Source organism: Peromyscus eremicus, chromosome 11 (assembly GCF_949786415.1).
Source record: "Peromyscus eremicus chromosome 11, PerEre_H2_v1, whole genome shotgun sequence".
Lineage (NCBI taxonomy): Eukaryota > Metazoa > Chordata > Mammalia > Rodentia > Cricetidae > Peromyscus > Peromyscus eremicus.
In genome coordinates, this window is record NC_081427.1 from 52,130,657 (window position 1) to 52,242,811 (window position 112,155).

The following is a 112,155-nucleotide window of genomic DNA, read 5'->3' on the forward strand; positions in this document are numbered from 1 at the left end:
TTTGGGACAGGGTTTCACGAGGTTTGCTCAAGCTAGCCTTGAACTAACGGGTAGTTCAGGTCGGCTTCAAATTTTCAGTCCTTCTGCTTCTGCCTCCCAGGTGGTGGGATTACAGGCTCTCGTCCATGCCTGGCTCATACTTAGGTTATGAATCTAACCTGCTGGTGTCCTCACAGGGCAAACCTGTTTTGTTGAATGAAGAAACTGAAGCGGGAGGAATTCTAAAACCGTGCCATACAATTGTATGTTGGAATAAAAGAAATGATTCTTTTCCAGTGTGGTGCTACACTGTAGGCTTAAAGCCACTTCCGGAATACGTCTGTTGGTGCTGCTGTTACCTAGCTGGATCCAACCTAGAGAATCCACGTGGGCAGTGTCCTAACAAATAATGGGGTTAGGTTGAACTTCAGAGGTCACTTGTCCATGCTGACCCATGCTTCTCATACCTGCTTTTTGCTGATAAACTGTTCTGGGGGATAGTTTGTGAAAACATAACCCTTCTTATAAAAGTTCCCTGCATAAAGTGATGCCTTATGTGTGTGATTTTTTTTTTAAATTAAAAGTGTGTAGAATCAATGTTTTCCATTTGAAAAGCTGAAAAATTAGTACAAACATACATGAACACACCCCTCAGAAAGAAGAGGTGATAGTGTTTTGTTGTTTATTTGTTTGTTTCTGAGACAGGGTTTCTCTCTGTAACAGCCCTGGCTGTTCTGGAACTCACAGAGATCCACCTGCCTCTGCCTCCCAAGTGCTGGGATTAAAGGAGTGCGCCACCACTGGCTATTGATAATGTTTTGTTGTATGTGCTTTATATTTTTGAAATAAAGTCTAGTATTTACAGTAAATACTAGTCCAGTATTTGCAGTTAAAATTGTATATACAGGGGGCTGGAGAGATGGCTCAGTGGTTAAGACTACCATCTGCTTGTCCAGAGGACCCACATAACAGTTCACAACTGTCTGTAACTCCAGTTCCAGGGGACCCGACACCCATGGCAAAACACCGACGCACATAAAATAAAGTTAAATAAATTTTTTTTTAAATTGTATATACAGACATACATGATATCTCATTTAATACTCATAACAGTCATTGTCATGTAATTTCCTTATTATTTTATGGATAAGGAAATTAATACTTTGTTTGTTTGTTTGTTTTTGTAGACTGGGTTTCTCTGTAGCTTTGGAGCCTGTTCTGGACTAGCTCTGTAGACCAGGCTGGCCTCAAACTCACAGAGATCCGCCTGGTTCTGCCTCCCAAGTGCTGGGATTAAAGGCATGCGCCACCACCACCCAGCTGGAAATTAATAATTTGGTACATTAACTGTATGAGTCTCATACTAGTGAGTTTAGAACTGAAGTTAGAAGCTTGATCCTTTGGATTAGTAAATTCTATCTCTTCTTCCATCCTAGATTGACTGCTAATGACGTATTGTGTAATGTAGGGCTGCTTTCTCCGGGGTAAATGAAGAACCGTATTTTAGTTTTGAATACATTTGAAGTACTTTAACATGAAATGCATCATCTGGAACCTGCAGAATCTGTGAGGACCTGAATGGGTCAAGAATGGTCAGGACAGAAGCCTGCTTCCATCGTGGATTGTGGGACTCTGGCTTCACGGACGGATGCTTCAGTTTCAAGACAGAAGTTTCTTTTGTCTGAACTTCTTCAAAGTTTTATCTGGGGAAACCAGAATTAGAATTTGTGCTTGATCTCCTGGCTGGTTCTACTGCCCTATCATTGACTATCTGAAAGGATAAATTAACTAGGCAGAGTTTATTTATTTATTGAGAGATGAGGTCTCACTTTGTACCTCAGGCTGGCCTTGAACTTGTGATCCTCCTTTCTAAGCCTCCCAAGTGGCAGGATTATGCGTGTGTGCTCCCGTACTCGGCTGGCCTCAAGTGTTTTATGTTAGCATTTCTCATAGTGGGGAGAAATGAGCAAATGTAAGTACGATGGGGTAGTTTTTTGAAAATCCTGTGCTAGAGAATTGTAATAATGGTTCTTTGGAGCGAAGGAAAAGTAATTAATATGGAAAAGTAATTAATATATAACCTGGATGTTTTTATGTGCTGTGACAAGATATGGAAGGGTGTAACTCCTAGTTTCATCTGTGGCCACCAGACTTGTATATCTTGTCTCATTCTTTTTTTTTTTTTTTTTATTGTTTTTCGAGACACAGTTTCTCTGTGTAGTTTTGGTGCCTGTCCTGGATCTCGCTCTGTAGACAAGGCTAGCCTTGAACTCACAGAGTCCACCTGGTTCTGCCTCACAAGTGCCGGGATTAAAGGCGTGCGCCACCACTGCCCGGCTTGTCTCATTCTTGATGTGCACTGTCCAGCAAATTGCTTAACTCTCCTATACCTCAGGCTTTTGGTATCTCTAAAAGATATCTGAGAGCCAAGCATGGTTAGGTACTCCTATAATTCTGTCACTTGCTCAGGCAGGAGGATTACTCTGAGTTTGAGACCAGGCTGAATTACATGATGAAACTCTCAAATGGGGTGAGGTGAGGGCTACTGGAGCAATGGCTCAGTGGTTATGAGCTCTTCCTCATCTTCCAGACGACCCAAGTTTTATTCTCAGCACCCACAAAGGGTGGCTCACAACTGCCTGTAACTAACTCTTCTGGCCTCTGCTGGCACGTTCTTCCCTATGTGCATAAACCGACACACAGACACATATACACATAATTAACAAAAAAATTTTAAATGGTGTTCATGGGTTAGAGATACCACACAGAGCTAGAATGCTTGCCTAGCACATACACGGTTCACTGTCCCGTCTGCAGAAATGGAAAGATACTTGTAATCTTATGGAAGTAATGTGTGATTTAGAACTGACATTGTCAAAAGTGAAATAATAAATACATCCAGGTAACCCTGTCTTCCAAAGTTAGAAACAGCAAATTGTATTACTGGGGCTGGAGAGATGGCTCAGTGGTTGAGAGCACTGGCTGCTCTTCCAGAGGACCTGGGTTCAATTCCCAGCACCCACATGGCAGCTCACAACTGTCTGTAACTCCAGTTCCAGAGGATCTGATAGCCTCACACAGACATTCATGCAGGCAAGACACCAATGCACATAAAATAAAAAAATGAATTTTAAAAATTGTATATGCGTAGGGGCCAATGAGATGTTACAGAAGATAAAGACAGAGGATTATGAGCCTTTATTAGCAGAACCTTTATGTGCCTTGCAAACTGCAGTGCTGTGTGTGTGTGTGTGTGTGTGTGTGTGTGTGTGTGGTGCTGGGGATGAAACCCAGGTCATACATGTCTACACCCTAGCCATAAAAGTTTAAAGTGAATTTTTTTCCCTATAATCATTTAATTTCTACTTAAAAGTGTTGGGATGGGGGCTGGAGAGATGGCTCAGTGGTCAATTCTTCCAGAGGTTCACATGGTGGCTCACTGATCTATAATGGGATCTGATGTCCTCTTCTGGCATGCAGATGTACATGCAGCTAGAGCCCTCATACATAAATAAATCAATCTTTTTAATCTCAGCACCTAGGAAGGCAGAGGCTAGCTGATCTCTGTGAGTTCCAGGCCATCCTGGTCCTCAGAGCAAGTTCCAGGACAGCCAGGGCTATACAGAGAAACTCTGTCTGCAAACTACCCCCCAACTCCCCATCCCCAATCACCAAAAAAATGTTTTGGAAAGGTTCACTTCTCACAGTCTTTCAAGTTAAAACACTTTATTTCAGTTACATTTCACTAGCCGAGCTGCTCACAGATTTTCTAACTGCACTGTGTCCAGCTGTCCATGAGCAAACAACAGATTTTATATGTTTTGTTTTTTTTTTTTTTTTTTTTTTTTTTTGAGACAAGGACTTAGGATGTAGCCCAGGACAATCTTTTTTTTTTTTTTTTTTTTTTTTTTTTTTTTTTTTTTTTTTTGGTTTTTTTTTTTGAGATAGGGTTTCTCTGTGTAGCTTTGCGCCTCTCCTGGAACTTACTTGGTAGCCCAGGCTGGCCTCGAACTCACAGAGATCCGCCTGCCTCTGCCTCCTGAGTGCTGGGATTAAAGGCGTGCGGCACCACCGCCCGGCTTAGCCCAGGCCAATCTTGAACTTGTAATCCTCCTGCCTCAGCCTGCCTCGTTCTGGCAAAATAGGTGTGTTCCATAATATCCAGCTCTTGTTCAATTCTTTACCGTTCTTAGTTTTACAGACTGAAAAAGTATTTTACTAGGTAAGATAATTTTATTGTTATTTTGTATGTGATTGGAATATTAGTCATAATTATACTAACATTACTATGAATTTGTGCACATTTTGTCTTGCTTTAGTACCTTTTTTTTTTTTGTGACAGGGTTTCTCTGTGTAATAATAGCCTTGGCTTTCCTGAACTCACCTTGTAGACCAGGCTGGTCTCGAACTCACAGAGATCCACCTGCCTCTGCCTCCTGAGTGCTGGGATTAAAGGCGTGTGGCACCACCTGGCTGCTTTTAGTACCTTTGTTAATGTAGTTTTAGTGCAGTACCCCCACCCCACTTCCAGGAGTTCCCGCAGACTATGTTTGGCCACCTGTCTCAGTTTGCCGAAGAGACAAGCAATGATGAACGAATGGCAGAGGAACATTTTAATTTAATTTTTATTTTTGGTTTTTCGAGACAGGGTTTCTCTGAGTAGTTTTGGTGCCTGTCCTGGATCTCGTGCTGTAGACCAGGCTGGCCTCGAACTCACAGAGAGCTGCCTGGCTCTGCCTCCCGAGTGCTGGGATTAAAGGCGTGAGTAAGCCACCAACGCCCGGCTGAAAGATTTTTATTAAGGTGGCCATGATGAGAAAAACAGATAAAGGGGTTTGCTGATATGAAGTCTAGCTTCAAGGGACTGAGAGGAACTTAGAGATTTTATAGAAAAGAGAAACGGGAGAGGCTTGTGGTTTGCATGGGTGACAGAGCACATGATCTGGGTTAGGGCAAGGGTCTGATTGCTTATGCCAGTTCAGTTCTGGTTCTGCAAAGGCTTCTGGAGAACTTGTTATTGATGTCATCATCACTCTGGGGCAGTCTGTTTACCATGAGGCGATTACTCCAGTGCCAGCGTGCAGCCTCACATCATAGGTATTTGCTCTCATTTGGGAAGTGATCTGTCCTCCTAGCTTGCTCTTGCTTGGGAGGAGTTTTGGTTCCTTGTGAAGATGTTTACGGATCAGTCTTATTCCTGGAATCCAAGAGAACTGCAGAAGGGAGTGAGTTGGATGGAAAAATGTTAAAAAATGAAAGAGAAAGAAGCCAGAGAAGGTATATGGTCAGTGACTGGTGCCTTTAATCTTCTTAGTTTAGTCTTAAAACACTTTTCTAAAATTAATACAGAGACAAAGTTAATTTAACCAGAGCTAAAGTTATGACCGGGAAGTCTGAATGAGTCCTAGTTCTCTTCACAAATATGCTTTCAATGTATTTGAAATTTATTGGGGGAAATCCTCTTCTATTTTTGCTTTAAGGCGCGGGCTCGCGGTGTGTGTGTGTGTGTGTGTGTGTGTGTTAGGGGACGGGGCTGGAGAGATGGCTCAGTGGTCAAAAGCACCTGTTGCCGAGCACTTCCAGAGGGTCCGGATTTGATTCCCACCATCCACCTGGCAGACAACAAACACCTGTAACTTCAGTTCCATGGGATCTGATGCCAGATTCTGTATCCCGTTCTAACTAGGCACGAACATAGTGAGTGCACAGACATGCATGCAGGCAAAACCGCCCATACACATAAAATTTAAAAACAGACTCCCTAAACCGATGTGTAACATATCCGGAACTTGTAGTTTTAGCTGTGTGGCCTGCAGAAATGCAGCCCACAGTAGAAATCTTGGAGTCATTACTAATTCGTTTTTTACCCACAAGTTCAGCCCCACGCTCACTCTGCCAGTTCCTCAACCACACCGTATGCCTCTGCCTCCGAGGATGGACGCCGTTTCCCTTTTCCGTGGAGCTTTCCCCCATCTGCTAGCATGGTTAGACGTTCCTGTTCTGGGTGATTCCCCAGCTGTCTTCTCTCTGGAAGACTCCCCTAGCCTTGTTCTCCCAGAGCCGGCCACCTGAAGGCACAGTAAGCTCGCAGACACCATCCCTCCCCAGCTCCCTTCTCCATCAGCCTCTGCCCGCAGCCGCCGGAACCTTTTTTTCCCGCGGTCCCAGCGGAGGAATTTGGGCGGCGGTCTCTGGTGACGTCACTTCCGGTGAGGGTGGTCTCCTCAGGGCCTTTGAGTTCCCGGGTGGAGGCCTGCGCGGGCGGCACTGCGGCTTTGGAGGCTGCCGTGCGAGGCGGACAGGAGGGACCTGGAGAAGAGGACCGAGGTGTAATGCCGGGGCTGGCCTCGGGGGGGGGGACCTGGGAGGCGGAGGGCGGGGCGTGCGCAGGGCGACGGGCAGCTTCCGCCTGCCGAGTCGGGTGCAGGCTGAGGAGCGTCCTCGCTGCACGGCCTCCAGTTTGCCTCGGACCTCTGGCTGTGTGATCTGGAGCTTGTGTCCCGCACCAGAGCTGTCCATCTCTGGAAGACACGGACAGTAATCGCCCTTGTCAGTCATCCTCGTGCCGGGCAGGGTAAGGTGAGGCAGAGCCTCGCCAGTTGGCCATGCGCGCTGCGGCTCTCGTGTTAGCTGATGGCATTCCCAGCTCTTTGGACAGCAAACACACCGTGGACTTCAAGCTTCTCGGGCGGAGGTGGGGAGGTGGGGGTGAATGGGGGTGATGGCTGAGATTCCAGAAAATGGATTAGTGTATGTGCAGTTGGGGGAGTTTTTAACTCCTTCCCTGTCAGAGTGCCCGTTATAAGAGTTTTAATCAAGGTGCCCTTTTTTTTTTTTTTTTTTTTTTTGGTTTTTCGAGACAGGGTTTCTCTGTGTAGCTTTGCGCCTTTCCTGGGACTCACTTGGTAGTCCAGGCTGGCCTCGAACTCACAGAGATCCGCCTGGCTCTGCCTCCCGAGTGCTGGGATTAAAGGCGTGCGCCACCACCGCCCGGCTCAAGGTGCCCTTTTAAGAGCCACAGTTTGTACAATTTTTATTCAGTGGTTCTTATTTTTTCTGAACTTTAGAGAATAATAAAGAAGAGATCAATTATAATATAACAATATATAAATATATAAATAATATATATATCGGAATGTTCAGTTTAGTCATTTTATTTACTACTTGAGTACATCCATCGGATGGATGGCACCAGGATAGTTACAGTATTGAAATAGCTCACGTTGTAAAATACTGTCACTTTTAGTTTTTCAAGATACCAAGGCTTTACACTGGGATCGAGGGAGGCGACGTGGAAAGAAAAGATAGACAGGCATCTCCAGAAGCGGGATTGCTGTTTAATAGAGCAACAGAAGGGCCACAGTCTGTGGAAGTGGAGACTGCGCTGTGACAGCTGGGGCTTGAGGGTTTGGGCTTGAGAGGGGAAGGGCGTATGAGGGTGAGAGACTCAGTCGATCATTTTCTGGCCTTAGACCTGCCCCTGCGGTTTCAGGAACTGTCCGCGCTGACAGTTTTTCTTGGGCTTGGGGGTCTGGGCAAGCATTTACCAGATTGAGATATTTTTACCCTTTACAGGCAAATTATCAGGTTTTCTGAGACAAATGCATCTCTTACAGAGATAATAAACTTCTAAATTCACTGGGAAATAAACAGAATTTAACTAATAATATTCGATTGTGGCAGGTTTCATAAAAAAGCTCCTTGGAAGTCTCCAACTCTCTGACTTGTCAGTTGGTTTTAAATTCCAGAAGTCCACGTCTATTCTTCAGTGGGCAATTTTTTGGTGTGTATGTTTTGTTTTGTTTTCTGAGACAGAGTCAACTATGTATGTCACACCTTGTCTAAAACATAGAGCTGGCACACACCTCCAATCCCAGTACCTGGGAGGTAAGAGGCAGGCAGATTTCTGAGTTTGAGGACAGCCCGGTGTACATATTTAGTTCCAGCCTAGCAGGGCTACGTAGAGAGACCCTGTTTCAATAAAACAAAATAGAGACCCTCCTGCTTCTGCCTCCTGAATGTGGGCTATCTCACTCTGCTCAGTTCTGTAGATTTAAAAAACAAAGTTTCCAAGCCAAGTGCTCATACCTGTAGCCTCAGCACTTGAGAGGCTAAAGGAGTTCCAGCCCAGTATAGTGAGTGAGATCTTGTCTTAAGCGTTCACCATATTACCACGACACCCCCCCCTTCCCCATATGTATGTATATATTTCCTGTTTTGGGTGAATATGTGTTGTGTGTGTATGGTTTATCCGTGCATACCCTAGAAGTTGATGCCTAGTGTCTTTTTGTATTTTCTGACTTTTTTGAGATAGGGTCTGGTCTCTTCCTGAGCCTGGAGCATATTGATTGGAGGGACTGGCTGGCCACCAAGTTCTCCCGCCTCCTCTCAATCCTGCCTCTATCCTCTAGGGCTGGGATTACAGATGTGTCTGTATGTGAGTGCTGGGGATAAGAACTCAGGTCTTCATGTCTGAAGGAACCTCCTCCCCCTTGAGACAGGGTCTCATGTATCCCAGGCTGGCCTTGAACTCACAGAGACCCACCTGCTTCTGTCTTCCAAGATCTGGAATAAAAAGAGTTCACCATTGCCTGACCCTAACCTTGAACTTTGACCCTGCTGTCTCCACTGAGTGCTGGGGTTACAAGCCTGTGCCGCCCTTCTCAAACTGAGGGTTTGTGCGTACTTGGCGGCACTCCCAACTGAGCTACCTCCCTAGCCCAGTTTCCTCTTTCCTTTTCTTTCTTTTTTTTTTTTTAAATATTTTATTTATTTATTATGTATACAATGTTCTGCTTGCGTATATCCCTGCAGGCCAGAAGAGGGCACCAGCTCTCATTACAGATGGTTGTGAGCCACCATGTGGGTGCTGGGAATTGAACTCAGGACCTCTGGAAGAGCAGCCAGTGCTCTTAACCTCTGAGCCATTTCTCCAGCCCCCCTCTTTCCTTTTCTATAGAGACAGTGCTATAAAGGAGGATAAAGTATTGCTTATCGTCCTCACTACCTTTGTCCCTGCCAGTGTTAGAGGATATGCTTTTGTCCTTAGTGTTTGGCATTTGAGAGTCCTTATGGGCCTGTGGGGAGGGAGACCTCCCCCAATCTAATGTCAATTTTTCACCCTCCCTTTTTTTTGAGATAGTCTCATTTTGTAGCCGGCCTGGCCTGGAGCTCACTGTGTAGACTGCACTGGTCTCAGACTTGCTGCTAACCTCCAGCCGGGATTATGGTTGTGAGTTATCATCCTCAGCAATTTTGTCCTTGATTATTAAAGAAGTAGATATAATGTGAATATATATAATAATTAAAGGGCAGAAAACTCCAGCTAATCTTAATTCTGTCATGCAGATGAAATCATTCGTAATACTTATTACGTAGACCAGGCTGACCTCAAAAATCAGAGATCTCTGTGCCTCCGCCTGTGGAGTGCACTGCTGGGATTATAGGCATACACCACCACGCCCAACTGTAATACTGAATGATCAAAAATTTCCTTTTATTTTTTTCCTTTAATAGTTAAGGTCATATTCCATATGTAATCCCCCTGCCTCTCCCCGGGACAGGGTTTCTCTGTGTAATAGTCCTAGCTGTCCTGGAACTTGCTTTGTAGACCAGGCTGGCCTTGAACTCACAGAGATTCACCTGCTTCTGCTTCCGTGTGCTGGGATTAAAGGTGTGCACCACCCCCGGCTGCCTGATAAATTTCTTTTTAAAAAATATGATCATGAGAAAATTCAAGCTTACACAAAGGAGAGAGAGAACAATGAATTGCTTTGTATTGGTCACTCAGCTATAATAATTGTTGGTTGTGACTAATCTTATACTTATTTATCAGAATTCTTGTCCAGTGATGTCCATGAATCAATTTTTATTGTTTTACAAGCTTCAAAAATATGCTTATTTTTACTGGTTCCAGGTTTGAAATATTCATATTTTTTATAGGAAATAGGAAAAAATTTCATGAGAGTTTTGTGTTTTCACAGGAGAGTTAATGAATAAACTACAAGAATAAAATGTATTCTTTATTCTGATATTTTAAACTTTGTCCTTAACTATCAAGAATTAGATTCATTTTGTAATAACTGTCTTTAGAAAACTTGTGATTCAATTTTTTTTTACAGTGTTGGATAAATACATATCATTCTAAAAAACATGGATGAAGAGCCTGAAAGAACTAAGCGGTGGGAAGGAGGCTATGAGAGAACATGGTAAGTAGAGAGTCATTGTCCCATGTTGTAGACATTGTCTCTTTTTCTTAACTTCAGTTTTATTAAAGTGTTTTATATATGTTAAAATTCATGCACCTCAATGTATAATTGAAGGAATTTTTGAAGACAGTTTACTCTTTTTTTTTTTTTTTTTTGGTTTTTCGAGACAGGGTTTCTCTCTGTAGCTTTGCGCATCTCCTGGAACTCACTTGGTAGCCCAGGCTGGCCTCGAACTCACAGAGATCCGCCTGGCTCTGCCTCCCAAGTGCTGGGATTAAAGTCATGCGCCACCACCGCCCGGTGACGAAGACAGTTTACTCTTATGTATGGCTTTTGTCATAAACTACTTTTAGAACATTTTAATCTTAGCAATCAGTTCCTTCGTACACATTCCATTTCCACCACCTGTAGACAACTATGAATCTATGATTTGTAGAGTCACCTTTCTTGTACATTTTATGTAAATTTCAAAGCTCATCCATGTAATTTTTTTGTAATTGCTGGTATAGTATATAGTGTCCCATATACTGTTATACCACATTTTTGTTTATTTGTTCAGCATTTGATGGACATTTAGATCAGTTCGAATTTTTGGCTATTGTGGATTGTGCTGATGCAAACATAAGTATACAAATCTTTGTACATTTTAATTTTTATTGGGTTAGTATCTTTAGCTTATTTTTTCAAACAAATAAATAATGCTTACAGGGAAATTCTTAAAGAAGATGAAACTGGATCACTTAAAGCTACGATAGAAGATATTCTCTTCAAAGCAAAGAGAAAAAGGTATGAATTGCTTCTATGAAAGAGTTACAAAAGGAAAATATATTCTTGAGGCCCTTCTGTCTGCTCTAGCCATCCTTAGCACTTCTTTTTAACTGTGTGTTAGGGAAGCTCATCCGTAATCGTCCGACTCGGGGTGAAGAACTAGCATCTAGCCCTACCCCCCCTTGGAAAGTGGTGTTCAGAGACTGTCCGTGTGTATTCCAAAAGTTAATAGTTCACTAAAAAGTACAGATTAGTTATTTCATTCAGTTTTTGGAGGCATATGGTGTTCAAATAAAGTATTTTTTTATAATTTTAACAGAGTATTTGAGCACCATGGACAAGTTCGACTTGGAATGGTATGTTTTGATTTTTTTCTTTGATTTGTGCAGGGATCAGAGAAATATTCTGGCTTGACAGAATAGATGGTAAAACAACTACTTTTTAAAAGGATGTATTTAAAATATATGTATAGGATAGTTGAATATTAAATGATATCTTTGCTTCTTCTCAAAACGTACCTGGAGATTTACTTCCTCGTTTGTTTTTGGTAGATGCGCCACCTGTATGTGGTAGTAGATGGTTCGAGAACAATGGAGGATCAAGATCTAAAGCCCAATAGGTTGACTTGTACTTTAAAGGTATAGTAAAATCATTTAAATCTGCTAAATGTAGGGAAAGATTTTATATGTACATATATATGTTTAAGAATGTAGGAAATGCCCGGTGGTGGTGGTGGTGGTGGTGGTGGTGGCCGCCGCCGCCGCCAGCGCACGCCTTTAATCCCAGCACTCGGGAGGCAGAGGCAGGCAGATCTCTGTGAGTTCAAGGCCAGCCTGGTCTACAGAGTTCCAGGAAAGGCGCAAAGCTACACATAGAAACCCTGTATCGAAAAACCAAAAAAAAAAAAAAAAAAAAAAAAAAGAGAATGTAGGAAATTTTGTTTTGCTTTGTTTTTCCAACTAATAACAAATGTTAACTACGTAGAAATGTTGCCAGGTCATTTTTTTAAGTTTATTTTCATTTTATGTGCATTGGTGTTTTGCTTGCCTGTATGTCTGTGTGAGTGTGTTGGATTCCCTGAAACTGAAGTTACAGACAGTGGTGAGCTGCCATATGGGTGCTGGGAATTGAACCCAGGTTCTTTGGAAGAGTAGCTAGTGTTCTTGACCACTGAGCCATCTCTCCAGCCCCGAGTATGTGAGGGTAGATAGGGGTGCACAGTGAGAGTGAGTGAGTGAGGGTAGACAGGTGTGCACAGTGAGAGTGAGTGAGGGTAGACAGGTGCACAGTGAGAGTGAGTGAGTGAGGATAGACAGGTGTGCAGAGTGAGAGTGAGTGACGGTAGACAGGTGTACAGAGTGAGAGTGAGTGAGGGTAGACAGGTGTGCACAGTGAGAGTGAGTGAGGGTAGACAGGTGTGCAGAGTGAGAGTGAGTGAGGGTAGACAGGTGCACAGTGAGAGTGAGTGAGTGACGGTAGACAGGTGTGCAGAGTGAGAGTGAGTGAGGGTAGACAGGTGCAGAGTGAGACGCTGTCACTGATATCCTTGTCTCTTCTAAAAGTTGTGAGAAGTGCTGCTTAATAGAGTCTACAGAACACTGACATGTTTTTATTGTCACTGCTTTGCCTGTATATAATACTTCCTTTTAATTTTCTTTCAACAGTTGTTGGAATACTTTGTAGAAGAATATTTTGACCAAAATCCTATCAGTCAGGTATGTAGATAAATGGTAGAATTCAGAACTAGATTCCCATTTTGCTGCCAAATATAATTTATTTTTAAAAAATGAGGTATATAGATCTGTGAAGTATTAAGAAACCAGATTATATACCTATTTTTGGTATACTTAATAGTGAAAGCAAAATAACTAGAAGTTAAACATGTACTGTGTTTTAATAATACATAGTCAGTTTATAGCTCGATTTGTCAAAAACACCATTAGAAAACATTTCATGTATTTTCCTTATTTCTTTTACAGTTACTAATTGATAGTCCATGTATTTTTTTTATGAAGAGGAAATACTTCGTTATATTAAAATAATTATGTTTTTGTTTTCATTTTGAGATTGGAATAATTGTAACTAAGAGTAAAAGAGCTGAAAAACTGACTGAACTCTCAGGTATGTTAAAAGTATCTTTATAAGGCTCTTTGCTTACCTAACTCTGTAATCTTGCCCATGTGGCTCCCTGATAAGTAAAGTGAAACTTCTATTCATTGTACGTGAACAACTTACTGTCTCTCTACTGAATTCTTGGGACCTACTATTGAGTTCTGAAGTGTTGGATGTATTGCATTGGAAGTAAACATATTTATTAAATATACATTCTTATCCTGAAAATAATAAGATAGCCTAATTGTTAACTATTCATAAAATTCACATAATTTTCAAATTAAAAATGTCTAATTTAAAAAGCATAAAAATTGAATTGGGCTATTTATGAATAGATGTAGAAATGGCTCAGAGCACTTGTTCTTGCAGAGGACCTGAGTTAGTTCTTAGCACTCACACGGACACTCAGAACTGTCTGTTACTCCAGGGGACCTGACACCCTTTTCTGACCACATACATGCAGGCAAAACTGTCATACACATAAGTAAATAAATAAAACATTTTAAAAAATTAATGGCAGTTTCTTTTGCCTTTATTATATATGCTGTTACAAATTTATATCACTATATTTTGTAAAATATACTGTCCCTTAAATTAGGTTCTCGGTCTTTTCTATTAGTACACATAAGGGAGATGACATGACGTACTTTGTTCACTAATAGTTCTTACTCTAGCCATAAGGAATCAAATACACATTTGCCAAAAGTGTGCCAGGAAATCAGTTGACAATAATCCCCACTAAATCGTCTTAGGGAATGTTAGGGATGAGGCTTAATAAGTAAGGCCCTGGTTTAATCACCAGTACCATAAGAAACAAAACCAGGGGCAAGAGAGATGGCTTAGTAGTTAAGAACACTGGCTGCTCTTCCAGAGGATCCGAGTTCAGTTGCTAGCACCCACATCAGCCCATAATCATCTGTAACTCCAGTTCTATGTGATGTCATCTTCCTGTCTGTAGCGACACCAGGCACACACATGGTGCACACACATGGTGTACAGACACGTGTGCAGCCAGAACAGCCATACACATAAAAAACAAAAACAAAACAAAACAAACCCCCCACAAATCAACCCAGAAGTAATTTCACTGCAAAAAGGAAACTGGCATATGTTCAAAGGTGGGCTGATTTCTCATGTAGCTGTTTCTAGGGATCCTGGCTTTGTCCGACTTCATTCTCTTTAGGAAAATGATGTCTTTTAATAGCCCCAAGTTTGTATGGCCAGTGTAGTCCATAGCTTCAACATCACTTCAGTAGGATTCCTGTTGGCCTTACTCAAGGTTTGTGTATCCAGCGGCTGTTGGAGCAGCCAGGGAGATGAAATGTTTTTTTGGTTGGCTTTGATTACATGCTGTACCATAGCAGAGTGGAGGAAGGCCAGCACCACAGACTAAGTAGGGTCATCTTGTGATTGAGAAAGGAGTGCTCCTCTAAGGAAGAGGATAAGTCAGCTCTCTTCTCTTCTTCTCTGTCCTCAAATTCAAAGCAGTTTTCTATAGATGCCAGTGAATTCATATGTTGAAAAGATGAAATAGCCTTTAGAGACTGTCATAAGCCTCTTGGACAGCTTCTCTCCGTACAGTCAGCCCATTGCTGTAAGCCACACTGACACTGAGGTAATCTGCATTTCCCCCTGTGCCCACATCATAGTGGATTATAAATACTTTGTGTGGGATGGTAGTGGGGAAAGTGACCAGAGAACCAGGAGGTCTAGGTTTGGATGTCGGTGCTCTCACCATTAGGTAGGTCTGTGTCTTTCAACACGTCATTTCACTTATTGGATTGTTAGAAAATGAAAGTAGACAGTTTATACTAGAAAAGACCAAAACCATTACAAAATAAACCAGATGTTATGCAAACCTGTATTCCCAATACTCAGGAGACTGAAGCAGGAGAATTACAAGTTCAGGCCACCCTGGGTTAGTGAGTTTGAGGTTGTTCTGAGCTATGTAGTAAGATCAGTCTCTGGTCCTCAAAACCCAGCAAAACAAAACAGGAAAAGGTGGAAAAGCCTAGCAGTTACCTGTGAGTTGGTTATGACAGTGTCTTGGTGATAATCTGTCAACTGGTCTAGAAGCATTGGCAGGGCCTAGACAGTCTCTTCAGATAGTCTTTCAGTCCTCTCAGATGTTACAGAAAGTCATACAGTTGCTTATTTGTTGAGTCTTCCTTTTTTACGTCTTTGTGAATACTTGTTTTCTTCCCCCAAGAAAAATATGGAATTAGGACATTTTTCGTGAATATTTACCTCACTAATACAAATTTATATCTCATTGCTTTTTTCTTTGCTCATCTACATAAAAATTAATCTTTCATGTCAATAATCTTTCTAGAAAATTTTTACTGTTGTTTTGTTTTTTGACACTATGTAGCCCAGGTTGGCCTAGAACCTGCAATCTTCCTGCTTCAGAGATGCTAAAATATGAAAATACTGATCTTAACAAATGATAAGATGTAGAGATATTCAGAGTAAAAATTATTCACTCTAGGTTAATATTAATTGTAAAGTTATATTAATGGATACAGATGTACTTATATATAGCAAAATATATAATAATATATATACACATTATTTCAGTATGAAATGAGACTGTCTACAAACATTTCTGATAAAAATGCAAATTGATAAAAATAGAAATTGAAGGCATTCTGTCCTTTAAAATAATAAATTTGTACAGTTGTAAACAACATGCTTTTCAATATTTATATAGAGAGTTTTATTAAAAGTTATTTCATTTTTTTTCAGGAAACCCCAGGAAACACATAACATCTTTGAAGAAAGCTGTAGATATGACCTGTAATGGAGAACCATCTCTCTATAATTCCTTAAGCATGGCTATGCAAACCCTGAAGTTAGTATTTGAAAATATATTTATTTTATTTTTCATTATGTGTCTGTGCGGGTGTATATGTGTGTATGTTTACATGAGCAGAGTGGGCCAGAAGAGAGTGTTAGATCCCTTGGAACTGGAGTTATAGGCCTTTGTGAACTGCCCAACATGGGTGCTGAGATTTGAACTCTGGGCCTCTGCAGGAACATCTGTGCTTGTAGCCACTGAGCCATCTCTCCAGGCCCCATTTCTTTCTTTGTTTCTTCCTTCCTTCCTTTCTTCCTCCTCTCCTTCCTCTTTCCCTTCTCCTTTCTCTCTTCTTTTCTTCCCTTTCTTCCTTTCTCAAGATGGCATTCTCCATGTTGCCCAGGCTGCCCTCCAGCTTGCTGTGTAGCTGAGGATGACCTAAACTCCTAATTTTCTGTCTCCACCTCCCCAGTGCTGAGATTACACAGGAATATACAACCATAACCAGTTTATATTATTATTTATAATTGTTTCAGAATTTTTTTTTTTTTTTTTTTTTTGGTTTTTCGAGACAGGGTTTCTCTGTGTAGCTTTGCGCCTTTCCTGGAACTCACTTGGTAGCCCAGGCTGGCCTCGAACTCACAGAGATCCGCCTGCCTCTGCCTCCCGAGTGCTGGGATTAAAGGCGTGCGCCACCACCGCCCGGCCAGAATTTTTTCTATGAGTTGTATTGGGTCTTCATGAAGCCTGTTTTAACAAAAGTTAAGTGGGAAAAATCTAAAATGTTGTGCATGGTTTTTATTTTGATGTTGGTTATTTTTAATTTATATTTTATTAGTTAAAGTATATCTGTAATGGATTTAGAAAAATACCACAAAATTCACAGCAGGGCACAAGAATTATGAAAAAAAAAAATTGAGAATGAATTGAATGGCTAGGTGTGGCATTGCATGCTAGTAATCCCAGTACTCCAGAGGCTAAGGCAGGAAGCTTATGAGTTTGGGCTATATAGTAAGACCCTGCTGAGAGAAAGATTTACATTTAGAATTTTTTTTTTCTTTTTTCTTTTTGGTTTTTTGAAACAGGGTTTCTTTGTGTAGCCCTGAATGTCCTAGAACTAGCTCTGTAGACCAAGCTGGCCTTGGACTCACAGAGATCCACCTGCCTCTGCCTCCCAAGTGCTGGGATTAAAGGTGTGTGCCACCACTGCCTGTTGAAATTTAGAATTTAATACCAAATAGTAATCATGAATTGGCTGTAACTTTATTAACATTCATTACCTCACCTTGTAGCTTAAATGTATAAAGCATATGTACTCTCCCTTTTGGATAAATTTTTAGCTAGTATAATTTGTTTGATCTGTTGGAATGTATCTTCACCTCTCTTTATAGACACATGCCTGGACATACAAGTAGAGAAGTACTAATCATCTTTAGTAGCCTTACAACCTGTGATCCATCTAATATTTATGATCTCATCAAGGTAGGACCAAAACTGAAACTAGACTCTAAAGAAAATTCTGTAGTAAATTTATCACTAGTTTTCAGAACACTAGTTTTCACAGTTATTATTCATAAGTATTTTTCTTTTTCTCCTGAAATCTTTCATCTTTTTGGATCTCATGAAGACCCTGAAGGCAGCTAAAATTAGAGTGTCTGTTATTGGATTGTCTGCAGAGGTTCGAGTTTGCACTGTACTTGCTCGTGAAACTGGTGGTATATATCTACTATCTTCAATAATTATAATTACTGTGTAAGAAATAATTTATTAATTAAGTAGGATGTTTTACACCATTAAACTTAAACCATTTTATGTCTGTGGTCCAAAATATAGACCATTGATCTTTCTAAGCAACCACTTCAAATGCAAGGAATTTTTAGTAGGTCAATGTTTAGGGTTATAATTTTCAAAAAGTTAGTAACCTCACTATTTGTAATACTTTGTAAAGACTGTGTAGCTTGGCTTTAATTTTAGTTACTATTATGCCTAGAGAATTTGATTGAGAGTTTACTTAAATTATTTTTTCAATGAAAATTTACTTAAAGTGGTTATGAATTGTATATTTTCATAGGATGAAACTTCCATAGACTTACACAGATGCTCTTGTCTTTATAACTGCTGTGTTTTGCTTTTGCTTGTTAGGCACATACCATGTTATTTTAGATGAAGTGCATTACAAAGAGCTGCTGACCCATCATGTTAGCCCTCCCCCTGCCAGCTCCAGCTCCGAGTGCTCACTCATTCGAATGGGTATGTGTTTCTTTGGTGTTGGTTTGCATGTGTGCTTTTGTTCAAACTAGGCGTTCTGTTTTTATTTGTGCAAGTTATCGTTTTAACATTTAAGAGTTTTTTTCTTACTTAAGTCCTTTATAATAAAAAAATGCATGTTGAAGCATGTTTATACAGTGAAGAGAAATTTGCCGGGCGGTGGTGGCGCACGCCTTTAATCCCAGCACTTGGGAGGCAGAGCCAGGCGGATCTCTGTGAGTTCGAGGCCAGCCTGGGCTACCAAGTGAGTTCCAGGAAAGGCACAAAGCTACACAGAGAAACCCTGTCTCAAAAAACAAAAAAAACAAAAAAAACAAAAAAACAAAAAAAAAAAAACAGTGAAGAGAAATTTAAAGCTACCTATAGTCATGCCATATACAAACACTTCTGGCCTTCTTGTTAAGCTAGGAAGATACAGAGGTATTTTATTTTTTTGGTAATACATATTTTTTTATTAAGAGATTTTCTATTCATTTTATATATCAATCACAGATTCCCCTGTCCTCCCTCCTCCCATCCCCCTATTCCCACTTCCTCCAAGGCAAGGTCTCCCCAGCCCAGCCTGGTAGATTCAGTTGAGACAGGTCCAAGCCCCTCCTCCCTGCACCAAGGCTGAGCAAAGTGTCTCAGCATAGGCACTAGGTTCCAAAAAGCCAGCTCATGCACTAAGGACAGGTCCTGGTCTCACTGCCTGGGGGCCCCCTAAACAGTTCAAGCTAAACAACTGTCTCACTTATCCAGAGGGCCTAGTCTAGTACCAAAGGTATTTTATTTAATGAAAAATACTTGTGGTAAGAAATTTCTTAAATAAGCTACAAAATATTATGTAATCAAAGTATGTCATATAAACTTCAAAAACAGAAAGTTGCAGCGAGTATACCAAATTACTCATTTTTCCCCCCATAAGGAGTAGGAAATGATTAGTTATAAAAATGATCTAAAGCCAGGCGGTGGTGGCACACACCTTTAATCCCATCACTTGGGAGGCAGAGGCAGGCAGATCTCTGTGAGTTCGAGGCCAGCCTGGGCTACCAAGTGAGTTCCAGGAAAGGCGCAAAGCTACACAGAGATCCGCCTGGCTCTGCCTCCCGAGTGCTGGGATTAAAGGCGTGCGCCACCACCGCCCGGCCGATACTGGTAACTCTTTTTCCCATGCTTTTGTTGTTGTTTTTGTGAACTGTATTAGTATAACTTAACTGTTAAAAGTTTGTGCATTTCAAAAAATTAGTAATTTTTTTGAGAATTTCATCATGCATACAAAAATACAATATATTTTGATCATATTTATGTCCTGTTTCTTCCTCTAATTCCTTCTATATCTATTCCTTCAAATTTCAAAAATTTAAACAGAAATTTGTGCTTAGATAAAGAGAAACTATATCATGTAATATATATTTAGTTGTATTAGAAGCTGTATAAAATGTGTGAACTTTTTCTTTTTAGATGTAATATTACTAAATTAAAATATAGATGTAAATTTTGGAATGTGAGGTCATATGTGTAGCTAGATCATTCCCCCTTTTCCTTATGTCTGGGAATTAGAGTTTCATCATATTATGATAGGCACATATATACCTAAGGGGTAGGAAAGAGCTTTTATACAACTTTGTTGACTTTCTGATAGGACTGTTTTTAGATTCATAGTCCTAAAATTCAGTTCTTTGCTTACCAAAAAAAAGTAATGCTTTACTTTTTTTTTTAATTTATAAAGGTTTCCCTCAGCACACCATTGCTTCTTTGTCTGATCAGGATGCAAAACCATCCTTCAGCATGGCGTAAGTAAAGAATAATTGTCAGTGATTTTTTTTTTGTCAGTGATATTTTAACATTTAAAATTCATTCCTCTTAAGTTTTTACTTAAATAGGTCTTAAAATATAATGATTTTCATAGCCATAAAAAGAAATTACCCTCTTTGTATATGTCTATTCTGTGATAGTCAAGATATATTACTAAATAAAATGCTAAGGTAGAATGTATAATATATTTCCAGTCATCTAAATTAAAGATGGGGGAGGCGTGACGGCTCACACCTGTAATTCCAGAACTGAGGAGACTTGAGACAAGGTGATAGTTCTGAGTTTGGGTCACTCTGGGCTATAGAATGAGATCCTATTTCAAAAAGCCATTAAAAAAAAAAATGCAGATGTGAGTAGATGTGTTTACTTGTTTATTCTAATGATAAAAATAATAGTGGGAATAGAAAGTTAAAAAAAGTTAACCTTAGCCGGGCGGTGGTGGCGCACACCTTTAATCCCAGCACTCGGGAGGCAGAGCCAGGCGGATCTCTGTGAGTTCCAGGCCGGCCTGGGCTACCAAGTGAGTTCCAGGAAAGGCGCAAAGCTACACAGAGAAACCCTGTCTCGAAAAACAAAAAAAACAAACAAAAAAAAAGTTAACCTTGGTAGATGCTTGGGTAACTTGAGGAGGCTCTTCTCAGAATAAAAAGGGAAGGAGGGCTGGAGAGATGGCTCAGAGGTTGAGAGCACCGAATGCTCTTCCAGAGGTCCTGAGTTCAAGTCCCAGCAACCACATGGCAGCTCACAGCCATCTGTAATGAGATCTGGTGCCCTCTTCTGGCGTCCAGGCAGACAGAACACTGTATACACAATAAATAAATCTAAAAAAAAAAAGTTTACTAAAAAGGGAAGGAGAGCTGGGACAGAGCCAGGTGGAAAAGGCTGCACACAAGATGTTTGGTAGAGCATAGTAACGGGGCCAGATTAGGTCAGTGGCTGATCTAGACCAGACTAGTGATACTTCAGACAAATTTTGAATAGATCAGTAAGTATCTGAGTTTATTTATTTATTTATTTGTTTGTTTGTTTGTTTGTTTTGGTTTTTCAAGACAGGGTTTCTCTGTGTACCTTTGGCACCTTTCCTGGATCTCACTCTGTAGACCAGGCTGGCCTCGAACTCACAGAGATCCACCTGCCTCTGCCTCCGAGTGCTGAGATTAAAGGCGTGCGCCACCACCGCCCGGCTGAGTTACTTTATTCTAAAACAAAGCTCTAAATATTTATGGAGAAAAAAGTTAGCACCCAGAACAACACAACTTACAACATCTGACAGCATGCAGCAATGACTAGGCCGCCAGCGGTGCTGATGTACATCATTACATGCCGGCACTTGGGGGTGAGATGGGAGGGTCATGGCAAATATGAGGCTGGCTTGGGTTATGTAGAGACACTGAGGAGAGATGGAGGCCGAGAAGGGGAAAGGGAAGGGAAAAGGAGGGGGTGGGAAGGAGGGAAGAAATAGGTTTGGGGGGGAATTTCCCTAGAGAGAATAGGAGAGAACGAGAATAACAGAGAAAAATTGCAGAATGGAAGCAGCCAGAAAACACTAAAATTAGGAGATGAGGATTAAAATAGCCAATGTAAATATACTTTGTAAGTCTCTAAGTGAAGGGGAGCTTGAAAATGTGTAAAAAGACTCAAACTCCTAGAAATGGAGAGTGTAATACCAGTGATGAAAATGCACTGGAGGGCTGGAGAGATGGCTCAGTGGTTCCTGGTGCCTACACTGGGCAGCTCCAGGTCCAGGGACACCTCTGTCTCTGGGCACCTGTACTCATGTGCACATACCCACTCACAGATACACACACACACACACACACACACACACACACACACACACACACAATTAAAAATAAAGCTTAAAAAGAAAAAACACACTGGATGGGATTAACAGATTAGTCACTGCAAGAGAAAGAGAAAGTAATGAATTCAGAGATAGCAGGAGAAACTTCAAAATAAAAGGGAGACAGAAGGGACACCATTAGTAAGTGACGAGACATACATGTTTTCAAATAAAATTTTACTCATTTATCTATGTAATCTATCTATATATATATTTAGGCAGTGTCTCACTTTGTAGCCCTGACTGGCCTGGAACTCATTATTGGACCAGACTGACCTTGAACTCACAGAGATCTGCCTGCCTCTGTCTTCTGAGTGCTGAGATCGAGTTATATATTTTCTTTAGCTTTTTTCACCTTTTAAAAATAACTGTTTTCTCCCACAGGCATTTGGATAATAGCACTGAGCCAGGACTTACACTGGGAGGCTATTTCTGCCCACAGTGTCGAGCAAAGTACTCTGAGCTTCCTGTGGAGTGTAAAATATGTGGTAAGATCCCTGTTATTCTTTACGCAGGGAATTAGTATTACGTAACTTCCTATCTGTATAGCTGCTGAAATAAACATAATTATTGAGTCCTGCATATTATGTGTTTAATTTGTACAAAGGAAATAGAAGTAATCCACTTCTAAAGAATAAACATAGCATTATAGAAGTTTCATGATTCTCTTTCTGATAAATGTATTCTTTAAAAACACTATAATAGATTTAATAGTAGACATACTTGGGATTTAATAGAATCACCATATATAAGTAGAATGAGGGATTAATATAATTCTAAGATCTTCTTTCATTTTTGAGTAAGTCAGTAGTTTTCCAAGAGAGGTCATGCATTTAGTGACAGAATGAATTCTATCCTGGAATCTTTTTATTATGGCTACAGGTAAAAACACTCAAGATCCTAAACATACTTGTGTGCTGGATATGTAGCATAATGGCAGTTTTTTAGTGTGTGTGAGGCCCTAGATTTGATCCCCACCACTAGAAAAATAGAAATAAAACACTTGAAAGTATTTTTTCTAAGTGTATCATTTAACTTTTCAGGTGTTGTCTTATGAGGTTGTGCTTATTAATGTTTCTGTCTATGCATTAGGTCTTACTTTGGTGTCTGCACCTCATTTGGCACGATCTTACCATCATTTATTTCCTTTGGATGCTTTTCAAGAAATTTCTCTAGAAGAATATAAAGGAGAAAGGTATATAGTTTTGATTAATTTATATGTTACAGTGGTAAACTAATGTTTGAAACAATTATCACCTAAGGTCATATTAATTTGTGTATAAGTACTTCTATATAGAAAATGAAATGGAGAATACTCTATTTCTAGAAGTCTGTTTATTTCCCCAAACTCACATATTTGTAGTTAAGAGTGATGGTGGGGAATGGGGGCTGGGGGTGGGGCTAGAACGATGGCTCAGTGGTTAGGAGTATGTCCTGCTTTTGGAGGTGACCCAGATTGGGTTCCCAGCACCTCACAACGGACTGTACTTCCTGCTCTAGGAGATTCTGTGCTTTCTCTCCTACATGGGCATCTGTACTCATCTGCACAGACCATACATAGACACACATGCATATACATAATTAAAATGAAAAGAAATCTTTTTTTTTTTTTTTTTTTTTTTGGTTTCTCGAGACAGGGTTTCTCTGTGTAGCTATGGCTTTCCTGGAACTCACTCTGTAGACCAGGCTGGCCTTGAACTCAGAGATCCGCCTGCCTCTGCCTCCGGAGTGCTGGGATTAAAGGCGTGCGCCACCACCACCTGGCTTGATTATAGGAAATGAATATTTACTATTTTCAAGAGCATCAGCATTTGAACATTTGATCACCAAATAATTATGCATCCATTCATCACTTTTCACACTTAAAAATAGTATAGAAGAAATTTCATATGCTGATGGAGAGATGGCTCAGTGGGTAAGGGTATTTATTTACCATGTAAGTATGAAGACTTGAGTTTGGATACCCAGAACCCACATAAAAAATGCTAGATGTGACCTCACATTGTTGTAATATCAGCATTGGAAGGCAGCAGCAGGAGGACCCTAGGGGCTCACTGGCCAGCTAGCCTAGCCTTTCAGTGAGCTCCAGGTAAATAAGAGATGCTGTTTCTTAAAACAAGGCAGAGAAAGATTGAGGAGGACACCCCATATCAGCCTCTGCCTCTGTGTGCACACACATACCATACAGGGAAAAGAAGTGATTTCAAACAGGCATGTCTAGATCACTTTTGTTTTTAAAAGTGCTTCATAGTTCATGGATGTTTCGTTTATAATACATATAACTAATTGCCTCCTATTGAATATTTACGATCGTTTCTTTGCTATTAACAAGTAATGTTCATGTCTATATCTCTGAATATTTGTACAGAAGTGTACATAACAAATTCTCAGGTAGAATTGCTGAGTCAAAGTTATATGATTTTGGTAATGTTGTAAAATTGTCGTCTACCCCCGTCCCTGAAACAGGGTTTCTTTGTGTATCCCTGGCTGTCCTGGATCTCACTCTGTAGACCAGGCTGGCCTCGAACTCAGAGATCCACTTGACTCTGCCTCCTGAGTGGTGGATTAGGCCACCACCGCCTAACACCAAAAAAGTCTTTTTAAAAGAGGAAAATTTGGGGCTGCAGAGATGGCCCAGTTGGTCAGGTGTTTACTATTGCTATGCAAACCTGAGGTCTGGAGTTCAGATCCCCAGTACTCAAGTGCAGTGTGTGCCTATAACCTTAGCACTGGGGATGCGGAGGATTCCTGGGCTTGCTGGTCAACTGATCTAGCCAGTCAATGAGCTCTATGTTCCATAAGAGACATTATCTTAAAAATAAGTTTGAGTTGGATAAAACAAACAAATATAAGATGGAGATGCATAGAAAAAGACAACAAGGTAATGACCTCTGGCCTCCACGTGTACCAGCATGTGCACTATCACTTACCCATACCTCACACACACACATGAAGAAAGAGGAAAAGGGGCCCGGAGAGATAGCTCAGCAGTTAAGAGCACTGGCTTTTTTTTCCAGAGGACCCAAGTTCAATTCCCAGCACCCACATGGCAGTGCACAAGTCTGTAACTTCAGTTTCAGGGGATCTGACACCCTCACACAGACACAGAAGCAAAACACCAATGCACATGAAATGAAAATAAATAAATTTAAGAAAAAGAGGAAAAGCTATACTGTATTACTTGTCATAGCTGAAATATTTATAATGTGTAATGAAGTAAATAGTGAATGTTGTTTCCTATAAGTTGATGATTTAATTATATAGAAATATCAACAGTGACATTAGTTATATACATGTACACATTTTTAGGTCAAGAGGGTTAAAAGAGAATTAAATTCTTCCATGGAGGTTCATAGCTAATACTTATAAAGACTTATGAAAGAGTTAAAACTGAACACTTATAAGTGTGTCAGTTAAATTTTTAAAAAAGATTTTGTTATTTTCACCTATGTGTATGTGTGTGGACGTATGCATGTGAGTGCAGGTGCTGGTGGAGGCTAGAAGTATTAGAACCCCCTAGAGTTGGAATTACTGGAGGTTGTGAGCCATCTGATGTTGGTTTTGAGAATAGCAGCAAGTGCTTTTAATAGCTGAGCCATCTTTTTTGCCCTCTGTGAAGAGACTTTGAAGGCTTCTGGGGAGGTAGAAGTGAAGTGAGGAGAATAAAATAAAGATTGCTATGTTCTTTGTTTGTTTGCTTTTTGTTTTTTCAAGACAGGGTTTCTCTGTGTAGCCCTGGCTGTCCTGGAACTCACTGTGTAGACCAGGCTGGCCTCAAACTCACAGAGATCCACCTGCCTTTGTCTCCAAGTACTAGGATTAAAGGTGTGAGCCACCACCACCCAGCTAAGATTGCTGTTTTGTAATAAATTCTAAGAACCTGTAGTCAGAGATGATGCTATGCATTGATTTTAGGGCCTTGTATATGCTGAGGTTGTATTCTACCACTGGCTTTAACCAGCCTATAAACCAGCCCCGTTTCCAAGAACTCTTAACTCTTAAAACTAGTCCTAGAAAACAAAGCCACAGGTATCCATTATATATAACATTCCTTGGTGCCCTTGTAGCGTTCACTGCTATCCACTATATTTTGGAGAACTGAAAAATAGTAATTCAAATATTTTTTGTGGGGATCAAATTCTCATAGAATTTTAGTTCAGAAAGCATGTTTATTTAATCTAAATGAAAATAAGAACTAAGTTTTGGGTTATGTGATAATCTGGGACATACTGTATAATTTTTCTTGTTCTGAGCAATTATAAACGGGTTTATTGGGTATACTGTGGGGGGCAACAAGCTGGACTATAACAAGTGTGCCATAGCCCATACTGTAAGAATAAAAGAACTATTGACTTCTTTTTTTTTTTTTTTTTTTTTTTTTGGTTTTTCGAGACAGGGTTTCTCTGTGTAGCTTTGCGCCTTTCCTGGGACTCACTTGGTAGCCCAGGCTGGCCTCGAACTCACAGAGATCCACCTGGCTCTGCCTCCCGAGTGCTGGGATTAAAGGCGTGCGCCACCACCGCCCGGCCTATTGACTTCTTAAAATGCTCCCTCAGGGTTGTTGTGTATAAATACAGTCACTTATTAAAGGATTCTAGGTACTAATATTTTGCTAAATTATTTTAATGAGTGAAAACAAAAAATGATTGTCAAACTTTTTTTTTTCTTTAGATTTTGTTATGGATGTCAGGGGGAATTGAAAGACCAACATGTAAGTTCATTGGCTTTATCAACATTAAGTAATACATAAGAAATACTGAGACAATGACACTGTAATAAGTTGTAAGTAGATTATTGAAGGCCAGGCTTATCTCAGGTTGTTCCCTATAAAGACAGTAAGTAGAGTTAAAATGGGAGCAAAGCAATTTAAATAGTTTTGTCATTCTCATTCTAATTTACTACACAGAGATTTTAATACTGTTGCTTCAGTTTTTCAAGGTAAGCTGCGTTAGTTTAGAAATATTAAAAATATTATAGTATTATACTTTAGAATCTTGTAATTTATTTTGAAATTAGCACTATGGGTTCATAAACAAAACGTTGTGCTAGTAAGAAAATACTCTAAACTTTTTTTTGAAGACAGAACCAGGTGCAGTGGTATGCGCCTATAATCTCAGCTATTGGGTTGGTAAGTCAAAGGAAACACGTGACCTAGGAATTCAGGGTCAGCCTGGGCATCGCAGTGAGCTCTCATCTTAAGACATAGCAGAGTTAGAGATGGCCATGGTAGCACCCCGAGTGCTGAGATCACAAGCTTGAGCTGCCATGCCCTGCTTGCTCTCACAAATAAGGAGTTTTAGTAACGTATCTACAATAGCAGGTGCATGATGTCCCAGCTGTTTAGGAGGCTGAGGCAGGAGAATCTTAAGTTTAGGACCAGTCTGGACGACGTAGTCCCATTTCTCAAAAATAAATATACAATAATAAAATAAATAGAAAGAGATATGTTTTCTTCTTTTCATTAAATTTTTTCTTTGGGGGGGGGGTTTCAAGACAGGGTTTCTCTGTGTAGCTTTGCGCCTTTCCTGGGACTCACTTGGTAGCCCAGGCTGGCCTCGAACTCACAGAAATCCGCCTGCCTCTGCCTCCCGAGTGCTGGGATTAAAGGCGTGCGCCACCACCGCCCGGCTTCATTAAATTTTTTATTCCTTGGTACCAGTGGAGTAGGTCAGTGGTGTAGAGCACCTACCCAGCATGCATGAAGCCCTGGGTTTGAATCCGTGAACTGAACAAAAAGGTTTTGCGTTTTTCTCTGTCAGTAGCTTCATCCTCACCATAGCTGCTTTAAAAAAATCATTTGGCAGTATTAAGATGTATTATTGTTAGTGTGTATGAGAGAATAATGTATATGTAAGAGTGTGAGCATATGAATGCCACAGTGCATGTGTGGAGGTCAGAGGACGACTTTTGGAAGCCATTTTTCTCCTTCCATTTTTATATGGGTTCTAGGGATCAAATTCAGGTTTGCTGGAATATTATTTTATTTTATTTTTTTTAAAGATTTATTTATTTATTATGTACACAGAAGAGGGTGCCAGATCTCATTACAGATGGTTGTGAGCCACCATGTGAGTGCTGGGAATTGAACTCAGGACCTCTGGAGGAATAGTCGGTGCTCTTAACCTCTGAGCCATCTCTCCAGCCCCTGTCTCGAATATTATTAATGGACCATCCTTAATAATATTCTTCCCAGGGGCCCAGAAGAGAAACTACGAACTGCGAGAATTATTTTTGGGAAAAGAATCTAAGTACACCAAGCTCATTGTCTGTTTACTTTATTCCTCTATGACAAAATTCTATCTGTACAGCTTCATCTCCGTCCTCACATTCAGCTCCTCTCTGTACCTATTTTTCCTGTCCTCATAGTTTCCATAAGCTCCTATGCTTTGACCTCGCCTTCATCCTCTGTTCCTTTGTCCTCCATCTATCCTTCCTAGCTCCTTACTCCTGGCCCTGATAAACTCTACAAGAGATCTGCCTTACCATCTACAAAATCTCTGCCTTTCTCTTTTCTTTCTGGCCATGCAGCTCTGCCTACCCTCTACAGAAAGTCTGCCTTGTTTTTCCTCTCCTCACCACAACTCTCTGCCCCCAGGAATTCTGCCTCACTCTTTACTCCACCTGGATATGCAAAAACCTCCTTTGCTCTGAGTCAGTTGCTCTGGAGTGCCACTAGGCCTGAAGGCAAGGGATGGTCTGAGCTTCATTTGCACAAGAAGCAAAGCCATGCATCTACATCCTGCTTGTCTCCTAGGCTCTGTGGGGAAGTTAGTTACCTAGAGAGAGGATCAGCATCTGAGAATCTTAGCTGTTTGCTAGTATGGTCTAGTAGTATATGGGCCCACAAGAATTTCATAGCAGAAGACAGCTGAAATATTAAAAACTGAATAACACCAAATACTCCATAATAAATGGCTTCCTCTAGAAAAATACCCTGAAATTTCTAGGTATAGCTTTAATATCCAGCTGAATCTCTATAATATATTTTTGTGGACCGCAAGAGGTTTGCATGGTAAAGCGCTTTATGCTTTGAGCTCCATTCATCCATCCAGCCATTCCTAAATAACTAAGTACAACTTTCTCTGTCTGTATAATGGTATGTATGTATGTTTTCAGGGCTGACCATTAGTACTGGATAACCCATTGGGAGGATTATTTCTCCCACTCTCAGTGTTCCATGGTTGCTTATAGTTCTTGGTGTTTGATTGATGTCCCATGGGCTTTCCTACATCCATGTTAGCATATCTGCTGGTATCCTTGTTCAGCTAATGTTTAGGCTGTCACATTAGTGAGACTTCATGGGTGTAGTTTCTCTAACATACTTAGGAGACACAGTCTCACAACATACTCCCTGTTTCTCTGGCTCTTAGAATCTTTCTACCCTCTCTTTTGCTGTGATCCTCCAACCTTAGGTGCAGGAGTTGTATCGTATCAGTTGGGACTGGATTCCACAACTCTGCATTTTGACTGGTTGTGGTTTTCTGTAATGGTCTCTATCTGTTGCAAAGGGAAGTTTTCTTGATGAGGATTACACTTATTTGTGGGTTAAGGACAAATATTTAGAATGTAGTTAGTATTTTTGCTGGTTTAGTAAACTGGTGGTTGTAGGTTCTCCTCTAAGATCTATGACTTAACTAGCCCTGGGTAGTTGGCTGGGTTTCCAGTACCAAGCATGGTTTCCCTCTTGTTGAGTCGACCTAAAGTCCAATTAGAGAGCCATTGATTACCACTGAAGTATTTGTGCCACTGTTACACCCTCAGGGTTATCGTGCCAGGCTGACTGTTGTTGTTGCAGTAGGGCTGGGTAGGACTGTTGGTTGCTTTCCTCCTTTGAAAGCAAGTATGGATCCTAACGGTACCATGAAAGCTGGTCCTCAGCTCAGTTTTCATGTTTCCAGAAGGTGCTCCATTTGTCAGTTTTAAAGAACACATCTTTTACATGTTTGAAATCTAGTGATTTTTGAATCTGCATGTTATTGCCCTAGAAATCTTAGACCAAGGTGCAAGGATCCACGTATGTAGTGCTGATAAAATAATGAATTTTTTTTCTTTTTATATGTCTTACGTGTGTCATTCGACATACTCTTGTGGGTTTTTTGTTTTGTTTTTTGTTTTTTTAATTTTTTTTTGCTTTGTTTTTTTGAGATAGGATCTTGTAGCCCAGGCTGGCCTGGACCTTGATACATGACCTTTGAGTTTGCAATCCTCCTGCCTCCACTTCCTAAGTGCTAGAATTATAGGTGTGTACCTACCCTCCCTCCCAGCTGTTTGCCATATTCCTTAAAGGTTTAATAGAGGAATATAGCTTTTGAATGAGAGGTCATTCTCTAAGAATAGCTAAAATTGGAGTGAGTTTTTGTGCTCTCTGTTTATTTGAATTGTCACATGCCTTCAAATCTAGTACTGGTTTTAAATTCATGTGTCTTCCCCAAGTAGTTATTTAAAAGCAAGAAATTATGAATGTCCTATAATAGAATAGACTTTAAGGACTCAAAACAGTCACTCCTTATTCCTAAGGTCCAGCGTAAGAGGAACATATGTGTTAGGTTTGAGAAAATTGTGTTAGATTTAATACATTGGAAGTAATAAAGTATGTAGGTGGGTAGGGGAAATTTGATGACTAGAGAGCAAGGCTTTAAATGTCTTCTGGCTGTGCTGTACTTAACTTTTGAAAACTATTTCGGTTTATTCGCTTTTCTCCTTTTCCTTGCAGGTCTATGTTTGCAGAGTGTGCCAAAATGTTTTCTGTGTGGACTGTGATGTTTTTGTTCATGACTCTCTCCACTGTTGTCCTGGCTGTATTCATAAGATCCCAACTCCTGCAGGTATTTGATTGCAATATATTGGACACACAATGTTAAGAAGTTTTGTAACTGTAAATAAAATGATTTTTTGAATAAACCAATTCTCTAATTAAAACATGAAAACACTTTGAAAAAAGAATCTGACTTAAACTTTTTGCTATGAAAATATATTTTTATTTATATTCTATCAGAAATATAGATATAAATTCAATTAATTTGTTTTCTATTATTTTGAGTCATATTTTCAGTCTAACTCATTATTGCATATAAATTACTTATAATGTTAAATTGATGTCATAGTCTCAATTTTTCTGTTTTTAGATTTTTATTTACATGCTTGTGTGAGTGTCTGCATGAGTTTATGTTTACCATAAGTGTATAGGTTCCCACAGGGGTCAGAAGAGGGCATCAGATTTCCTGGAACTGGAGTTAAAAGGCAGTTCTGGGCAGTTAAACTGCCCAATCTGGGTGCTGGGAACTGAACCTAGGTCCTGTGCAAGAGCAGCAAGTGTTCTTAATCACTGAGCCATCTCTCTAGCTCCAAAGTATGCTCTTTACAGAAAACACACACACACACACACACACACACACACACACACACACACACAATCACACCAAATGTACCAAAGTAATTGATGTTTCTCTCAGGATTCATAATCATTGAGTCTAGACTCAGTGGTTCTTTCTTTAAATTTATTTTATTTTATGTTCATTGGTGTTTTGCCTACATGTATGTCTGTGTGAGGGTGTCAGAAGCCCTGGAAATGGGATTACAGACAGTGTGAGCTGCCATGTGGGTGCTGGGAATTTGTGGTGGTTTGAAAGAAAATGACCCCCAAAGGGAGTGGCACTGTTTGGAGGTGTGGCCTTGTTGGAGTAGGTGTGGCCTTGTTGGAGGAAGTGTGTCACTATGGGGGTGGGCTTTGAGGTTTCCTATGTTCAAGCTATGCCTGGTGAGACAGTTCACTTCCTGTTGCCTTTGAATCAAGATGTAAGGACTCTCAGCTTCAGCACCATGTCTGCCTGCCTGCTGCCTTGCTTCCGGCCATGATGATAGTGGACTAAACCTTTGAACTGTAAGCAAGCCACCCCAATTGAATGTTTTCCTTTGTAAGAGTTGCCATGGTTGTGGTGTCTCTTCACAGCAGTAGACACTGTAACTAAGACAGATTTGAACCCGGGTCCTCTGGAAGAGAAACCAGTACTCTTAACCACTGAGCCATCTCTCCAGCCCCTCCCCCCTTTTTAATTAAAGTTTTTTATTATAAAAAGGCACTGTGGGGCTGGAGAGATGGCTCAGAGGTTAAGAGCACTGACTGCTCTTCCAGAGGTCCTGAGTTCAATTCCCAGCATCCACATGGTGGCTCACAACCATCTATCATGAGATCTGGTGCCCTCTTCTATGTACATAATAAATAAATAAATCTCAAAAAAAAAAAAAAAAAAAAAAGCACTGCAAATAAAAGAAGAATCACCTACCAAATTAACCAGACCCAGAGACTGTGTAACTTGGTGAACTTGTTTACAATTTGAGTAGCTGGTTGGAACAGAAGCTGTGAAGCCTCACAGTGGATGTTATACTTAACTATTGCAAACATTGTAAAGCACTTATCCACCACCCAAACTGAGTTGGAACTAGAAAGACAATTAATTAGCTTTATATCCTTTCACACCTATCCTTCCTCATCCTCTAATATTTAGCCTTTCTTGCTCTCTTTTCTGCATGTTACACTGTCCCCACATATACATTTATTTATAAGTATATATTTATTATGGGTTAGATTCTGCATATGAAGAACATGCATTGTTTTTCTTTCTGAGATTGTGTGACCTCACTTAATATTATACATTCGAAGTTCATCCATTTTTCTGCAAATGTAATCACATTTTTCTTTAGAGCTAAGTCGTAGTCCATTATATGTTTATCAAATTTTTATTATCCATTCATATGTTGCTGGGCAATGAGGTTAATTCTAATTCTTTGCTATAGTAAATAAAGCAACAATAAACATGGGAGTGGAAATATCTCTATGGTAAGGTATGAAGTTCTCTGGGTATATGTGAGGAGTGAAATAATGTAATCATATGGTAGTTTTAGTTTTGTTTATTATTTATTTATTTATTTTTGGTTTTCTGAGACAAAGTTTCTCTATATAACAGTCCTACTGTCCTGGAACGCTCTATAAACCAGGCTGACCTTGAACTCACAGAGATCTGCCTGCCTCTGCCTCCTAAGTGCTGGAATTAAAGCTGTACTCCAGCACTGCCTGGTTAGTTTTAATTTTTTGAGGACTATCCAAACTCATTTCCACAGTGGCTGTATTAATTTTCATCCTTCCCAATAGTGAATAAAGCTTCCTTTCTCTACACATCTTTTCCAACGTTTGTTGTCAGATTTATTGATGATAGCCATTCTGATTGGGATTAGATGGTATCTCAGATTAGTTTTAATTTGCATTTGCCTGATGGTTAGGGATATTGAACACTTTTTGTTTGTTTGTTTGTTTGTTTGTTTGTTTCGAGACAGGGTTTCTCTGTGTAGCTTTAGTGCCTGTCCCGGATCTTGCTCTGTAGACCAGGCTGGCCTCAAACTCAGAGAGATCCGTCTGACTCTGCCTCCTGAGCAATGGGATTAAAAGCGTGCACCATCATCGCCTGAACACTTTTTAATAAAATTAGTTATGGCCACTTTTTTTTTTTTTTTTTTAAAGATTTATTTATTATGTATACAGAAGAGGGCGCCAGATCTCAGTACAGATGGTTGTGAGCCACCATGTGGGTGCATGGGAATTGAACTCAGGACCTCTGGAAGAACAGTCAGTGCTCTTAACCTCTGAGCCATCTCTCCAGCCCCTTGTTTTTTTTTTTTTTAAACTGTTGTTTCAGTTCATTTGCCTATTTGTTGACTGGCAGTTTTATTTCTGCAATTCTCTGTGAATTCTGGCAATTTGCCCCTTTTATGAAGTGTGGCTGGTAGTTTTCCCCCACTCTGGGCTGTCACTTTGCTCTGCTGATTGTTGTGTGTGGAACCAATTTCTGTTACAGGTAACCTGGTAACTATCTTTTTTCCTTGTCAACGGAGCTGTTAGTGACTTGTAAGACATGCCTCTAGCACTGTCAGAGAATTCTTTATCCTCTACTTCTACCATGCTCAGAAGAAAGGCCTTGAATGTCTTCTCTTGAAAAATCACCAGAGCTGGGTGTGGTAATCCCAGTACTCAGGAGGCAGACACAGGCAGATCTCTCTGAGTTTGAAGCCACCCTGATCTACAAAGCAACTTCCAGGACAGCCAGGGCTTGTCTTAAAAAACAAAAAAACAAAACAAAATATAACCAAAAAAAAAAAAGAAAGAAAGAAAAGAAAGAAAAATCACAGAATGTTTTAGAGACTCTGACAGCTAGTTTTTGTTTTGTTTAGGTCTTTTTTTTTTTTAAATTTATTCTTCTCTCATACATTTCATCCTGACAGCAGTTTCCCCTCTCTCTACTCTTCCTAGTTCCCCTTCTCTCCCCCAGATCCACTCCTCCCTCCCTGGTTCCCTTCAGAAAAGAGCAAGACTCCCAGGGATATCAACTGAACACGGCATAACAAGTTACAATAGTACTAGGCACAAACCCTCATATCAAGGCTGGATGAGGCAACCCAGTAGAAGGAAAAATGTCCTAAGAGCAGGCCAAAGAGTTAGAGACAACCCTAACTCCCAACGTTAGGAGTCCCACAAGAGTGCTGAGCTACACAACCCTAACATACATGCAGGGGACCTGGAGACCCATGCAGTCTCTTTGAGCCCCTATGGGCCCTGCTTAGATGATTCTGTGGGTCATGTTCTCATATGTCCTAGATCCTTCTGGCTCCTACAATTCTTCCTTCTCTTCCATGGGGTTCCCTGAGCTCTGCCTGTTTGGCTGTGGGTCTCAGCATCTCCCATGAGTTGCTGTATGAAGCCTCTAATGATATTGGGCTGGGCACCGATATATGAGTGTAGCAGAATATCATTAGGAATCATTTCATTGAATTTTGGGCGGGGTGGGGTGGGGTGGTGGTGTTTGCTTGCTTGTTTGTTCTTGTTTTTGTTTTGGCCAGTTGTGTTTGGTTCTATCCTAGGTCTGGACTGTCCAGCCTCTGGATCCTGGCTATTGAGCCAGTGTCAGGCATGGGCTCCCTCTCACGGCATGAGCTCTAGTTTTTGTCAGCTTTCTGAAACCTAGAATCGCCTCAGGAGAGAGCATCAATTGAGGAGTTATCTAGATCAGGTTGCCCTGTAGACATGTGTGAATGTGGAATTGACTTAATTGTTAATTGGTGTAGGATGACCCAACCCACTGTGGGTGGGACCATTCCCTAGGCAAGGAGTTCTGAGTTAGAAAGCTAGGTGAGCATAAGCAGCAAGCGAGCAGGCGGCATGGTGCATTCGTTGTTCTCTGCTCTCCATGGGTGTGGTGTGACCAGCTGTCTCATACCCCCCACCCCCACCCCGTGAGCTCCTTGCTAAAGATTTAAACTCATTATATGATAGAACGGATATCCCCAGTTTTGGATTTCATTTCTGTGCTTGATAAGGTTAAGATGAATATTGTAGTTATATTTTAAAAGAAATTTGCTTTTTCACAATAATTAAGAAAAAGATTAATCCTGTTTAAAGATTACAGAAATGGGAGTTGGGTGTGTTTTTCAGTGTAAGAACACATTTAGTGTGTGTAAGGGCCTAACACTGCAGATAGAGGGAGAGGGAGAGGGAGAGGAGGAAGAGGAGGGAGGGGAGGGGGAGGGGGAGGGGATGGGGGAGAGGGAGAGAGATTCAATGGTGATTCAAACTCAGGTATTTACTTTCCTTGTAACTTCACAATACATTTATTTTATATATTTTCACTAAATGTGTCCTTTTTTGTGGGGAGGAACGAGTACTAGGGACAGAGCTGTAGCACAAATCTTAAAGGGTCTTATTAATAAAAACAAACCAGGTATTGGGGTGAACGCTGAAAGATCAGAGAAACAGAACCAGCCACAGCCAACCTCACCTCGCCAATTCCTCAGCTGATCTCGTTTCCTCAGACTGGAAGCTTCTGTGTCCTCATCCAAATGGATCTCAGCTGAACTGCTGCTCAAAAGCCTAAAAGCTTAACCAGACTCTAGTTAAAGGCCTCCTTATATACCTTTCTACTTCCTGCCATCACTTCCGGGGATTAAAGGCATGTGTCATCATGCCTGGCTGTTTCCAGTGTGGCTTTGAATTCACAGAGATCCAGACAGATCTCTGCCTCTGGAATGCTAGGATTCAAGGGGTGTGCCACAATTCTGGCCTCTGTGTCTATCTAGTGGCTGTTCTGTTCTCTGACCCCAAATAAGTTTATTAGGGTGCACAATATATTGGGGAACACAATATCACCACACAGAGCCTTCTTCATGTCAAATGCATGTATTTTTCACTTCACTTTTCTCTAGTGCTTTTGTTTAAACACAGGGCCTCCTGCAAGCTAGATAAGCACTCTATCCCTGATTTCACCCTAACCCTTCCATATTCCTGTTATTCAGTTTGACAGTTTTGCTTTGTTTTGTTTCTCAAGACAGGGTTTCTCTGTAGCTTTGACTGTCCTGGAACTCACTCAGTAGACCAGGCTGGCCTCGAACTCAGAGATCCACCTGCCTCTGTCTCCTGAGTGCTGGGATTAAAGGCTTGTGCTACCACTGCCTGCCAGTCTGACAATTTTGATCTTTTAATTAAAGCACTTAATCCACTTACACTTAATATGTAAATTACATTAATATGTAGTACAACAAATGTACTTAGTACCCTTATATTTAAGTGTATGTATGTGTAACCACTAGTATATTTGGGGGTCAAAATATACCATCTTAGTGCAGTTGGTTTCAATCATTGCATCTTCTGAATTGTTTTTTTAAATTGTTTTCTAAAGTTGTCCTGGCCAGTTAGAAACTTGAGTGCTCTGCTTTTACTCTTTAGTGGAGTTTCTAAACTTGACTTCCCTAGGAAACAAAGGCAAAGAAGAAAGTATTGTTCCTTCCCTGGGAGGTGCCAGTCTGGGAGTGGTGATGGGGAGGAAAAGGGCAAGTACTGGGAAGGCAGTGTGTGATGCAGTGTTAGCACCGTGGCCAGGCTTCACACAAGCAGTGCAGAGAGGCCGCCATCTCCTAGCAAGTGTGCAGTTACCAAGAGAGCCACAAAGAAACATCTCTGCAATCCATTGAAGGGAGAGGAATATAGTAATGTATGTATGTATTTATTTACTGTGGGGGTGGGGGTGGGGGTGGAGGGAGTGCATGCTTACTTTCTCTTGCATGTTGGAGGTCAGAAAACAATTTAGAGTCGTGAGTTCTCAACTCCACCGTGTTCCAGGGATGGAACTCAGGTTATAAGGTTTGGCAGCAAGCACCTTTACCCACCGATCTTCCTACTTTCACCTCCCAGGAGCTGGGATTAGAGGTGTGTAGCACCATACCTAGTTTTTGTGGTGCTGGGGACGGAACCCAAGGGTGTATCCTTGTGAGGCAGGCTCTACCTACTGAATCCCATGCCCGGTTCTCATTTAATGGTGTGGTATTGCACACAACTCTGAAAGGAGCAGTGACAGCTGAGGACAGGGAGGCTTGGTGACTTCTGTTGGGACTTCGGCCAGCCCAGGTGGCTGGACAAAGGCATCAGTGCTGCAGCAGAAGGTAGATAACTCTGAAAAGAAAGGATTCAAGGGACTTGAGATGGCATCAGGAGTGTGTGTTTGATCGTCATAAAGTACAGAAATCTAAAGTTAGTAATGTCCATTATTTTCCCTATAGACAGTAAAAGGACCAAAATAACCTTAATTCATCTAACTTCTTTCTCAAATGTAATTGTTACATATTTCCTTTTTTTCTGTTTCACAAACTTTAACATTTGTTTTAATCAGTTATTGTTTATTAAGATTTAACAAAAATTTACCACTTTGTTGGCTCTTCATTTCTTCTTTCATTTGAGGTCCATTTAGGATCATTTTTCTTTTACTTGAATTACATTTTTTAGAATATAGTAACATTCACAGTATAGTATGCGGTATATATGTTTTTGATTGAGAGTGAGTAAAAATAACATAAACAGAAGGAAATAGTGGGAGCTAGTAGAAATCATTAAGTCCAAATATAAGATCAACAAAATTTGTAAATCTCTAAGTAGATTGATCAATAAAAAAGAAAACCAAATTACTAACATCCAAATAAGATGAAGGCCGGTGAAATAGGTCACAGGCTTAAGACATGTGACCTCAGTGCAGTCTCTGGGGCCCACATGGAGGAAAGAGGGAAGTGATTGCTACAAGTTGTCTCTGGCCTCCACACATGTGCTGTGGCATGTTCATACACATGAACTCCTTTTTCTATTAGTTCTCTCTCAGGTTCTGTTATAAACCACAAAGGTAGTTTTTTTTGGGGGGGTATTTTTATATTTTTCCCCATTTAAACAGTACCTGGGCCTCATACATGTTAGGCAAGAGCTCTACCATTGACCTACATCCTTAGCATCCCCCTCCCTTTATTTTGAAGAGACTCAGTATGGACAGGGTGTAATGGCACACTCCTTTAATCCTAAAACTGAGGAGGCAGAGACAGGTGGATCTCTGTGAGTTTAAGGCCAGGCTGGTCTGTATAGGAAGTCCCAGGGCAGCTAGAGCTACATATGAGATCCTGTTTCAAGAAAGGAAAAATAATAGGGAATGAAAGTCCGTTTTCTTTAAGGGTGTGGCCTTGGGTAGGCTGACCACACTCCCTTGGATGTCATCAACAGTATATGGGCATTACAAACTAGACTTGATGAATTATTGAAAAAAAAAAAGACACGAAGATGAAGGTTAAGGTAAGTATGGATCTGAGAGGAGTGGGTGGTGAATATGACCAAATTGCATTGTGTGAAAATTTCAAAGAATTAATAAAAATATCTTTCAATAAACAAAACATCTTTTGAAACAAAGATCAGCAGGGCTTCAACTATTCATAGGGAAGAACAGTAAGCATTCTGTAAGATTGTGTAACACTTACAACTTCCTCATGTTTGTATGCCCATATTCAGGTCCATCTCTGTAGTGGTTAGAAAATTCATACCGGGAGGTAGCTTCCTGAATGTGGAGAAAGAAGAGGCACATCCAGCCCTGTACGGATATGAATATGTTAGTGGAGTCTCGGGGCCTTCAGGGAGTGTCAGTTAGGGGAAAAGACAGAGCCTATATGAAGAAAGAAAAGGCATGAGTCTGGAGAGTACTCTTAATAGTCCTGTTGAGTCCAGTTCTGCAGGGACAGAGGACTCATTATCTGTCTAACTCCCCTTGGGGGAGAGGTAGTACAAGATGGACTGTGGACTCTTCCTTCCCCTGGGTGACTTGCTGTTTGAGTCACACCTCCCAGCAGGACCCTGGAAACAATAAACTACTTCATTTGTCATTTATTAATTTACTTAACAAACCGTATACATCAAGAGTTGAAGGAATAGGAGTCTATATAATGACAAGAGGATGATACAGGTTCCAGCCCCAGGAATCTGAAACTTCCAGGGAGACCTGTAAAGGAGTTCATGTGAAAGTGCTAACAGTTTGTCAAGTGTCATGGGAGTGGAAGGGAGGAGCTGTACTGGGTTTGAGATAGGTTGATGCAGTGCAAATTCTTGAAGGTTTTTGTCACATCTAAAGGAGGCTGCCTCTGAGAAGCTGAGCAAGGTAGAAGTAGGTATCATTTTTGCTTCATACTTGTTTGTGCTTTTTCGAATTTTATGCATAGGCATTTGCTAAAAAATTAGAACAAAGTTATTAAAATGAGGAAAACTATGATTTAGCTCTAGACTGTCCCTTTCTGCAAACCCCTGCCCATTCTGGGGATGTAGTTCCTCTTGCTATATATTTTAAAAATTGACTTCCCTCTCATTTATGAGTCAAGGTCTCCATGTAGTACCCAGATTGATCTCAAACTCCTGGATACAAATTATCCCCATGTCGTTGTCTCCTGAGTAGCTGGGATTATAGATATCTACCACTAAGCCTGACTTCAAAGCCTGGTAGTTTTTCTTCCCTTATGTACATAGTGTGTGTGTGTGTAGGCCAGAAGATAACTTTGGGTGTCATCCCCCAATAATTCCTTTGAATTAGTACATCTTCTTTGAAAAAAGGTCTTTTATTAGCTTGGAAATCATTAATGAGGTTAGAATGGCAAAACAGCGATCCCAGGAATCTTCCTGCTTCTGCCTTCCCAAAACCAGAGTTATGGGTGTGTGCATCACACCCACCATTTTTATGTGGGTTCTTGGACTTGGAATGCAGGTCCTTCATGCACGTGTGTATACACACACACACACACACACACACACACACACACACTAAAAACAGTGTTAAAGTTCGAGGCCAGCCTGGTCTACAAAGCGAGTTCCAGGGCAGCCAAGGCTACACAGATGAAACCCTGTCTTGAAAAATTTAAAAAAAAAAAAAAAAAAGTTAAGATGAAGACACAGACTAAGAATAAAATTGCATTGTAAATATCTGACAAAGGACTGCTCTAAAATATAGAAAAATTATTGTAATTCAATAATAAAAAGGTAACCTAATTTGAGCTGAGTAAGATGGGGCTGGTATTCTTGAGGATGTGGCCCGTCACTGGTAGTAGGGTGGCTGTGCGGGTGTGTTTGCAGCAGCAGCAATGGAGGCACCCCCCCCTTCACTGGTTCGGAAGCCCCTACCCCTTCTCTGCTTCCCTTCAATGCACCGTGGTTGATCAGCTCGCTGAAGACAGATTGCTGAGTTCCAGGGTTTTCTCCCTATTGGGTGAAGGTGGAGATGGCTATGAGAACAAGACAGTAAAGGAACTTGGCGCTGCCATGTGGTCACTGACAAAACCCAACAGAAGCCAAACTTCAGGTTATTACCAATGAGCTGGATACTGATATTAACGGCACCATTGACATCCCAGAATTTCTACTGTGATGGCTAAAAGAAAATAAAAGCTATAGCTCACAAAGAGGAAATCTACAAAGTATTCCAAGCCTTAGACAAGGGTGGGAGTCAGTACATCAGTGCAGCAAAACTGAGTCGGGTCAGGACAAAATTAAGAGGAGAACTAGCAGATGGAAGTCGGAATGATTGGAGGAGCAGATGATGAGGATGGACGAGTCAACTGGGAGGAATTCACAGATGATGACAGGAAGATGGAGACCTACTTTCAACTACACCTGCACCCAGAAGAATTGAATCTTCTACTTAAAATTAAAAAAGTAAAAAATAAAAAGCTCATTCATTCCTTCAGTTCCTATATTAGCAGCATTGAATGTCAAAGGTCTGTCTGCATTTACAAACTCTCTGTGTAATGGTGGGTAGTCCCTGCTCCCAAAGCTACACTAAGTTTTACAATATAAATATTTGGAATAGCTGGATGACGAGGAAACACTTAGTGGATGGACTCTTTATAAAGTTCTATTTTTGGGCTGCAGAGTTGGCACATGGTTTAAGAGCACTTACTATGTAAGCAAGAGGACTGAGTTCAGATCCCCAGTACCCACATTAATCCAGATGTTGTCCCAGCACTGTGGAGAATGGAGACAGAGGATCTCTGGGGTTTGTTGGCTGCTAGCTCAGCTTTATGTTCAATGAGATAACCTGTATTGAGAGAATAAGGCTGAGAGAGAGAGAGAGAGAGAGACAGACAGACAGACAGACAGACAGACAGACGGGGGTGGGGGTGGGGGGTAGGATGCTCACCATCTTCCCGTAGCTTCCATACTTGTAAAATTATGAGTATCCCATGCACATGTGCACTTAGGACACACACACCAAAAAAGAGGTCTATTTGCTAACAATCAATACATTAATTAGACTGACCAGTTTTTGTGCATGTAGCTTAGTTGCTAAGTATTAAAGTGGAAAAGTCAAATAACGTTTGTATTAAGATGGAAAAATGAAGTGGAAAGACACATGCAAAGCCTGTTTAGATGGATTCCAGTTCAGTTTTTGTTAGTATAAACTGTCATAGCTAGCTTACTAAAACCAGACACATTTAAAATTGGTTACCTCAGGATGATATGCAGAAAATGGTGATGGATAAACTTTAACTGATTTTATTAGGTTGATTATCTTTTAACTAGAGAATGTAAGATTAATGTTTATAGCTTAGAATGAAATTACAAACTGAATTTTTTTGAGTATTGATGGTTGTGATGTTTTCCACAGTCACAATAAAGTTTATCTTCCAGCCGGAAATTTGGCTATAGCAGCTCTGGAGTTCACATAGGATAGGGTGTTTGGCTCTAGGTCCCAGCACTGACCACTGTATGAGGATTTGGCCTCAGAGGTTCTCAGAGGTCACTACAGGACTGAGGTTTTGACCCCTCTTACCAACCGATTCAGAGTTCAGTGTGAAACTGGCATTTTGACTTGAGGCCCTAATAGACTTGCAGAATTAAGTATACTACTGGGGTTTTTACTCCCATCTGGTCACTCTAGTCATCAATGTGTGGTGGTCCTGTTGTCACCCTGCCAAGTCTAGGTCACCCACTCAGTAAACCCACACTGGAACCATTTTTAGGCTTCACCAGTCTCCATAGCTGAGATTCATGAAGACTCACAGAAAACAAGACAATCCGAAAGAAGACATGAAAGTTATATAAGAAAAATCCAATCAACACATGCACAAAACACAAAAAGAAGAATAAAAAATGGCGCAACTCCGCATCACAATACAATGTCCAGGTATGTTGTCCACTGTATTTGGGTCTGCCCATTTAAAAAAAAAGATGGGTTGACTCACCTCTGACAATAGGATCCTGAAGAATGCATCTTTCAGGTCCAAGATAATGTACACCTGTTTCTCTAGAAGAATCGGGACTCTTGAGGATCAGAGGTCCCAGGTTGCGTCACAAGCAGGAGAGGTATATTCCAGGGTGACTGGCAGGATTCCCGATTCTTCAAGCCAGGCAATATGAACTGCAATTTCATCTTTTGTCTAGGGTCATCTTTGTCTTGTTTAATCTGGATGCAGGACGCTGAACAATTGTAGGAGCTTCGTATTGGGCCCGTCCTGGTCGGCTGTTTTTTTCTGACAGAGGATGAGACGTCAACACTTTGCTGGGCATCCATAAGTCTACCTACATCTCATCATCAGCGGAGGTGGTGATGGCTTTCAGTTTATGTAAAAGGTCTTGCCCCAGTCAGGTCTCTATTGTTAAACACCCTTTAAGCTACCAACTGGGACCTACTTAGACCTTTAAAAAATTTTTTTTAACTTTTACAAATTTTTTCCAAAATCTGGGGCCAACTGGGTGACGAAGGAAATGTTTTTAGTAGCCATCTTTGGTCATTTTTAAAGGACCTAGCAAAAGTTTTTCAAAGTCTCCTTGGTCAGTGTTGGACAGAAGGGAAAAATCTGTTCTGTGTGGGCCATGTTGCCTGGCAGCAATCTTTTTGTCCAACCCAGGAGGGTCATTTTTTTTTTTTTTACTTTTTTTTTTAAAAAAAAGAGAATGGTAGGTTTTATGGATCACTGGTTTAAAAGGAGACGTAAATTATGAAAGAGAAAGGAGTGGAACTTCTCTTTTCCTTCAGGCTCAGCCCGGGGCAACTTTCCCCCTTCTCAGGGGCTGCTTAGAGTGGGCACAGAGCACAGCAGAGGGAATGCTCGTCTGGGGAACTATTTCTCCTTTCTGTGTGCATTCTGCTTTGATGACAGGGGCCCTGGATGAGAGGCCTGGCCTCTCTCGACTCCACCCAGGGAGCAACCCTGACCATGAGCAGGAGTCAAGCAACAAAACAAGCAGGTTTTCCTACTCCTGGAGTGGGATAGGTGGAGATTTTTGGGGCTTCTCTGGGTGACCTGGCAGAGCCAAAAGGATTTGGATCCCCAGTGGGATGGGGCACAGGTCTTAAGCCAGGGTTCTCACACCAGAGAAAGCCACTGGTCAATACAGGGAAACAAAACTGACAGAAATCCATAGACACATAGAGACACAGTAAAGACAACCAGGGATGGCCACCATACACTCATACACTCATACACTTGAACAGACAGAAGAATCCAGTGACGTCTCTCTCACATAGAGCCTGGACACTGGATTAGCAGTTGCATTGACCTCTCCTACGTGTCCAAATAGAAGGGTCCTTAACCAGACTAACCCCTGGGAGGTGACAGACCAGGCAACTTTCAAATTTGTTTCCTTTTGGGACGGAGGTGTCAGACCCCTCTGAAGAGTTAGGCAGCAATTGATCAAAGGGAATCCTGGGGACCTGGAATATCTCAGGTTGTGCACCCCATAAGAGTCCCCTGACCATCACTCTTCTTTGCTCCAAGGGGTTGAGACCCGGTGTCTCCAGGTCTGGTCTCTGGGATTTTGGTGGAACCTCCAGAAATGTTGTGGGGTTTCCACCAGAGAAGACTACTGGAACATGGGTTGAAGCCAGCAGAAAGATTTTATTAGCTGGACGGTAGCTACACGGGGTGTTCGGCATCCCAGTGTAGCAGTGAGCCTTTTTTAGGATGACCTTTAAGCACAAAATCCATGTTCTGGGGTGACACACTTCAGGTAACAAAAACAGTTAACCAGAAGCAGAACTACAGAAGCTAAAAACAAGGTTAGTCCATTTTGAGACTTTCCCAGAACTCTGTGGACGTTGATGGATTACACCTTTGTTTGGTTTTGGAAGGTGTTGCTGTCTACATGCTGGGATGGGCTTTTGTTGCTCCTGTAAGTAGCTGCTCACCCATCTTCCTGTAAGAAAACCCAATAAAACTCACTGCTTCACCAAGTTGAACTTTTTTTTTTCTTTCTTTTTTTGAGACAGGATTTCCCTATAGCTCTGGCTTGCCTGGAACATGCTATGTAGACTAGGCTGCCCTTGACGTCACAGAGATCTGCCTGCCCCTACCTCCCAAGTCCTGCCTCCCAAGTATACCACCACTTCTGGCCTCAAGCTGGACTTTGGTGGTACTCTTACTTTCGTCTGTGGTTGGTTTCTTATTTGGGGTAAGTAGATGTTTGTTCATGTTTCCCCAAGAATAGTGTCACAAAAAGCTAGGACAATCTTAAACTGTTCAAAATGAAATACCGCTTATGGGGTCCTGACTAATCATGTTAATGCAATACAGAGCCTTAACTGGTAGCTTCTCTGACTGTCCAATTTGAGTTTTAGTTCCTCTAATACTTTCTTGGTTTCTCATTAAAGGGCTTGCATGGGATTCTATGCCAAAACAAAAGAATAAGATGGGGAGATAGCCATCCCTAGGATCTACCTAGTTGAAGGAGAGATCTGACCTCCACCACATGCTTCAACTATGTGGCATGTGTGCACCTCACCACAAGCACACACAAAAGAAAGAAAATATAATAAAACATCTTTTTGATAAAAGAAAGAGGAGCATAAGGATGAGGTGGGAAAGGAAGGTGTCCATATATATAGAAAGTTAGTGGAGACTACTGGTTCTTGATTATTGTGATATGATTGTAAAATAGCCCTTATAGGCAGCTCATGTATTTGAAGTTCTGTTGTCCAGCTCCCAGAGTTGTTGGAGGAGTTTGTGGAACCTTTAAGAGGCGGATCCTCGCTGGAGGAAGTGAGTCCTTCCAGGTTTATAGCCTGGCCCAACTTCTTACTTACTTTCTCTGCTTCTTTGCTGAGGATACGATAGGACCAGAAGCCTCTGCCCCTCTACCACATCTTCCTTGCCTCGTTGGAATTTATGCCTTCAAACTGTAAGCCAGAGTGACCTTTTCTCTCTAAGCTGTTTTTGTCAGGGTGTCTTATCCCAGCAAAAGGACTAATGCAGCTGGTGTTGGCAGACATGGAGTAACTAAGCAAAGCTGCCAAGTCCTGGCCAGTTCCTTGTGCAAAGGGGAGGAGCAGGAAGCTAGCCCTGGCCGGGCTTCAGAGGAATGATTCTCGGGGGGATATATACTAGTGATAAGGAGGTTTTTGTTTGTTTCTTTTTAATCTTATTAGGTATTGTTAAATGTGATCTTTTCTGCATGGTTGCCAGATGTGCCTTTCAATGAAAAGGTGTACTTTACCTTAAAGGTCTGCAGTTTGGCCACCAGGTATGGTGGCACATGTACATAATCCCAACACTCAGGAGACTGAGGCAGGAGGATGTCAACTTGGAGGCCAACTTGGGCTTATAAGAGGACTCTGTCCCCAAACCAAAATAAAAACACATGGAACAAATTAAAACCTTTTGCTGCAGTTTTTTGCAGAAATATGGATAGTAGAAAAATTCCAAACTAGATGAGACAGATCAAGGTAGAATATGTAAAACATGTAATGAAGAGGGTCTGTTCAGCTCTACCCAAAGGTATTGAGTTGAATACTCCTGTGGGACAATTGAAATGCTGAGAACACAGACAAGGATCTGTAGTTTGGTCATATGTGGTTGGTAAGGTGTTCCTAAGTTTCTGCCTTTGGTTTAAGTAATGATTCATTTTTCAGAAGTTCTCTAAATGGATGAACTTTACGTGTGACCCATGTGATGTCGGGGGAATAGATGAGAGAGGTTGTTGTAGACTTACTTGGTCATTTACTCCAAATTGTGTTGAATGATGACCTGAAGATCAGTGTCATCCATAAAGAAGGAAACAAAGAGAATGGGATGATCTCGTCTAGTAAACCAGATGGTAATTAATGTTCAGACGAATCGTTAGAAATGATACCCAAAAAGGACATAATAAATGGAGTTACTTCTGAAATTTCAAAACATGGTAATTTATGCCAATGGTTATATAGTCTGTTCCACCAACTCCTCAGATCGTCGAAGCACATAGTAAAGGTTCTCATTTATTATAGCCTTGTTGAATGAAGAGAACCCTTCTGATGATACAGGAGAAGAATCCACAGGGTCTTTAAAGCAATTATGGTTGAGCATGGTGGAAAACACCCATTATCCCAGCATTCAAGAAGTGGAGGCAGGGGGATGACTGTGGACTCACTACATGGTCAGTTCCTGTCTCACATGGACATATCAATGAAACAATCAAAAACCCAAGTAGGCGGTTTTTCTGTTAGTGCCATGCCTGCTGCTGTCTGTACAGTGTACTAAGAAACTTCGTTCCAAATGAAGTAAAACAACGAAGAATGTGATGTGATGAAGGGCCTGAAATGAAGAACTAAGGGCATTTGTAGTGATCTGGATAAAACAGTCTGAAGGTAGTGAGGAAACTTTAATGGTGTGACTAGACCATGGTACGTAATGTATTGCCATATCTAAACCTGCTAATTAGAAGCAAAGGACAATTAATTTGTATGTATGAAAATGCACTTACAGACTTTAGAGTGAAAAATGCCCACACTTGAGCATTAATGTGTACGCTAGTATTATTCATAAAATCTAAAACAGTATGATCAAATCAAATGCCTGGATAAATATGATTGGATAAATAAGATATGATATCCATATACAGAAATATAGTATTTATCAAGGGAGTGTGAAGTACTGATGCATGCTATATAGTGTGGATGAACTTTGAAAACATTATGCTAAGTGAATGTAATCAAACAGAAGGACTACATATTATAATTTAGTCTTGTGAAATCTCCAGAATATGTCAATTTAAAGAGACAGAGTAAATTAGGGACTCATGACTCTCTGCTTCCTGACTGAAGGCACATTTGACCAGCTCCCTTAAGCTTCTGGCATATGATTTCACGCCATGACGACGGTACCCTGGAACTGTAGTGTGGAGATTTTAGTATGTGCCCCTCCCTTCAAAACAAATCTCCAGGGAATGATCAGGGAGCTTCTCTGGGAGGGCTTCTCAGTTACCTCTTTTCTTCCCTGAATTTCACTATGATGCCCATTGGGGACCTTGCTTCCCTTCATTCCACATCCTTACAGTGACCTCTGGCTTTTGGAGATATAATGGAGAGTCCCTGCCTGAAGAGCTTAAAAGTTAGGCCAATCAGGCCAGTTCAGGCTTCTCTGAGGTATAACCCGGAAGAAATGTAGATGATTCTTTTTAAAAGTATGTTTTACACACACACACACACACACACACACACACACACACACACACACATATGTATATAAATATCTTCTTTAATCTTTCCAAAAATTTATTGGCCATAATATATATTCTGTGAGTTTGTGTGTTAAAATCCTTTAACTATTTTCTTTAAAGCTTTTTAAAATTTATTAATCTATTCTTTGAGATTTCACACATGCATATTATGTATCTTGGTCATATACCCCCTTAGGTCCTCTCACACACCCCATACAGGTCCCTTTCTCATCTTCATGTCCCCCCCCCTTTTTTTCCTCATAATCAACTGAGTTCAACTAGTGCTGTCTGTATGGGTGTGGGGAGGGCATCCTCTGCATTATGGGAACCTACAACCGGCCACACCTCTGGAAAAAAAGACTGTTCCATAGCAGCTATAAACTGCCAATGAGCTATTCAGCTGGCCTGGGACCTTATGAGCCACACCCCTGTCTGTGCTAGAATAGTGACTGGCTTAATCTTAGGAGGCCTTGTGCAGTTATCCACAGTTGCTGTGAGTTATGAGTTCAATGTCCATGTCATATTCAGAAAACAACATCTCACAGCTTCTTCCTCATTCCTCAGCTCGCTCTTTCTTTCTGTCCTCTCAGCCTAAGGTGAGGTGGATAAAGATGTCTCATTGAGGATTGATCATTCACAGCTACTTATTCTGAGAACTTTGACCAGATAGGAGTCTATACATGACTTCTGCCCACTGCAGAAAGAACGTCTTTGGCCAAGACTGAGAGCAGCACTAACCTATGGGAATAAACATTAATATTCAGACAGCAGCTTGACAATATAACCATAGAGCAAAACATCAGTAATAGGTTGCTGCCCTGGTTGGCTTTGGAGGTCAGCTTGACACAGCCTGGAATTATCTGAGAGGAGAATCTCAATTGAGGAAATTCAAGGATCAGATTGACCTGTAGAGATGTCTGTGGGATATTGTCTTGATTGCTAATTAATGTCAGAGGGCCCAGCCCACTGCGGGCAGTTCCATCCCTAAGCAGGTGGTCATGAATTATATAAGAAGGCCAGCTGATTATGAGCTGGTCTGTGGGCCAGCTAGCAAGCAGCATTCTACACAGTCTATGCTATACTTATTGCCTGTGAAGCGAGTCCCTTAGTTGGAAGTAATGCTGTGTGGGACAGCAGGCAGACCTGCCTTCAGGTTCCTGCCTTGACTTCCCTCACTGTGACCTGGACTTGTATGCTAAAAGAAACCTTCCCTTCTCTAAGTTGCTTTTGGCTTTGGTCATAGTATTCATCACAACATCATGAAAGAAAGGTAATTAGAGCAGTTTCCCCCTAGGGTATCCTGCCTGGCAGTGGTGGGGCACACCTTCAATCCCAGGTAAAGGTACCTGTCTGTAAGCCTGCCAGCCTGAGTGTGATCCCTGGGATACACTTGGTAGAAAAAGAGATCTGACTCGTACAAGTTGTCCTCTGACCTCCACACAGTTGCCACGCATGGGTTTGTGCACACACACACACACACACACAATTTCAAAATGTAATAAAAAAGAATGCATTAAGTTATCTAGCATTAGGGAGACTGAGGCAGGAGGATTACCACAAGTTCAAGGCTAACCAACACTATATAGCAAGAGCACAGTAAGGTCAGGGACATTGGTGCTCAGTTAAGGAGCTGGTACATGCTTTCTTTCTTATTCCTATTTTAGAAGAAATTAAAAATTAGGCTATGGAAGGGCTTTGTACATTTAAGATGCTCCCAGAGGATATTTGATTTATTATTATTATTATTATTATTATTATTATTATTATTATTATTTTTCGGGGGGAGCTTGAGACAGGTTTTCTCTGTGTAGCCCTCACTGCCCTGGAACTCACTCTGTAGACCAGGCTGGTCTTGAACTCAAAGATCCGCCTACCTCTGCTCCCGAGTGCTGGGACTAAAGGTGTGCGCCACCACAATTGGCTGTCACAGAGGATATTTAAATCCTCTTGCTTACTGTTACAAACTAGTGACGAAAAGTTTCAATTTGATTCATCCGGGAAGCACTGCTTCATTGTATGCATGAATCTGAATTATCTGAGATTGAACTGAAAGTTCCAGTTAATCAGATAACCACCTGGAGGGGCTGGTTAGCTGACAAAAACAAAACCTAAAACTGATAAAGTTCTTAGGATTTACTTGGGTTACTCTTAATAACCCTAACTTACAAAATTAATGTACTAGGTACCAGATTGAGATAAAGTTGAACAAAAATTGGCTAGGATTCTTGATTCCTGGAGAAATCACATATCATGTTCAGAATTTTTGGCAAACCTCTGTTTTCAGTCATGGGGTGGATGGCAGGTGTTTGCAGAGAAGGAGTTAATTTATGTGTGGTTTGAATGAGAGCAGGCTCTTTAGGAACTTCATGGCCATTGTCCAGTGGGTTCTGACGGATCCACACAACCTCAGTTCCAAGGAAGTATCAGCCACATACTTGTCGGTATAGTGGAGCCTCTTGTCAAAGACCACGACTACCACCCCAGATGGCCACTGGGGTGTTGGACTAGGAAGTCACTAAGATTTCTGACCAATCTTTTCCCCTGGGAAATCAGTTCTTAGTTTGTAAGCAGACTTTCGTTCCTGTTACAGAGAGACATGAAATTCTGATATGTGAAGTCCCATTACAGGAAGCCACCTGAGGAAGGAGCAGGACCCTGACCACACTGAAGGTAAAGGACCTCAGATGACCATTAGCCAGAGCCAGTGCATGACACACATCAGAATCCTTAAAAATATGCATGCGGTTGACTCAGCAATTCTTATTTCCAGAATTGATTCTGAGGAAATGTTAAAGCTTTGGGAAAAGGTTTTGTTTTTGCATATTGAAATGTCTGTTTATGAAGAGAAAAATGGCAATAGGCTAAATGCTCTGTTGTAGGGGAGTAATTAGCCATTAAGAAATGTTATTGAATTAAACAACAACAAAAACAAAAACCAAACAAACAAAACGAAAGCACTGCACATAAAAGAGATTGCCTTACAAACCCGAGTTCGATCCCTGGATCCCACCACGGAGGAGGTTGGAGAAAAAAAACAGCTTCCAAAAGTTGTTCTCTGACCTCCACAGGAACACTGTGGCATGAGTGTGCCTCCACTCACACATCACAAATGCACACACACACAAAGTGTTAAGGGAAAACTGAGGTCCCCTTTGTGGGCTCTTAGCCTTGTTAATTAAAAAAGTTAGAGAATCAGAAGGAAGCTCAGGGATCATTTTATTAGGGTTTCAGAGGAAAACAGTGGGGCAGGTAAGCTATAAATCATGGCAGCTGCCAGAATGAGGGGAATGGAGAAGAGGAGGGAGGGAAAGTTAGGCTTTTCAGTTAGGACCCAAGAACTCAGGCAAATTCATCCATGGAGTTCAACAAGCAGCTGCCTGGGTTGGGAGTGGAGAGCTTCAGAGACATCCACAAATGCAAAGTCTGAAGTGTCAGGAGCCCATGCTTAGGCTTTTGGTCAATATCCAAAGAATAAAATAGAAAGAAAAAGGACAAGTTACAGGTTTAAAGAATTTTATTTATTTATTATTTATCTTTATGTATGTGGGTGTCTGCATGTATGTCTGTGCGACCAGGTGTATACCTGGTGCCCATAGAGGCCAGAAGAGGGCGATAGATCCCCCTGAAACCGGAGTTACAGACCATTGCGAGCAGCCACATGGATTCTGGGAATGGAACCCAGGTCCTCTGGAAGAACATCCAGTGCTTGTAACCATTGAGCTTCCAAAGATACAGCTTTTGAGTTAGAATTGAGAAAATTGTTTTTTTTTTTTCTTTTCTTTTTTGAGCAGGCTTAGCAGTAAGGTGTGGTGGAAGCTCTGTAAATAACAACATTGAAAAGTTTTAATCCCCCGCCTCCCCGTAGTAAGTAACGCTGCCGATGTAATAAATCAGATCAGGCCGAATTATTAAGTCCAGGTTTAATGAGCAGAGCGAAGCAACTCCTAGGTGACTCTTGGGAAGGCGGGAGAGAGTATGAGAGCACATGGCAGGCAGGTGACCAGGTCTTAAAAGTAGTCTGTAGGTGTGGTCTTGAGCAACCCTGGGGAGGGGCTGACTCTTGGCGGGCTTTCTTAGGGGTGGGGTCTGGGGGGAGAGAGAGGTGGGGCTTCCACCTAACCATCCCAGACTCCTTGGGTATATGGTGCCAGTGGCAGGGCTTCCACCTAAACAGAGATAATTATTCCTCCATCGTCATAGCATATCTTCAGGTGAATCAGATTTCCAGTGGAAGTCTCTTGGTTGGGTGATTGACAAGCCTGTTGGATTAGCTCTTAAAGGAGGAGACAGTAAAATGAAATGTTCTAATCTTTGGAGCAGATCAGAATGTCCCTAAGGTCAGGGAAGTGCAAAAGGAAGAACTAAGATGAGGGAGCAAGAAAATACCATTTGCTCAAGCCCTGGTTGCTGGGCTATCTCTAGTAGCTAGGTAAACACTGTATAAGTAGTAGTGGGAAAATAACAAGGGAACCCAGAGTCTTATGTCTCTGTCTACCATTGCTCGTTTTTCTTGGTCCCTGTGATACCCATGGCTGTGCTGGCTGAGGCAGCTCATGGGGAGAGGTGGGTACTTTCCTAGTACGCAAAAGGCCCTGAGCTCAATCTCTAACACCCACTCTAGACCACTGAAAGAGCTAAGAGCTTGGTTAATCCAAGCCTGTCAGCCAAAATAGAGAACCTGGGCTCAGTCCCTAAAACCCACCCCAGTACATTGCAGATATATATTTGCTAATGGGGCAATGTAACTTTTAACTAAGAGAAAATAAATTCTGTAGCCACCTAATGACAATGATTATGTTCCCGAAGAATAGGGGATAGGGTGGAGGAGGAGGTTTCAGAGATTAACAAGAAAGGTAGCAACAGTGCAAGACTGGAAGCCCTTCCCCTCCTGGGCTTCACTCAACCAAGGGAGCATGCGCAAGAAGAGCTAGCTACGTAAAAGCACTGGGAAAGGCAGATATTGTGCAAATATTGTGTGAAGTGTCATGCAGAGCTGTCCCCTTCCTCTCTTGGGTTGGGGTCATGATCCAGGCCTGGCATCATTCTTTTTTTTTAAACGTTTTTATTTATTATGTATACAGTGTTCTGCCTGCATGTATGCCTGCGGGCCGGAAGAGGGCACCAGATCTCATTACGGATGGTTGTGAGCCACCATGTGGTTGCTGGGAATTGAACTCAGGACCTCTGGAAGAGCAGCCGATGCTCTTAACCATTGAGCCATCTCTCCAGCACGCCCGCCCCCCCGGCATCATTCTTAGCTGATCAGAATCTCTCCTTTAATAAACTATCTCCTTGCATGTAACTATCCATGTGCTCCATCCATCCCATGGTAAAGAGGTATAAGAACCTGGGAACCCCGGTGGCTGCCTGCCAGAATCAGATCCTTGCCTGCAGCAACCGTGGGGCACCCGGAGTTTGTAAGCAAGGGCACAGTGAAACCACCAAACTGGACCACTCCGAGGGTAAAATCAAACTGCCAGGTGTTCTCTTGGAGGGCAGAGAGTAGCAACATGGTAAAAGCCTTGTCAATTTTCGGGAGACAGGTTGTAATGAGAGGAGAGGCGTGGTCCAGACCAACCTGGGAGTTAGTGCAGGCTGTTTGGGTTACCAGGAACTAGCTGCCCTTGCCTCAGGTAGTTGACTGTTTCGGGCAGGTAGATAAGGGAGGTAGTGATTTTTCCTGGTAAACAGAAACCTGCTTTTGAGATTCCTGAGGAATGCTGAGTTTAGGCTTCTGTTTACTCAGCAACCTTCTGTTTCCCTGGCCAGAGTCCTGCCTGAGTTAGGACACTGTTACTAGCACTACCGTTTTGCAGTCCACTTTGGACCTCACAGAGTTTACATGCAGAACACTAAACCTGGAAAGTACGTTCACAGCACACAACAGTTTTAAAGAACTGAGTAATTTTGTCAAATTGTCTCTACCTGGTTATGGAACTTTGTATATATTTTATTCTAGCATGCATGGTAAATATATGCCCAGGTCACAACAATGATTTCATAATTAACATTGGGAACTGGTCTTGGTGATGCAAACCTGTAGAGCATTTTGTAGGCTGAGATGGTCTGGGTTGGGTGTTCTAAGAGGCTCTTGGCCTCTTATTCAACCAACTGAAAATAAGGGCTCACAGCTTTTTTTTTTTTTTTTCGAGACAAGGTTTCTCTGTGTAGCTTTGCGCCTTTCCTGGATCTCGATCTGTAGACCAGGCTGGCCTCGAACTCACAAAGATCCGCCTGCCTCTGCCTCTCGAGTACTGGGATTAAAGGCGTGCGCCACCACTGCCTGGCTTGGGCTCACAGATTTTTAAAAGAAGCAAAATAACTATCCAGAGCAAAGTGATGTTACAGATTTAAAGAGGGATACACTGTCAGGTGGACAAATGTATAACTGGAGTTTTCTCCAGTCCTGCCTGGCCCACAGTCAGGATAAATCTCTCTTACCTGCCAGTCCCGCAGCCGCTCAGACACAACCAAGTAAACACAGAGACTTATATTGGTTACAAACTGTATGGCCTTGGCAGGCTTATTGTTATCTAATTCTTCTATGTTTTTTTAAAAAGATTTATTTATTTATTATGTATATAGAAGAGGGTACCAGATCTCATTAGAGATGGTTGTGAGCCACCACATGGGTGCTGGGAATTTAACTCAGGACCTCTGAAAGAGCAGCCAGTGCTCTTAACCTCTGAGCCATCTCTCCAGCCCTAGTTCTTCTATCTTAAATTAACCCATTTCTATACATTTATACCTTGCCACATGGCTTGTGGCTTACCGGTATCTTACATGTTGTTACTCATGGCAGCGGCTGGCAGCGTCTCATGACTCAGCCTTCCTGTTCCCAGAATTCTCTTCTCTGCTTGTCCTGCCTATACTTCCTGCCTGGCTACTGGCCAATCAGCATTTTATTTATACAGAGCGATATCCACAGCACAAATGTCCATGTGAATGAGAGTACTGAAGGGCCCTGGTTATTGTTTGGAGGCTTTCATTCCTAGGGTTGAGGAAGAGGAGGGGTTTGGTTACTGGCAGTAAGAGTGGTTCTCTATTTTGTGGACAGGCTTAAAACTAACCAAGCCTTTAGTCCCTGAGCGTGTCCTTTCCCATAATGCATCTGAATCTCTTATGCATACTAATTATGCATAATTTCTATAAACGTTTGCTTGAGAACACAGTTTTACTTTCCTGCACATGGGCCCCAAACCAGTTCATGCAAGCTCAACCTGTTCATTCTTCCTTCCTAATACTTTGGTGATACACTTGACTAGAGATTGTCTAAACTTGATTGTTGCCAGGAGTGGTTCAGAGATAAGAGTAGCCCAGTGCAGGCTGGAGTCTGGAGAAGGGTGTGTGTGTGTGTGTGTGTGTGTGTGTGTGTGTGTGTGTGTGTGTGTAGTATATAAAGGTTATTCAAGAGGAAGATTTAGTGTGTAACCTAAACCAAATAGAGTCCCAGGCTAAACCATCTCCTATGCTGCCTGCCTCGATCACAAGTTCTAGGCTAGCATGGGACACATAGCATGATTCTATCTCAGAATAACAAGCAAAAAATAATTGGAAGCCTTTATAAATGGAACCAAGTCTGTTTGTCTTGTTCATGTTGGTCCTCATGTTCTAGCCCGCTTGCTTGACGTATAAGCAGACACAGCGATAATTTCTTGAGTAAGGCAGATGAATACTGATTTTTTTCAAAGATTTATTTATTTATTATGTATACAGCATGTATGACTGCAGGCCAGAAGAGGGCACCATATCTCATTACAGATGGTTGTGAGCCACCATGTGGTTGCTGGGAATTGAACTCAGGACCTCTGGAAGAGCAGCCAGTGCTCTTAACCTCTGAGCCATCTCTCCAGCCCTGAATATTGATGTTTTTATAATTTCCCAAACAACTTCCTTTTTGTCTTGACAATCTAGGTATTTCTTCAATATCTTCTGCCTTTTTTTATAAGCTGAGACATGATCTGTATTTAAATTCTTTATTACCTTTATTTGGTTGTGTGGGGCAAGGAGCATGAGTATATGTATCACTGTGTTCATGTGGATGGAGGTCAGGGACAATTTGTGGGAGTCAGTTCTCTCCTTCGACCATAGGGGTCCAGTGATTGACTGCAAGCGTCTTCACCCACAGAGCTACCTCATGAGCCCTGAATTCATGCTTTTTATAATAAAAACCATCACTGTCTCTACCATTGGCTTTCCTTTTCCTTTTAGAAAATGGCCACTCACGGGGAGGTCTCTGAGCAAATTCCCGAGGTTGATGATGATTTTCTCCCTGAGCTCTCTGCTCTTCTCGGTGTGGATGCGCTTCAGCTCACAAAGAGACAACAAGAAGAAGACCATAAAGAACGAATAAAAATGAAGAAAGGTTTTAACTTGCACATGCGCAGTGAAGCCAAGCGATTAAAGACTTTTGTGACCTATGACACATTCAAATCATGGACGCCGCAGGACATGGCAGCTGCTGGGTTTTACCACACTGGAGTAAAACTTGGGGTTCAGTGCTTCTGCTGTAGCTTAATCCTTTTTGGCACCAACCTCAGGGAAGTTCCCTTAGAAAGCCACAAGAAATTCCGTCCAGAATGCGAGTTCCTTTTGGGCAAAGACGTTGGTAACATCGGCAAGTACGACATAAGGGTGAAGAGTCCCGAGAAGCTGAGAGGTGGCAAAGCAAGGTACCAAGAGGAGGAGGCCAGACTGGAGTCCTTTGAGAACTGGCCGTTTTATGCCCATGGGACATCGCCCCGTGTGCTCTCAGCAGCTGGCTTTGTCTTTACAGGTGACTGGATTCCATTTTGTGAGGTGTTTCTGTAAAATATAAAGTTTAGTTTCATGTTTTTATTTGCAATATTTGTCAGTTGTTAACTGTTGCATTATTAGCTTGCCATATATATATATATAAAATAAAAGGTTACTTTTCTTTAAATGTGGACATTAGAAAATATTGCTGTGGCCTGAGGGTATATCTCAGTGCTAAACTGCTTAGCTAGCATGTGCAGGGCCCTGGGATATGCCTATGAAAGAAGACCATGGCTAGAGGGTGGAGGTCCAATACGCAGAAGGGGGTCATTTACGGTAGTGGAACTCTGGATGTAGATTCAGCCAGAGAGGGCATAAGGAGTACATTTTGGTTTGGTACAATATGATCACCTCCAAGACACATCTGGTGCCATTGCTGGCCAGTCAAAATGTTTTTCTGCATCTGTAGGTAAAAGGGACACTGTGCAGTGTTTCTCCTGTGGTGGATGCTTGGGAAACTGGGAAGAAGGAGATGATCCTTGGAAGGAGCATGCCAAGTGGTTCCCCAAGTAAGTGAATAAATATTTTATGTTTAAAATTGCAATTTTTAAAAAAGCAAAATAAAACTAGAGACAAAAGAGCCACATTGTTGGAGTATTCCCTTGAGTTCTGATCTTTCTCTTATTCAATATAGGATCACCCAGAATTTTTCAAGCAAGCAAGGAAGAGCTAGTCACACACAAACTTACAGGCAGATCTCTGTGAATTTGAGGCCAGCCTGGTCTACAGAGTGAGTTTTAGAAGAGACAAGGCTGGGAGGCAGAGGCAGGCAGATTTCTGAGTTCGAGGCCAGCCTGGTCTACAAAGTGAGTTCTAGGACAGCCAGGACTAAACAGAGAAACCCTGTCTTGAAAAGCCAAAAAAAAAAAAAAAAAAAAAAAAAAAAAAAAAAGGAGACGAGGAGGAGGAGGAGGAGGAGGAGCCAGGGCTGTTACATAGAGAAACCCTATCTCAATAAAACAAAAAAAGTTATTTTGCTTTCATTTCAAGACACGGTTTTGGTTTGGTGTGTGTGTGTGTGTGTGTGTTTAGTGTAAGTGAATGCGCATTATATGGACTGCAGGATGACCTCGAATGTCTTCCCTATTACTTTCTACCTATCTTGAGACTGGATAACTGAACCAGAACTCATAGATTGGCTAGACTAGCTGGCTAGTGGGCCCCTAGGACCTGCCTGTCTCTGCTATCCCAGGGTAGGGTTAAAGACATGTGTGACCATACCCCACCTTGACATGCACATACTAGGGATTCAAACTCTAGATCCCCATGCTTGTGCTGAGGCGTTTTGCCTTCTAACCCATCTTCCTATTATCCCAAATACTAAGATAATGTCTTGTCAACAGCACTTCCCGGATTTACCTTAATTCATAAATGTGTTAATCTACACAGGGGTGGAATTGCTGTATAAATGAAAGAAAATAAGAATGTTTAAAGCATTACAAGCAGTTTCACATACTGCAGAACATGCACCAAATGAAAATGCTTACTAGATGCAGGGGCACACACCTGTAATCCCTGCACTAGGAAGGTGGAGACTGGAGAATTGGGAGTTCAAAGCCACCCTCTGCTAAAAGATGAGAGGACCAGATACATAGTTTGCCCACATCCCAGTGCCACAACACACACACACACACAAATGTTTGTTTCCAAGATTCAAGGTTTTGTTATTGCAGTGGGTGTGGTCTTTAGATCTCTACTTAGAAAATGTATATGATAATTATTTTTAGTGATCTGTTTAGTACTGGTTTTGTAGTTCTAACAAATAAAGATTTGTTCCTTTCACTGGTTTTCAAACTTTCATTACGGAATAGCTCATAAAAATAAAAGGAAAAGCATAATAAATACTTGTCAGCACCTGGTCAGTAAATATTTCATCTATCTCCTGCCACTGTTTTCCATGGAATAACAATAACCAGGTTAATTCAAAGTGAATTCCAGGGACCTCACAATGCCATTGCTATTACAGCAATAAGACTTTAAAAACAAGCTGGACCACAGTATCATTATGTCTCCTAGAGGAAGATGGCGTTACTGCCTCATGTCAAATTCCCTACATTTTTCTTATACATTTTAGTGTGGGGGTTGGGGGTGCTGTTCATATGCCATGATTTGTGTGTGGAAGTCAGAAGATGTGGGCCCCAGGTATCGAACTCAGGTTGTCGGTCTTCATAGCAAGCACATCTCCCCTCTTAGCTGTCCTAGCAGACCAGAGTTAGAGATTTAATTTTTCCTCATCTTTTTCCTTGTCAGTTATTTTTTTTTAAAAAGAAGTTCCTTAATCTGTCTTGTATAATCTCCTACACTTTATACTTGGCTGAATGTTTTTATTTATTTATTTATTTTTTGGCAGCATTATTTTGTAATTTCGGCAAGTTGGTGCTTGGGTTAGAAGGGATTTTGTTTTATTTTATAGACATGGTTCCCTTATATATCCCAGGCTGGCCTCAACTTGACCATCTTCCGGCATCAACCTCTGATGTGCTAGGATTGTGGGTGTGCACCACTGTGCCTGGAAAAGTTTTATTTTCTTTCCAAACATTTGTGCACAAACTACTGTGTACAGAAAGGTTCCTGGGTAGATGCTAGGTCACCCACAACCAAGTATGTAGCACAAATCCTAATTGGTCTTAATAATAAAAACCCAGAGTCAGATATCAGGATAAATGCTGAATGGTCAGAGAAGCAGAGCAGCCAGCTACTAGTCCTTACCTCTACGAAATCCTCAGCCAGAAGGGAGCAAGCTTGCCACATCACTTCCTGTCTCTACCTCCCTAGTGCTGGGATTAAAGGCGTGAGATCCTAAGTGCTGGGATCAAAGGTGTGTGCCACCACTGCCTAGCTCTTTTAGACTGGGTCAATCTTGTGTAGTCCAGGGTGGTCTTGAACTCACAGCCGTCTGCCTCTGCCTCCCGAGCGCTGGAATTAAAGGTGTGTGTGCCACCACTGCCTGACTTCTAGCTAACTAGTGTCTCAGCTCTGCATTCTGATCTTCAGGGAAGCTTTATTTGTTAGATGACAAACAAAACATCACCACACAAATAGGTAAAAATTTACAAGGCACCTTGCACACAGGCAGCCATGCTGAAAAAAATTTAAGGTTATCTAGGATAATGTTTAAATGGAAACATAAATGTGCACAATTCATGTAGGGCGAGCAGGCTTTCAAAGATGCTTAAGCTATATTAGAAAATGTATAGGAAATGTTGTGAAACAGTCTTTTTATATTGTTTCATTGTATATTAGATTTGAGTTTGCTGAGCAGTGAGGTGGTGAGAAAATTTCACATTTTACTTTTTTCACTTAAATTATTTGGAAAAGAAGTCTAAAAGAAAGAAAAGGAGGTTAGGAGGAAGAAGGAATGAAGAGGAAAGGAAAAAGAGGCGGAGACAGAGTGGACAGAGAGAGAACAGATTCCTGAAAACCAGTGATGTGCTTACAGGGATGATGGGGCCATGATGAGCAGATCATAGAATGCCACTGTGGCCCTTGGGAGTTGGCAGTGTGCCCTGCAGATGGACCTGCCTCACTCCAGCCTCAGACAGAACCAGCTGCTGCCCCTGGGCTCCTAAACAGTCTCTACTGTGTCTGCTTGTCCTCAGAGCCCTCTCTTTAGTGTTGCTGGCTATACTCTGGACAACTGCATGCCATATCGGTCACAAGTAATCATGTGATCAGCCCTAACTGGAGCTGCACATCTGCCTCTAGTGGCCCTTTGTCCCTTCTCTGACATAGAGCAGAGGGAACAGACCCACACAAGAAGAGGAGCCAGTTCAGGGACTGGCCCCACAGCTTGAAGGAGTGAGGCCTGCTCACACAAGAAGCTCCAGACAGAGGTGGACTGAGGTATGCTTGCACATGCAGGCTGCCTGATTTCCAGCACTGAAATGAAGCACTGACCCTCTTGGAATCTTGAATGTAAAATGCAGATAATAATGTATAGCTTGTAGGTCTTGCAAAAACTGTCATGCATTACATGCAATGACTGATATACCTTCCATCTGTTTGTCAGCATGAGCACAGGGCTGGCATCAGAACTCAGGCTCCAAATTCGTTGTTGTTTTATTTATCCTTAGTTTCTTAGACTTCAGTTTTAAACCCTGGCTTGGTCACTGCTTATATGAAATATCGACAAAATATCTGAATATCTTCTTATACTTTAAAAAAACTGAATAATAAACGTAAGCTGATTTTAGTATTATTTTAAGTTTTGAAACATGGACTTTCTATGTATCTCAGACTGGCATTAAACTCACAATCCGCCTTTCTCTGACTCCCAAGTTCTGGGATTGCGGTTTGTATCATCATGTCCAGCAACTGCAATAGTTTTTAGAATACCATTTGAGAAAGTAATGTCGAGGTGGGAACATTCCTGTAATTCTGGACCTTGTGAGGTGGAGGCAAGAGGATCAGGAACTCAAGCTTTTTACTTTTGCTATCCAGAGATCCTAAAGTGAGCCTATGTTGAGATCCTATCTCAAAAGAAAAAAAAGTACTAAAACATTTTAAAAGCAAGTTGAGTTACAACAATATTTTTTAAAGGACCAATAACCTCAATTCTCTGTAGTCCACCCCAGGTGCTGTGTGCTACGTGGATTACATTCAGACACAGAGCAATGCATGGAAAGATGTGAAAACTGGAGCCAGGATCCCTGGCTGCCACAGACGTTTAATGGAAACCCTTGAGACCTTTTTGAATCATGTGATGGAGTTCATCTTCTCATGTGATTGGAAGGGAACAGGGCATTTCATCATCCACATTGACCAAAGAGCTCTGAGTCCACTCCTTACCACACCATGAGAAAGAAACGTCAGTGTCAGTTGGAGGAATTTTGTTTAATCTTAAAAGTAGCTTCATTTTTATGGGAAAGGAATGCCCTTCAGGAAGATGTTCAATACGTTATAAAAATCAAAATTAATAGATTAATATCGATTACTTTAAGCCTTATGATGATCTTTTTGTTTAGTAGGTGGAATATAGTAAACTAATTTTCCTATTTCTCTCTACTGTCACTGGCTGATCTGACCAGGGGAACTAGGCTCACACCTCAGAACGGCACCGGAGTCCCCACTCTGTTTACTGTGTGGAAGTCTCTATTGTCACCGGCTGATCTGACCAGGGGAACTAGGCTCACCCCTCAGAACGGCACCGGAGTCCCCACTCTGTTTACTGTGTGGAAGTCTCTTTATTGCTTGTCTTGCACATTTGATTTAATGAGATTTCAGCAGAGTGCTGTGGTGTGTGCGTACAGCTGAAGCTGCTCCTGAGGCTGAGGCAGAAGATTGCTCTAGGCCAGGAGTTTATCATTAGCCTGGGCAACACGGGGGCACCTCATTATAAAATAAAAATAAAAGCAATCTGAAGATTCAGTTTTAAATAACCACAGGTGTTGTCACAAATATAAACAAACAATGATAATTCTCATGTGTAAGGTTTGGGGTGATTTTTTTAACGCAATACATTTTGGTTATGTTTCCCCCTCTAGTTCCTCCCAGATCTTCCCCACTTCGCTACTCAGGCAACTTTATGTTTTCTCTCTGTTTCAACACATACGCACACGCACACACACACCCATATACACCCCCCCCAAAAAAAAACAGTTAAAAACCTTACAAGACAAAAACCAACCAAACCAAAACAAACAAAAAAATCAAAACGAAAAAAATGACCACAGAAATAATATGGAGCTCATTTTGTGTTGGCCAACTGTTCCTGGGCCTGGGGCCTGTCCTGGAGTGTGGTTGCTATACCAGTGACACTCCATTGGAGAAAACTGTTATCGGCAGGTATCGATTGCAAATAGCTTCTTGGTTAAGGGTGGGACCCTGTGTCTACTTCCTCCGCTCAGTCCTGGGTCCCCATCTGGTTTGGACCTGGGCAGGACTTGTGCCTGCTATTGGGACAAGTTGGTTTTTGTTTTTTGTTTTTGACAGTTTTACTGATGTATAAGTCCAGTAGTTTGACAGGTTTTATTAAATGCTCATTAAATGCCTATATTTTAATTATAGGTGTGAATTTCTTCAAAGTAAGAAATCCTCAGAGGAAATTGCCCAGTATATTAAAAGCTACGAGGGATTTGTCCATGTAACGGTAATTCACAACAGCAAACTCTTGACAACAGGGTGTGTTCATCACCTAGTTACGGGGAGGAATAATCACTCTTGATTCAGACTTGGTATAACACTCATTTATTCACACAGTAAGATTACAAGCAATATTCATCCTGTCTTCCAAATGGAAGCAGGAGTACCTCTCCGGGTGTACAGGTCTGGACTCGCCACATCTGTTCCTCTGGATCTTGGGTCAGCCTTCCTCAGGTCAGCCATGTCTGCACTGGGGACAGGATGTCACGTTTCTGGCAGAGGAGAGTCGTCTTGCGCGCGCGAGGGCCTGACGAGCTCTGTTGGTCGGGTCTGAGGCTTCATCTTTTATATTCTTTCCTGGCTGGGTTTCTAGTCTTATCCCTACTTCCACACATGGCTTATAGCTTATCACTACTCCATTTGTGGTTTACTTACATCATTCTATTGCTTATCACTCCTGACCAGGGTTGTTCACCCTAGGCCTTACATGTGTTCCTTACATTCCATCCCCTGATGCCTGAAATGTCTTCAACATGAAAGGCATCACATGAGGTCGCAGCCTGGGAATTTACAATATATTATCCTAATTTGTTAATCCTAGCATTCTTTTTTTTTTTTTTTTAAAGATTTATTTATTTATTATATATACAGTATTCTGCCTACATGTGTCCCTGCAGGCCAGAAGAGGGCACCAGATCTCATTATAGGTGGTTGTGAGCCACCATGTGGTTGCTGGGAATTGAACTCAGGACCTTTGGAAAAGCAGTCAGTGCTCTTAACCTCTGAGCCATCTCTCCAGCCCCAATCCTAGCATTCTTATCCTTCTCATTCTGGGTGGTTTATTTTTATGTTTTTTCTCTATATATGCATTATATAACTTCAACCAAGTGCTATAAGCTGCAAATTCTTTTAACACATCTATAACAAAATCTCTACACAATATTCTAGTACATATGTTTTGCAAATACATTGGTTCTCCTGTTTCCCACTGTGGGTCATTCAGGAAATCTTTATCAATGCTTATTATTGCTTCATCAGGATTATGTTTTAGCCATGTTGTAGCTAGAGTTTTCCTGCCTTGCTCACAGTCGGGACAAATCTTTCTCACCTGCCAGTCCCACAGCTGCTCAGACCCGACCAAGTAAACACAGAGACTTATATTGGTTACAAACTGTATGGCCGTGGCAGGCTTCTTGCTAACTGTTCTTACAGCTTAAATTAATCCATTTCTATAAATCTATACTTTGCCACGTGGCTCGTGGCTTAACAGCATCTTCACATGCTGCTTGTCCTGGTGGCGGCTGAATCCTCAGGGTGAGGATTTTTATTTTCCATGGATCCATTCTCCCGCCTCTCCTCTGCAGAGTGGAGACACAACCATCTTGTGGTCTTGCTCAGCTGGACCCATGTGAAGTGGTTTTGCAGGCTGGCTTTGGGTGGCTTCCTCTGCCTCCTCATCTTCCCTCTGACTGAGGCCACTGCCCTGGCTTCCTGCTGCCTCCCTCTGGATGCCTGACTCAGTCTTCTGTCCTAGTTCCTGGTGACAGCAGGGACCTCAGAGCTGGCTCCTGCCCCTGGCTGTCTAGGCTCTAAAGTAGTAGGGACTTCCTAGTGGCAAAGGTGAGAAACTTAGCCCAAACAGAAGCCAAGGGAGGATGTCATGGTTGACTGACTCAGAGGCAGCGTCTGCAGAGAGCACAGACTGAAAGTCTGGGTGCAGTTTTCTCGGAGGGAGAGTTGCACAGTCGGAAAGGTTCTTCTGAGGCGAGATTCCTTCCTGTGGCTCAGTTCCTCATGAGTTAAAATGCATCTCTGTGTGACTGCAGTTCTGTTGCTGAGCTGCGTGTCCCCTAAGAGTGACCCTGAGAAAGTTCCCATTTGGCACAGGTAAACATTCACTGATGTTTTGTACTGCATAAAAATTGCCAACATCTGGGGGCTGGAGAGATGGCTCAGAGGTTAAGAGCACAGACACTCTTCCAGAGGTCCTGAGTTCAATTCCCAGCACCCACATGGTGGCTCACAACCATCTGTAATGAGATCTGGTGCCCCCTTCTGGCCTGCAGGGACACATGCAGGCAGAATACTGTATACATAATAAATAAATAAATAAATAAATAAATAAATAAATAAATAAATCTTTAGAAAAAAATTGCCAACATCGATAGGAATCAACTGTATACATAATAAATAAATAAATAAATAAATAAATAAATAAATAAATCTTTAGAAAAAAATTGCCAACATCGATAGGAATCAACCCAAAACTAAAGGACTGCTTTGTGAACAATTTTGCTGCTCTAAGGAAACTTGGCTTTAGTGGGGGAAGTCCTTCACTTGCAGCTCACAGATAGATGTGTATTTTATAAATCAGTCAGTAACCTGAATTTCTTTCCCTCAGGGAGAACATTTTGTGAATTCCTGGGTCAGAAGAGAATTACCTATGGTGTCAGGTAAAACCTCAGGCACATTCCAAATGCTTTGGTTCTTTCTTTCTTTCTTTCTTTTTTTTGGTGCACTCACATTATTTTTTTTAGCCTTTTCATTTTTCTTCTTTTAAATATTTTTAAATGTGATTTATGCTTTTATGGAATGACTCAGTTTAAAAATTTTTTGTATTGATTAATTGTGTGTGAGGGGGAATGCTAACCATATGTTCATATAGAATAACTGGTTTATTTATTTTCATGTTAGAGGGTTTTTGGTGTATTTGTATGTGTAGGCACCCTGGAGTGTGGGTCTGAGGACTAGTCTTGGGATTTAATTCTCTCCTGTTAGTGCAAAAACATCAGTCTCACCTTGCAGGGCTGTCTGCAACCATCAACACACAAAATGATCCAGGTGAGGTGTTGTGGAATATTAATTTAAGATGTGTTACATTCAGTTACACTGTGGAATATTTGTTTAATGATGCAAAGATGTGTTGCATTCTTTTATGTTGCAATTGTTTAACTCTGTGAAGCTGTGTTACTTTGCCTGTCTAAAACACCTGATTGGTCTAATAAAGAGCTGAATGGCCAATAGCTAGGTAGGGGAGGGTTAGGTGGGGCTGGTGGGCAGAGAGAATAAACAGAAGGAGAAATCTAGGTTTGAGAGAGGAGTGAGGGGGTTGGGGATTTAGCTCAGTTGTGGAGTGCTTGCCTAGCAAGCATAAGGCCCTGGGTTCAGTCCTCAGCCCTGAAAAAAAAAAAAGAGAGAGGAGTGAGAAAAGGAGAAGGAGAGGAGGACACCAGGAGCCAGCCACCCAGCCACCCAGCCACCCAGCCACACAGCCAGACACAGAGTAAGAAGGAAAGAAAGACATAGAATAAAGAAAGGTGAAAAGCCCAAAGGCAAAATGTAGTTAAGGAGAAACAAGATAATTTAAGTTAGAAAGGCTGGCTAGAAACAAGCCAAGCTAAGGCTGGGCATTCATAAGTAAGGATAAGTCTTTGTGTATTTATTTGGGAGCTGGGTGGCAGGTTCCTAAAAGAATAAAGAGTAAAAAAACAACACAAAATAACAAAAACCAACTACAGTGAGGTCAGGAATGATATTCAGGTCAGCACAACTTACATGGTGCTGAGTAAAAACTTCTGGAATCTGATGGCAAGTCATTTATTCTTTACACATTTAAACACTGTAAAATTTAGGAAAAAAGTTTCCTCATGACAAATATCACAACAAAGCTTTAGGCGTGGCTACTCCTTTGCAGAGTACTTTTTTTTTGGATTTTCGAGACAGGGTTTCTTTGTGTAGCTTTGAGCCTTTCCTGGAACTCACCCTGTAGCCCAGGCTGGCCTCGAACTCACGGAGATCCACCTACCTCTGCCTCCTGAGTGCTAGGACTAAAGGTGTGCGCCACCACCCAGCTGCAAAGTACATTTCTTTGTACATTTTTTCACAAGAGTGTGTTCTATTGACTGAGAACAGTGCTCAGGTTAAGGGTCTATGGGGGAAGAGCTTGTAATCAGCATAATAGCAAATTCTTTTGTAAAGTACATGGGACCTCTTTCATGAGGATGGGTTGTGTTGACTGAGATGATGCTCAGGATTCTGGGAGGGCTAGCTTTACAGAACAGCAAAAATTGCCAGGTATTAACATATCCATTTCCAGCCTTCTGGATGGAAAATGGGTGTCAGTTTCCTCCACTGAAGAAAAAAAGCCTGCGTGTTTAACAATTCTGGTTTCTCTAGTGCTTATCTGTGAGCTCTTGCCTCTACATCACATCAAATAGGATATGAGATAGTTTACTCTGGAGCCAAATATGAGTGACTGTAGCCGAGGAAAATAGATTTGTGTTACCCCAAATTCCATGATCCAAAGTGGAAGAAATTTCACAAAAGTTTTTATAGTTTTAGAACAAAGAAAGTTGTAAATCCAGGTGCTTTTCAAACACATTGATAGAAACATTAAAAAGGCAGTTATAGCAAAATGGGGAGAGCTCAGCCACAGGCCTCAGGTGTTGTCTAATGGCTCAGCCTTTTGGTTGTGAGAAACCGGGGTTTATAACCTCATACATTTTAAGAGGTTTTTATCTGTTAGTCACAGGATGTTTGGTCTGACACAGAGGTAGGCAAGAAATGGCTATTTAGGGAATTAATGATAGCTCAAGATAAGTTGTAATTATGCTCTGGACCTGCAACATTCCAACCTGTCCACATCATTCAAGTTGTAATCAATCAACCTTGACAGACATAACTCCTTTCCAGGAATTCTTGTTCACAAATCCACCATTAAGCATTGAACTCAGGATATCAGATTTATGGATAAGTACCTCAACCTACTAAGCCACCTCACTGGCCTGGAGTGTCATAGATTATATATATTATAGATTATATATATAAAGAAAGACTCGGAACTTCTGATCTTTTGCTTCCACCTCCTGAGGGGTAAGATTTCAGACATGCCCCACCATACCTGGCTTATTCAGTGCTGTGGATGGTACCCAAGTCTTCACACATGTTGGATAAGCACTCTTCCCTACATCCTTAGCCCCTGAAAATGTTGTTTAATGGCTCGGTGTGCTGCTAAGAGATTAAGGACTATTTGTATTAAAATGAAGTAACAGGTCTGAGGATATGGTTCAGTGGCTGACCACTTGCCTAGCATGGGCAGTTTCCTTGGGTTCCATCCCCACCACCTCAAGAGAGTAGAGGGGAGGTTGGAGAGTTATCTCAGTGACAGAGCACTATTTATAGCAAGTGTGCTGGCCTCTGAGTTCAGGCCCTAGAGGCAAGGGTGGGATGCATATGGGAAAGGACAGTGGACAGGGCGATGACAACCATGACGGTACAGAAAGAATTCCATGGTCCACTGACTACGGTGCTGCTCACTTACAATCCCAGTACTTGGGAGGTGGCCACAGGAGCTCAAGGACAGCCCAGACTCTGGTATGAAGTTAGAAGCCAGCATGGACTACATGATATTCTCTACCAAGGACAAAACAAATAGAAAAAAAAAAAATAAAAAGAATTCTTGAATCCCCAAATCCTGAGACCCAAGACAGAAAGACCACAAGTTGAAGGGCAGCCTGGGCTACATAGCAAAATACTGTCTCAAAAAGTATAAACTGAATCAGACAAAAACATCCTTTTGGCAAGATTCACCATTTTCCAGTAACTTGCTATAATGACACACACAAAGGGAAAAGGAGAGGTAGTCAATGTTTGTTCTCTAGGTCTTTAGAAAGCAGAGCTGTTTCTTTGAACACATATGCAAGAGTTTATAAGAAGAGTGACATTGTAGACATAGGGGGAGTGGGCTGTTCAAAAGGATGATCATAAATGTTACCATAGCTGTGGGGAACAGAGGAAGTCTTGAGTGAATGTGTAAGGAGTAGATGAAGTCCTGAGTGAATGGTCACTTTTTTTGTTTTTTGTTTTTTCGAGACAGGGTTTCTCTGTGTAGCTTTGCACCTTTCCTGGAACTCACTTGGTAGCCCAGGCTGGCCTCGAACTCACAGAGATCCACCTGCCTCTGCCTCCCGAGTGCTGGGATTAAAGGCGTGTGCCACCACTGCCCGGCAAATGGTCACTTTTTAACATGTCAAGGACCCAATGCCTCAGATCCACGGGAATGGCAAAAGTTTCTCCCCTGGGTAAGGCTTTGAGGGGTGGGAGAGCCGCCTTCTGGTCTGAGTGTGAATGTTCACAGTGTGTGTAAGTACAAGTGTTTATGAATGATTGAGCAGTGTGTGTAAAGACTAGCTTTCTCCTCCCTGTTGTATACAACTGGAGACTACTGTCCTATAGAGACTGCCTATGAAGGCTACTTAACCCCCCTCCTGTGATGTATATCATAAACTCACTTAACTTCTGTCCTGCAATATATATAATAAACTCACTTAACTTCTGTCCTGAGAGGTATATAATAAATTTACTTAACCCTTCCCCTGTGATATATACATTATATATATATATATATATATTAAACTCACTTAACCCCTCCCCTGTGTGTATATAATAAACTCACTTAGTCCCTCCCCTGTGTGTATATAATAAACTCACTTAGCCCCTCCCCTGTGATATATATAATAAACTCACTTAGCCCCTCCCCTGTGATATATGTAATAAAGTCACTTAACCCCTCCCCTCTGATGTATATAATAAACTCACTTAGCCCCTCCCCTGTGATATATATAATAAACTCACTTAGCCCCTCTCCTGTGATATATGTAATAAACTCACTTAACCCCTCCCCTCTGATGTATATAATAAACTCACTTAGTTCCTCCCCTGTGATGTATATAATAAACTCACTTAGTCCCTCCCCTGTGATGTATATAATAAACTCACTTAACCCCTCCCCTGTGATATATGTAATAAACTCACTTAACCTCTCCCCTCTGATGTATATAATAAACTCACTTAACCCCTCCCCTGTGATGTATATAATAAACTCACTTAGTCCCTCCCCTGTGATGTATATAATAAACTCACTTAACCCCTCCCCTGTGATATATGTAATAAACTCACTTAACCCCTCCCCTCTGATGTATGTAATAAACTCACTTAGTCCCTCCCCTGTGATATATGTAATAAACTCACTTAGTCCCTCCCCTGTGATATATGTAATAAACTCACTTAACCCCTCCCCTGTGATATATGTAATAAACTCACTTAACCTCTCCCCTCTGATGTATATAATAAACTCACTTAACCCCTCCCCTGTGATGTATGTAATAAACTCACTTAGTCCCTCCCCTGTGATATATGTAATAAACTCACTTAGCCCCTCCCCTGTGATATATGTAATAAACTCACTTAGCCCCTCCCCTGTGAGTTATATAACAAACTCACTTAATCCCTCCCCTGTGATGTATATAATAAAGTCACTTAACCCCTCCCCTCTGATGTATATAATAAACTCACTTAACCCCTCCCCTGTGATATATATATTATATATATAATAAACTCACTTAACCCCTCCCCTGTGATATATATATTATATATATAATAAACTCACGTAACCCCTCCCCTGTGATATATATAATAAACTCACGTAACCCCTCCCCTGTGATATATGTAATAAACTCACTTAACCCCTCCCCTGTGATATATGTAATAAACTCACTTAACCCCTCCCCTGTGATATATATAATAAACTCACTTAACCCCTCCCCTCTGATGTATATAATAAACTCACGTAACCCCTCCCCTGTGATATATGTAATAAACTCACTTAACCCCTCCCCTCTGATGTATATAATAAACTCACGTAACCCCTCCCCTGTGATATATATAATAAACTCACGTAACCCCTCCCCTGTGATATATGTAATAAACTCACGTAACCCCTCCCCTGTGATATATGTAATAAACTCACGTAACCCCTCCCCTGTGATATATATAATAAACTCACGTAACCCCTCCCCTGTGAGTTACATAATAAACTCACGTAATCCCTCCCCTGTGAGTTACATAATAAACTCACGTAACCCCTCCCCTGTGAGTTACATAATAAACTCACGTAACCCCTCCCCTGTGATGTATATAATAAACTCACGTAACCCCTCCCCTGTGAGTTACATAATAAACTCACGTACGTTCCAGGTTGATGCATAGTTGGTGCTTGTTCCATTAGAGTAAGTACAACCCACCCAATCCCAGCTTTTCTGTGCACATGTCTGTCATTTCTTCTCACTGTCTGTTGTTTCTTCATTTCCTGTCTCTTCAGTCAGGGTCAGGTCCAAAACTGCACAGGCTGCAGTGCTTGGCAATACTGGAATAGTCTGTTTTCACACAGCACCAAGTTAAGGGCAGGATTCTTGCCAAAAGAGTTAATGTATGTATTGAGCCTTTTAAGAGCTAATAAGGGTTGGGTGTAGTGGTGCACATCATTAATCCTGGCACACAGAAGGCAGAGACAGGCACATTTCTGTGTGCTCAAGGCCAGCCTGGTCTACATCTCTAGTTCCAGGCTAGCCAAAGCTACATAGTAAAAGAGGCCTGTAAATCCAGCTCTCAGACCCATTTGCAGGGTAGCTAGAATAATGCTTTCACAGGAGCAAGGCTTTAGAAAGCCTTTTTATCTGAGGGTCTTTAAGAATAAATTTCTATCTATCTGAGGGAAAAAGACTCATACATGTTCTGAGAGTCATTTTCTTTTATTTTTCTTCAGCTCTAATTCTTTTTTACAGCTCTGATTTTTTTCTAAATTCTAACTCCTAGTCATTCTAATTTCTTCTACCCTAGTTCTAAATCTTCTCAGCTGTAATAATCCTAGCTTCTCTTTCTACATGGCTATATACAAATTTCTAACAGGAGACTCTGCAATAATAAGAAAAATTACAAGGCTACCTCTCAAGGTCATAGCACATTCCTTGAGAGATGATAAGGAGCAGAGCCATTTACCATGGCAACACACAGGTGGGGACATGGTGCTTGGCACTTTCCCAGGCAGTGGCTTCCACAGTTAGCTGGACATAAAACTATTTCTCTCTGGACTTGATTAATTGATTAGTTGTTATTTGGGACCTAAATAATAAACAGTTAGTTAGTTGAAGTTCGAGTTTATATCATAAAACTGAGGTTAGAAGTTACATAGAGTGTTAATTGCTAAAAGTTTAGTAGGGAATGTTGCCCATCCCATTATCAGCTGGACCTGGCAGGGGAAGCTGGTAAGCAATTCAAGTCACTTTTGTCTCTGAAGGACTTTGATTCAACAACCTAGACATTTTGTAATTCCATCCTTGAGTATAATCTGTGAAAGTCCAACTAGTGATCTATCCACAGAGACACTACATCTGGCCAATATGCCCTGCCAGCTTGGCTAATTATAGAGGACAAGGCTTCTAAGTGTCTTACAGTCCACATGGAATAATATCTAGTTATGAAACATATCCTAGTATATTTCTACACAATAGATCGTGACAACATAGTAAGACTCTGTTTTCAAAAACCACAGACAAAACAAAACAAACTAATAAGGGCTGGAGTAACAGAGACCTAAGTTCTAGCCCCAGAATCCATGTGAGAAAGCTATGTGTGGCAGTATGGGCTTATGCTCTTAGTGCTGGGGAGGCAGATGCATCAGTTCCTGGGGCTTCATAGCCAGACAACCTAGCCTGCTTAGTGAATTCAAGGCAAATGTGAGACTTTCTCAAAAACAGGGGGAGGGATTGAAGAATAACAGTGAAGATTGTCCTCAGCCTCCACTTGTACATACTCACAATGCGCATGTACTCACACCCATACATGTACCTGTGCACACACAAACCCATACACACACACACACACACACACACACACACACACACACCTGTGCACACACGAAGAGAGAGAAACCAAGGGCTGAACATGCTTCTTGAAATGAGTGATGGAGAACGATCAGAGGAAGGAAGCCAAAGAGAAGCTCAAGGACCAGCCTGCTCCTCCCAGAGGCCACACATTGTGGCGCTACGGAGCTGGTCCCTATCACTCCATGGCTTAATAAAAGTAAAATAAAACACAGGCCTCTAGACTGTAAAAATATTTTTCTTAGTTAAATTGAATTGATTGCTTTTTTTATTCCTTCATGCTTTTCTAACCACCCTCAATTATTTTGATGTGAGCACAGCACACCAGATCATTCCACCTGCACACACAGCTAACTTGAACTTTGCAATCAAAGCCTGCTCTCACCTACATCTGTTTTTTTTTTTCTTTCTCCCCTCAACCTCCAAGCTTACTGCAATGACAGCGTCTTCGCTAATGAAGAACTAAGGCTGGACACCTTTAAGGACTGGCCCCACGAAACCCCTGTGGCTGTTGAAGCTCTGGTCAGAGCAGGCCTTTTCTACACAGGTGAGTCAATAGATTGTGTCCACCAGATGTGCTTGTCCAGGTCTTGCATTTGTCTCCACTCAGCAATCTCCACTCTCCATCATTCCGCATAGATCCCTTTGCTGCCTCATAAGACCTTCAGTTTCCCACAATTCCCTGGTGCTCAGCCTCCAAACTTGAAACCTGAGGTCTGGGCTGACAGTGAGCGCAGTCGTCCATTTGGAATAATTATCATGTCTTTTTGTCTACACCTTTCTTTCCCTTGTATCTTACCCCTAACACCTCAAGAGTTTCCAGAAACTGGCACAAGACAATTGTGCTCATACTTCTTTCTCTTATGTGTGTTTGTGAGTGTGGTGTGTGTTCATGTGTGTGCAGGTGGCTAGAGGACAGCAGAAGGAATTGACTAGCCTGCTCTATTCCCTCTGCCTTATTCTCTTGAGACAGGGTGTCTCACTGAGTGAAGTCAGGCGGTAGCCAGCCAGACCCATGATCTTGCTGTTTCTTCACTGGGGTAGCGGGTGTGTGGTTGGCCTCATCTAGCTTTTCATGCATGCCAAGATTTGAACTCAGGTTCTCATGTTGACACAGCAACCCTCTTACCCAGTGAGCCATCCCTCTGGCTTCCTTATATTTCTTTCACTAGAACTTAGATGGCCATACCTACTTTTGAGAGTTGCTGAGAAATCCAATGTTTTCCTTGGGTGATACTATGCCCTGTTAAGAACTGAAGTTTCTAGGGTCTGGCTAGTCAGCAAGGTGCTTGCTGTGTGAGCATAAAGACCTGAATTTATATTCCCAGCACCCATGTGAAAAGCCAAGTGTGAGGGTACATGCCTGTGATCCCAGCTCTGGGTTGCACAGACAGGTGCATCCGCAGAGCTCACTGGCCTACTCCTCTTGTTGAATCAGTGAACTCCAAGTTCAGTGAGAGACCTTCCCTCAAAAAACAGGGTGGAGAGCAATAGAGGAAGGTAGCTGTATGCATGTGCAGTATGCAGTACATGTACATGTGAACACACACACACACACGCACACAAGCACACGCACAGTTTGGAGTTTCTATTGCTAAGGAAGAATGGGAGAAAGTAGGATGTAGATAGCTGGTTTTACCATACAGTGCTCACAGGAGAAATACCTACAAACTCATTTCCTTAGTTTCACACCATGAAGAATCTTCCACAAGTTCCTCATTTCTTTAGCTGCTGCCCAGCAGAAGCTCCACTCGGTAGTCCACAAAGCTGGTTCCCCTCAGCTGGGTCGCTGCCTAAAGTACAAGGAGAGAATGAGGAGAAGATATGGCGCACTCCCTAGCCGTCTTGCTAGTGTTCCTCTGACCAAATGCACTCCCGAGTTGGGATGGAGTTTTCTGTAGATCTGTCACTGCGATTACATAATGTTGCAAGTTTGTCAGAGCAGGTCAGAATGTGGATTGTGCAGACACCTTATCTAACAGACGTATTCCACCAGCATGAATGGCCTTTTTACCTCAGTCTTAACCCTCTGTCTCTTCTTTATTGTACCTTCTTTTGTTGCCCTCCCTCAGGTCTCATGGCCGATGTTCTCCTACTGCAGTAATGTGGGAAGAGACAAGTCATTCCTCACGATCTCACTTACAGAGAACCTCTAAATTAGCTCCTGTGTTGCTCCACCCCCAATCTTCACATATATTCTTTCTCGTTTATTCCTTAAGCAAATGCCTATTGATCACCTATGTCTGTGAGAGTCTACTATGTCATCATTGTCCAAATCAGACAGAAATCTCTGCTCCCACGGAGTTTCTGTTCTTTGAAATCTCTCAGAAGGACAGGGCTGAGATGATCCGAATACATAGTGCACAGGAACATTCAGTGACTGTTGCTGACCACCCCATTGAAGGACCAAGAGTCCCTTGTGGGCTGTTGCCCCCGATGACCTGTGCATGACTCTGCCACACAATCTAATTGGGGATGCAAATAGGGTTTTACTATCGAAATCTTGAGTTATTATCTGCTGTGAGCTGACAGGTGTATGTCAGAGTAACACTGACCACATTTCCTTCCTTCTAGGCATAAAGGACTCTGTCCGGTGTTTTTCCTGCGGAGGATGTATGGAAAAGTGGGAGGAAGGGGACGACCCACTAGAAGAGCACACCAGGTTTTATCCCAAGTGAGCACGGTGAATTCCCTTAACCTTGAATGTACTTCAACAGTTACTCCTCACTGCTCCCCAGCCTGCTTTCTCTGTGGAGAGTCTCTGCCCAGTCCTCTGGTTCCCACTGTGAAGGACACAAACTTTTATCTTCATCTCTTTCTTCCCATGACATCCTCCCTGTCTAGCTTTCCTCTCATAGTTAGACTTGGTTTTGACTGGGTCAATATATGTAATTTTAAAGACAGCATCTTGCTACATACCCCACACCACCCCAAACTTTCTAGGTAGCCCAGGTTGGATTTGAACTCATGCTTTTCCTTCATCGGCCTCCAAAGTGACGAACATCCAGGGTGTGCCTGGCCGTCCCATACTGTTTTGATTCCTTTGATTAGAAACTACTTTCCCCTCTGCTTCTTCTAGAAGCTTTTAGAATTTCCTATTTCCAGTATCCAAGATTTCACACAAAAGTATTTATTTTCTGTGGTTTTCTTTTCCAGTGCTGGGGATGGTACCAGTGAGTTGGGCACGCGAGGCAAGGCCTTTACTGTTGCGCTGCTCTGACCCCTTTCTGTCCATCTTCAAGTTTATTTTTACTCATTTTCTACACATAAAAAATTCTCTAGAAATGTTCTAGAGCAAGAAGAAATTTGTTGTTTTCACTAAGTAATTATCAAGAGTTTTCTCAGAAGTAAATATCAATATGTGCAGAGTTAAGAGTGAGTATTTTGGGCTGGATGCAGTGGTGCGCACCTGTAGTCCCTGTAGTTCTCAGAGGCTGAAGGAAGAACACTGTGTAGTTTTGTTTTATATGAACACCTTAGTATGATTGATTTTAAGATCAGTTTATTTTTAAAATCAAGCAGTTATAAGTTAAGAAAGAAGAGCACAATTGAAGATGTCCTGTGGTGTGACAGTCCTTTGCAGGCTTGAGCTACAGCTGTGTTGGAGTCTCCTGTTCTCTGTTTAGTTCCACAGGAGTCCTTTGTGCACCAAAGTCTAAGTAAAATTGTACTACATTAGTTTGATGTTAGAAGAATTGGAGTCTAATTTCTTTAACTTTTAAAATCAGTTATCTGTTCATGAGGTAGAATGGTGATGATAGGACAAATCCTTAGAAAGATTCTTCTGAAGTGTGTTTGTTACTAGACATTAGTTTTAAGTAATAATGGATTCGTTATGACAGTCCTCTCAGTCCCATTAGCCCCTCCTCTTGGGGTCACGTGTTGGAGACCAGCTGGGACTGCATAGTGAGATCTGTCTCAACCTCCCTAACTAAGACTATTTCCTTCTCAGTGTGAGGTTTGAAGATGCTGGAGAGCAGTGCTCACTTTTTTCTTTTTATTTGGATGTAGTAGGTAGGAAATTGTGAATACGGGGCCTTCTTAATCCTTGGGCCAGTAAGTTAAGATGCAGTCTAGTTTTATTTACAACTTTTTCTAAAAACTTCTATCAACTCGATCTTTATGTGAAAAAAATTGTTTTGCTCTTTCTACTTCTTTTTTATTTTAAATTACAACTGTCTGTGTGTGAGTACCCCAAATATTTACATGTATGGTTGTGGTGGTTGGAATGAGCAATGTCTCCCATGGGCTCATCTATCTGAACACTGGGTCAGCAGTTTGTGACATTGCTTGGGAAGTCTATTTCATCCTTGCTGGAGGAAGTAAGTCACTGGAAGTGCGCTCTGAGTGTTTATAGCCTTATACACTTCCAGTTAGCCCTCTCTGTTTCCTGTGTGTGGACAGAAGATGTAACCAACCAGCGTCCTGCTCTGCAGCCTGGTGCCCTGCCTCCCCCACCATTATGTACTTTAACCTGTGGAGCAGGGGTTCTCAACCTGTGGGTGTCGACCCCTTAGGGGGTCAAATGACTCTTTCACAGGGGTTGAATATCAGATATCCTGCACATCAGATAGTTACATTAAAATTCATAACAGCAAAATTACAGTTATGAAGTAGCAACAAAAATAATTTTGTGTTTGGGGGTCACCACAATATGAGGAACTGTATTAAAAGGTCTCAGTGTTAGGAAGGTTGAGAACCACTGTTCTAGAACTTAAGCCTAAATAACTTTTTTTTCCTAAAGTTGCTTCTTATCATGGTATTCGATCACGGCAATATAAAAGTAACTAATAAAATACCTTAAAGGATAATTATAAGGATCCTAGGAACCAAACACTAAAGTCAAGAAATCAAGGTCTCTTAATGCCTTAGAAGGCTCCTGTGCTGTCCGTAGGTCCTAGCTGATGCTCGACCTTCCTATCCAGGGGTAAACACAGTCCTGATTTTCAATTACTTTTTCTTTTAATTTCTTTGTATGATTTTTACCAACTGTGCATATATCCACATGCATACTTAGCCTTGCCTATGCTTTTTTGGTGATTTTGGTTTGGTCTTCTCTCCCTTTCTCATTTTCTCTCCAGCTCTATTGAAGTAGGATAAGGCATAAAAGGACATTTATTAGATTCTGATTTATTGGTTTTTTCAGTGACTCACTTAAGCACTGCCTGAACTCTCTACTGCAAAGCGTGACTTCACTTGTTACCTGGGGCTGAAACAATAGATCGTTGCCATTAACAACCTGACCAATCTTTCCTGTCTGCTCGTCTTACCTTGTGTTTTTTTTTTTTAATTTATTTATGTACATTGGTGCTTTGCCTCCATGTATATCTGTATGAGGGTGTTGGGTACTCCAGAACTGGAATTATGGACAGTTGTAAGCTGCCATGTGGATGCTGGAAATTGAACCTGGGTCCTCTGGAAGAACAGTCAGTGCTCTTAACCACTGAGCCATCTCTCCAGCCCTCATCTTGTGGTTTTAAAGTATGAGATGAGATTACAAACTGGACTGGATACCGAGGCCTCTCAGGAGCTAGTCTGGCTTCAGCCCACCAGTGACACCTCCTTTTTCTGCTCTCATTGGTGTTGGAGTGTTTATTTCAGAATATTCCCACAATCCACCCCCGCCTCCACCACACTGCCTAGTGGGAATTGAATCCAGGGTGTCATGCATTCTAAGTACCCCGTCAACAACTGAGCTATGTGAAAACCCTAGGGTGGCTTATTTTCCCATCTTCTCCTGAATTTTGTGAATGGAACTCAGGGCCTTGCCCACAGGAGGGAAGCATTCTGCCGCTGAGCTCATCTTTAGCCCAAATCTACATCTTTAGCCCTGCATCTCACCATAGCTGACACTGATTTGCTGTGTAGCCCAGGCTGACCTTGAACTCACGGTCCTCTTTCCTCACCTTCATTAGTGCTATGATTATATGCGTGCGCTGCCTACTATGTCTGGATTGCCTGATCTTTTCGTTTGCTCAAAGATGGTCGTTTGAAAGAGGGTACTATGTAGCCCAGCACTATGTATGAGGATGGCCTTCAACTCCCTACCCTCCTGCTTCTACCTCCCTAGTTCAGGGTTACAAGTGTGCTCCTCTATGCCCACCTTTATTTTTTAAAGGTCTGGGAGGTTTACTAGACAGACAGTAGCAAGATACAAAATGATAAATAACAACAACAACAACAACAACAACAACAACAACCATTTTCTATCAGCCAAGTGTGTTTTTAGGATACCCCCATGCTGTCAGTTGCTAATGGGGGCCTAGAAGGAACTGAATTCAGACTCTCAACAAGAAAAGAATTTCATGGACTCCTACTAGGTCATAGTGCATAAGTGACTGTGAGTGCTCAGTCTAAATGGAACATGTATGTCACACCTCTTTCCCAGGCTCAGGGAACACTGGGAAAGGAGGGGTGAAAAATTATAAGAGCCAGATGTTGAGCCGGACCGCTAGGAAGTGCTGTCTTTACATAACAATGTTCTTGCAAGAACTTCCATGAAAGCTGGGTGTGGGGGTGCATGCCTTTAATCCTAGCACTTGAGAGGCAGACGCAGGCGGATCTCTTGTGAGTTAGAGGCCAGCCTGGTCTACAGAGTGAGACACTGTCTCAAAACACCAACAAGGAAACCGCACATGGTTGTGGCTGCCGGCAAAATATCAGGCCAGTCAACATTTCAGCGTGGTTTGTGGAAGCACTCCCCAAGACCTTCCCCTTTCTGTGGAGCTACCAGCTTTTGATGGCTCTGAGGGGGGAGAGTCAGTTTTCTTCAGGGGTGTATGTGGTCCATGGTAGGTTCCCCAACTCCGGTGGGTGGCCCTACACCTGTGCGTACATGGAGAGCAGCAACTGCCCTCAGAGAGCTATGGAAAGAGGACATGAAGGTGGGAGGGATACAGTGTGGTGGGGCATCTGGGGCAGTTGAAGAAGGGCAGGGGGGGGTGTAAATATAACCAAAATATGCTATACCTATGTATTAGTTACTCGTTTGCTCCTATGATAAAACACCATGACCAAAACCAATTTATGAAAAAAAGAGTTTATTTTGGTTTCTGCTTAGAGGGGGGAGTCTATAATGATATGGGTGGCATGTTAGCAGTCAGTTGGAACAGGAAGCTGAGAGATTTCATCTTCAACTGCAAGCTGAAAGTAGAGAGAGAATGGAAGTGGAGCAAGGCTATGAACTCTTAAACCTGTCCCTGTGATGTACTTCTGTTAACCCCACTGAATGAAGACCACCACCCAAGTTCCTTGGTCAGATGAAGCAAGCTTTGTTTTCTGTCAGACAGGGATGTCTTCTAATGCGGGGTTTGAAAATATAGTATAGAACATGGGAAAAAGGGGGGCTTATCTAGCCCCCCAAAACTGTAAGACTAGGGGACTTCCAAGGGTTGAGGGATTTCCATAGGAACATTGGTTGTGTAGGAACCTGGCTGAGCATTTCAAAACTGTTTGGCAGAGCGTCTTGTCTTATCGGGGTGTTCAAGGTGCGAGTCAAACTCCTTAGAGTGGGAGCACGTCAGATCCCAGAAACAGGTTAAAGCACTGTCAACCTGAATTTTGCAGCCAACAGAAATGAGCTTATTCTGACCTTATAACAACATGGCTCTCATCCTTAAGATAGAGTCGGGCTGGTTGGTCCATCACGTCTGCCAGCAAAGCTTCACCACATCTCCAGTTAGTGCCACCAGCTGGGAACAAGGTGTTCAACTATCTGATCTATGGGGGACATTTTTCATTTAAACCATTACAAACACCCTGACAAAGAGCCACTCGGAGGAGAGAAGGGATTGTTTTGGTTTGCAGTTCTGAGAAGATACGGTCCATCACGACAGAAGAGACATGGCGGCAGGAGTGGGATGTTGACCTGGTACTCAGGGAGTCGGCTGACCACATCTGATCTGTACACAGGAAGCATAAAGCAACAACAGGAAGTGGAGCCAGGATAGAAAACCTCAAAGTCTGCTCCACCTCCTAAAGGCTCCATGGTTTTTCAAAACAGTGCTACCAACTGTGACCACGTGTTCAAACACATGACCAAATGGGGGGTATTTTCTCATCCAAGCCACAATATATGTGTAAAATTCTCAAAGAGTGAACTCTATTATTTTAAAAAGGAGTCCAAACAGTGGCTTAGAAAGTCACTCTCTTCATTAATGGATGTAACACAGGATGAACATCAGCAGGGTTCAGAATGACCCTACTGAATAAGAAGGAAACATGGGCGAGATATCTCTTTCATTGCTCTCCCACTCCATCCCTCCCCCAGCTTGACCATCCATTCCCTCATGGTTTCATCCCTCATCCCCTCCCCTCTATTGCCCCCCCTTTGTCCCCAGTTTACTCAGGAGATCTCATCTATTTCCCCTTCCCGGGGCAATCCATTCATCCCTCTTAGGGTCCTTCTTGTTACCTAACTTCTCTGGAGCTAGCTAGTAACACATTCTTATGGCCTTTAAACCCGAATTTCCTTGACAAAGAATTTAAATGAATGGGCAGCCACTAAGGCAGAAGCCTCATAGTGCATAAGCTATTTGTTAACCCTGACACTGAACAGGAAGGAAGTCTTAGATTGAAGATCTTCCCATCAGAAAACTATGGCAAATCTTACACTTTATGACTGGGATAATTCAGGATTTCCAGATGTTTAGTAGATGATACCTACGCATCATCTAGGAAGCCAACAGCACTTCTGAAGCTCTGCAGTATTCAGCATCACCACAAAGACACACTATTCACCAACTGGCATCTCAGCTTCTCCTTTCTAATTATGTTTGGGGATGTAGTTTATGACTACCAATCATCCATTCTTCTGTTCTGCATCCTAGCCGGTTACTTGTACATTCAAGTTTTACATTTATTCATCCATTCACTTCTAGGCCAGTCCTAGTGGCCATGCAGAAAGCCACTCAGCTCCTCCTCAGACCAAGGTCACTGTTAGTCACTAATGATGACAAAGATGTTCTCTCTGATGCTTTATCTGTCAGAATGCTCAAAAAGGATTCTCAGTTACCCGAAGGATTTCTCTCAAGCTTTTGTTTCTTGGAGTTGAAATATTCACTCCTGTTCCTTGCAACCCTGCTTCAATTTCAGTGGTTTTCCTCATTGCTGCTGCTATCTCAGTGTTCTGGTAAACACGTGCTTGTAACTCATTCCAATGTGCTTCCAAGTGCCTCCTCTCCAGTGGGTGCTGAAGTGCTTCGAGGATGTGCAGAGATGAGATGTGCCGTGCTAATCTTGAGTGTTGCTCTTCTGACTTCAGTATTAGATCTCCGTCATCATTTTCGCTCTCCCTCAGCGCTCTAACCTTTGTTTCAGGCACTCGCTCATTCTTGGTTCCAGTGCAGACTGGTGTTCTTCCAAGGATGTCAGTTCCTTGTTCTCTGGCTGGATTCTCACAACTAGTGTGACTGTGGTTGATGTCTTGCAGCATCATTAAGTTCTTGGACTTTTTCCTGATGCTGCTGTTTTCCTTCCACTCACTTGCTAAGAGTAGTGGTCTGCTCAGTGAGAGACTGCTGTGTTGTCATGGTCTCTCAACCTTTCAGTCAGGGCGTTAGCGTCAGCGAGTTCCTTCAACTGCGCAGCTCCCTCAGTGGAGTGTGGATGGGGCAGCCAGGTCCCGGGACTCACTCAGGCATGTGTTATTTCTCTCACTTGGTTTCATTACCTCTCAGCTGTCATGACAGCAACAAGGACCTACAAGATTGAGATGCCCGGGGACTGTTCCCATGCCTCCAGTGAGTGGATGTACAGCCCTGAAAAGACAGCAGGGGGCGCTGAGAAGCCCACACACTTCTGGGCTGAGCTGAGCCTCCAGGTTTTGTTTCTCTGGTGTCTCTACCCACAACTTCCCTACATAGATGACATTTTCTCTTTTTCATTTTTTTACAAATTTATTTATTTGTTTGTTTGCTTAGTGTGTGTGTGTGTGTGTGTGTGTGTGTGTGTGTGTGTGTGTGCCCTCCATCACTCTGCACCTTATCTCTTGAGTCTTCACTGACCTGGAGCTAGGCTAGAGTGCATCAGTGCTGTGTGGGGAGTGGAGGAAGCCTTGAGTGAAAGTGTGTTATTGACATCTGCATGGCCATATCAAGCACCTCATTGCCTCAGACCCATGAGAATGGCAAAGCCTTCCCTGGAGTGTGGATGTTGACAGTGTGCAGTGTATGCAGAATGCATCCCTGATGCTTCCTCCTACCTGATGTTTACAGCCCAAGGCTGCTTCCCTTCAGAGACATCCCACATAGACTAGCTAACCACGCCTCCTTTCCCCCATGTTGTACATAATAGAGGGGCTGAGTTTCTGAGTTGAGTAGGTGCCCTCCAGAGTGGGCACACTCACCAGACCCCAGCTTTTCTGTTTCTGTGTCACTTCTTCAGTGTCTGTAATTTCTTTCCTCCTATGTCACCCCAGGTAGGTTTCCAGGAGCAAGCCATTTGGCAGTGCAGGCTTACTATTTTTGAGTCTCTAAGTTCATTAGATCTGTTCGCACAGACAGGCATTGACTCTATGTATTCACTCCACCATGTTCTCTGTGTATTCTCACCATCACTTTGCAAACCACATGCACTGAGTTGTTGAAAGTCAACGTGTGAATATCTTTTTTTTCTCCTCAAGGCAGAGTTTCTCTGTGTCATCTTATCTGTCCTGGAACTCACTCTGTAGACCAGGCTGGCCTCGAACACACAGGATCTGCCTGCATCTGCCTCCCAGGTGCTGGGGTTAAAGTTGTGAGTCACCACCACCCAGCTGTGAATGTCTTACATAATACAACACTAATAGAGTCGCTGAAAACGTTAGCTTTCTACTTCATTATTGTTTCTGTGTCTGTGTTAAAACCTAATACAAACGCTTATTTGCATGGAACTGTTTTATGACTTTGATCTTCTCTGTTTAGCTGTCTCTTTCTCCAAAACCTGAAGTCCTCTGCAGAAGTGATTCCTGACCTTCAGAGCCACTGTGCACTTCCAGAGGCCATGGTAATGGACACTGCCCCCTTCTCTGACTCGCAGTACATGTTCTTGTGGTTGAACACTGTTTTGAACAGCAATTGCCCATTGTCAATACAGAATTAAATGAATTACACAATTATTTACTAACAACTACCATCTGATGGCTATAGACAGGACTTCACAGTGAACAGAAGACAATACCTAGCTCTACGCATGTGCGATCCCTTCTCCTACCGGGATTCTTCAGACTCTTTCTAGTTTAGACCTGACTGACATCTGAGCTCAATGGATCCTCTGTGATCTTTAGACAGTAGGCTTGACCTCCTACTTGGTATTGAGAGATCTTTGAGGTATATTTCATTTTGTTTGTTTAGTTTTTTGCTTGAGACAGCTTCTCAGTATGAGGTCTAGGCTGACCTTGAACTTACTACTTACTCCAGACTGGCCTAGAATCTGTGATCCTCCTGCGTTACCTTTCCAAGTGTTAGGATTGTAGGTCTGTGTGCCAACACACACAGCTGACTTTTTATTATTGTTTTGCTTTATTTGTTGTAGTGCTGGAGATCAAATGCAGGCAAGGGCTCTGTAACTGACCTACATCCTCGGCCTGTAGATGGGTTTCCTAACAAAAGTGATGCCTAGCAAAATTGTAACCCAGATAATAGTTTGAACCCTACATCTCTCAGGGATACAAACTATCATTTGAATAGTCAGTCACACACACTTCCTCACTTGGAGGTAGTATGGTAGTATACTGTTTGTCATCCCCCAAAAGAAACAAAGCTTGGCATGATGCCCCATGCCTGAAGTCCAGAACTCTGGAGACTGAGGCAGAAGTTGCCATGAGTTCAAGGCTGGCAGTAAGTTTAAGGCGGCCTGTAATTATGAGCCTCCTTATCAAAAAACAAAACAACAAAACAAAAAGAGGGAAGGAAAGGGAAAGAAGAGAGAAGCAACTCGGTTCAGTTGATTAATCTCTTGTATTTGTCATTTTCAAATGACATTGCAGTCCCTGGGGATACAGCTCAACTGGCAAAGTGTTTGCCTGGTGCACATGAAGTCCTGTGTCTCCTCAGCACTGATCAAACTGGGTGTGGTGGGGACACCTGGAGTCACAGCAATGGAAGGTGGAGGAAGGGGGATCAGAAGTTCAAAGTCCTGGTCAGACACATACTAAGTTTGAGCCCAGTCTAGGTTAAACAAGACTCTGTCTCAAAACAGAAGCAAAAATAAAAAGCAAGACATTGAAGCCAGGTGTTAGGATTCATGCCTTTAATCCCAGCACTTGGGAAATGGACGGAGGATCCCCATAGTCTTTTAACCTTGTCTCAGAAAAAAGAATATTAAAAAAAACCTGTGTATGCATGCAGTATGTGATATTACATACATAGTTACTAATAATCAAGGATGGAGGCAATGCTTAATGCTTTCTGCAGGACCTTTCTTGTTCTAGACTCTACAATTGTGATCACCCACACAGCACTCCCCCATAGAGAGGATGTATATCCCATGCATGTACTGTCTAGGAACAACTCTTGCAGATGTGTGAGATTTATTCTTTCCTATCTAGAGCACTCCTTCCTTCAATCAGCACTGAGTGTAGGCTGTGTTTAGAAGATGTTGGGTTTTGATGGATTGTATTATCAATTTGACTGATAATATTGATTATATTGTCAATGATAATATCGTACCCAATCTTAATTTAAGAGCAGTTTTGATTTAATGAAGGATTTCTCTTTCAAAGAGCACCACAGGTGAAAGCAATCATGAGGATCCAGTGGCTGTTCACTCTACGGTGGCCGGTAAGAACTTGAAAGCAACATGGGATTGTGTGTATTTGTACGTAAGGATTTGAAAGGAAAGTATATTTATAATTGTCCAAGGAGTAGAGGAGGGCACTAACATGGAGGGAACTGTGGGTGAGAGAGTGTCAGCATTCCTGTGACATCTTGAGAGAGAATGCAGAACTACTGACAGAGGTCCTTGTGTGAGATCCAAACCAGCCAGTCTTAAAGGCTTCGTGCAGCAAGCCGGATTCCTGGGGTCTTAAATAGGAGATTAGGATGCCAGAGTATTCTTTTTTGTTTGTTTGTTTGTTTTTGTTTTTTCAAGACAGGGTTTCTCTGTGTAGCTTTGCACCTTTCCTGGGACTCACTCTGTAGCCCAGGCTGGCCTCAAACTCACAACGATCCACCTGCCTCTACCTCCCGAGTGCTGGGATTAAAGGCATGTGCCACCACTGCCTGGCCCAGAGTATTCTTAATAAGCACACATTATGTGTAAGTCCCCAGGTCAAATAGGGCCTTGGACACATGATCCCATATTCTGATGCCATGAAAAAGTCTGAGAGGATCTCAAACAGAGATTATGGACATTGAGAAAAGTCCTAATCTATCCATAGCAGACAGGCAAGAAAATTTAACAAAGACACCACAGCCTTAGGATTGAGAGGCTTGAATACATTTCCTACTGGGTCTCCCTTCTTCCCTCCACAGATGTTGTTCCAAGTGAAGCCCAGGAACCTGCACCTGCATCCAGCTTTGTATCTGTCCTCTGTAGAGATCAGAATCAGAGTGAAGTTCAAGGATGTGACTGTCCATCCAGTGGTGACGGCCTCCTCTCCACAGACCTGGCTCAGAGTGCAGCCCAGTGGTTTCAAGAGGCAAAGAGTCTGAGTGAGCAGCTGAGAGGAGCCTACACCAAGGCCACTTTCCGCCACCTGAATCTGCCAGAGGTGTGTTCCGGCCTCGGCACTGACCACTTGCTTGGTTGTGACCTGTCCATGGTTTCAAAGCACATCAGCAGGCCGGTGCAAGAGGCCTTGATGCTTCCTGAGGTCCTCAGCAATCTCAACTCCGTCATGTGTGTGGAGGGGGAAACTGGCAGTGGGAAGACAACCTTCCTGAAGAAAACAGCTTTTCTCTGGGCATCAGGATGCTGTCCCCTGCTGAACAGGTTCCAGCTGGTCTTCTACATCTCCCTGGGTTCCACCAGACCAGACCAGGGGCTGGCTGACATCATCTGTGCCCAACTCCTAGAGGCAGGAGGATGCATTAGTGAAGTGGGCCTGAGCAGCATCATCCAGCAGTTAAAACACCAGGTGCTGTTCCTGTTGGATGACTACCATGGGATGGACTCACTGCCCCAAGCCATAGAAACCCTGATTACAAGAAACTACTTGACCCGAACCTGCTTATTGATCACTGTCCATACAAACAGGGCCAGGAACATCCGCCCATACCTAGATACAATTCTAGAGATCAAAGAGTTTCCCTTCTATAACACTATCTCTGTATTACGAAAATTATTCTTCCACAATATTTCACGTCTGCTAGAGTTTATGGTTTACTTTGGAATGAGTATTGGTTTACAGGGAATTCACAAAACTCCTCTCTTTATGGCAGCAGTCTGTACTGACTGGTTTCAAAATCCTTCTGACCAGTCCTTTCATGACGTGTCAGCTTTCAAGTCCTATATGAAATACCTTTCCTTAAAACACAAGGCTACACCTGAGCCTCTCAAGGCCACTGTATCCTCATGTGGCCAGCTGGCCTTGAGAGGCCTTTTTTCATTTTGTTTTGAGTTTAGTAGTGATGACCTCTCAGAAGCAGGTGTTGATGAAGATGAAGATCTGACCACCTGCTTGATGAGCAAATTTTCTGCCCAGAGACTGAGACCTGTCTATCGGTTCTTAAGTCCTTTGTTCCAAGAATTTCTTGCTGCCATGAGGCTGACTGAGCTCCTAGGTTCAGAAAGGCAGGAAGACCAAGATCTGGCACTTGATTATTTGAGGCAAATTAACTCACCCTTGAAGGCTATGAATGCCTACAACAATTTTTTGAAGTATGTTTATAACCACCCTTCATCAAAGGCAGGGCCAAAAATTGTATCTCATTTGCTTCAGTTGGTGCATGATAAAGAGTCGCTGGAGAACATGTCTGAAAATGAGGATTATGTGAAGCGCCATCCAGAAACTTCCTGGATGATGCAGTTAATTAAGGGATTATGGCAGGTATCTCCTGAAGCTTTCTTTTTATTCGTTTCAGAACATCTATTGAGCATTGCTCTAAACTTTGCTTATGAAAGCAACACGGTGGCTGCATGTTCTCCATTTATTTTGCAGTTCCTTCGAGGGAGAACACTAGCTTTGAATGTACTGAATTTACAGTACTTTGGGGACCACCCAGAAAGCCTGCTACTGTTGAGGAGTGTAAAAGTCTCCATAAATGGAAATAAAATGCAACCCAGAGCAGGTTACTCAGTCATGGAAAAATGTTTTGAAACATTACAGCCACCAACCATAGATGAGGACTATGCATCTGCCTTTGAACATATGAAGGAATGGGAGAAAAATATAGCTGAAAATGAAGCTAAAATGAGAAGTTTTCTGAATGACAAAACCCAGCATCCACCCAACATCAGTGCTGGCTACTGGAAACTGTCCCCCAAGCCGTACAAGATTCCTAGGCTGGAAGTCGAAGTGGCCAACATGGGTCCAGCAGACCAAGCACTTCTCCGGGTCCTAATGGAAGTCTTCTTGGCATCACAGAATATTGAACTCCATTTGAACCACAGCAGTGGCTTTCTTGAAAGCATCCGCCCAGCTCTAGAGCTGAATAAGACCTCGGTCACCAAGTGCTCCATGCGCAGACTGGAGCTCAGTCCAGCGGAACAGGAGCTGCTTCTCGACCTGCCTGCCCTGCAGTCTCTTGAGGTCTCAGGGACAAACCAGTTACCAGGTATCCCCAGGTGTCACATAACTGTTCTGATTGACACCGTGTTTTCTTATTCCTAGTTTTAGATGAATGAAACTTCTCAGGCACAAGATCATAAATGTGCCTTGACAGAAGAGATCTAAGTACTTTCACTGTTTGGGACAGTGTATAATTCAGTGACAGGCCCTGAATCATAGAATGGGTTTGAAGTAACTCAGATAAAACTAGGAAAACGTTACCATCAGTATTCATTCCTGAAGGTCATTAATAATGGAGTTTGAATTGCTTGTTATTGATAAATGATGGCCTGTGTGTGAGACGATGGTGGAGAATCATCCGCACCCTGGCTGCCTGAAAGAGGAGAGGGGTTAGCTTCTCCAGAGAAGACTTTTTAATATGGGTAAATAATATTTATGTCTTCTTTAAGCCAGCAGTTCTCACCCTGTAGGTCAGGACCCCTGAGGGTGTTGAATGACACTTTCACAGGGGTCACATAAGACCATCATGCATACATTATGGTTCATAACAGTAGCAAAAGTAGCCTTGTGAAGTAACAACGAAAATAATTTTATGGTTGGGGGGCTTACCATAACATAAGTAACTGTATTAATGGGATGTAGCATTAGAAAGGTTGAGAATTACTGCTCTAAGCAATATTTGTTTTTGTATAGATTTTATGATGATTTCTTTTTTTTAAAAAAAATGTTTATTTCACTGTGAATGTGTGTGTGTGTGTGTGTGTGTGTGTGTGTGTGTGTGTGTTTGTGTTCATGTGCATGTATGTGTGGGTACCCTCAGAGGCCAGAAGAGAGTATCAGATCCTTCCCCTATAATCTACAACCAGCAGATGCTGCAGACATCAGGTGCTTCATGGATGTGCTTCCTAAACAGATGTTAAGATCTCTGAGATGTTTTGTTATGAAAATATCTAAAAATCACAGCACACTTGAGAACTTCCTCCTGGGACACATGAGTGATGGAAACGATGTGCTACTTTCCAGATCAACTCTTCGCTAACTTGGACAAGTTCTCAAGCCTGAAAGAACTGTCTGTGAGACTAGATGGTATGCCAGATGTGCTTTCAATCATCCCTGGGGATTTCCCAAACCTCCACCACATGGAGAAGTTATCCATCCAAACCTCCACAGAGTCTGACCTCTCCAAACTGGGTAAGAATGGCGCTTGGATGTCCCAGCTCATGTGTCAGCTGGAAAAGCTACTTGGCTAATAATTGTTAGAATCATTAAGTCATTGTTGTTGGTTATGCTGCCGCCGCTGCCCCTCGTGGCTGGTCGCTGCCCACGGCGGCCATGCCGGCGGAGGAGCGTGCTGATTAAAAGAATCATAGCCATGGTTACCTTTTTAGAGCTTTACTGGGGGGGGGGGGAGAAAGACACAGAAAGAGAGGGGGGAGGGGGGCCGACGGGGGGGGGGAAGAAGCGGGAAGGAGAGGGGACGGAGAGCCCACAGAGAGCCCACCTGCTTTTTAGGCTGGGAAGCCGGTGAAGGCTGATGACGTAATTAAGGACGTAATTAAGGACCAAATCCTCACATAACTTTCCCTTATAATAAAAAAAGAAAGCAGGTAGATGGGACTAGGGGTGTCGTTTCTCTCAAAAACTGCTTCCAGCTGACTTTTGGACGTTGGTTGGCTCTGGAGGGAATGGAGAAGGGGAGTTTTCTGAGGTAGACAGGCGTTGTGGGATGCTGTCTGCCATCCCTTGCTCTGGAGACATGTATCCCTCTTGGCTGTGGCTGGGAACTTTTTGTTTGACAAGATGCTGGTGACACAGAAAAAAACTTAGGGAGATAAAAGAATCATTATTATTTTATGTTGACATTTATCTGAGGTAGATCTGGATTTTGAAACATGTTAAGCTTTATCAGAGACAGATTATTTTAAAGCACCTGTTTCCTTTACTAGTTCAGCATCTAGGAGACAGGTGATCAATTGTTAAAAGCATCTCATAGTAATAGATGTTTACATTAAAGTCTTTGTAGTGCCCAGACGCTTTTGGGTCTCGGGGTGTAAATACCTTTTAGCTGTTACAGTCTTACTTGATGATCTCTGGACTCTGCTTCTATGGTGGTCCTGTACCATTAGCTGAACAGTGAGTTAGAACAGGGAACTGGGAAGAGAAAAGCTTGTGGTACATGAGAATTTTTTTTTGGAATTAGGGACAAGGCAACGATCAGGGCCCTGTCTGTATGCACGTGAGAAACATAGGCAGTGGATCTGGAGTGAAGCAATGAGCTCTTATTTTAGGTGGAAATCTTTTTTCATTAAGTAACTCTGAAAGTGTAATTAAATCTGGTGAGGTGGTAAGGCTGTCCTCTGTACCCGACAATAAAGGAGAGGTGGCATCCCAAAACTCCCAGGACTGAGTCAGTGGCTCTGGTGTCCAGAAGGAAAGAACCCTGCTGTGTTCTGGGTTCCCTGCCATGTCTGTAGCCTAGATCTGCTGGAGGTCATAGCTTGATGTACCCATGCATCTTGGCTCCTGGGGGCAGTCAGCTGACTCTTTGTCTTTCTAGGCGGCACTTTTAACAAGGCTGTTGATGGCCTGGCAGGGCATTCACTAGCCTGTGGCCTTTTCCTCACTTAAAACAGGGACCCAACAGCTTTTGGGAGTCAGCGAGTGCCAGTACTTGGCAATTTTGTTTTTGGACTTTATCTTTTCCCTGGCACACTTTAAATGCCACAGATGACTCTTTTGCCTGTGGGGTCAGGAGCCTTGCTCTCCAGATGCTTAAGTTTTAGTCGGGGAGGTCTGGGGAACAAGAGACAGATTTTACTCTATGTCCTGAATTTTTTTTTTCCTGCTGATTGATGGCTTAAGGACAGCTTTTGGAAGATCTGCCAGTAGGCAGACTATAAACCGATACTTTCCAGAAGACTTGTCTGAGGCTATAAGCTGATTTTTTTTTTGGCTTAAGAGCCATCCTGACTACTGTAAACTTATTTGTATGGATCTTAGCCGCTTCCAGACCCGTCTGTGCTTCTCAAGGCAGTTTGAGAATGAGTGGGTGGAGTTAAGGTGAGTTAGGGCAAGTCCGCCTAAGCCCGCCCATTTGAGCCTACCCACCGCCAGCAGAAAGTCAGACAGAAAAGGTTGCACGTGGAGACGCAGAAGTGGGGAAGGAGAAGGGTTTAGAACTTTAGCAGAAAGCTTGGAGATAAAGTAACTCTTATTTGCCCGTTTTCTGGCAGAAGTTCCTGCGACTCTGTTATGTGGCCAGGTTTACGCTGTTATGAGGCCAGGTTTACCGGTGCCCGCCCCTATCCGCCAATGTATCCGCCCTTTTGTCCCCTGGCTGTAGCCGAGAGAAAAAAAATAAAAAAATTAAAATAACAAACCGGGATCAGACTACAATCTCGGGCATCCCCAAAGAGTGGAGAGAGATCCATGAACTAGCTCAGGTCACGAGTCCTCTTCGTCAAGGGATCTCGTGAGGGCTGTGGCTGTACTGCAGTTGGTCCACCCAGTAGACCAAGTAGACCAAGACAGCATTTACTTTCTCGTCAGAAACAAAAATGTGCCGTTGCTAGTATGGCCCGAGGACAACCCCCAGGGTGTCCGTCGCAAAGAATATAGCTCAGACTACAGCCGCGAGAACAGCAGACTCACTGTGGTGAAGAATCATGGCGGTAGCGGTGTGGGGGTCCAGTGGAGGCTGCGAGGGATGTGTGCACGCTCGCGATCTCGCGGTCTCGCTGGATGGGGGAAGAGGTGGCAAGCAGCAACAGTCAGCAGGTCCTCGGTGCTCGGTGGTGTATCCGAGTCACGGCACCAATGTTGGTCATGCCACGGCGCTGCCCCTCGTAGCTGGTCGCCACCCGTGGTAGCCATGCTGGCGGAGGAGCGTGCTGATTAAAAGAATCACAGCCATGGTTACCTTTTTAGAGCTTTATTGGGGGGGGAGAGAGAGAGACAGAGAGAGAGACAGAAAGAGAGACAGAAAGAGAGAGAGACAGAGAGAGACAGAGACATGGGGGGGAGAGGGAGAGAGGGAGACCGACAGGGGGAAGGAGCAGAAAGGAGAGAGGACAGAGAGCCCACCCGCTTTTTAGGCTGGGAAGCCGGCGAAGGCTGGTGACATAATTAAGGACTTAATTAAGGACCAAATCCTTACAATCATTAGTTAAAACTTCTGTGAGCCTGACAGAGTAAACCATGTCCATGGGAAGGTGTGAGAACAGCACTCTTCCTCATTAAGAGGACAGACATTCATTTGTAACCCTGAGTCTCTAACATGACTTGAATTGTTCTGAGCTCTACACAAATACTAACTCACTCTTCAGACCACTGTGTGAGAGAAGACACATGATTATTGCTGATTCTCAGCTGGGGAAACTGAGGTCAGCGATTGCTCAGGTTTATCCAGCTAAGAAAAGAGAAGGTGTGACTCCAGGGCCTGAGCTTTAAACTCCCAGCACACTTCCTCTCCAAGGCAGTGTGTGGAGTTCTTCTCTTTTGCTGTTGTTTTAGTGGCACTATGCAGATTGCCTGCTGAGGGAGGAAATCTGACTGGGGGCAACCTGGACCTTTTCTCCATTTCTCTCCATCCCAGCCTCCTGTTGATGGACAGCTGTGCAGACATCTTTCTAGAACATGTCATTTAGCAAAATGACTCAGGCACCATCAGATCCTTAATTTGTTAAACCCTGAACACTGAGGACTAAGGAAATGTGAAAAGTGGACTGGAGCGGGGCATGGTGGTTCATATCTGTAATCCCAGAATTTGGGAGGCTGAGGCAGGAGGACTGTCACAACATCAAAGCCAGCTTAGCTCTGGAAATGTAGCTATTTCCAGACCAGCCTGAGCTACAATATGAGACCCTGTCTGAAACAAAAGAAACAAACAAACATATTTTGCAGGCTGTGGAGATAGATCAGCAGGTAAAAGTACTTGCTGCCAAGCCTGATGACCTCAAACCCACAGATCCTTATGGTGCAAGGAAACAATTCTCCCAGTTTTGCCCTGACTTTCGCATGTGTCCCATGGACAAGGATGACCCCCACACATAGCCTATACACATAGACAAAATAAATAAGGTCACGTATTCTTCAAGTTGTACTTCAGAGTTGCCCCCTCTTTTATGTGACTCTGCACAGAATTCCTGCTGCGTCAGGGAAGTGTGCAAACACAGAGACATCAGGATGCTGATGCTGAAGATGAAATATGGAGAAGAGAAAATGGATCCAGAGAGGGTCAGGAACCTGTCCCAGGTCTTCTGCTCACTAGTCAGTGGCAGAAGCTGAGCACACGCCCAACATGGCCCGAGCACCAGATCACCGCGTTACTGCCTGTTTAATGGTGTGGCTGGAGATTATGGACTGAGAGGCCAGTCTGGATAGGAACTCGTAACCTTCTCTAATTTCTGAATATCCTTCATCTTTTCCAGTTAAATTCATCCAGAACTCTCCAAATCTTCAAGTTTTCCACCTGAAATGTGATTTCTTTTCGAATTGTGAGTCTCTCATGACTGTGCTTGCTTCCTGCAAGAAACTCAGAGAGATTGAGTTTTCTGGACGATGCTTTGAAGCCATGCCATTTGGTAAGAACTATAAGCTTACAACTGTGACTTCAGATGCTCCTGTGCAAAAAAGTCATTAAATACTCTAGAATTAAAAGGCTGCTGATGTCACAGAAACTGTGACAGCACCTGGCTTCAGTGAGTGATTTCACAACAATGAAGTGCATCTGTGTCTACCATGTAACCTTTTCATTTTCAGAATTGTTTCCTCTACTTAGTCATAGTAATTCAATCTGAATATTATATTACCTTTCATCACTTTTGAAACACTCTTACTTCAATGGTATTCCTCTGTGCCACAGGAAATGTATCTGAACTAACTATATTTCATTTTCCCTTTTCTAGTCACCATTTTGCCAAATTTTGTGGCTTTGAAGATATTGAATCTTGAAGACCAACAGTTTCCAGATAAGGAAACATCAGAAAAGTTTAGTAAGTTTATAAACAGTGTTTCTTAATGTATTTTTTTTTGGGGGGGGGGGCCTTGAACTCACAGAGATCCAGGTGGATCTCTGCATCCCGAGTGGTAGAATTAAGGGTGTGTGCCACCACTGTCTGGAATCTATGTCTAATCTTGTGGCTGCTCTGTCCTCTGATCCTCAGGCAAGCTTTGTTAGGGTACACAATATAGCATCACATTTATTCTTGATTTATGTGCATGAGTGTTTGCCTCTGTGTGTGTCTGTGCACCCCATATGTGCTTGGGGGACACAGAAGTTAGATGAGGGATTGGGATCCACCAGATCCAGGTGGTTGTCAGCCACCATGTGGGTGCTGGGCACTAACTATACCTGGGACCTCTGTAACTAGCGATCTTAACCACTGAGCTATCTCTTCAGCCCCATATATTTTCCCTTTAAAATAAATTAGTGTCTGTAAGTTGTGACAAAGTAAACTTGAGAAGCTTTGCTTAAGAGGCTCTGCTCGTACAGCAGATTGGGCAGCAAAATAAATGTCAGAAAGAGAAAGAAAATCACACTGGAAATATTGTTGTGGACTCACAGTTTTCTGTGTAGTTTTGTGCATTTACCTTCTGTGTATGTGTGGAGCTGTGAGTGGCATGTGCATGGAGTCAGAGAACAGCAGGTGGGAGTCATTCTCTCTCACCATAATATGGACTCCTGGGATCAAACTCAGGTTGTCAGGCATGCCTGCGGCTGCCTTTCCCCCAAGCTGTCTCACCTGCTCTGACCCACAAACTTAGAGGGTTCTAAATACATCTACAGTCATCTCTATCTGCAGTCATACAGACACACGTTCCTCAGTGCAGTCTCCCGAGAGGCTGGAAATGGTGGTTGTAGTAATGAACACACAAATGATCAGAGTTTCATTCCTTTTAAAGCTTTGGAACAGTTTTCTGTACACAGACCTAGTGTGATTTCTTTCAGTGGGTAGATGTCTTACGTAACCCATTCAAGAATGATCACCTAGAAGCCAAGAGTGGTAACAAATGCCTGTGATCCCAGCACTGAGATGATGAGGCAGAATTGTGAGTTCTAGCCGTTCTGGATGACAGGCCGAGACTCTGTCTCAAGACTGCCAAGACAAACACATCAACCAGTTGGCCCAATGCAACATTCCTATTTCCTGTGAATAGTAATATCACCACTGGCAGATGGTACACACTGAGATTGAAATTTCAGGTCAGAGTTGCTGTTTGAACAGATGTGGCAAGAACAAGACCCACAGCTGGGTTTTGATGGCTGGTCAGGTGGAGCTGCTGGAAATGCACCTTGCTTTGCTTTCAGATGAACAAGGCGGCGCAAACAAGGCTCAGTGTGTGTGTGTGTGTGTGTGTGTGTGTGTGTGTGTGTGTGTGTGTGTGTTGGCATGGTATCCAGCATGCGAGGGAAGCCCTTTATCACTAAGCCAACTGCCCAAATCTCTAGACTTGATTTCTAAATACTACCTTTCCTAAAGAAACCAATCACTGTGAAGAAATACTTTATTCCAGAACTGAGAAGGGGAAAGTCTAAGATAAATCTGGAATATTGCTTCATGCCAGAAAGTCTTCCTAATTAGTTTCTGTGAGGCCACAGAAGTAGAGACTTAGTCATCCTGTGATCTACAGAGTATCATGCTAAGGAAGATTGGATGAGGGGTGGAAGTCTGTCAGGGCAGTGGACAAGGCTTTAATGAGGCCGGTGGATGTCCTCAGAGTGATGGCAGGAGGCGGGACAGCAAGGGAGGGGGCCAAAGTCTGTGCAGTTAGGGCAGTGACCTGCAGTGGAGGCCCTGCTTTAGAAGAGAGAGCAGAAATGGAAAGGCAGCCTGGACCTGTGTGGAGAGTCAGGTTGGGGAGGATGGAGGAACCAGCTGCAGACAGCAGCAGGAAGCAGCTGTGTGCTGACCCCTTCTCCTTTCCTTGGAGAGCACAGTGACAAGGAGGGCCCTGCTAGGTGGGGCCTCCTAGACTGCAGAAGGTCTAGGTCATCAGCTGCTCGCTCATGATGGGACTACTACTGAGGATGGCTTTGTGGTGTCTCCCACAGCACAGGCTCTGGGTTCTCTCAGGAACCTGGAGGAACTGCTCCTTCCCAGTGGGGACGGGATTCACCAAGTGGCCAAACTGATTGTCCGGCAGTGTCTGCAGCTTCGGTGTCTCCGAGTTCTTGCCTTTCACCGCACCTTGGATGATGACAGTGTGATGGAAATCGGTGAGTTTCCCTCAGGAAAGGGTTTCCCCTTGTGTGGAAGCAGTGGCATCATTGGAGCTGTCTACTGCAAATGTCTAGAATGGGAAAGTCTTCCAAACTGTTCCTCATTTTCACCACCACACTGTTTCATCTCGTGTTCTTCTGCAGATAGGTTCATCCCGTTCTGACTGGAAAAGTCAGCAGCCTCTTTGTTTTAGTGGGGGTATAGAAGCCATCCACTTGTGGTTTGTTCCCCAGTTCTGGGAATTGAACTCAGTGCCTCACAGACACACACACACACATACACACACTGGACCAGTGCTCTACCCCTGCACCGTGGACCAGTAACTTTGTGTTCTGACGCCTGCCTGGTGTTTCATACCCCTGGAAGATCCACTGTTAATCAATTGAATATTGACAATATGTAAACAAATGTGCAACAAGCTGAGACATAGAACTGGATCAATTTTCCTGTTGTCATTGTTGAAAATTTTGTTATCCAAGTAAGTGTAGAGTCTACCAGATGAGGAGATAAACTTGTGTCCATTTGAAGTTGAAAGATTTCCTATGTCTCGCCCAGCCTGTGGTCGGGACATATCTCTCATGTGCAGTCCCACGACCACTTATAAAGTAATCACTCAGAGGCCTTTATTAATTACAAACTGTATGGTAAATGGCTAGCTAGCTCTATCATCTTAAAATAACCCATTTCTATTCATCTATGTTTTGCCACATGGCTGTGGCATTACCAGTCTGCTGGCATGTTGCTCCTTGTGCAGCAGGCTGGCATTTCTCCCCTACTCTCCTTTCTTCTCTCCATATCTCTGCTTGGATTTCCTGCCTGCCTCTAAGCTGCCTTGCCATAGGTCAATCAGCCTCATTTGTCAACCAATCAGAGCAACACATATTCACAGCATATTGAAAGATACCCCACAAAACTTCCCATTCTCTGTCTAATCAAAAAGGAAGGTTTTAATTTTAACATAGTAAAATTATGTATAACAAAACGGTTATCTAGCAAGAATTATAGTTACAATATCTAGTCTATTTATATTTAGCAAAATTAGAAAATATTCTACATCTGTCCTATTTTGTGAGTTTAAAATTTTAAAATTATCTTTTTTAAAAAATATTTATTTATTATGTATACAGCATGTTTGCCTGCAGGCAAGAAGAGGGCACCAGATCCCATTACAGATGGTTGTGAGCCACCATGTGGTTGCTGGGAATTGAACTCAGGACCTCTGGAAGGGCAGCCAGTGCTCTTAACCTCTGAGCCATCTCTCCAGCCCCCTAAATTTATATTTTATTATGACTAAGGAAAGCTATAATTATAACTATCTAGTCTTCAGCTCCACCAAAAACCTCAGAAAGATATAATATTACCTAATAAAACAGGAAGTGCATTGTAAGCAACTTCCAAAAATCTAGAATGACCTCTGTCTGTCTGGACTGTCACTCGAAGTCCTCTGCAATGTTGGAGCCTATTTTCAGCCTATAGGTCTTGAGTTTTTCAGTTGATTCTCCCTGTGTCCTGCAGAATGTCTGGCAGTCTCCTCTTGGAAGGAGGAACATAAAGGACCATTTTACCTTGTTTTGGCAAAATTCAGTGGTCATTTTCCTATGGGTCCCGTATATCCAGTTTATACAACATATTATCAAGCAGTGCAGGCAAGAGCAGTTTTCTGCCCAAATGGCTATTTTTGCCATAAAGAAAGTTTATGGAGTTTCTCCAATGTCCATCATCCTCTCTGAAGTAACTGATTCTGCCAGAAGCAGATGTGTCTCCTTGTTTAAAAAGTCTAAGTTTTTAAAACATCTTAAAAGCCATATTCTGTAGGTCTTTGAAGTGTTTGAAGATTACCTACCTAATTTAATATACCTTTATATATCTAAAAAACTTAATTAACATGACTATGTTTGATTATCCTAGATGACTATTAATCTGTATTTCTTAATTATATATTTCAATTTTAAATGAGCTGCATAAACATAATACCTTAAACAAGAGTAAGAATATACATATAGTATAACAAAATTAACTTTAAATTTGTAATAAACTAAAATTTATAGCAATGTAAAACATTTTAAACAAGTTGTTACTCTTTAAAAGTAGATTCAATAATCTACCCTTTCATCCTATCATATCTATAATATCCCTTTTTCTTCTTTAGAAATAGATTGCAGTTATAATAAACCCCCTCTAAATAAAAATAAATATTTATAAACAATATTTTGGGAATTTGGGTGTAGTGCCTCCTACTACTTCCTGCTGATTGGGAATCTCGAGAAAATTAAGAAGTATAGTTAAATCTTGGCTGTAATAAATAGTCTGTGAGGATGCATCGTCTCAGCCAGTTGCTTTGAAGCTGATTTTGGATGTTGAATTATCTGGGTCATGGTGTCATTGGAGACCTTTCAGGGGGTCTTGGTTGATCAAACCATATTAGCCTGGAAGCAATCCATAGGTTCTCATCTTCTGTGGAAACAAAAGCAGAACCTCTTTTCCAAAGCAACGTATCCTTAGACATGAATTTTGAAGTCAAGATACCTTTAAAATACACATATTGGTTTAACTCAGCACCCTTTACAATCAAATGTGTCTTTCCAGTTAAAAATTCCAAAGACAACACAATCCAGACTCTCTGTGTAATTTTCATCTTTACGTGGCTTAACTTTTATATTATTTTATGATCTCTTTGAAGACTTTATTTTTAAAGCTATCTATTTCATTATATAACTACATATACTCCTTTTCCTCTCTCTTCCAAGTCTATGCACATTTTTAACATACACTGTAAACCATTAAGAGGTTTATTCCGTCTGAATCTGTCTTTTGTGTATCTATAATCCTTTTCTGATCTTTGCAAACTACAGCATGGCTATGATTGAAGTGGCAGCCCTGGCTGCTGACTCCATCTACTCAGCTTCCCAATATGGTGGAGGTACTCAGGAGAGTCATGCTTACCCGGCCAACTCTGGGGTCCATGCTGCCATCAGGCAGCATGCAGCTGGCCCATAAACCCTTTTTTTGTCTGTATGAGTAAAAGCCAAATCCACCATGCAGCATGCTGTGCAGCATGGAGACAGCTCTGTATACCAGTTCAGGAATCCATCATGCTGCACTCAAGCCCAAATACTGAGGCATTTCTGTACCATGGAGTCTTCTATACCACAGCCCGCATGAGACATGAGACATGAGAAGTAGGAAGCTATTTTTTGTTCCATTTTAGAATCTCTTATTAAGTTTTCTCAGGATTGAGGTGGAAACTTGAGCCAACACATTGGGCAGACAAACGTAACATGAATCTTAAAAGGTCTTATTAATAATAAAAAAAATACCAGATCCAGATATTGGGGTGAAACCTGAAAGATCAGAGAAACAGAACAAGACAGCCATGTTCTTACCTCTACAAAATCCTCAGCCTCAAGAGAGAGACTTCCTGTTTGATTCTCAGCAACCATGCAGCTGCTCACAACCTGGCTGTAACTCCAGTTCCAGGGGATCTGTCACCTTCTTCTGACCTCTGTGGACAGTAGGCATGTTTGTAGTGTAGGCAAAACACCCATAAACATACAATTAGAAATAATTTTTTGAGACAGGGTTTCTCTGTGTAGCCCTGGCTATCCTGGAACTCACTCTGTAGACCAGGCTTGCCTTGAACTCACAGATATTTGCCTGCCTCTGCCTGCTGAGTGCTGAGATTAAAGGCATGGGTCAACACATCCTGGCCTCAAAATAATATATATATATATATTTTTTTTAGTTTTTCGAGACAGGGTTTCTCTGTGCAGCTTTGCGCCTTTCCTGGAACTCACTTGGTAGCCCAGGCTGGCCTCGAACTCACAGAGATCCGCCTGGCTCTGCCTCCCGAGTGCTGGGATTAAAGGCGTGCGCCACCACCGCCCGGCAAAATAATATCTTTTAAAATGCCTACCTTACTAAGACTTTCAAAAATATTTATTTATTCATGTATTTATTTATGGAGACGGGGGGGGGAGAAAAAGAGGGGGAGAATGTACTGTGGCAAGTATATAGAAGTCAGAGCTCAATTTTTTTAGTTTTCTTCTACAATGTGGATTCCAAAGATTAAGCTCAGGGCATGCCCAGAACATACCTTTACCTGCTGAGCCATCTCACCACGGCAATAGTGTCCATCTTTCAATGAACAGCTGACAGGTTACTCCTGGCCAGTGTCTAAATTCACAGCTAGGAGACAGCACTGGCATACACCACAGAAGGAGATAAGTGTACAGTGCCATATGGAGAGTCTCCAGAAAAGTCTCCATTCGGGGACTGAGGATCCTGTATCACAGAAGATCCTGTAAGGACACAGTGGAAACACTTTCTTGGGGGCCTCTGTCTTTAAACTCAAGCTACTACATGATTCTGGGTGACATCAGCCCTAGCCTTTCCCTTATTATGGATAAGTGGGTAGGCAGTTAAAAACAAATCTGAAGCTGGACTAGACCTTCACTTCCAAAGTGATGGGTCCATGCTAATTGAGAACTCACCATGTGTTGTTGTGGAATATTATTTGAAGATATGTTATGTTTGTTTATGCTGCGGACCATTAGTTGAATGAAGCAAAGATGTGTTGCATTCTTTTATGTTGCATTTGTTTAACTCTGTGAAGCTGTGTTTCTTTGCCTTCCTAAAATGCCTGATTGGTCTAATAAAGAGCTGAATGACCAATAGCAAGGCAGGAGAAAGGATAGGCGAGGCTGGCAGGCAGAGAGAATAAATAGAAGAAATCTGGGAAGGGAGGATCAAGGAGAGAGAAAAGAAGGGACTAGCTACCCAGCTAGACAGCCAGACACAAAATATGAAGGAAAGAAAAAATATACAGAAATAGAGACAGGTAAAAGCCCAGAGGTAAAAGGTAGATGGCATAATTTATGTTAAGGAAAGCTGGCTAGAAACAAGCCAAGGTAAGGGCGGCATCCATAAGTAAGAATAAGCCTCTGTGTGATTTATTTGGGAGCTGGGTGGCGGGCCCACAAAGAGCAAAGTGTAAAAAGTAAAAAACAGCCAACAACATAGTGGCACCCAATGCGGGGCTTCAATGGCCATAGGGCCTGAGAAAGCTTGAAAAGAAAAAAAAATGGCTCCTTTAAGAAGTTCTGCTGTACAGCAGAGCACATAAACACCTTTTTTTCCATGCTAAATGGAAACAAAAAACTACATAAAAATGCCTGCCACAGTGCATGGCACTGGCATTCCAGAGTTGAATGCAGGGGTTGTTCCTGGTCAAACGAACCTCCTCTGACAATGCTGCAAACTTTAGGCTTGGCTCTCACAAACCTAGAATTGGGTGGAGCCAGTCAACAGAGCCACACAGAAGACCCAGCTGTAGCTTAGTAGTTAAAAGTTTGCTCACATGGTCAAAAAAAAAAAAAAAGGCTAAAAGATATGCAGTAAAAGAGGTCCAGACAGAAAAAAAAAATGCATGGTTCCAGTGTGTTTTACAATGGGCATAGGATTAAGAAAAAGAAAAAGGGTATAGTCATAAAAAAATGAATAGTTTAAAAATAATTAAGTCTTTAAAGAGAGAGTAAAAGTAATATAAAAGAGAGAAGCCATGTAAGATGGGAAATACATAGGGAGTCTGAATCTTATATAGTATTGTGTTGATTTTGATTTTTTTATTTTTGATAAGCAAATGATGGCTGCTAAGAGTCCAGGGGGTTGAAAAGAGTGCTGAAGTAAACCAGCCTAGACATTTTAAGAATGGCTTAACTTTAAAGTGGAAGTCAAAAAATATATTTGTCAAATGGAGGTCAAAATGCTTTGGAGAAGTGGTTTTGCTTTTGTTTCCACAGGAAACAAGAGGCTGTGGATTAGTTCCGAGTTAATATGGATCAGGTTTGATCAAGGGAGACCTTCTGAAACTTGACAGTGATATATATACAAAGAAAGGTTACCACTGGTCTTTCCAGAACTTGGCCATTATCTCAATTTTCTCAGGGACCTCTAAAGAGGTCATCTTCCACAGACAACAGGAAGCAGTCTAGAGAACATGATGTCCATATTCCCAAGAAGTGCTATGAGTGGTCCTTGGTTATTGTGGCTTGTGGATGTTTGTTATCATTTAGGAGAGTATAGGAATATAGGATAAAAAGACAACTATTCATCTCAGATACTTTGCATTGGCATGGATTTTGGTGTATTGATATAAATTTAAAATCATTTTGTTATACTGAATGTATGTTCTACTCTTGTTTGGGGTATTGTGCTTCTGCAGCTCATTTAAAAATGTAATATATAATTAAGAAATGAGGTTAGTAGTTAGTGTATAATAATCAAACTTATAGTCACATTAGCTTTGTTTTCAAGGTTAAATAAATATATTTAGATAGATAAATGTTCTTCAAAGACTTCAAAGACCTATAGAATATAGTATTTAAAATGTTTTGTTAAACTAATGTTTTTCATGACAATGAGACACATCTGCTCCTGGCAGCACCAATTTACTGCATAAAAGAATGATGGACATTGAAGAAACTCCATATGGAGTTTGCGTTCAATATGGCAAGTCTAGCCATTTGGGCAAGGAACTGCTTTGCCTTGACTGCTGACAATATGCTATATAAACTGGACATGCAGGACACCCAGGAAAGTGACTGTTGAATTTTGCCAATACAAGGCAGGACACTCCTTCAAAATTCCTGCTTCATAGAAGAGTCCACCAGATACTCTGCCTGTAGGCTGAAGATGGATGTGCCAATGTTGCAGAAGAAATTTAGGTGACTGTCCAGGCAGCCAATTGTCTCTGTTGTTAGGTAATATTAATTCCTTCTGGGGTCTTTAATGGAATTAAAGATTAAAATAATTAGAGTTATAGTTCTCCTTAGTTATGATAGAAAATTAATTAGGTGTAAAACTTTGGATTCACTAAGATAGGATAGATAATGGAGTATTTTCTTTAAATTTGCCAGACACAAATGAACTGGACATTGTGAATGTAATAATCCTCAATTGATAACTGTTCTTCTTGTATATAGTCTTATTATGTCTAAGTTAAAACCTTTTTTTATTTAGAAAAAAAGGAGGAAGTGTTATGCAGTATTAATTTAAGATGTGTTACATTCTTTTTTTTTTTTTTTTTTGGTTTTTTGAGACAGGGTTTCTCTGTGTAGCTTTGCGCCTTTCCTGGAACTCACTTGGTAGCCCAGGCTGGCCTCGAACTCACAGAGATCCGCCTGGCTCTGCCTCCTGAGTGCTGGGATTAAAGGCTGCGCCACCACTGCCCGGCTGTGTTACATTCTTTTATGCTGTGGAATATTTGTTTAATGATGCAAAGATGTGTTACATTTGTTTGATTAAATAAAATTAACCTGGGATCAGGAGACTGAGTCAGCAACTAGCTGACAGGAAGTAGTAAGGAGGAACCATGTGTAGCTAGGGTTCTTAAGTGGGGACTGAGCAGAAGGACAGGCAGTTTTGGGGGAGCCATGAGCCAGGAGAGAAGGTCAGCTACTTGCGATTCAGCCTCTCTGAGGGAGCAGAATTTGACCTCAACATTTGAATCCTGAGTTCTATAGAGAGATAGAGATCTAGATAAAGTTCCCTTCAGCAGCAGTGATAGAGCTGCTGCCTGAGGGGACAGAATTCCTGCCACAGCCAGTGGGACCTGACCGCTACTGGTTGCAATTGCAAATTAGGATGGAAGTTGCTTAAGGGGCAGCAACTGAATTTAATGAAAAACAAGTGTTGGCTCCATTTCCTTCAGAGCCCCTGCTCTCAGTAACCAGGGAGTCCCTTCTGGGCTACAGGTGGAAGACACTGTAGTAGCCAGTGGGAGGACAAGCTGTTAGGACTGCCACCTTCTGTACTGTGCATAAAGGGAGACACTGTTGCCTCAATTTCTTCAACTGTAACCTGTTCCATAGCCATGCTCTGCCTTGACATATGTCCTTCTGTGAGACCAGAAGAGAAGTCCACATTGCCATGGCAGCCAAAGCTGTGTGAATTCAACTTCCTGACCTCTGCCTCCTCCAAACTGCTTGCGCTTTGGACAGGTGGTTCCCTATCAACCAAGCAGCAGTTTAGTGCTTTCAAAGAATGGTCTCTAAACTGTCATGTTGAGCATTTCCCACTTTCATCATGGTGGCTGTGGGAGTGGTACCAATAACTTGTCACCGTTACTGTAGTCCTCAGGATTTTGTTTTCATAAATGTTTCTTTTCCAGCCAAGGGAGCAATCAGCGGAGGTTTCCAGAAACTTGAGACCTTAGATCTTTCAATGAACCACAAGATTACAGAGGAAGGGTACAGACATTTCTTTCAAGTCCTGGACAACCTGCCAAACTTACAAGTGCTCAACATTTCCAGGCATCTCCCAGAATCCATCCAAGTTCAGGCCACCACTGTCAAGGCTCTGAGTCAGTGTGTGTCCCGACTGCCCAGCCTCACCAGGCTTCAGATGCTCAGTTGGCTCCTGGATGAAGAGGACATGAAAGTGATTAATGCTGTGAAGGAGAGACACCCTCAGTCCCAATGCTTGACTGTCTTCTGGAAATGGATAGTGCCCTTCTCTCCTGTCATTCAGAAGTAAAGGATGCAGCCAAAGGCTACCAGTGGTTCTAGAAACCCAATTTTCCAAAACATCTCACTCTAGCTGAGGTGGGGGATAATGCCAGAATTTAGGATATTGAGCCAGGAGATACCAGTTTGGGTTATATAGTAAGACCATGCCTCCAAACCAAAACCAATACCAAACCATTTTACTAGTAATTGCATATACAAGACTGCTTATTAACTATGGAAGGCTGATAATTTTTCCATTATTTTTATTTTATATGGATGGGTGTTTTTGCCTGCATTTATGTCTGTGCATCACATGGGTGTGTGGTGTCTGCAGAGGTCTGAAAAGTGTATTGAATCCCCCAGGGTCTGGAGTTATAGATGGTTGAGTGTCTTCATTTGGGTGCTGGGAACCGTACCTTTGTCTTACAAAAGCAACAAGTACTCTTAATCCCTGAGTCATCTCTCCAGCCCAAGGCTGATGTTTTATTAAAGCTTGCAGACCATCACTGAACTTAGGAGCTATGATGAGCAGTCCTTGTATGGTCCTCCTGTCTAAAGACTAGAGCTTCACTCAAGTTTATACCTAGAATCCTCCATTGACAAGGTCAACAGGAATGGGTGGGGAAGGGAGCATTGATCTCTGTAAAAGCCACAGTATGAAGGAGTATTTGATGGAGGTAAGAAATGGCCAGTTTAAGGATGAGTCAGTCCCACCCATGATGAAGCACGAGTCGACTTTAGCACAGGATGCAGACGACTCTTTCGAGAGATGCTCTTTAGTCTTTCTAGGGCTTCTGTATAGTCACCAGCCTTGGTGTGGTCATGTTTGCTCACACCATCTCCCATCCATTGCCAATGTGAGGAAGAAAGTGGGCTTAGAGAAAACTGCTATTGTTCCAGAGGCTTTTGAGATCTTTGCATGTGATGTAATGGCCTCATGGTTTTCTTAGGAAGCCACAGTACTTGGTATATATGATTCTATCTAGTAAGCGCTTCTAGATATATTCATGTGGTAGTTTGAATAGGAATGGTCCCCATAGGCTCATATATTTGAATGCTTGGTCATCAGGGAGTGACACTATTAGGAGGTGTGGCCCTGTTGGAGGAAATGTGTCATTAGGGGGTGGGTTTGGGGGTTTCAAATGTTCAAGCCAGGCCTAGTCTCTCTCTCTCTTCCTGCTGCCTGCTGATCTGGCTGTAGAACTCTTAGCTACTTCTCTGGCAGGCAGCCATTTTTCCTGCCAATGTGAAAATGGACTAAATCTCTAAAACTGTAAGCCAGTTCCAGTTAAATGTCTTCCTTTATAATGTTGCCAAGCATCATGGTGTCTTTTCACAGCAAACAAATATTGACTAAGACAGTGAATTAACTTGAAAATGATTCATGATATCAAAATGTATATTGAAACATCACTATGCACCTGCCTGGTATACTTCAAATATGCATACTGTTGTGGGAAATTAGATCACACTGTGAACCCCAAGATTGCATTATTTATTTGAAAAACCTATTTCAAGGTATGGTGTGGTTCAGCCCTAGCTCATACCTTTAATCCAAGAGTTTTCTGCTTGACTATTGTAAATAGGATTAAATAAAGTGTGGGAGCCCACAACTGACTCAGTTTCCCAGTTTGAATCTGAAGTCTATTCTGAGTCAATAGAGTTCAGGCTTGTTTGGTCCAAGACTGTGAGAAAGTTTTGATTAGCCCACAGAGTCTCCTTGAAGGGCTGTGAGAAAGTCCTGATTAGCCCACAAGAAGGAACACAGTATCTAGCTAGATGCAGGCTGCTGATACCAGCCAGAGGTACATTGAGATAGAAAATGAAACTGCCTGCTGCTTGATGCAAGGCAGGATAGATAGTGGTTGAATGCCTGTGCTGTGCACTGTTCTAACTCTGTCCTGCAAAACTGTATATAAGCTGGCTGTGAAATAAACTCGGGGCTGTCTGGCATTGACCGGCAGACCTCTCGACTCTTCGGTCTTCTTCATTGTCTCTTCAATCCACACACCTCCACCCAGCTGCCCAGCTGACTGTTGGCAGGCCCTGACAATAAAGTCAACCACAGGTCAAGAGGTGGAGCAAGTAACCAGTTGACAGGAGGTGAACATAGGAAAAATGATAGAGAGTAAGAGGGAGTCAGGAGGATGGATAGAGAGACACACAGGAAGTGGAAGGGAGGGACATTCAGTGTGAGGAGTTTTGTATGAGACAGCACAGGAGAAAGCTCTCATCAGGGGAAGGCCAGCTGGGTGCTTTCTCTGCCTTTCTGGGCTAGCAGAAGGGAAAAAATAAAAAACAAACAAACAAGCAAAAACCCAACTACACACATCTGTGAAAGATTTTTTTTGACTGGATCATCTGAGATGGGAAGAGCCACCCTGATTCTGGGCCATACCTTCTAGTGTCAACCTACATAAAAGACATGAAAGAAGGAGGCCTTTGCCTTTTTCCTGCTTCCCCTCTCGTTCACTGGAAAATCCATCTATCCTGTTGCTGAGGCATTTCTTCTCTAGTGTTAGAACTTACTTCTTTTAGGATTCCAGTATAGGCTGAAGACCAGCTGAGACATCCAGCCTTGTGGACTGAATAGTCACTGTTGAATTGGCTGGACTGGATCAAAGCCTATAAGCCACTAAACTCATATGTATGTGTATACATATATGTATATGTATTCTATTAGTTCTGTTCCTTAGAGAACCCTGACTAATATACTTACCTTCAGCACTTTGATGAATTATGCATCTCAACATCGACTGCTGCTGGTGACAAAAAGAAGCTTTTCTGACTAAGGTTGAGAGTAGGCTAGGTCTATAAGTATAAACGTAATATTTAGAAGACCTTCAGCAACATGGCCAGTCAGCAAAAGAACAATAGTGGTGTCTATGACCTCTCTAGGCGTGAGCTTTGGATGAGAATTACAAAACCAGGCAGGAAATTTCCTTAAGTAGAGTGGCTTCAAATCCAGTCAGAATGAGGTTTGTTACCCCATAACAGTCACACCACTATTGTACCAGGGGGGACATCTTGTCTAGTGGAATAGTGATGTAACATGCAGGGACCAGCACTGGGCAAGATCATTGACATCCTCCCTGCCCCCAACTCCCTGCAGCCTGCATAGCATCTTCTGGCACTAGAAAAGTTATCTAGTAAGGAGGAGGGTTCTAGTCAGTTTGAGATTGATTTATATCCTGAAAGAAAAATATCCATACATAGCCTTGCTCGAGGGCCTTTGTGGCTGTCATTTCCTTTTCCTGGGAAGTTTTCACCTCTTAAGCAGGGTTCTCTAAAGGATTGGAACTGACAGAATATATAAATATAGGTAGATAGATAGATAGATAGGTAGGTAGATAGATAGATAGATAGATAGATAGATAGATAGATAGATAGATAGATAGATATGGATATATCCATACATCCAAATACACTGGATTTATGAGATTGGCTTACAGGGTGTAGTCTGGATAGTCCAAAAATGGCTGGCTTACACTGTGTGATCAAGAATCTGGTAGTTTTTCAGTGTAGAATGTTGGCTGTCTCAGTAGTGCTGACAGTCTGGCACTGAAGTCCTGGAGGATTCCTGGAGAGCTGCTGGTCTTTAGTCTACATTTTAATCATGAAAAAGTTGGTTCTACTACCAGTGAAGGAAAGCCACAGAGGCAACAGGATAGATGAACTTGCCAGAGAGTGAGGACAAGCAAAAAAGAGTTTCCTTCTTCCAGGTTCTTTTATCTGGGCTGCTGTCAGAGAATACTCGCCACCTTTAGGATGAGTCTTCCTGCTTCAAATAACCTGATCAAGGAAATCCTTCACAGGAATACATAGAACTTGCATTTTATTTGATTCCAGATGAGGTCAACTTAACAACCAAGATTAGCCATCCCACTATGGTTTGAGTGTTCTGTAAAGGGTCCTGTGTTGCAATGGAATATCCTTTGGAAGAATCAAGGAGTGAGAACTTTGTTGTGTTTTGAGGTGGGATCGATGTAAGGTGATAAGAATAAAATCATTAAGGTGAAGATCCCATTGGATCCTGGTGGCTTCCTAGGATAGATCAAAAATGGTCCATGTGCACAGACACATGATAAGTAAAATCATTTTAGAAAATTAAAGAGAAAGAAGATGACAAGGAGGAGAGTGTGGGAGGTGGTATTCACATACAGATATTAGTGGAGGACAGTGTGGGAGGGAGGTATTCACATACAGATGTTAGTGGAGGAGAGTGTGAAAGGCAGGTATTCACATACAGATGTTAGTGGAGGAGAGTGTGGGAAGGAGGTATTCACACACAGATGTTAGTGGAGGAGAGTGTGGGAGGCAGGTAATCACATACAGATGTTAGTGGAGGAGAGTGTGGAAGGCAGGTATTCACATACAGATGTTAGTGGAGGAGAGTGTGGGAAGGAGGTATTCACATACAGATGTTAGTGGAGGAGAGTGTGGGAGGAGGTATTCACATATAGATGTTAGTGGAGGAGAGTGTGAGAGGGAGATGCTCATGTGCAGATGTTAATAGAGGACACTGTATCCTGGCTTATGCTGTGCTCTGAATGTGAAAAGTCTCCTACAAGCAGCTCATGTGTCTGAGCATTTGGTTTCCAGCTGGGGTGCCACTGGTAAGATGTTGGAACCTTTAAGAGGTGGAGCCTGATGGAGGAAGTGGGTCACTGGGGACAGGCCTGAGACTTTATAGCCTGGTGCCACTTCCTGTTCATTTTCTCTGCGTCCTTGCTGCTGATGTACTGTGACCACTGACTTCCTGCTCCAGACACCAAGTCTCCTGTGCCCCGGTGAAAATATATCTTCAAACTGTAAATCAGAATAAACCTTGTTTTCTGTGATCTGCTTTTGTCAGAGTATTTTATCCCAGCACCAGGAAAAGTAACTACAGGTTGTTCTAGTGAAAATGAAAGCAGCTAAGCAAAGCCTTAGGCTGCCAAGTCATGGCCAGTTCCTTCTTTACAGGGAGGGAGCACGATGCTAGAGTTGGGCAACTGTGTCTAAACTGTGTCTATAGATAAGAACACGACCTTTGTCTCATAATTGCTAAGGAGACTGTAGTGGGGGGGACTATCCAGAGACAACTGTAAAAATAACTAGTCACAGAGTAGAGTAGCCTGAGGATTGACAGGTCTCCAGAGGGACCATTGCAGGTCATTTCATATGCCAGTGACATGGATTTCTTTTTATCTTATTAAGCATAGTCAAATGTGGTATCACTACACTAGGGTACTCCTTCTAGATATTGTCTGATGAGTGAGTGTGTCTGGTCTTAAAAGATTTAATTGGGCCAGGTATGGTGGCACACGCTTATAATCTGACCACTCAATAGGCTGAGGCAGGATGATGTCTACTTTGAGGCTAACCCTAACCCTGAGCAAACAACACAAAAACAAATGAAAACCTCTGGTTTGCTGCAGCTTTTGCCAAAATGTTGGGAGGTAGGCAAATTCCAAATGAATGAGATAGATGAAACATCTCATGGAGGATCCAAGTCTGACTCTACCCAAGGGTGGATTTGATATTCCCTTGAGAGTACTGCATTGTGTGGATTAGTCACGTGCTTATACAAAGGGGATCATAGTTTTGTCTTATTTAAAACTTTTTTGATAACTTCATATCTAAGGGTTGTATTAACACCATTTCCACCCTGCCCTCTCTCATCCTACCTAACCCCCTCTCAAATTCATGACCTCTTCTTTAATTATCACACATATATATGTAAATTAATTTAAATTAAATTACATATGTATATATACACATATGTAAATGTATATACTTGCATATATATGCATTTTAAAAACATAAAAGAATGTTCCAGTGCAAGGCCCTGCTTTCGATCCTCATCTCCAAAAAAAAAAAAAGAAGAAGAATGAAGAATGTTCCTTATTTCCTTTCCAGACATCCTTAGTGTTATTCCCCCTCCTTCCTCCCATCCCCTCTGCATTCTCCTCTCTCTTCTCCGTTAAAGTCCCCTCCATTCCCCCTTTCCCTTCTTCACAGCATGTGTCCTACTAGAGATCTCTCGAGATCCTCCCCTCCCCTTGTACCATGGCTCTTTCTTCTTTCCTGGTTTTCACAGTTGTCCGGGGTCTGTGCTCACTCTAAAGATCCAGGACCAGGAACCACAAATAAGAGAGAACATGCAGCATTCATCTTTCTGGGTCTGGATAAACTCACTTGGTATAATATTTTCCTTTTTTTATTTTATTAAAAATTTTTGTCAAAGGCTTTTTCAGCATCTAATGAGATGGAAATCAGTATGGCGGTTTCTCAGAAAATTGGGAATCAATCTTCCTCAAGACCCAGCTATACCACTCTTGGGCATATACCCAAGGAATGCTCAATCATACCACAAGGACACATGCTCAACTATGTTCATAGTAGCATTATTTGTGGAGAGGGGAGAGGGGAGAGGGGAGAGGGGAGAGGGGAGAGGGGAGAGGGGAGAGGGGAGAGGGGAGAGGGGAGAGGGGAGAGGAGGACCTGAACCCTGAGATTGCATTATTTACTTGAAAAACCTGTTTCTAGGTGTGGTATGGTTTATCCCTAGCTAATACCTTTAATCCAAGAGTTTTCTGCTTGAATATTGTAAATAGAATTAAATAAAGTCAACCACAGGTCAAGAGGAGAGTGTGAAAGGCAGGTATTCACACACAGATGTTAGTGGAGGAGAGTGTGAGAGGGAGATGCTCACGTGCAGATGTTAGTAGAGGACACTGTGTCCTGGCTTATGCTGTGCTCTGAATGTGAAAAGTCTCCTACAAGCAGCTCATGTGTCTGAGCATTTGATTTCCAGCTGGGGTGCCATTGGCAAGATTTTGGGACCATTAAGAGGTGGAGCCTGGTGGACGAAGTGGGTCACTGGGGACAGGCCTGAGACTCTATAGCCTAGTGCCACTTCCTCTTCATTTTCTCTGCGTCCTTGCTGCTAATGCACTGTGACCCGCTGACTTCCCGCTCCTGACACCAAGTCTCCTGTGCCCCGGTGGAAATATATCTTCAAACAGTAGGTCAGAATAAACCTTGTTTTCTGTGATCGCTTTTGTCAGAGTATTTTATCCCAGCACCAGGAAAAGTAACTACAGGTTGTTCTAGTGAAAATGAAAGCAGCTAAGCAAAGCCTTAGGCTACCAAGTCATGGCCAGTTCCTTCTGTACAGGGAGGGAGCACGATGCTAGAGTGGGGCAATTGTGTCTACAGATAAGAACATGACCTTTGTCTCATAATTGCTAAGGAGACTGTAGTGGGGAGGGGGGACTATCCAGAGACAACTGTAAAAATAACTAGTCACAGAGTAGAGTAGCCTGAGGATTGACAGGTCTCCAGAGGGACCATTGCAGGTCCTTTCATATGCCAGTGACATGGATTTCTTTTTATCTTATTAAGCATAGTCAAATGTGGTATCACTACACTAGGGTACTCCTTCTAGATATTGTCTGATGAGTGAGTGTGTCTGGTTTTAAAAGATTTAACTTGGCCAGGTATGGTGGCACATGCTTGTAATCTGACCACTCAATAGGCTGAGGCAGGATGATGTCTACTTTGAAGCTAATATGGGCTTTAGAACAAAACCCTATCCCCTAAACAAAACAAAAACAAATGAAAACTTCC

General features: G+C 42.2%; 3 protein-coding genes and 1 pseudogene across 7 annotated transcripts in view; 3 read left to right on the plus strand and 1 right to left on the minus strand.

Moving 5' to 3' along the window:
- Ocln (occludin) overlaps positions 1-848 on the plus strand; it is a 52,070-nt gene extending 51,222 nt beyond the window's left edge. For both annotated transcript variants that reach the window (XM_059276549.1, XM_059276548.1), the window contains one exon: positions 1-848. This exon is cut by the window's left edge and continues 1,712 nt beyond it. The gene's annotated coding sequence lies outside the window, so the exon portion shown is untranslated.
- Positions 849-6,176: 5,328 nt separating this feature from the next.
- On the plus strand, positions 6,177-30,787 carry Gtf2h2 (general transcription factor IIH subunit 2). 3 transcript variants are annotated; one of them, XM_059276513.1, is made up of 16 exons: positions 6,177-6,308; positions 10,101-10,187; positions 10,896-10,973; positions 11,275-11,311; positions 11,507-11,593; positions 12,620-12,670; positions 13,022-13,076; positions 15,813-15,918; positions 17,256-17,346; positions 17,492-17,579; positions 18,007-18,114; positions 19,844-19,907; positions 22,157-22,260; positions 22,865-22,967; positions 26,444-26,483; positions 30,486-30,787. In XM_059276513.1, the coding sequence occupies exons 2-16, from the start codon at positions 10,132-10,134 to the stop codon at positions 30,603-30,605; spliced, it is 1,188 nt and encodes a 395-aa protein (XP_059132496.1). In that variant the 5' UTR covers positions 6,177-6,308; positions 10,101-10,131; the 3' UTR covers positions 30,606-30,787. The 3 variants fall into 3 exon arrangements, with proteins under 3 accessions (XP_059132496.1, XP_059132497.1, XP_059132498.1); XM_059276514.1 differs by lacking the exon at positions 6,177-6,308 and adding an exon at positions 6,456-6,553; XM_059276515.1 differs by lacking the exon at positions 6,177-6,308 and adding an exon at positions 6,475-6,558.
- A 24,997-nt stretch (positions 30,788-55,784) lies between these two features.
- Positions 55,785-106,475, plus strand: Naip (NLR family apoptosis inhibitory protein). 2 transcript variants are annotated; one of them, XM_059276527.1, is made up of 15 exons: positions 55,785-56,346; positions 56,776-56,875; positions 62,373-62,454; positions 64,849-64,900; positions 72,594-72,713; positions 74,741-74,840; positions 83,068-83,149; positions 84,867-84,924; positions 85,750-87,861; positions 88,839-89,006; positions 93,245-93,397; positions 93,722-93,808; positions 95,869-96,033; positions 99,903-99,904; positions 104,210-106,475. In XM_059276527.1, the coding sequence occupies exons 1-15, from the start codon at positions 55,785-55,787 to the stop codon at positions 104,567-104,569; spliced, it is 4,203 nt and encodes a 1,400-aa protein (XP_059132510.1). In that variant the 3' UTR covers positions 104,570-106,475. The 2 variants fall into 2 exon arrangements, with proteins under 2 accessions (XP_059132510.1, XP_059132511.1); XM_059276528.1 differs by lacking the exons at positions 88,839-89,006; positions 99,903-99,904 and having other exon boundaries at positions 85,618-87,861; positions 104,205-106,475.
- On the minus strand, positions 81,076-81,899 carry LOC131921975 (FGFR1 oncogene partner 2 homolog; annotated as a pseudogene).
- Positions 106,476-112,155: the final 5,680 nt, after the last annotated feature.

What these genes read in the sequence shown, in the direction of transcription:
- Gtf2h2 (XM_059276513.1), top strand. Translation starts at nt 10,132, where the DNA reads ATGGATGAAGAGCCTGAAAGAACTAAGCGGTGGGAAGGAGGCTATGAG. An exon ending in TTCAAAGCAAAGAGAAAAAG is followed by an intron (nt 10,974 to 11,274) that starts GTATGAATTGCT and finishes TAATTTTAACAG; the next exon opens with AGTATTTGAGCACCATGGAC. An exon ending in GACAAGTTCGACTTGGAATG is followed by an intron (nt 11,312 to 11,506) that starts GTATGTTTTGAT and finishes TGTTTTTGGTAG; the next exon opens with ATGCGCCACCTGTATGTGGT.
- Naip (XM_059276527.1), top strand. Translation starts at nt 55,785, where the DNA reads ATGGCCACTCACGGGGAGGTCTCTGAGCAAATTCCCGAGGTTGATGAT. An exon ending in AGGGACAAACCAGTTACCAG is followed by an intron (nt 87,862 to 88,838) that starts GTATCCCCAGGT and finishes GCTACTTTCCAG; the next exon opens with ATCAACTCTTCGCTAACTTG. An exon ending in GTCTGACCTCTCCAAACTGG is followed by an intron (nt 89,007 to 93,244) that starts GTAAGAATGGCG and finishes CATCTTTTCCAG; the next exon opens with TTAAATTCATCCAGAACTCT.